The sequence below is a fragment of the Pyrgilauda ruficollis genome, unplaced genomic scaffold, assembly GCF_017590135.1.
Source record: "Pyrgilauda ruficollis isolate IOZ18807 unplaced genomic scaffold, ASM1759013v1 scaffold24, whole genome shotgun sequence".
NCBI classification, from domain to species: Eukaryota; Metazoa; Chordata; class Aves; order Passeriformes; family Passeridae; genus Pyrgilauda; species Pyrgilauda ruficollis.
Window position 1 is genome coordinate 12,324,911 of NW_024523648.1, and position 144,179 is coordinate 12,469,089.

Consider the following 144,179-nt stretch of genomic DNA (forward strand, 5'->3'; position numbering starts at 1 on the left):
CACAAAATTCCTCAAGAATATTTGTAGATCTGATAGAAGACAGGGCATGCCACCAGTCTCTTGTCAATTTTTATCACTCAGAAAAAAACATTTCCCAGAGGTCTTAAGCTTCCATAAATGCATTTTAATATTTTTATAAAGAAAAAAATATCAAGGTTAAAGCACCACATGACCAACTACCAGCATTAGCTCCAACCCTAAAATTCTCTACATTACAAAAGGTTAAAAAGTGTTTCTCTGCTGCAATTAGCAGAATTATCTTCAGCATTCTTCTGTCGGGAGAGAGACAATTGCTACAATTCCTTACTGTTATGAAATATGGAGATAGCTGTGCAGTCAATGTCCAGTGCAAATGTGGATACATAACAAAAGCCTACTCACAGCCTATAACACCAAAATAACACTAATGAAGGGATATAAACACTACTCAGCATTTGAAGAGAAACTGAGTGAAAATCCAGTTCCAGACTCGGATTCAAAGAGACAGAATAATAAATTAATACTATTATCCACAGTTTCCCCCTGTTATTAGTTTGTATTTGCTAGGCAATAGTAAGAGCTCATGGATTCACCCTCTCCAAGCAAAGCTAAAGAACTCTCACTGGTGAATCACAGAAGTCTTAAATTGAAACATGGGTCTCTCACAGATGACTCCTTATGCCTGCTACCGAGCCTGTTCTAAGCCAAAAAAACCATGACATCACAACAGAAGCTCTAATTACCATCTACTTCCTAGATGACAACTCACATCACAGAAAGGTGAAAAATACCTGAAACGGGAGCAGCTTTATTCAACAAGCCCACATCCTCTTCAAACTCTGTGGCAAACACTGAGGAAGGCAACTTAATGGATGGAGCCTTAGAAAAAGAAAAACATGATCACAATGTATTTGTTCTCAGTTTCTTATTTGAGCTCATATTAACAAAATCATGCAGACACTCCTGTGACCAAAAGAAATTCTGTGAGTGCTACTAAAATGTTACAACAAGTGCTATGTTACCTGCAATAAATTTTCAGAGTTATACAATGATAGCTACATAAAGTGCTGGCAGCATCAGTTCTCATATTGTCAAAATTCTCCAGGTACAGAAACAGTATTTTCTGTACCTCTAAAGCTTTTTAGAGAATGATTGTACAGCAGGCACACTGAAATTTTTAAAAAATTTTTGGTTTGTTTAGAACACTAGCACACATTTGAATTCACCCCTTTACTGTAAGACTTGTTAAAAGCTTCACAACATGCACATCTACCCTAACTTTAAACCTTACATAGTACCACCAAGCTGTACCTGAAAGGTACCCCTGACTAAGACTATTAGTTTTGACTAAAATGACAATATTTGGTTAAATCAAACACCCTCAGCTATAAGTGACTGGCAATGGCATACTTCACTGCTTCAAAGCATTTACTGCTTTTCCATTCCAATGTGATCCAGCATCATGAACTTCTACGAGTTATGCCAGCAATTGAAAAGTTGGGTTTTATTCTGTCAGGCTTCTATTACAGTCCCCTTTAAAAACGTGGTGTGCTGATAATACAACCTGGCATATTCATTACTCCCACAGCATTCAGAAGTTCTAAAAAACCTTAAAAACAAATGCCCACCCCAGAAAAACAAACAACTTGTTCAAACAAACACCTTTGCAAGCCATCTCTGTAGAAAAAAGTTTGTTGTGGGTACCTGAAGTGTTTTAACACTGAGCTAGCAAAATAATGTTCACCAGTAAATGCCTGCTTGTCAGCTTCTGGGTTTACTCGTAGGAAAGTCAAGTTGGTTGAGGGTCAAAAGGATCCTTACACATAAATATAAATACACACACACACACAATTAATGTGTTTAGAGAATGTTAATGCTCCAAAGAACAGCATTACCATCAGCAAAAATACTACTTACTGAAATTCTCTGAATTTCATCCTCTATGTGCCCCTCACTTGTGATGACAATTCTGCTTTGCTGTCCACGCACAGATGGGACAAGCTCAGAGGGACCAGAGGCTTCTTTGAGGTGCTGCAAATAGTCATAGTCATCATCAAAGAAGACACCATACTTGCGCTGCTCTTCCCTTCTTTGCTCCTCATGCCCCTAGGAAGTGGGGGGAGAAAAAAAATAATCAAAAGGAATACATTTAGTTACCCAAGTCCACTTAAAACTTACTAGAAAAAAGAAAAGCAACACACTATCTACTCTCTAGCTACTGAGAGTGTCTGGCTGTTGAAGTCCTCATAGTCCTCTCTCCACTCCATACCCTAATCCACAGCCAATTAGAATGTTGTAATCAGCTGGTTCCATGTCTGGGTGCTGCCTGAGCAGCACCTTTCCATCAGCAACATACCAACAATGCCTGTTTTATCACAGCGAGTCAGGCAAGCTTTGCTGTTTTTTTTAATGCATTTACACCTCTAATGCCAGTTAAGTCATCCTTTAACCATCAGGCAGTAACTCACAAATGTGAAATTCCCTACAACATCCTTTTTTTAATAAGTTTTTTTTTTTTTTTTTAACAAAAAACTACCTTCTCTCAGGCTGTTATGAAATTCCCTACAACATCCCTTTTTTAATAAGCTTTTTTTTAAACGAAAAACTACCTTCTCTCAGGCTGTTTTTGAACGGTATAATTGCATACCAACTTTTTTTCTCTGTGGTGTTTCTTAATCTGAATGAACCTCAGTATTTAAAGTGAGTATTTACTTTCTGTGTGGGCAGCAGAACTCTCTGGGGTGCAGTATCATCAGCAGCAAGAGGATCCCTCTGACTTCGGTGCACTAAGTGAAATGTCACTGCTTTCTTCTTCTCTATGAAGGGCTTTTTCTTCTTGTGAGGCTGAAAAAGGAAATTTGGTTAACTGTTAACAAAAAATTAAATATTCAATGCACCTAAAGAGAAGCTGTAGTGTGCTGCTGTACTCATTTTAAGGCAATGCCTTACAAACATATGCTTGGAAACAAAGCACAAAGAGACTGGTGGGAGCTTAACTCATCTCCCCACAGGCACAACAGGCATTTCATATGTTCTAACAGCAACGCAGCTTATTCAGCTGCAAAATGGAAATACATCGAACAGTAAATATCTGTGTGAAAAACGCCAATCACTTGTTTTTAAAATTTTAAAAGTTTTAATAGTAATAAGATGGTTACAAAAATTGCAATATGCTTAGAGCAATAAAAATTTTAATTGAAGTTAGGACAATACAAGCCAGTAAGAACAAAGAGTTACAGACAGTCTGGGTACCTTTTTGGGCAAACTAAGCCCGGAAAAGGGCACCCATTAACAAAGGATTAACCCTTAAAAATGACAGCCTGTTGCAGATTCATATACTTCACACATGATGCATAAATTCCTTTAAAATAAAGGATTTTGTCCGTTCATCATCAACTTCTCCCCTTAATCCTAACGGCGTCTTTTTTGACTGAACCAGGTGGAAAGAAGTTCATTTCCCCGGGTACCTTTTTTGGGCAAACTAAGCCCGGAAAAGGGCACCCATTAACAAAGGATTAACCCTTAAAAATGACAGCCTGTTGCAGATTCATATACTTCACACATGATGCATAAATTCCTTTAAAATAAAGGATTTTGTCCGTTCATCATCAACTTCTCCCCTTAATCCTAACGGCGTCTTTTTTGACTGAACCAGGTGGAAAGAAGTTCATTTCTCCTGATAAAAGAGCAATAAATTCTCTTTCTCTGAAAGATTTAGGTGTCCTGCAGACGTCATCCGGTGGGAGCACCTCATTCCTTTCTAAAGCGAAAACATTCCACATACATAGTTCCTATTTTAACTACAAAAGTTACCTTTTAACTATGAAACTAGATTTACCATACTGTTAAAATGTTAATACAGCACTACTAATCAATACAACATAATACGTATAGTAAATATCCGCATAGAGCAACACAATATGCACTTTTCACATCTGATAACAGCACATACAGTTCAACAAACAGCCCTAGAAAGGAATTCTGCAACACACTTCATCCAAGAAACACGGGAAACTGATAAGGAAATTCATCCAGACACACCTTGTTTCGTGCTTTAGACGACCAGAGCAGCAATTTAACATCAGTCATGAGCACCATCGGCAGCACCACTAGCCAGGCACAGCTCCAACATCGAATACACGTGCGGTCTGCATCAACAGACCCACCGAGTGTTCTCAGCCGGCTGAAAGCCTTTCCTACGGCTTACCACATCTGACCTGGAAAAACACTTCCAGCAAGGTTTCCGGCTTTACTTACCTAACAAACAGCGTTACAGCCGATACAGGCTACCTGGGGGCCCTACTGCTCTAAGTTGCCTTGTTCGCCTGTCAATCCCGAGTACGGAGCACGGCACACTCACCATGGCGCTGTCCCCCGGCCGCTCCCGGTGTCCCCAACCCTACTCGCTCCCACGCGGGCCAGGCGTCAGGGTCCCGGGGCTGTGCCCTCCATCTTGGGATACACCACTGACCAACGGGGGGAACCAGATAAGCTGCCAGTCCGGCCTAGTTTGTATGTTTTTGTTTCCTAATAAACAAAAAAAACAACGGGTATTTTCTCAAACTGAAATAATATTCTGATAAAAGAGAGGCTCAGTGGACCCAAGCATGACGCATGTCGGAGACACATTTTCCCAGTTCTCCCCTCAAAACAGTGACGAATGGTTCGGGCCGCCAGCTCTCCCAATGGCGGAGCGCGGCGCAGGCGGCCATGGGGCGGCGCGCGTGCGCAGCAGCCGGGCTGGGCTGGCTGAGGGGACGGGCGGGTTATGGGGGCTGAGTCTGGAGGACAGGGAGTAAATGACCCGTATTGGTATTAACAGTGTTTTGCCGTATTTGAGTTCTTTTTTTCGGACGAGGAATGGCTGGGGGAACTGGGCCTGTTCAGAGGAGAGACGACTAAGGGGGGGACCTCATCAATGGCCATAAGTATCTGAAGGGAGGGTGTCAAGAGGAGGGATCCAGGCTCTGCTTGATGGTGCCCAGCAATAGGACAAGAGACACCAGGCAGAAACTGATGCACAGGAAGTTCCACCTGAGTATAAGGACAAATCTACTGTGCAGGTGATCACACAGTGGAATCGATTGTCCAGAGAGGCTGTGGAGTCTCCCTCACTGGAAATACTCGAGAACCATCTGGACACAGCCGAGTGCCGTGTGCCTCAGGATAGCCCTGCGTGAGCAGGGAGGCTGGAGCAGATGTTCCACTGTGGTCCTTTCCAACCTGAACCATTCTGCAGTATGACACTGTAGCTGTATGAATTTTACCTACACCGTGTAGCGGGGCTGTGCACAGACACGGGCACTCATGTACAGGCTTCTTGCTAAGAAAAATAGAAGTATGCTTGGTATTTTAAAACCTGCTTTGTTACTTCTCAAAGGAAAGCGTAAAACACAGAGGGGAGCAGGTTTTTTCCATGTGTTTACAGGCAAATAAAACAATGACAGCTAAGAAGAGGTTTTCACTGAAAATTCGGAAAAATTATCCACATTATGTGTGTATGGATGCAGCCAAATATATATGCATGCATGTACCTGAAGGTATTGCTTTGGTCATATTTGGGTGGATTTCATTGGTTTTCAGTAGGTGTCACTAAAGCTCCGAAAGAACCCAGATTTTCACTCTTGTGGCTGTTTTCTGAAGTCTTGAATCTTTACCCAGTTTCATCACACCACTCTTGCAGAAGTGCACAATCTAATCTGATCCACTCCATCAGCTGAAATAACTCCTGGACTCGGAAGATTCAGGTTATCTCTGCATTTATCTGTGCAAGGGCTGGACTTTCCTCTTCCTTGGGAAAAGTGCCGGTGAGTGTCTCGTTGTTAGCCATGTGCGGGCGTGGTGCACCCCCCGGGGCACAAGGAGATCCGCAAATGATCCCTCCTGGATCTCAGCCTGCGAATGGATTTTTCATGGCTGCACCCAACAGCAACAGCTCCTTCCTTGCAGTGTGTCTGTGCTGCCAACCCTGCGACAGCTGGAACAGCAGAGCTGGATTTTCACAGGGTAATTAAGAACAGAGTCACTCAGCTGTTGAAAACACAGTACTTAGCATTTATTTGTGGGGTAATGATGTAGATTAGATTACTCCTTATTGCTTCCAAGTTCCTGACCTGCCTCTCTGGCATCCACAGAACTGCATGTACATAGCCTTGGTGACAGGGTCACGCTTCACAATCCCCTAAACCTGGCACCTCCGTATCTGGTGGTGGCAGTACTGTCATTCCACACACCCCAATCTGGTCTGGGAGCATTGTATCAGTTTGGATGTAGGAAAAATTATATTTTGCTCTCAGCTCTGTTGTTAGTCAGCTGTTTCCTAAGTGTAAGATAATTTACCAGTTAAGTCTCAGTGTTTTCTGTCTTACTTTAATTTACATCCTTCCCCTGAATTTCCTGGTTAGATTCTAAGTATTTAGGAGGAAGGGTATGTATTATATGGTCACACAGAGATTAAGACAGGTTCCTTCCCATATCACAGAAGATTGCTAATGTATACTAACAGTAATACATCTGAGGATGAGTTTGAATCATGGATTAACAACAATAGGCACCACATTGCCTCCTTTGTTGATACCTGAGGGTGAGCCATCTCCTTATTTATATATATATAATATATAATTCAATATATATATATAATATATATATTGAATTTATATATATAATATAGGTAATTCAATATATAGCATTACATGGATGTGTACTGTGTATGAAAGAGTGTCTCAGAGACTCTGCTTAAGCTTCTCATTTCATCCTAGCCTTACAAGGCCATCCTTCCCACAGCACTCTCTCACTGCCAGGTTCTTTGCAGTGACTGCTAACAGAACTCAGCAAAGAGCATCTACAGAGACTGAGGGGTAAGTGCTCAGGTCACTAACCACTCCTTTTATGCTCGCAGAAGAAAAATGGTCAGTATTGAAACAGTCTCACTGTCAAGGCAGCCACTTAAAAGATAATGTGCTGGAAGCACATCCTTAACATAAGCATCAACTTGCCTTCTGAGTGAGGAAATTTATGCTCATTTTTTCCTCTTAGTTCTTTCAAAGAAGAAATTATTTCAAAGTAATTAAAACCAAAAGTCATTGTCAGTCACTTTGAAAGTTAAAAGATTGGCAGATGCACTGCTGACTAGGCTGAACCCTCAGCTGTGCAGATCAGCTTTGTTCCTGTGCAGAGGGTGTATTTCCACTGTAAATCTGCTGTCAATGAAACTGGTAAAATCACTTCTTGCTAAAAAAAGAGGAAACTGGACGCATAGATTAGGTCTCCGAACCATTAAGCTACAACCCTAACTGTATTTTTAAACCAAGTATCACTTCTTTCAACACACCTCTCCATGAATACACCGCACACAGGAAATTTACCACATGTGTTTGAAGGATTACCAGAATTCAAAGGAAGGTTTCAGGAACATTTTTAAATTTCAGTTCTACAAGGAGGGAGTTTAATTTGGCCTCTGGAGGCTCTCTGAATTTAACTCTACTATGCTAGAGATTCATGTACTATGTACATGCTAGAGATTAAAGAAGAAAACATTTTCAGTAAAGGTTTTCTGAACAATTTTCTAGAGGTGATTTTTAAAATTTTCTGTTTCTATATATTGATTCATATATATCTATAATTCAAAGAGCAAAACAGTTATCTAAGGCACTTGGAACTGTGCACAGCAGAGTATCCTACAGTAATGTGCAACTAGGCAGCACAATTTGAGTTTCCTTGTTTTAATAAAAACACCATAAAGCAAGCATAACATATGTACTGTATAAACCCCCAATACATTCTTTATGTTTTTCAGGTGATGATACTGGACTATATTTGTGTGTGTGTGTATATACATAAATATATATATATAGAGATATATATATAAAACAGATAAAACCTCAAGAAGCAGCTGTCATTAATTTGTAACAGTTACTTGCATTCCCAGATATCACACACCTGTGTAAAATGCAGTATCAGATCTGCCACTTTAGAGTTACCATATTCAATCACACTGAGCCAAGTTGATGCATTCATTTTATAATTGTTACGTAAAATCCGCCCTGTGTAAGCTGAAAAGTTGTTGGTATTGCTTCTCCACAGCATCCATCTTTTGAAAGTAATGAAACATGTGGAAAGTACATTTTAGAGGGACAGCAATTCTAAGCTGATAATGTTTCAGATACATTTTTTGTAGTTACCAGTAACTATTTAGCATGACGGGCAGTGGGGAACCAAGGTTTGAATTTTGTTTGCCTTACTTGACTTGAAAATGGGAACATTTAATTAAATCAAAGGAAGTTACTTAAAGAATAATTTTTCACTATTTTTCATCAAATTAATAGAAAAAATAAAGTCTAAGAAATGGCCCAGTGTGTATGAATAGGTGACACTCTGGATGCAAAATTTGAGTTGCAATGAATTCATGTGACAATTCCATTTCAGGTGATTGTGGCTGCCTTGGAGTCTATCCAGCAAGGAAGAACCTTCTGGCTGTACTGGACCCTCGGAAGACCGTCCCGGAGCTCAGCAACGCGCACTGGTGTGGATGTGTGATCAGCCCTCCTTACGGGGGTCATCGCTCCGCAGCGTCCGTGTGGGCTTGCTTGGAAGAGGCAGGAGTGCAGTGATTCCTACTGCTGAACCTGTCCTGGTGTACTGCAGCTCTGCCAGAGAAACACAGGTTTGTGATCTCCCAGTGTTTAAGGTGCAGCTGGGTCCAAAGCACAGCACACAAACGTCGCCATGATTTAGCGTTTGAGCTATTGTGCCGCAGAATGCGGGGAAGGGACACAGACTTACCAGCTTTATCGGCTCCTGTGTGTGCACAACAGTGTCTGTGCCCTTCTTGTGCCTCTCCCAGATTTGCAGTTCAGTTGTAAATGGAATTCTGTTTTATTTTTTTAAGGATACCCCCTCTTCTCCCCAAAACTTAAGAGCTATTTAAACAGTTGCAGGCAATTAAGCATGGGCCATCTCCACACCCTTCCCCTGCTGCTGATACAGACTGTTCAAATGAGCCATTGATATTTGTGTTTCAAATCACACCAGCTAAAATAATAATAATCCAAAACACAGTATTTCTTTAATTCCAAAATTTGTACAAGTTTACAAATCAATGTACCACCACACAAAGTAGTGAAAGGAAGATATGTTTAACAAGGTTTTAACATTTTACTATATCATAACAATGTTCAAATATTGTTAAATTTGACATAGTATTGCAAGATTGTTTTTAATATAAAGAATTTATGCTTAAACAAGAAGATACAGATAATACCATTGCTTTCTTTGTTTCTATCCAATGCAATATGTAGCTTCTATAAAATATTGGTGAGATGTTGTATCTAGTTCATATAAGCTTTATTTCCATGAAAATCTTGAAACGAAATGGGAACACAAAGTAAAACAAGACCTTATTAATTATTTGAGTTAATAAATATAAACCTGTTTGAACATTACAGCAAATATATGTTAATTTCACTCAATTTCTCCCTTTCTTTCTATAGATACAGTTTCCTAAGTTTTGGTGGTTTTTTTTCAGATTTCTGTTAAATAGAAGTTTTAAGCTATTCTGGGAACTGCTTTTTTTTTGTTTGTTTTGTTTTGTTTTTAATTTGACCTTCAAAATAGTTTTGTATCATCCTTATAAAATCTTTCAGAATATATATTTTTATTTTCATCATAATCTATGACCCACCAGTGAATATTGCACTGATCTTGACATAATAAGACTACAGCAAGCAACAACAATGGTACTAAATGTGGAAGATCCTAAAGGCAGGAGGCAAGTTTATTCACACTTGTTTTTTTCACCCTGAGTATATTTTCAGTTTAGTTTACAACAATGGCACAGGTCTTAACTCCTGAAGATCATTAAATCCAGAGGATGGGAAAGCGTTAAACACACCATTCACGTGCACCTGACAATCTCATGCAAATGTAGGCTTTTAGCTTGGTTTGCTTTGTCGTTAAAGCATCAACAGACATTAAGACATGGGCCAATATTCTGGTCTCTGCTTAGGATGTCAGCAGTGCTCACACAGGCCTGTGCTGCCGAGTACCCAGTGACAGTGTGGCTCTACCTACCCTGACTCGAAGCCCTGCCAGCTGCAGACAGTCAGGGAGTTTTGGTTGATTCCCAGGCTGTCAGACTGGATTAGATGTTTTTAGTCTGTTGCTGGCTGGATCTTTTAGTACTTTATGATGATACAAAATTGGGGCTCAGATGGAGTTTATAGTCAGGTTAAGCAACTATTAATTTGAAACAAATTCTCTCATGTAGCTGTAGCATTATTAGTTACAGGTCTGAGTTTGAAGCATCTCTGCAGGAAACCAAGCACTCGCTTCACCTGGAAGGAGGGGTCTAATTTCTATAATATCAGGGATACTTCATACCTTTGTTTCACAGCTTTCATTTGGCTTTCAAGGTAAAAAATGGGTGCTTATGTGATGTGGTTTTTCCATGTCAGCACTAAGGTTGTGGTGCTTCTCTAAGAGGTGCTCAGGTTGGCCAAAGCAGATGGTGGGGCTGTCCTGCCCCACACCACATCAGAGGTCGGTCCAGTCCACCACAGCAAGGGACATGCACAACTGTATGTAAATAATAAACCAAACAAATAAATGCAGTCTTGTAGAACTACAAATATATGAGTACTTACAGTGACTTTGAAGAGATGTTGCTTCTGGTCCTAACATGTTTCAAATCACCAGCTGAAATGGTATTAGCTTAAATAATCATTAGCATTTAATTTTTTTTTTTTTTTTTGGCACTTGTTGAGTCAACATATATTGCACAATAAAAAAAAAATCCAGACAGACCGTATCTGAGTTATAAAGACTAATATGTATTACCTGAAAGAAGAGAGAGGCGAGACACTCTAGAACCATTTCAATTTTTTATATGAAGAAGAAATTAGGATTTGATTAAGCATCCATTCTTTTGCACCCACAGCAACATGCTGTGATGTGTAATTATACTGATAAATATTATATGTGAGATAATTTCAGCAGCCATTACTTCAAGCTGCTCATTTTCCTTTCTGTGGATGTAGACATACCTGACTCTGTAGGAACATTGGTATCATGTGTGTAAGGTTGTCATATCTGGTGCATAACATTTAAATGATTCATCCAACTTGATAAAAATTATCATACTAATGCCTCTTAGCCAACTGCACTGTACTATACTTTGCATGAAAAGTGCTATTTTTTCTTTGCCTGTTTAACATCTTTTTATTTTTAACTCTAGGATTATTAACTCATTAAAAAAATGAGTTAATAATTAAAATCCTATTGCCTAGGATTATTAACTCATTAATTTCTCAGGACTTACCCTGATTTTTTCCCTTCTAGAAGGCATGCACCAAAGCAGGTATATGGTGTAATATTTCCAATAGGTTGTTGATGCAACTGGAGAACATTTGAACTTATCAATACAGACATCTAGGAGAGGCAGCAGAAATTGACTTCAGGCTTCTTAAAGCAAACTTTCTTCACTGCACATGGTGACATACCAAATTCTCATTATTTTTTTTCATGGACAATACGTTACAGCTGTTGCTTTTCTGCCAGGTGATATTTAGAATACAAAAATAGTATATACAATTCTATGTCTGTGTGTGGATACAATACACTATAGATAGTGTGTAGTTCTAATTCTGCTACATCTTATAATAATCTTATATAGTATACTACATAAGATTTTACATAAGTTCCCATAAAGGTAATTCTTTTTGTCCAGTTACATAAATGTGCTTAATGAGTTTGCTGAACTGTGGGGCACACAATGCATCTGATTATTATCAAAATAGCAAGAAATTAAAAATTAACTCAGCATCTCTACCAAGGCTAGAGTCCTGCTACTAGAAATGGCTTGGAGGGAATACTTAAAAAAAACCCCTCCAACCCCAGAAGGAAGACAGGGAAAGCCTAAGTAATACCTCACCTACACATCTTTATTTCTTATGACATAACTTCAGCTTGAAGACGTCTAAGCCAGAAGTTATATCCTCATCTTTGTGTTATTATTCTTAATAAGGTTGGCATGACTTTCCATCCATGGTCCAGGCCTAGTATAGAGGAATGTCTTCTTGCAAAGTCAATTTTTTACTTCATCCTAAGAGTTTAACAAGTTTTAATTTGCTTGTGTAACCTGTGTGTACCTTGGCATAGTGGTGGAGCTACTGTCTTATATAAAATATTTATAGTCTGACCTTACCTTTGTCTGAGTTATGCTGCCTGTCTAACAGCTGTCTTTCTGCCTTCAGTATCTTGGCTGCTTTCAAATGTTTCAACGTGATTAATGCAACACTGAGATCTATTTAATTGCTCCACTCATTTTCTTTGAAGTGAAATACTGTGTTTTATATTTAAAAGCCAACATAGTAGACCTTTTTATGATTTTGGACACACATTCCTAAATTTGGCAACATCAGCAAAAAAAAAGTTTAAGCAGAACTATTCTAGTGTAACTTTTGAGTTTACTCTTCAAATTCTAAAAATAAAAATTAGCATTCTACCAGAATTGCTGACAAACCTAATGTCCTGCTAATTCCTGTATGATTTAGTGCCAAAGATACATTTTCACTGCTTCCTTGATGTCAAAGTGGTGTTTCTATATTTATAAAGTGATGGACTTTCCAGAAGCTTGTTTTCTGCAAATGGAATCCTAATGGCTCTTATTGATTCCATTAAAAAAGGAAGGTGCTGCTTCCTTTTCTTTGCTACAAGCATGTAGATGGCTTTTTTTATTTGGTTATTGATATTTTGTGGCTTGTACATCACTAGATTTCTATCAAAGTGTAATGGATCCTAACAGTAATTTAAATCTTACCTTTTTTAAAAAAGCTTTCCCAATGTCTTTAAAAATAATAGAATGACAGAGAGTGACAGCTGTTGGAAAGCACTCTTCTGTTACTAGAAGTGCTCTTCATTAAAATAATCCACCTCATTTATGCAAAGCTGGTCTTGTTGTAAATAGCTCTAAAGAAGGATATCTAATTTTAGCCACCAAATTGCCTTCCTGCCTTTAGGCTGACATCTCTAACACCAACCTTCAATTTTATAAACTAAACACATTCCACAAGAATCTATCACAGGTTCTGAGGTAAAAATCACATCTACACAGACCTTTTATTGCCAGAAAAAGAAATACTTACACTTCATAATTAAAAACTGAACAGGACACATAAAAGACAAAAATAAATTGTAATATGTACACACATTAGAAAGGATAAATAGCAAATATATTGTAATACTGCATTAAATGTATGCATATGTGAATTCCAGACCCACCCCCCCAATGTTGTGTACACTAATTCAAAGGATAAATAAGTGCTAATATAGGACAGAGAATTTCTTAGTGTAAACAATGCCACAGGCTTTTTAATAGGCCTTTGGGCCAACTTAGAAAAACCATGTATTGCCTTTCACACTCCATACCACTTAATTTTAATAGTACTCTATTCACATGTACAATTTCAAGATAGTATAAAAAAGTTAGGAATCTAAGAAGTATTCTTCACACTCAACAAAAACAGGCTGGAGACACTCCAAGGCTTTTTCTTTCACTTTTAAAGGATCACTAGCTGAAGACATACTGATTTGTCTGGGAGTTCTTCCTCAACGCAGTGCAAGAGTCCTTAAATATAAAAAGTTACCTTAGTAATCACTGCTCAGGCCTATTAATAAAGACTTCTGTGCCTAATTTCAATTCCGACTTTGGATTCACTCTAGCATGATGTCAAAGCTGTCACCACTTCCTGCCATGGACAAAGATAATGATCCCTATGGTTTGAATGGCAAGTGACAGACAGCAAGGAGTGTTTCTAAACACAAAGCATTTCATTGCATTCATAGTGTCACATTATTTGTTCTTCAAATCCTGTTTATGTATCTCTGAGGATCGAGTATGTCAACATTAAAAAACAAAAAAATATATTACTTGTTCTGTATGAATGTTCCGTGTGTTTTCCTGAAGCATGCGCACTGGGATTTAAAAAAAGACAGTTGAGTTATCCTAGGACTAATTTCTGGCAACTGTATTTACTGGCACCAAAGAAAATTATAGTTCTTCCTAAAGTACAGATGACATGAGGACTTATGGCTTGCTATCTTTTTAAGACAGGCTGCAGCCACTGAAAAAACCTACATGCACAGTTGCTTACACTCTCTTTCTTTTAAAAAATAATTCTTCCCACTGGCCAAATGCATTGTTGAGCAGTTCCATCCATTCCACTTAGCTCTGTGGACTGACAGACAAAGTCTCTTTCTTCCCCAGCTCTCGGCTCTTTTGTCACCCCCTCCCTCTTTGCTACCCTCAGTCCCAACCCCGTGAAGCCCGATGATATCCTGGCAGCAGGCTCTCCAGCGATTGTCTTCAGCACTTCCTGACTCGTGGAGCTCTGACAAAGAAGTCCACTGGCTTGTCTGTGTGGGCTGGCCACAGAACCGTGGTTTGTCTGGACACAGACAAACACTTCCTGTGGGTTCTCCTCCTAGACTAATCATTTGTCCATTGACAAAGACAAGGGCCACTTTCTTCATTAGCCTCAGGGTAAGCTGTAGCACACACTCATACTCAGTCAAGTTCCAGTGCAATTTCAGGTCTTCAGGACGCAATGATTTCCCCAAAGAAAATTGTTATTTGAAATATGGGATGTAGTCAAACAGTTATGGACGATGAAACCTGAAAAGATAAATTAAAATATTAGAATTGTGTTATTTCAACTGACAATGACACTGATCCTCATCCTGTTCTCACAGCTGTTTCCTTTTGTGGGCCAATTATTCCTGATTTTCCTGATCTGTGTTGGTTTAGAGTCAGACCTATTATTTCCTGCTGTCCATCTCTCTCTAAATAGAAAACCAAACAGAGATTTGGTGTGGCTCAAGCCCTGGTGTGTTGCTGTCTGTCCGTGCCATTAACCTGCCAATGTGGTCCCTGGCAGAGTTTTGCTTGGGTCAGCCAGTGCTTTCAGGTACTGCCTGGGCATGGCTGGGGTTAGCACAGGACAGCAGGCAGGCTGGGAAGGGGGGACATCTCCCTGTTTTGAGTGAGAGGGACAGGTTAACTGCATGGATTCAAGCTGTGCCAAGCTTGCTGGCCTCAGGGCCAGAGAAGAGTCTCCAGTCTGTTTGCCAATACAGATTTAGCTACAATTGCATCCATTACTTGCAGATGCTGTCAGTAAGGATTACCAGAAAGGCTTTCCTAAACCATAAAAATTAAAATTCTGGGATTTAAATCCTTGTGTAAAATGAGGCTAACAAAAATGTTGTATTTTCTTTTACCTAAGCAGCAAATTTTGTAGCATTTCAGATGCTTTCTTCTTATTAACAGCAGTGAACTGAAGTACATGAAGACCCAAATATACCTCACTTTTTTAGGCTTTTAGGTAGGGCATGCACATCACTCCAGATTGGCTGTATGATGGCTAGAGAAATGGGTTGCTCCAAAAGGTGTCACCAACCCTTTCTATAATAAGTTAGGAACCTACAGCAATTGAAATTCTAAATCATGTTAAATGTAATGAATCCAAGCAAAAGGGTAAGGAGGGCACCAGTGTCAGGTTCTCAGTGTATAGACATATATCTCTGTTTAAATGGCTTTAAAAATTTATCTGTACATGAAGTAGTAAAAGGTGCAGCAGCTTGAAAAAGGCATAGATAATGATACATCTACACAATAGATTTACCTAAGTTTTTGTTTGACACATTTTCTCTCAATAGTACCACACATTATCCCTGTAAGTTGATTCAATACAATACAGGGATGCATTTCTCAAATGAAGTAGGTGTGCACAAAGCCTGACATTCACAACTAAGCAGCTGATCTGCTAAATGAGGGTACAGAGGATTGCTAAAAAGACACAGGGGTTTTGTATTTTGTGGAAAAACAATATACTGGACCATATATAGCATTTTCATTAGAAACACTTAATGAACACCTGCTAATATGCTCCTCCCAAACTTGTATTGATTTCTCTATTTTTAGAAACTAATTTTCTTGGATTTTGCTATGAAATAACAGAAAGAATCAGTCTAAATTACTACGACTAGAAAACCAGTCTATTGACAGTCATTAGAGTAAATGATGAACAATGAAACCCATTGTTCTTTCTTTTCTAAGTTTGATATAAATTTTTAACATTTCAAATATATTGTAAGTACTGATTATAATATTAAATCATCTATATTTAATTTGCAATAGTATAAGAAACCATATACTATAAGCTATTTTTGTTTAGTAAGCACCTTCCTTGTTGTCTCAGTCTATCACAGAATAGTCTTTGCTAATCAGGTGCCAATGGAAGTGCCTTTTGGTTTGCATTATCTCAGTGATCTTGAAAATAATTAAAGTATGAGAAATTAATTCTCTGGCTAGATATTTCTGTCTATGGTTTTCTTAAATCACTTTTGTTGTATCAATCCAATATTACGTAGCAGAAAACATAATTTTTAATGAGATGTCCCAGGGAAAATGGGATCTCTTTTTATTTTCAAAATTGTAATTGACTTAAAACATCTGCATGTTATTCTGCTCTTAATTATCTTTTTCTAGTGTTACTCTTTTGACTTCTGTGCAGTAACTCCACCACATGACCAGTGAAACAAAAGAGCATGGATAAGGAACAGAAAAAACCTGATTTCCCTCAGGTTAAAATTCTTTATGGAAAACCCTATGGAATCATTGCCTGTATTTATCACAGTTTAGCTGTTCCTATTTTTTACTCCATTTTTAAAGGCCCTCCTTGAAGAAAATTATTCACTTTTTTACTGGTTTGTCACTCCACGAGATTCCTGGTTCAGCTTTCAAGAATCCAGTTGTAATCAGCCTCAACTGTTCTCAAAGCTCATGAAAAAATATCCAGTTCTTTTTGTGTGAATCATGCCTGTATGAATCTGTACTTAGGATTCAATATTGCAAAGCAACTCAAGAAACACAACAATGTAAGCAGGGGGTTGGTTTCCATACCTGCTATTTTTATTCTCTCCCTTGGGATGCTCTTTTTTAAAAATTAGTATTTTTATACATTCTGAAAAGATATACTATGTGCTACCTGAAGAGAAAATGACATCAGAAGCCAAATGAAAAAATACATCTCCATGTTTGAAAAATACATTTTCTAGTGGTCAGAATGCAACACTACATTAAAACCCTGCATCCTGGTTCACCTTCTGGCTTAGGTTTGCTGTCTGTGAAACTGGTTTGAATTTTTAAAAATTAATTTGTTTTATGTTGTATCTACACAGAAGTGATAAGTTATTATTTTTAAAAACTCCATGTTTTGGTGAGAAAGAAATCACTGAAGCTGTGAAATCAAACAGTGAAGTAGCAGATACATGACACACCCATAATGAATTTTCCTTGTGACGCATTCTTTAATTAGGTGATTCACACTCACTAGCTCAGATCCTGGTTTGGTTGAAACAGTAGGAGGAAACAGAAGGGACTCAGTCTTAGACAACTGGTTTTGTTTGACTTAATTTTCTGCGGAAGCAAAGACATTAATACTATGTACACAATGTTGGCCAACCCTAACATCACGTTTTGATAGCTGGTGGCAAATTTCAGCCTTTGTAACTTCCAAGAAAAATGAACACACGCTATCTAGATTTCAGAAAGTGTGTCCCTCCCCCTAGGAATAATTCTGCCCAATTTGAAAGCCTGCTAAAATACTGTGGACACTTCAGAGCTCCTTAAAATAACAATGCTTCAGACAACATCTTGGTGATATCCAAAGCAGAGAACAAAACAAATCCACATTAACACACTAGAAGTGGCAACAAGGGAATCTATCTTGTTCCCCAGAAACTGCTGCCAGGAGCCTTAGTGACCCTTAGAAAGCTCGCCAAGACACTGGTGAGCTTTTCTGAAGTTCAAAACATCATCTAATTTTCACTTAGGAAACGCATCTACACAAATGTATACTTTAATGAGCAAGGGAGTGTTGCCAGAGGAGGAAACCCCTTTTATTTTGTGTGCTTGAAGATTACTAACTTCATCCGTAAGAACTGAAGGGTTCTTGCAAGGGTTCTTGCATTTTTTAGATTCCCCAAACAATCTTTTTCTGCATAGTGACCAGTCACCTGCACTGCTGCATCAGCTAGAGATGGCATCAGCAATACTGGGAATTCCAACAGAATCAGTGGTGGGTTTCAAGGGGACTCATGATAGCAATCCACACAAATCATGACACAATGGCAGAGAACTTGCAGAAAAGCAGAGGCTTGCTGTCATACTCATTTCTCTCACACTTACACAAGAGGAGGGATTCACCCACCTGGTAAATTGCCGACTTTCCTCGTGTACTTCCATTTCTGTGCTTTTGAATTCATTCAGTTCTTTCCGTATTGCTGCCTAATAAACAATAATGATATACGCAACCATAAGAAATATGAATTTTTAGGAAAATAAAGAGTCTGAAAGAAACGTGGCCCTACTGTTGCAGGTGCCTTACAGTTCCCATTTCAATTTTCCCTTACTGTAATCCACAGCTCTCACACATTTCTGATCATCAACATGAATGGCTTTTCAATTACAGCTGTTCAAAGTACTCATCCACTACAAAGAAACTAAAAGCATCAGGCACCAAAAGTAAACCAAGAAACACCAAATCAACTGCAATGGGGGAACAAAGCCCACACTGAGACAGAGCACTTCTACTGTCAAAAATGGGCAAGGGGTTGGAATACCCTGACAATCACTTGCTGAGTAGGCAGACAGGAGGGGATTCTATCTCCAGGCACAGTCCTAAGGAGCTGGTGAATCACTCTGCCAGCACAGGCACTGTGTGCACAGCATGGTCCTGGTATGTCCCCTCTGGAGACAGGACTTCAGGAATGCAAGATGAACAGCATTTTTTTTAAAGTGGAATTAGTCACTTGGTTTGATTAGTTTTATGTAAAATGACATGAATTATTTGGACATTTCAGGCTTGGATTTTTAGTTGGCAGATAATAAAGCACAGAAGAAATTCAGTACAGTTTGTAAATGCCATGTTGCTTACATTAAGAGAATGATAAGCAATTTACTTCATCAAGTAATAAATACAGTTTCTGAAATATTCTAATGTATACTACAAGAGGTTTTGTTTCTATGCCACACAACTTCCTACCTTCACTGTTAAAGGAAATAAGTTTATTCTTACTCATTCTTTTCTTTCACCACTTTAAATAAAGACAGTATCATTTCATTAATCCCTAAAGAAATGTCATCTAGTGTGCATGCCTTTCAGTGCAGAACAGACAAGAAGCATGATAAAATAATAGCATCAGCAGGCTGCAGTCTTTTAAATGATAAACTTTGCTTTAAGCTGGGGTGGTCGTGTTTAGCCACAACAGCATGCTTACATGAGGCTGCTGTAGAGACAGTGATTTCTGAGCACCAAATCAGCAACAAAGACAGCAGAGCTCCAGCTCTATAATATAGCTGTAATACAGCTGTAGCACAATTTTCTGCTCCTACTGGAATTAGAAGAATTTCTTTGGGAAAAAAAAAAAGACAAGGGAGTTTCCACACAACCCCAAACCTGCTTTTCTGCTAAGGCCAACAAACTTGGGGCTGACACGATCAGCCTTGGGCACCTGTAATTACAAAATGAATTGAGACTAAAAGCTGCTACCCTGAAGTAGATAGGAAACTCCATTGTTTTCTTCTAGTGCAGTTTACCCTGGCTGGACCTCTGTCAAAGCGGAGGTGCTGGGTCCTCTAACCTCCCACAGATTTTGGGAGGAAAAGACAGTGCTCAGCATCTCCCATAACTAACATCTACAAACACTTCTGACTACATTTTTAACTACTTCACCTTGACCTGATACAACTCTCAGATGAGCTGTCATTTTAAAAATATTAATATTAAAATACAAGCTGAAATAAAATCAGTGCTTCACTACCTTTAGCCAAAATAGAGTGGGTTCTTGCACACACCACTTTTCATGTTAAGCACATCTCATCGGAGTTCCATAAAGTCTATAGGTCTTGGTTCAGACCCAGTGCTTTAAGAGCCAGCACTTTGGGCTACTTGAATTTTACAGCTCTCCTTTCATTAAGTAGTATAGGAGGGAAATGGAAGAGTACCTTATGGTAATCTTTGACTAATATTTTTTAAAAATGATAATCACAGGATCATTTGTCTCATCTTTTGTAATCAGGCAGCAGAGCTTTATTAACTGTAGGATGTTAGGGGCAAACTTCCCAAGAAGCTGTGCTGCATGCACGTGGTCAGTTCCTGCACTGGTGGTTATGGCCAATAACCTTGAGGATGGAGCAGCTTCTACCTTTTTTCACTCTGATGAGTGCTAAAAGCAACTCCTGGTAGCAGTGACGCAGACTTCTGCCTGCAAACCCCTGCCTGAATTCCCACAGATCAGGGCCACCTTTGGTAAACTTTTATCTGTCTTAGCAAGGATTTAAAAATTAGAAAAAAAAATTTAGAAATTGTGGCCCAAACTGTCATAATGGAGGTGGAAAATAGGCTCATAATAGGCACCTGAGTGGGTTTTCTTAGCTGCAGGCAGTAGATGCACAGTAGCACCATGAAAATCTTGCTGTCACCAGCAGATGTCATTTGTGACGCTGGCATCATGAGAATGTAAACCAGAGGAAAGCTCCCCCAAAAGTGACAGATGAAAGCATTTTCTTATAATCTACATTTGTGCCTTGCCTTGTCTGCAGGAGTTAACCTGGCCCAAGGCTTGTCAGCACGACGGTCGTAATCCGGAGATTCCGTGACCTCCACGTACTCGTTAAATCGAAGGATTCTTCTCGCTTGAAGTTCAGCCACTGTAGGCCTCAGACTGAGCTGTAAGCGGGAGGCAGAAAATAGTATGCTTAATAACATGAAATAAAATAAAAGAGGAGGGTATGATGTAATCTCAAGAGGACTTTAATGGTATTTCTAAATAGGGTCACTTTCAGGTGTCTAAAAAAAGGCACCATCCTGGGAGTGCTGTGCAGGAATGGGGAGGCAGCCTAACCTGATTTCTTCAATTATAAAAATAGTCTTTGTCGAGCAGGTCACAGAGAATCATGACAGTTATCCCTGGAATGTTAATTGTGACTTTGCAACTGGCACTACCCCACTAGGCCATCTGCATTAACAGTTATACCGTGTTAAAACTGTAATACCAAAAATACGTGACATTTGGAAGTATCTGCCTAAAAAAAAAAAACTGGTTTGGACCATATTTGGGGTCATTAAAATGCCAAATTGTTTCAGTCACCTCAAACAATATTCACTTTAATTAACTAAGGATGATCATACTAAGGAAACTGTATTTTTGCAGAGACAGGCAGACCAGGGATACTCATGAAAACTCCTCCCATCCTCTCCCAGAACTGTATCTGTAACTGCTCCATTTCCAGGGACAATGAGCATGATCCCACCCGCAGAAGCTAAGACCGCTGATGTGGTTAGAAAAGCACTGAAAGGATATCTTAGAGGTCACATTGTTTTGCTGCCCTCTCCACTGCTCTAGGGAAGAGTGGATCTACAGGTGTGACTGCTCTTGATCATATGTGACAGGGGTAGTCATGCTACAGAGGAAAATTGTCACTTGTGTCCCCTGCTTAGAAACAGTGATATGGCCAGACTGAGTATGCTTCTCCAGGTGTGAGGAACTGGACAGGATGGGGTCTTCTTGGCTTGTACTGCTTTTTAAGCAGATTTCTAATCTGGGAAAATGACTGATGGACATTTGCAGCAATGTCTATACACTGATTTTTAGATTCTTATGAAACATAATTCTATGTACAAAAATACACAATACAAAAAAGCACATCATCACCTTTCTACTGAGTCTACGTTTTATTTCTCTTTTGGCTTCCTGTTCCTCTTCTTCATTCTTCTCTGTTTTTAGAAGAGATAAAAAGGAGTGAACATTTAAGTATTATAACTGCACATACTGTATTTCTCTTGGTTGAAAGCTTCAGAACTCCCAAGTCCTGGCTCATGTTTCCTCATATTTCTGGAAGATGCCGCATGTGTTGTCTGCTTTTTGGCTTTTGTCTGCTCTCATTCTTTTCCCTATCCGCATTTCCCCTGATTCTGTAGACATCTCAAGTCAACTGTGGGTCACGAGCACAGCAAAGAGAAGGTGCCTGTCATTTCCTTTCTTGTACCAGCAAGCAAGTACCCTGAAAGAGTTGCCTGATGTTTCAATTACTTATTTTAACATTACAATCACTGTTGCTTTTACTTCCAACATTGATTTTAGAGTAAGAGTCTAATTTATAAATGCCAAGTGAAAATTTTACTCTGAGTATTTGAATTACCCAAGTTTCTACTGCTGCTACAGGACACGAATCAATGACATTTGTTTCATGGTCATTTGTCAGCAAATCGGTTATTATATAATTTTTTTTTCTGGTTTTATAATGGAAGGATATGATTCAACACTCAAGCCCTCTTGGTTAAGGGCCACTGGCTGGACCAAATGAACCAGTACAGCAGAAAATTATGTCCATTTTTAGAATTTATTTGGGCATATGAATGAAACAATTTCCTTTTAACAAATTTCTATTCTCACCAAACTTGATTTCTTGACTGCCAGTGAAAAGCACACTTAGAAAGACATGTTCATGTGGGCTCAGCATATTTTTAATTGATGTATGGTTTGAAGGACAGTATTTGCCCTTTCAGTCCAATTCTGATGGTTATATACAAAGTTTTGTGGCTGAAATATCCCACCTGGAGAAATACATAAAATTCTGATCCTGTTTTATTCATGGCTTGGGATTACAGACTCTGCATTACAGTTCAAGGCTAACTATAAATTTAAAGAAATTAATTTGTTCTGGATACAGCCAACTTGTATAGATGAAAAGGGAGTTTTAAATCCTGGTATAGTTGTATTTGCTCTGTTTCCTGTGGCCAGCCTGCTGTGTTAGTAGAGGTGACCTGGCCTGAGGAGAATTTCTGTGTAATGACTTTCACACTGGAGAAAATGCTACGACAGGACACCTCATGGTACTGACATATATCTTTTGCTTCTCAAATGCTTTTATATAAGAAGAATATCAGGGAAAGGAGGAGAGGACAAATTATAAAAATAAAAAAGTAAGAAGGGAAAAAGTGGGAAAAAGGCAGTGCTTGCCCAAGGTCTTCTCTGTGAGAAGACTCCAACACCAACATCACCAAGAGCAAGGTGCAATCGCACAGCCTTGCTGGCAGGATTAGGTTGGATTTCAGGTTGCTGGTGGTGTTACTGAGATACTGAAATATGCATCTAATTTATGGTTTATTAATTGCTTTTCTCTTAAATTGAAAAGAAATTGATAGCCTGTTTCTATAGAGGAACTGTAAATGGACTCAAACTGAAGAATAACTGTAACTGGAGAGTTATAGATTAATCTACATTTTAATTTTTTAAATTAATGTATCTATCAATAAATAAGTTGGGTATATTTAAGGACTTATAACTTTAAAGGAAAACCAATCTCATAATATCCTCACCTAAAAAAGTCAAAAGGTCTTTAGCTGTTTTGGGACAGATAAATCATCTGTAGGCTTTTGTTTAAACATCCTGTCTTTGCAATGAATAGACACAGTAGCTGAGGTAATTAAACACAAACTATTACTTTGGGGTTCCATTCACTTGGGAATCATGGGACATAAAAAATTTTGTCCCCTCATGAATGGAATTGCTTGAGTCCTACCTCGGACAATCTCCAGTAGCAGACATAGAAGGAAAAAAGACAACTGAATGTACACATCACTGTACTGCCCTTTCCTTACTTTAGCTTGTGAAGTATGTTGTGCATTATTAATATCTTGGCCTTTCTTTGCTATCTAAACCACAGTGTCTCCTAAGAAGCAGCAATAAGATGCTTCATGTAAGAAACAGGGGCTCATGCTGCTTAATGTATACCTTAAGGAAGAACTATCAATAGCATGGCACCTTAAATAGTGTTTCTCTGTATTTTGGGGGAGGATAAAATGCCTTAAAAATCTTTCTCTAGACATTTAGGAAGGTTGAAGGCTAGCTGCCTCTCCTAAGCTGTGAAGCCAGATCCCTGTGGGGAGCAGATGACTGCACAGTGGGATGGCTAGACAAGGGAAAAACCCCCCAAAAAGGGCAAGCATCTTAGTGACTGGGCAGAGGGTCTAGGTACCCCTTGGAGCAGGCCATCTTCTGGAGGATATTTCCAACAGGAGGAACCAGGAGCTTCTTTATATCCTGGGGAAAGCAGGAGAGGATCAAACCCATGGGGAACAGACAGTCTTCTGCATGAAAGGTCGGGGACAGGATTTTATACATTCAAGTTGGTTTACTTCTAGGAATAAAACTCAAGAGCTAAAGGAAATGGACTGAAATTTTGTGGCTGCTAGTAATATACTGAATCTGCTGTTGGGCACGTGGGCCCCTGTCTCTGGCACTGACTTGTACCTAAAGCACCCATTTCCTACCTCCAGCCTGCTGGGCAGAGTCTTGCTTTAAGCCTGGTGCTACAGAAATGCTGCCTGGATACAAATTCCTACAAACAGTAAAATCTACAGTGTGCTTTTGGTCTTTTAAGGTAAAAGTTTTGAAAGTTGCTGTAGGGAGTTAAGAAGATGTGTGCTGCTAAAAATAATGGGTCTGGTGCTCCTGGTTCCTGTAGGTGTTGTGGAAAATTCCAGCCAGAGAGCCAAGATTTGGCTGCAGGTATGAAGTGACTCACTTGGCCAAACAGGAACACATTAATGCACAGGAACACACTTATCACTGCTTTCCACCTTAAAAGCAGATCTAATCTGTGTGATGTGGAGAGAGAAAACATAAACACAGCGTTCTCAGCTGCAAGTCCCCTCCTCAGATGTCCTGCTGCTGCCCTACTGGCAAAGAACCAGCCCAGCGAGCGCCCTTTGCTTGCAGAAGTCTCTGATTAGATCCCAGCAAAACTGCGGCTTCCCTCCTTCCCTGCCTGCAATTCCTAGGAGGTCAAACTGGGATTTGACTCCTAATTGAAACAATTTTGTTTAGCATCAGTTATTGTGGCCGTCAAGTTAAATAATCCACCAGTCAAAGCCAAACAAGCAGCTTCCCTATCATCTATACATTATTGCTCCTGCAACTTTTACCACATTACATCTGGTCACCTTCTGTTCTGTGGGACATTTGTTTTGTAGCACAAGGGGAGAAGAAAAGAGACAAATTTTCCTGCCTGAGGACTGCTCCATTCTTGACCAAAAAATACTCCTGGAGCATAAAACCAAACTTTCCATTGTGTCCCTATGGGATTAGCTATGTTTAGAGTTCTCTGTGGGCTTGCTAAGAAAAGAGAAAGAAAAGACAAACAAAGCACTTGCTCCTTGCAGTGCTCTGAAATGCACAAAGTGGTTTCTCTTTCCTGGTTTTACAAGCAAAGATAACCATTAATATTCCTTAACAAGCATTGAAAGCTAAACCCCATTTTCTACAAAGCCATTACTGGCAGGCATGCAGGTGCACTGTACAAGAAATTCACTGTCCCTTACAAATACAGGAAAAAAATACAGTTATCTTAATCTGAAAGTCTTGGAAGACTAAAAAGTTTTTTTGCCATAATGCTATACTATAAATACTGTTGGTTCAAAGCCAGTGTGCAAGAAGTCTGCCTTTATAAAAAACACAGGGCTTTATGTATTCCTTCAAGTGGACTCTTAAGTTGTCGTAACTTTGTTTTAGTGTGGGAAGTCTCAGAAGTCTGGATAGTTTTATCCAAACAGTTTTTAAACAAATCCGCCTGCAATGTCTTGCCATCGTACTTGGAAACAGGATTTTCAGTAACTGGTTTATCTGGAAATATTATCAAAACAAAGCTTCTTGCAAAACAAACTTGCTCACTAACTGGAAATACAAAAAAAGAAAAAAAGTAGGGATTTTTTTCTGAACCTCTTAGAAGATTTGGGCTGAAATTTATCCTGAAGTAAACATTTGGACCTTTACCACTTAATGTAACCTCAAAGTCTGATAAATATTACTCAAAACAATACATCCCCTTAGCTGCAGTTTACATACACACAATAATATAACTCTTTCTCCCCATCCACAGCTAAAAAAATATGAGGAAGGAAACTTTATGAAAGAAATCCCAACTTACTCACAAAAGCTCACTACACCAACAAAGGCATTTAAGATGTGTAAACATTTTCAAATGATCCACAGGAAGGAATGGCAATAATTTTGATGTAAAGTATAAGTGCCTTACAGCTTAGAGAAAACTTGCACCCTGAATGGACTGAGTCAGACTCTCATCAGAAACCCTGTCTTGCTTTTGGTTTGCTTTGGTTTTAATAGATCACTTTCAACTTGAAATATTCTATATCTCAGTCATGAGCAAAAAGCAGTTCCTCCACGTGCTCGCAAAGGTCTCTGTGACTTTTTTTGTGATTTATAATTCTGCTTCCCAGCCTTTATTTTTCGCTCTCCCTGGCCTCTTTAAGACACCCCCCAGCAGCAGCAGGGGAGGATGGCAGGAGGCACGGAGTGCAAAGCCTGGTGCGCTGCCAAAAGCTTAAAGTAAACAAGCTGAAACAGGAGAGGAAATCTATTAACTGCTTTCCAGTCTTGAGCTACTTATTGCAAAAGCAGTGAATGGAATAAACACTGGCAAAAGGGGCTATTAAATACATCACAGGTTCGCTGCTGGGTTGGTCACCTCGAGATAAGCGAGAAAGGGCAATAAGGGAGCCCAGCTGGTGCTCCCAGCTCAGTGGCCATATCCTGGCCCACCAAAGATGTTTTGGATTTACCTTTCTCACATAGTCCAGCACGAGAAGTTTGTCATATATTAAAAAAAGTTCTTATTTCCAATTTTATCTTTATTTATCTATGAAATTTATAGGTTTGGAAATTAGAGTTTTAGAAAGTCTATTCACATTATGTGTCGGAGAGGAGGCCCCTGATCCCTCTCCTGTGCAAGCATGAACTGTAGCTTCCCTTTTCAGTAAGACAGCACTATTTGGCATTTGAGAGCTCAAACAATAGTAGTAAGATTTTATTAGCATTTTATTATCAGGATGGTTTGCCTGAAAGCCAATAATTGCCCTCTCCCTGATTTGCTAGCCTGAGCAAGTGACAGAGTCATCAGTCCATGGCTGCTGTCAAGTAAACATCCCATTTTCTTTTCTTCCCTTCCCATTAGCATGCTACACATCAGGGCTGACACCAGGGTTGCACAGATGAGCTCCAACTTTACTGAACAATTGCTGGAAATAACAGCATCATACCAACTCTTTGATCAGGTGTGAGAAGTACTTATGCCTTAAGAGGTGTTTTGTTTGCTATTTGTGTGATTTTTGATTTATTATTATAAAGTGTCTTTTCTTTATTTATTTCTTCTACTTAACCATCAAGTACTAATCACCTCTGCAAGATGAACACAGGACTAGGTGGAACTGGGCATGGCACCTGTTGCACTGTGTGTTTAGGTAACATCTTTATTATGGAAAGATTCATAAAGAAAGACAAAACAATGCTTGTTCTGAAGAGTTTGCCAGCCAAAGAACAGAAGCAACACAAGTAAATGGCAGAATAGGTATAAAGGGTAAACATCTAATGTACTTCCTCCACCCCTGACTGTTTGAATTACAGACTTTTTTCAGCAGGGATATGAGGAAGGATTTAATCAATGGGAAGATACTCAGTGAGAATCTCATGCAGGTTTCAGTACAGAAGACATTTATGTCAGAAGTGGATATGAAGGCCAGCATGCTGAAGTAGTTGGCATATACCTATTGACTTTCTGCTGAACACTTTGCCTTTCTTCTTCCTACTCCTCCTTCCAACCTCTGCCCTTCCATCCCACCTGCACTTCCAACTGATATTCCTTTCTTCTCCTCCTCATAAAAATCAGGTGGAAGGTTAACTGGCCTAGAACTATTTCTAAAGGGTATTCAAGTCATTCCTGGTCTTTGGGGCCAGCTTCAAGAAGTGAGATTGTGACAAGTAAAATTTGGCATATTCAATAAGTGGAATTTTCAAAGCTACAATTACAGGTTAGTGTATAAATCAAGAGTTGACACATTATTTTCTAGAACATGATTTCTCTCTAGTTATGATTCTAATACTGGAGCAACATTGGTGGGCTTCCATATGAATCCAACAGATGATCCCTTTCTAAGCAAATACTATATGAACCCTGAATGAAATACTTACGCTTCAGGATATTTCTTTGCTCCAGCTCTTCAGTTGTGGGCCTCTGGCTAAGTCTCCTGCAAGAACAAAGTAAGTGGCTGATTTAAAACCAGATCTAAATGACACGAGGATTTGTAATACAGCTTAAAAAATGTAATTTCTGGAAGTAATTTCCAGGCAGTTACAATAACTGCTCATGTAACCAGAGTGGCCATTTGTTTTAAAAGATGTAGTGTTGCCATTTGAACACACGAATAATTGATACTTGAATAATATTACAGAATTTGTACCAGCAAATTTAAAATCCTCACAGGTGTAGTTTCATTAATAAATCCATATACCTTCTTTATTCCCAAGTACCATCATTATAATCAGATGTGCAATTGTTAGATTATTCTCAGATGTTTTGAATGAATTTTGATATTTTTGATATTTTGAAATCTTACTAAATTTTTTTTAAAAACCAAAACCAACAAAACCCATAAGCTGTTCATTCCTCATTAATTTGTATGTACAATACAAATGGGAGCTTTACCTGAAACCTAATTTTATTTAGTTACCTAAATATAACAACTGCCATTACAAAAACCCCAAACTGAGATATTAATTTTCTGATTTGTAATGGGGCGAACATGGTTGATGTTGCCTCTGCGTTTACTAAACAAGTCCACTTGTTCACTTGAGGAAAAGAGCAAGAAAAATTTCAGCAGTAAAACTTGTTTTGCAGGTGTGTTCAAGATAGGCGTCTCTCTGTTCATCAACACTCACACACTTCACTACAGACTGTCTTTAGCCTCGTGACACTCATCCAATTCAAATCACTCTTGGACTTACGGATTTGTCCCAGAGGACTGGCAGGTTTACCACAGGTGACCAGTCCCAGCTGTAGGAAGTCCCAGGTGGGGATGGGGACCTTACTCAACCTGACTGAGCTGTGGGAACAGATTTTCCACCAGACCTCGATGATGCCAGGTGCTGACCACCAGGCCAGGAATTTTTAAGAAACTGGCATCACACTTGGATGTGATTTTGGGTATGAGCACAGCCTTGATGTACACAGATCTTGTTTCCTGCCACCAAAGCAGAGCTGTGTGCATTGCCTTTCAGCTCTCCAGCAGAACCCACAAAGCAGCTTCTGCAGTTCCAGCCCCAAGGGAAGACTGACAAGCAGGATGTGATCACCAGAGCTGGGATTTGTTCAGGAAAGTGATGCTAACAACAACACCTCTTTATTAGCAGAATAAAAATGACCCTTGGGCTCTACATCTAGTAGATGTATCACTCTTACAGTTCAGTAATGAAATAGCTGCCTTGGCCAGACACCCAGTTCACAGAGCAACTCCGCTCATCTTCTGGGTGTTGATGCAGGAGCAGTACCAACTGGATTACCCCATATCTGGGACTCTCCAAAAACACAGGACATCCTCCAAATTTGGACAACATTCCTGAGCCAAACAGAAACAAGGACAGGTCTAGCAAAATACAGGCATGCTGTAGTCTATTCTCAGAGACCAAAAAAGCCAAAATAAATGTGAATATTAAAAAAAAAAAAACCAAACTATAAAAGGCAAGTGAATTTTTTATGCAATATTCTCGAGTCCAGAAGGAGAAAGTAACATACATCCCATAGCAGTTTAACAGCTTGAGATAGATGTGCCTCAGTGCTGGGTACAGTAAAACACTAAACACTCACTGGCTCAACTTCTTTTGCTGGAATCAGCATATGATAATGAAGGACTTGGAGAGCCAGAGGAAGAGAAGAAGGGTCAGAAGGCACAACATGCACAGGTATGCTCTGTGTAGAGCTCTGTCTGAGATGGGTATACAAGTGGAAGTTCTGCTAACAAATCTGAGAAAGAACCAGAACCATGGCATTGATTGTTGTGGACTCATTCTTACCCTCTTCCTCTTCTTTCCTTTTTTAACCAAAGTACCCAAAACCCCAAAAGCTCTCAGATTTTGTTTCTTGTAGGACAAAAAAAAAAAAAAAAAATTATTGACAGTTTAAAATTTTGTGAGAAATAAAACCACCATTTTCCAGAGAGTTGTACCACAAAGATCCTGCAGTGCACATTGAGCTGCATTTAAAACATGAACCCAGTGTTCTCAATTCTCTTCCTCCACCTCCACCCAGTGAAACCACATTGACCCTGAGACTGATACCTCACAAGCTTTGTTCCAATCTGATGTCTGATTTCCTGCCTCTCCTCTTCGGATGTACGCTGCAAGATGTTTTTGTCTTCTAACTCCTTCTTAGATGGTCTGTTGCCAAGTTTGATAGCAAGAGTATCCCTACGACGAATTTTACTTGCCAAAGAGCCTGAGGAAAGGTGGAGTAGGGTAGATTTAGTTCATTCATGCTCAGATTACAGAGACAAACTGCAGTAAGAACTTTTAAATACCTCCCCAAAGCAACCTTGTTCCCACATGCAGGAGAGGAATTTTAATTAACATCAAAAGAAAAATTTTAGCTCAGTTCATGACAATAAAAAGCTAAAAGGCTTGAAGGGAAAAGCTACGAGCCAAATTGATACAAACATCACTTGTCATTTGTGAAGTGATAGGATAAAAATGACAAATCTACACTAAAATGTCTTTGAAGTCTAATATGTTACAGGTTGGCTTATTTATCTACTTAGTATATTTAGCAACTGCTGCTCTTTTTCTTCAGCCTTAAATGGCTTAGTCTCATTCTATCATCATTTCCCTCATTTTTCCAACTTTTTTTTCAATTACCACTTAGTTCTTTTATAGTGCTTTCCATCTCTAAGTTATTTGTAAACTAAACCAAAAAATACAGCTCAAAAAAGTGTTCAGAGTGCCTGTAAAGTAACCTAGGCAGGAACCCTCAGACACTGAAGCAATCTGTTCTCCATAAAACTGACACTGTAGGGACAAGGGCTTTGCAGCTTGGCCAGCATTAACTTCAGCCAACTGTGGAAGGAAGGGCATTTTTCACAGCCTTTATAGTATTTCCTTTGTGTCTTGACATTCTGACCGAGATGGGCTACATATGCCTTAGCCTGGCAGATTTTCACTGTGTAAGGCAGTTTGGTAAGACCACAGGCTCCCAGCTCACTTTTCATAAGACACTGTGCTGCTGTGTGAACACACGCACTTGTGGTTTCTATCACTTTGGGCTGCATTCAAACCCAACAAAGAACTGCAGAAGACTTCAGCCTCTTGAGCTACCTAGCACTTCACCTTCTCCTGCACTAGTGGCTAAGAAAAAAAACCAACCAAAAAACATGTTCATTTTGCCTCATGCCACTTTGGTACACTGGACCTTGGCGTTCAAACCTTCTTTGTTGAGCACAGTGAAGCACCTCCTCCAAAAAAGCTGTGAGCAAGCCTCTCAAACCATGGTTTGATGGTGATTTCATACTGACATAAAGCACCCTGGAGGAGGTAGAGGGAGGGCTGCCCTCCTTCATGCTCCTGACAGCCTGCTGCTGTCTTCTTTGCCCAAGCAAAGGCGAAGCCTTTGGGTGAGCTGGATCAGGGAACCACGAATTCTATTGAAAATCAGCTCAACAACAGCTGCTCCTACAAAAATAAACATGAACTCTAGCCTAAGGAAAGAACAGCTGGGAGCAGGGATTAGGCAGAATGGAGGCAGGACAACTCCTTCAGCACAGCAGGGCTTCTGCCCAGTTAAGGTGATGATAGAGTCATGTCCCCAGATAAAATTTCAAAGCTGTAAAACTTTTATGTAATCTACTGTGATCTGCTCTGTCTCCTAAGGTTGCTCCAGTGCTTAAAACATCCTGATCAAAGAGGAACAAGTGACTTTCAGACAGTGAAGCTGCTGACTGATGGGCCTCCTCTGTCATCCATCACATCTGTAACTCCCACAAGCAACTCATGATGTGGGCAAGCCAAATTAATGGCTTGAGATGCCCTAAGGTCTCCACCTTGTCCCACCCTCCTGTCCTTCTGAACCTGTTCCTCCCACCTCCACTCTCCTCCGTGCAATGACTGATCTGCTCTCACCCATGCACAGGCCCCAGCAGGTTTCTGATCATGATTGCCTGGGACAAGGACACTCATTTCTCAGTAGTGACAAAATAATAAATCATTCTAAATAAAAGCATTCCCTGCAGCCATTCCTCTCTCTGCCTCACACTAGCATGGGTCAGGCATGTTCACAAAACCCAATCTGAGAATGGCAACCTGTAGCTTCCTGAGCAGAATGCTTACTTTCAGTACTTGCATTCTCGTCATCATCATCATCATCGTCATCATCTGTGTACAGGATCGGCCCGTCCGAGTCCGAGTCACTGCCATGGCTCTCTCTGCTGCTTTCACTCTCAGGAGGGGCAGCAGCGTCAGAAGCCTCCTCCACTAGCTCAGAGAATGCTTCATCTGGAGCCTCCCCTTCCTGGTCTTCTTTGGTAGCCAAGCTGTTCATTCATGAGCAGATAGGGTGACATATAAATGCAAGCAGAACAAAACACCAATGAGAAGCAACTGAATAAGAAGGATGAAAATAAAAGTTCTGTTAATCAAACTAATTCCTTTCTAAAAAACATACATATATAAGACATTTTTAACATATGCAGCTATGTATATGTTTCTATGTATGTGTGTTAGGAAAAAGGATGCAAACAATCCCGAATGATTGAGTGCTGTAAAGATTACATTAAGACAAATCTTAATTGGTTTTTATTTCTTGTGGGCTGGGACTGAGAGAGCAAACAGTTCATAAAACTGGGGGTGAGAGGAGCAAGTTGGAGAGCAGATGGGACTGCAAAGTTTCCTGTTTGGGAAGCCTAACCCTACTTATTGTAAATACAGTTTCACTACAGTTGAGCTCAAAATGTTCAAGCTCATCACTGATGAACATGGAGATCAACAGCAGACTGCCCTTTGCCTTGGGAAAATCTTTACGTAAAGGAAGGGTAGAGCAGGGGGAGATGCAGCACTACAGTGCAGGGCTGGCAACAGATGTACCAGCAAGAATTTAAAGAAAGGTCTCTAGGCTACCTGCATCTAGACTAAACCCTCTTGTATTTATATAAAATATGCTGATTTTTTGTGGCACAGAAAAGACAAATTAATAAGGCAGTTTCATTATTCTGCCAAATATTTTGCTTAAAAATGTAATTATGACTTTTCTCTTGACCAGTTTTTACAATACTCGAGATTTAGACAAGTTATTAGGCAGTAAAAAACCAAACACCTACTAACTGAAGCCTGAAAAAACCCTCATTTTCAAATGTTCAAGTAAATTCAGCTATTGAATCGAGAACTTTAGCAGTGAGATATTTAATGACATCTACAGAAAAAAAGACATCTACAGAAAAGAACCCTCTTACAATTCGGCATAACTTCTTTTTTGCCTTTATGAGAGATAAATAAAAGTGCCATCAGCTTTGAGCTGAACTGCTGACCCCAGTGCCAGCCACACAATGAAGAGACAGGTCATGAGGAACGACCTTCTGGGGAAACATGAGGTACTGCAGGTGAAAGGCTCAAAGGCACCGGGAAGGAACAAACTGTGCTGGGCTGCCACACAAACTGTTCCCAGTCAGCAGAAGAAGCAGAAGAGATCCCCATGTGCCTACGGTGCACACAAATGTGCACGGCTTCCTCGGCTGTGGTCCCACCGTTCCCCCAGGACAGCCGCACTGTCTCACCTTTCCGCATCTTCTCCTCCGGCATCCGGAGCGCTGCCTAGGGCTGCACTGCTCAGACTCTGCTCTGTGCCACGCTCAGTCGGGACAAGAGGCTTTGTGTCTGACCCAGGGCTGCGTGGCCCTGCCACACAGCTGTCTGACGCATCCTGGGCATCTGAGGAGCCAGCAGGCTGACTAGCTGCAGCAGGAAAAGGAGGTGGAAGTGGAGGTGGAGGAGGGGCAGCGGTGGGAGGAGGGGGCACAACAAGCTTGCTTGACTGGTCTGCGTTCTCCGTTTCAAAAACTACTATGGAAGTTTGCTCAGGCTTGGGTTTTTCTGCCTTCGCTTCCAAACTGTCGGCTGTCGCACCTGAGGGGGAGGAAGCAGCCCCGTCTGGTGCTGTTCGTGGGGCTGACTGTTTCCCAGGTTTTTTCTTGCCCCTGGGAGTCCCTGATGTGCCAGATTTGCTGGAAGTCTCCTTAGAGGCTTTGGGATGAGATGATGTGGACGAAGGAGATGGTGATGAAGAAGACTTGGAGACTGGTAGTTTTTTTGCATGAGAGGAACCAGCTGAAACAGAAAGAAAATAAAAGGCATTTTACAGTCTTGCAATGATTTTTGCGCTATATTTTCTGCATGAGTTGATTTGTGCTGGTCTTCAAAATAAAAATACACTTGATACTTCTACAATACTTAATGTAAATACTTGAGATAATGAAATGTTGCCGTTCCAATTTCACCTTTGTGCGGGAGACACTGAAATGATGAATACTTGCCCAAGAACAGCAGAGAGAACCAGCCTTACAAATGGGTAGGAGTTTGTTTTGAGCATTCTGAATTGGCCCATTACACCTGGCCTGGACATCATCTAGGAAGTCCACTACTTATTCTAAAAATAGGTGTAGTGACTTAGCTAAAAAAAATAAAAAAGCTCCCTGGCAGAGAAAACTGCCTGACCTTTCCTACTACATGAATTTTTGGTCTGATCACTGTGAAAACCCTGTGATTTTCCTTATACTTTTCAATGAACATCTGAGGACTGTTACTGAGTATCAGCGAATTACCTTTCACAATATTATTGCAATTGGCGTTCTCCTACGTAAGGACAACAGCAGAGGGGCAGCAAAACAAGCTGTGCTTTTAAGTCCAGCTGGGTCTGTCCACAAAAGAGAGGCAGGAACCACTGCTGTCACTCTGCACAAATGACCTTCAGAAGGGAGGAGGCTCTGAAGGCTCCTGTATCTACTGGAGGCTTTCATCTTACCAGCGACCAACTCAGGCAGTCTTGAAAATGTAGTGAATCAAGGTTTTGACAGGAGCTGTACAAGGTGACTGTATAATCCTGTGACACTCAGCATTTTGAAGCATATATGTATAATGAATCTCACTAGAGATTTCAGCTAGCCCGCATTTCCATGTGCATTCCAGTCACATTTCCATTTGCTGTGTCAATGTCATGCTGTGTCATCACCTGAGATGGGAGCTTCAAACTTCTGACTTCCATTTAAAAAGCAATAAAAATGACAATCATCTAATGGTTCAGTCCTTTTCATCAAAATGCATCCGACTCAAATACTTCTGATGTAATTCTAAAAATTCATTAACTTCCAGAGAACAAATGAAAGATTATAAAGTTATATGGCAGCCTTCTGGCTAAGCTCACTGAGTAAAACAGAAAGCTGTAATTGAAATCTGCTGAAAGGCCTACTTTACTTGTAAGCATTTAAATAAAAAACAACCCCCAAGCAGATTGGGAGAGAATCAAAATGCAGACACTGGCCATAATAAGTTCACGATATAAAATCCGTTTTCACAGTGAGACTGTTCTCAAAGGAGACGGAAACTAATTCAAAAGACACTTTACTGTTCTCTTCTGCAGCTGTTATGGTTTAAAAACATTTAGAGAGCTGTGAAGCTTTCAATATATCTGAAAAAAATTACAGAAACTTCAGGCAAATCCCTGTTCCTCTTTGTGCTGCTAGGTGACTGTAAAGGGCACTGTCCTGAATCACTGATACTGCACTCATCTTCCCTCATCAGGCACAAATCACTCAATTTACATGCAAAACAAACTGAAGCAGAAAAATGGCATCAGCAGAAGTTCATAATTACAATAGAAATAGATGGTGGTTCCAACCTGCATATTATTTAACAGAAATCTTAATGAGTAGGTGGATGGTAGAAAGAAAAGGCTCTGATTCTGATCCCCTTCAGAATACAGGCTGGTACAGGCTGGAGGTCAACAGAACCAGTTACATGCTTGCACTTAAGAATTGCAGCATAGTACAAATATATCACCACACAACTGTGGCTGGGAAAATGTCAAAACATGTTTCCATTGTAAAAATCCTTACATTGTTCTCAGAACCTGCAATTAGATACAGAAAATGAAAAGATTTCTCCCACAGAAAACCCCCCTATGTGTCCACATGGGTCAAAAGTGCTATTGCTGTTGTTGTTTTTGACTGGGCTGGCTGACAATTTTCTGTCATGCTTCTTTTTCAGTAAAAGATTTGAATTCTGATTAAATGAAAAATTTAATGGCTGTTGTTTGCCTTTTGGCACACATCCATGCCTACATTTAAGTCCCATTCTCCCAGTTCCACTGTTTCAGTATGGAAACCTGCTGTGCTGCCCTCAGGAGAGCCATGGCTCAATTGTTACTCATATTCCTCTCCTCCTTCATGAGACTTGATCGCTGGCTGCATCATGTGTTCACTTTCATGGGGATCTGACAAACCTCTTGTACTAACTCTGTTTCAAACCAGCTCCACTGATTAAGTACTGCCCCACTTTGAATGAACACAGTATGTTTTTAATGTTGGAAGAAATTACCAGTAGAATAAGGGATATTTGTGGATATATTTTACATCTGTATGGTCTGCAAGCACTGGCTGACATTTCAGCAAGGCTAATGGAAGACAAATCTGGAACCTGAATGTATTTTAGTCTAAAAAGTCAGATACCTGACAGCTTGTTACCAATCACTGGTATAAACAGTTCTTTATGTGATGGATTGCTTTATTTCTGAAAGGTCTGTTCTTACAAGGCTGCTTCACCTAGGAAGAGCTGCATGTGAAATACAAGCAGCAAATTCTGGATTTTCAAAATGTTTATTCTTGTAGTTGTCTGATGTACTAGGGACAGTTAATACCAAGTTAATGGATATTTTATGGCAAAGTTACTATTGTAATTCTAGAAGTCTTGCAATGTTTTCAAACAGTCCTCTTCTGTATGCTTCAAATACAAAATGTGCCAAAATGTACAAGCTGTGAAAAGAAATACTTGCAGAGAAAACTGGAGGGACTGGAGGGCCTTGAAAGACAGACAGAGACTGAAAACACAGGGCTTGTATAAATTTGCCAAAACATATATGGAGCCCATTCATCAAAATACTGCTTGTGTTCAAATGATATGTGTATGTTTTAATTTTGATCATTGTCTACACTGTAACCATTCAAACTCATGATCAGTACCTTAAGAGCATCCACCTATAACCTTTAATCTTGCATCACTGCTGAATTTTGATGTAATAGTGTGGTGATAAATACATGTGCTATGTGCTTGATGATTAATATTTTCCATTTCCAGTATGTACTTAGCATCACAGCACCTGAGGGAAGGCTGGTCATTTCTAATGGCTGTCTTTTTTTTTTTTTTTTTTTTTAATCAAATAGTGGAAAGATCGGAAGGCTGTTCATTTCTAATGGCTTTTTTTTTTTTTTTTGTCAGCTAAACCAATTGCTATTCAACAGTCTTTTAAGATGTCTTCATGGTTTTATTCTTAACTTCTTTGTGATCTTGTCATATTGTCAAATTAACTGGAATAGTTGATCCTTCTAGTAGAAAGTTACAGCAATACCAAATTAGTTTTACTTAGGGGTAACTTATGCTTGGTTCACCTTCTATCCTGCTTATTCTTGAGCTGACTCTCTGGATCATTTTTTTTGCTGATTCTCTGGGTCATTTTCACTTGAACTAGGAATTCAATGCCGTCTTTGATGTGCTTGGTGCTGTACCTAGGTTCACTCAACAGCGAGGGGGTCTGTGTGTTGCCTGGGGCGTTTGTGGCCAGCAGAACCATTGCCCAGCTGGAAGCTCTCTACAAACATCCACGGCATGCTCCTCAGTAACACTGCTACATCCGAAGGCACAAGTCACGGTAAGACCACGGCAAGCAGCCCCATGCACATGCACCCACCGCAGCTGCACTGCACGGGCAGTACTCACCAGCTTCTCGATTTGCACTGGCACCTGTTGGCTTGGGCGGCGGGAGAGGAGGCTGCTTAGCAGGAGCCTTTCCCTTTTTTTTAGCATGAGGTGCTTCATTACCCTTATGGCTGGTGGTAGTGGAAGCGGCAATGGCGTTTTTTGGTGGTAGTGGAGCTTTTTTAGGTTTAGGCTTAGGCTTAGGTAGTGGTGGAGCATGGGATGTCGGTATTTCTGGGCAGTGACCAGTGCTCTCTATGGGTAAGAAAGTGAATAGAAGCCAACTGACACAGACATACACCACGTAAATTCAACAGCAAGCCTCAAAACAGTGACTACTTCTGCTGCTTGGGCTCTTGGGAATCAGGAGAGACTTCATCTTCTGCCTCTTAACGCAGTATTACCTCAGAAGAAAATTACTGTTCACCTCAATTCAGGATCTTCTCATGGAAAAAATTTACCTGGAACTTCTCTCAGACTCATCTATTCTAGATGTCCAAGGATCAGCCTTTACATTCAGTATCCCAAATGAAAGTGCTGGCTTCAAACTAAATGAGGGAATGCTATTTACTTCTCTAACAAATCTCCTCAGCTTCTTTTCAACCCTACCCACCCTAAAATCAACAAGCTGTAAAACTCAGATTCATGTGAAGCTGAATGTTAACAGGGCCATTTTCCCAGCTACAGGCTTGCACATGGCTACACAGCAGAAATTTTCCCAGTTTTCCCCTGAAGCAACTCATTCTTCTGAGCTGCACATTGTTTGCTCTTAGCAGCTTTATTTTGGGTAACTTCTTCAGAGTATTTTTATTCTTCAGAAACAAATGAAGCTAAATAAGATAGGCTATCATTTGGCATGAAAAGGCTCTCCCCTCCTGCAGGTTCTTTGCGTACTGTTACACAACTGCACTTTCAAGAGTCTAGAGTTCATTAGTCAGCAGGAATTTGATCTTTATCTACATTCTGCTGTGCAATAGGAATGTTTCTGCAGAGTGAAAGAGGTAGCACTGAGGACCCAATATCCACAATCTGCATTTCAGGAGACTTTGGACTTTCTTCAGGCTAGTTCTGTACACTGCATGACTAGTGGTGGAGGGACTACAAGTTCCCGAGTGCATCTTTTGTCTTAGTTTCATCCAAAAAAACCCCCTGGTTTGTTTGTAGCCTGCAAACCAAACAAGGGTTAGTGGGGATGACCAGGAAATTAATTTCAAAAGTGCATACCTAATGCCAGCTGTAATATTAATGTAGGTGAGCCATTTCCAGTCAATGTGTGATTTTGCAACGTAATCACTATGGCTGTAAAACTTGGTGTTCCCAGGTAGAAGAGCTGAAGTTCCCAGATGGGAATCTTTATCTATTCAATTAAACCAATTCTATGCCCATTTTGTCTCAAGATAGCCTTCCCACACCTTTCTGAAAATGGATATTATAGAACCAAGAGCATTCCATCAGAATCATATAGGCTTTGTTTGCATGTTACTGAAAATTGTGACTGGGGAAGAAAGAAGACAAGCAAATACTGCAGAGACTTTTAACAGTCTCTTTTTTCACTCAAGAGAAAACCATTTCATTTCTTGCATTATGTTCCTATTAGAGCCTCGCTCTTAACACACATTAAATGGACATTTTCATCTCTCTTCTTTCCCATGTTAAAGATTCCCAAGAGTTAAGCAACACATTTTAAGATTAGTAGATGAAAAACAAATAATGTGCTAGACAACAAAGACATTCTTCCTCGCAGAAACAAAGCCTTTCCAACTTCTAGCTTAAGGCTTGTTAACAGGAACCTAATGCATCACCTGCAGTTATTAAAGCAACTTGTGCACATGTGTCTTCATGAACTGAAGGAATTAACTGTCCAGTGTCTTCCTCCTTTATTTCCAGCCTATTATAAACCAATATGCTTTTGCTAAAGCTTTGAAAGGACCATCTCATAGAAACCTTTTACAACTTTCAAACAGATTTTTTTGAGCACAGATTCTTGTACCATCTCTTTGTTTTCCATAGAAAGACTTTGGATGGAGAAAGAAACATGCTTATTTGTTACATTTTGGCCTCCTTCTTTTGCAGGAAAAGGGTCTCCTTGTGAAATTCTACCTACCTTCATTTAAAGTTGAAATGGTGATATAATTCTGAAAAAGCAGAACATTTTAAAATCTGAAGCCCATTAATAACAAACATGTCAAGAGAAGATATGATTTTGTATTTTGAAGATCCTGAAGGACATGATGATCAGAAATAATTATAAGTGTAAACAATTCATTGCTATATGTATTAACTAAAGGCCCATAATGCTAAAATTTTATTTACTAATAAAAAAGAATTTAAAACTTGTTTACTTATATACCATTATTGTGTTTTGCTTCAGGTCATTATTAGACAAAATGTTAAAAATAAAAGAAAAAGATAACCTAGAAAAAGTAAAATAGCATTCACTATATTCTAAAGTAATACAGTCAATCTACACTAAACTATATAGCTGACTAGATAATGTATATCAGAATTCATCTTCTGAATCAGGGTACAAAATAAAAGCTTTATTTAGTTGCAAATAAACACATCCTAGTGACAACCTATAATTTTCAATTTTTCTTTAGAAAAATAACAAAAAACTGTAATTGAAAACCAAAACCGTAGCAGTTCATTCACATCAAAGTTCTTGCTTGCAGACTTAAACTGTGATTAAAACTGGCAATTTATATAGCATTTATTTTAACAGAAATGCCTTGCCATTACTGGAACCCTGTCTTTGTCTAAGACAGCTCTTTTTCATAGTGTTAAGTACCTCATTCCAAAGACTGGCAGACTCCTGCACAGCTGCATCCTACCTGCTCAGATAGTTACACCTCTCATCCAGTCTTGACTGCCCCTTGGTTACCAGTGAACCTTCTTTTTACTCACAGCCAGAAGGAAATCTGTGGTGGAGGTTATTCTCTTTGACCATGCTGTTCCTCCTGGCATCTTATTGGCTTTGTTGCTTTTACCTTTGTAAGCTCCATGTTCTTATTTCACTGTCAGTCTGATTTTGCCCATGGTACAGTTTCCCATTTACTTGAGACAGAGATTTCCAGTTCCTACCTGACCAGTCCATTATATCAGCTTTTGACAGTGACAAGCCAAGTTTGAAGCAGATGCTTTTCATTGCTTTTCCTCTGCTGACCCTCAGGCTTCGTGAATATTCACTGACTGTCCTCCCTTAAACTCCCCTCTTCTGTGATGCCAAAGCGGACAATATATAGGCTGCCATTATTGTGCTTTTTATCCTGGTCTGGTGTCCTCTTGTTTTCCAGTGCCTAATCATAATGTCCTTTCTTTAAATGCAAGTCCATTGGAAAATTCTTGTGGTTTTCTGCATCTATGTAAGATACTATAATAAATGGCTGGTATATACAGTAGCACTGTAGTAATATAAATAACTAATAACTGCAAGAGGGGCTTGATCCTGAGCAGTGACAGAGATGGTCTGATGTCTGTAAATGGCTACAGATACAATTATGTTGTAATTGTACCTCCCTAACATGATTCTGCTTGAACATGGACCCTCGGTCTTCATGCCTGCTCTTTCTTTTGCCAAAACAAGGAGGCATCTGAATCAGTTCAGACCCATCTATTTGTTCAAACCAATCCCCCAGGTACCACAATACCAGCTGCAACACACTTTTATTGCTGTTGTTTTTCTTAATTTAGACATCTGCTCATCCAGAACTGACCTTTTAAAAAAGGTCTCCAAAACACATCAGATAGGAATATCTTTTAACCACTGCTGCCTTGATGGAAATATCTGCTGTAAAAGCAACTTGCTTATAAATTACCTCTTTTACAGGAAAGCAAATGTTAATATCTCATTAAGCATTTGGATCGATGATATGTTTATGTTTAGAATAAATTTTCCAAAGGCCAGATTTTCAACAAACCTCACTTTCAAACCAGATTTTCTTGTTTCCAGAAATTGTGATTGGGGCCAGACTCTTAACAAAGCTCTGTTCTCATGTAAACAGCTAAATGATGGTCAGATTTACAAAGTACTCAATATACAACAGCTCTTGTGAGGACTTATCAAATCTAAAAGACTTTCAGAGAGATGCCAGTGTGCCACATGCATTAGAAAATCAGATTACTTATTTTGCAAAATACAAGTGGGACCTTTTGCAAATTCTGAACAAAATGAACCTATGAAAATGTTGGGCATACTTTCAGAGGATAGGTTGTAAAATATAACAATTTTTCCTTCTGTCAACTTCTAAGGAACCGAAGGCCAGAGCTTTTCTACCTGAGGATTTTGTCCTACAGCACTGGTATTTTTGTTTGTACAGCTCGAGCAGTGTCATAGAGCTACCTCACAGAAAAGCAGCACAAGTGTATGATCTCCATCAACTGCAAAGCACCCTCCTCCTGGAGGATGAACACAACACATTGGAGAAACACTATGTAAAATGAAAATTGGAAATAATGTAAGTTTGTTGTCTTCAGCAGGATGACTCCCTGCACAATGAAACTCTGTAAGAGTTTTGCAGATCATGAGTTTCCTTTCCAGACTATGCAGAGAGCTGTGTTTTGATTAATCAAAATCCAGGAAGCTGTCAGTCAGGAACATGGGACACAGGACAAGACAAGGTGTCTTTTGTCACTTTTTCGGACTCATTGATTGTGCTGATGCAGGTGGTCAACCCAGACAAATCCTTTCACAAACTTCAGATTTAACCAGCTCCACTTTTTGTTCCTGCTATTGCTAATAAAATTCTGTTCAAGAAAAGACCCATTCTAATTGTTAGAAAGCTTCCTTTAATTTCCACTCTAACTGTATTTCAAGCCACTGTTTATTCCTTTCTACCTGTGCCAGCATTGTCCTTTAGCCATGCTCTCTCCTGGCTGCTTACCAACTCGCAACATTCATCTAATGCACTCAGGCTCTCTTGGGCTCTGTTTTGCTACACTGAACCAGGACAGCTGTCTCACAATGCTGTTTGCAGCTCTCTCTGCAGTTTTGAATTCATCTTTCTTGAGGATGGATACGCAGATCTGCACGTCTGCAGACTTCTAGATCTTACTGACTCCATAATTTCAACAGCACCAAGTGCAAGAGGCCTTGTAACAGAGTGTAGAAAACAGGAGAGGGGAGAAAGGGACAGGTGTAACATCTCACCTAAAGCAACCACATTCAGGTATTTTGCATTAGGTTCAAGATAAAAAAGATTAAAAAAAAACCCTGACTATCATTTTACATTTTTAACTGCTCAATCTTTTTGTAAGAAGTAAGCTGCTAGAAAAAAAGAGAATGCCTAAGACATATTCACTGTCAGCTGATCTGTGAGAGTCTTGGAAGGTGGAAGGCATGTAGGCTTCTACATTCTCTTACACTTTCTGTAAAGATACACAAATAATTGAATAGTTAGTTCCTAAAAAAAAAATGTACACAATATTATTTTTGGAGTCACATTAGGATATCTTTCCTATAAAAGAAAAAAACTGAAACAAACCAGCTTTATAAGTCAGGAGCTTTATTCAGGCACTCAGTTTTTGTGGGTGAAAGCCTGTGCCTCTCTCGTCACTCTACCAGCATGAGCCAGCCCTGCTGACTTAGTGGACAGGCTCTGGCCAAACACAGCTTTATCTAGAGTAGCTTTCCTTTTAAGAATACTTGGATTCAGCCTCATTTACATAGTTCAGGTGATGAATGGAAGATATACTATTCTTAGAAGAACTGGTTTTAGCCAGCAAATAGCTCAGCTGGAGTGAGAGATTCTTAGGGAGTCAGGCAAGAAAGCCCACAACCTTTTATGTATGCTGCTCATATCAATGATCTGCAGAGCTCAGGAGTGCTGGAAGCCAGCTAGGCACACAAGAGGGATGAAAGTCTGCCTAGTTTTTCACAGTGACTGGTTTGCAGGTTTAATCTTCTGAGACAAAGCAGGCTCTTGTCTGAGACCCTGGAAGATGCAGGTTACTACCTTATATTCAAACAGGTTTTGTTCTGCTTTGGGGAAATAAAGAAAAGATCTCTGAGAAAAGGAACCTAGAAAATTAGACTTTGAAGAGCATTCCTTGGTAGACAAAGTAAAGCATCAGAAAGCAACAATGCATGGTTGTTAAGACCAGATTTTGTGCCTGCAAACTTCTTTTCTTTGGTTACCCATACGAAAAAGGGAAGATTAAATTTAATGGCAGATTTAAGGAGAGCAGACAAAATATAGAGGAAAGAACCTATAAACCCAACATACTAAGGCCTGGAACATTTTCCAGCTCTCATATGAGACTTAGCCTCCAGGGAAAAAATATGCACGTGTAGCCCGACAATTCATTTTGAAACAGGACTAAAAACTGTTTCCTTTAATCATGTTTACTTCAGACATGAGGAAACCTGAGAAGATCAATCTCTTATAAATGGCCCAGGAACATTCCAGAAGCTTATGCCCCATATCACCCACAGCACCTGTAACAGAGCCCTGGCTTTTTGCAATGCAATTATTTATCAAAGCAGCACCTAACACACCTGACTGATGGCATGCAAAACAGAACTTATTGCTTTTTCCTGGCAGTATCTTGCTGATGGTTACTGAGCCTTTCACTTCTTCAATCCCAAGCTAACTATGAAACCTGGAACCATCTGCAAGAATCATTAAAAGATTTAGCTTGCTTTGACAAAAATGAGTAAGACTGAAGTTTACAAACTGAAGTCAGATACAAATAAGGGGTTCTCTCGTGTTCCAGAGACATCTTGGGAGGGTTGAAAGGAGAAAAGCATGTCTGACACAGTACCTGGAGGCTTTACCATGTGCAGCACACATGCTGCATCACCACACTATTTCCTGCTATCCAGGGAGGCAAACAGTGACAATTTTGACACCTATTCTACTGATGTGGCTTTTGATCTTGTCCAACACTGCTACAGGGGGCAGGAGGAAGAGAGGCTCCTTGGATCCCTTTGCAATGCTCAGACCCCACCTGGAACGTGGAGCTCTGGGTACTGCTGGGGATTCTGCAGCCCAGTGCAATGGCTCAGGAGCCCAGGCACAATGGGAGATTTCAGTCTGCTGCCCAGATACCCAGGGCCTTCTTTGACATTAATGCCTGTCCATTTGCTGCTCTGCATCCCTTGCAAGGCTCACAGATAAAATAACCATAGTTTAGCTCTTTATTTACTGCAAAAGATGCTAGTGACTTTCCTTAGTCAAAATAAAATAATTCAGAAATCAGCCCAGTACAAGCACAACATGAATAAATGATCTCAGAAAAAGATTTATCTGATTATTCAACAGCAAGGCTTTATCCATCAGTTACCTGCTTTATGTTAAACTGTCACTCGTTTCTTATCATCCTGCCATAAAGGAGAAATTTTCTTTTAAACACCCTGCTTGCATGACTGTCATCATTACTACAAAGAGTAACAGTTATACTATTAAATTGCCCAAGAGAACTTTTCAACACATATAAAAGGCACCTGTGAGCTGATAGGCAGCAGATGGGCACACAGCTTATGGAACTGACTGGCAGCAAGGGGAACAGCTTTCAGGGGCTGTCTTCTTCACTTGCTTCTGCTTTACTCATTTTTATATGCATGGCTGAGCCTATTGTTTGCCCTGTGCATACTGTATTTCCATAACTCATGCTGAAAAAACTCTCCTCCTTTAACTTTTAACTCCTTTAACTTTTTTTTAACTCCTAATATATTCCACATTCTACAACCTGTTGCTGCCAGCTCTCACCATACTATCACAATGTGCCTGTACCATGTGCTCTTTTCAAGCTTCTGGCTCCTGCAGTCATCACATTTATATGTGAAGGCCATTTCCAAGACCCAGTTGAACAAGAGAGCAAATTAAGACCACCATCATTTCTTAAGAGCATTTAAAAATAACCTTATAACTTTATGGGGCTGAGATGCATTTTTTGGCAAACCGATTCAGTGGGAATTGGAAATGGAAATTGGTGCTGCTTAGTAGCACAGCATTGTGCTACTAAGCAGCAGGAATTAATCCTGTCTTTGGGTCTCACAAACGTGGCAGGCGTGCACATCTTCCTTCAAGATTTCCACCTAAGAGTTCATGACTTTAGAAGCCTCACATTGGCCTCGCTGAAGATGAACTTCTTGCAGCCATTACTCCTGACTGTCAGATAGTGTTCAATCCACCTATCTCAGTTCTCATGATGGAGGGTTGTGATCTGGAGCACCAGCACATTTTTTGGTCTTAGCAGAAGACAGTGAGCTGAGTATTCCTGCCTCAGCTCTGATTTTGTTGCTCTGTAAGCATTAGCAAATCTCCACTCTGCAGCTGTGGATTCCTTGCTCTGCCAGTGGTTGTGGGTGTAATGCAATCCTACTGTATCGGCCATAAAAAAATCACCCAGGATTAATCCGTCAGGTGAGATGCTGTGGGCCTTACTCTTCCACTGAGTTCAACAGGCTGGCTCACCTTCTTGCTTAGTGTGCTATAAATAAAGAATAACTGTGTGACATAACACATTGTGAAGTGTATTCACAATGACTGTGGGGTGGCTTGTACTGGGTTTACAGCGTAACGCTTTCTGATGCGTGGAAGGGATCCTTAACACCTTTTGTGGGGAGAGTATTCTCTGCATAAATCTATCTCCTTTTGTTTCAGAGGACTCAAGATGTTAAGTCATAGGAGAATTTCATGTTTAGGTGCAAGAGGAAAGTATACTTTCAGGGCTTTGCATCTTCTGGATGCTCATATTGAGATTCAGTGAAGCCTAGAATACCAATTTTGCTCTTTTGTTTTTCTTCTCCTTCCTCCATATAGTCTTACTTTTCTAAGAGGCACTGGAGTGATAGCTGTACTTTCTTTTGTACTGAGTCTACTACTGTACAGCAATCATTTTTAATTTCTCCCCATAAGGTCAAAACAATATATAGGGAGTGCAAAATCTAATAACATGTTGAAATAGATATTGAGCCTCTCCTGCTTCACTGGAGTTCTACATTCTGCAAAGTCAGTTAGAGGGGATTTCAACACAGTTAGAAATGTGTATTTCTAAAATAATAAACTGTATCTTAGGAAAACTTCCAAGTCCTGACAATTCCAAGACACTGTATTTAGTGATGCACAAAATAATAAGTGGTCTGATCTAACCCCAAAGTTAAACTGAACCATTTTAAAGGAGTTTTCCATGGCTTTTATAACTCTTTTCCCTTGACCCAATACACATCTGGTTCTAGTTGGCACTAAAAGAAAGATGTATTTAAATGTCATGACAAAGGCTAATCTTGTATTTCTGCCTTGTTGGGAGACAGGAAGTACTAGAAATCTCATAAGATTCTCCTTGGACATCTATCCCCTTTTTACATAGTCAAGTGATTTACGTAGCTCTGAGAAGAATTCAAATTTTTGTGTTAGCTGAACTGACCCTCTCAACCTCCAGAGGATCATTCATCACTAGGTAGAGTTTAATTGAAGACATTGGAAAGGCTGTTCTGTCCTGCCTCCATGGCTTCAGCCAGCCATGAAGGTCTTGATCTTTTGTATCTTTGCTCTTTTTGCTAGGAAAATCCAATAAATGAAATACTAGTTAAGAACACTTTTAGACAGGGGAAAGAAGTGGTGCATTATTCAAGATGGTAGAGAAAGAAAATAAAATTGGTTCAATTCCTGTGATTCCACACTAATCTTTACATTTAATTTATGAGTTAAACTCAGGTAGATCTGAGTAAAAGTAGCAAAATTAAGATGGATACTGGGACAGCTAAATATTTACCAGTATTTACTACAATTCATCTACAGAAAACCCTTGAAGTGGGGTTTTATTTTCCATATATGGCCTAGTTTCTGTTTGCAGTATTGACACAGCCCCTTGAATGTTTGTGAAGTGCTGGACTGCAAGTGTTTAAGATTCCATGAAAACCAATTGGAATGAGTTGCTGAACTTACATTCAAAATGGCAGATGGTTTTCAAGTGACTTAAACACTTTTGAACATTCAACCCATGAGCCACTTCTGCAATGATGCTGCAAGGTGATGCATATGTACTTTCATAAGAGGAAAATCTGACACCAAAGCTTGGCCATGGCTACAAGGAAAGGCTCACAGTGAACTGAGAAACTGAACCTCCCTGCATGCACTGTGATGTTCAGATCATGCTTCTCTTTATTTACCTTACCACATGCACAGGAAAAGGCACGCCTACCAGTGAGGGAGTACTGGTGTTTCACAAGTCTTATCTTCTCAGCAGGTTCTGCTGGCATACTTGTGGCAGGACAGAACTCACAGCATGTATAGGTGCTAGTGGAAGAACACGTTAATATTTAAAGTAGGCAAAAAACAATCTGTGAAGAATACGTTAATTTACCTTTCTGATCTTCTTTTTTTCCTTCTGATGCTTTCTCTGATAAAGTGCCATTATTTCCACTGGCTTTTACCACATTTTCTTCCTGTATGGTTTCTTCACCAATGGCTACGGTGTGTCCATTTGAAGTTTCAAAATTTACTGTTACATCACCATCTGAAATGAAAATTAAAAAGTCTTTGCCCAGTTTAACTTCTTACTTAGCACCTACTTACAACACACAGCATCTCTCTGCTTTCAAGCTTCTGTGGAAGAAAAGCAGGAAGACTTACTGAAATGTGAAACATCAGGATCTAGGATCTGCTCTGGAAAGTAACTCTGTAAAGAAACTCTATAGGCTTTCATGTTCTTCGGGTAGACACCTCTGCAGTAGTAGGCTTGGAAGTCCATGCTGGTTTCCTTCTTCATGTCCGTTCATGAGCATCCTGTTCTCTTATCCCTGCAGCTTGGTTTACAGAGCAAAGAAACGTGTGCATGGAGCACAACAAAGCTGTAACATGTTCCAGCATGTTCCAAAAATGGACTAGAGGCAGGGAGAGCTGCAGAAGTACTGTGATGCACTCTCAGCATGTAAATGAGCCAGGAATTCTGACATAAGTTCTCAAAATGTATGTCCCATTTATTTAATAAAAAAATATGCTACAAAGACATCATCCAGTCTTAAGAACCAATGTGAAGTCTTCCTGTATCATACATCATATCATAATTAAATTCTGCAAGTCAAATTCTTCCTCAGCTCTGATGATACTTTACTCACTTACCCAGACTAGCTCAGCTTCAGAGTTTTTCTGATTCTGAAAAAAACTTATTCCCCTATTTGTCTCTTTATTGCTGAAAAGTGCTATTCTTGCTGGCTTACAGCTTTCTCTGTTCCATGCACTTTAAAGTTGCTGCTGATTTTCTTCTCTGGTAATTTCTTTCTGCAGGATTCACTTGCTGTCAATCCAAAAAGTAAGCAAATCTACATGGCATCTCTTCTGATTTCTCCCATTGATTCTTCACTAACTGTGGCAATTCCACTTCTCTTCCTTGCTGTGTGCTATCAGACCTGGATGTTTGGCACTTCCCTTGTTTCAGCACAATTATGCAGCCTCTGTCCTACCACCTTGGGTGCTCCCACTCCGGTGATTGTTTCTTCACCTTCCGCACACTAACATCAGCTTGATTTGTAAAAAATGAGTTCTGCTTTCCTAACTTTGTCTAATTTACTACAGCTGACACTTGTACTTACCTTAACTGCAACATTCAGTTTCTTCAGCTTCTCTCTTCCAGGGCTTCTTAAATCCACTCTCTCCTCTCCACCTCCATAAATGACACTGCCACCTCTTCTTGCTTCTGCAAACACCTCCTGCTTCCACGTGGCACTTGCCACTTTCCACTTCATTCTTCTTCACTCCGTGTGATACGCTGTCACTTCTTCACATTTCTTACCTCTCACCTTTCAAGTATCCGTGTAATTTCCTCTTTTAGCTTTCATCCCCATAGTCATTCCTTCTAACTACCTTCACACTCCTTAACTGTCTTTCCTACCTCTCTATTTTTAGCACCTTCAAACCAGCCCCATATTCTTTCAAAATGTCCTCAAAAATTACCATTTTCATCAAACATGAACACAATGTGATGAAGATAACACAGACCAGATTGACATGGGAGGAAGAAAAGGAAATTGTTCATATTTATATCCTTTTCTCACTTTGCTTGATCCCTGTAAGGAACCCAAAGTCCCATTCCCTTTAAGAATGGAAGAGAGGGTCAAGGACACTGATGACCAAAGTATTCATACTTTTATCACAAATTATAGTATTTATGTTCAGACTGTAATCAACCAGAGAAGTTATCACATTTCATTAAGTGGTAATAATTTCAATAATACAATTTCCAACCTTCAAAGGACAAGGTCACACAGGTCCCCCAGTAAAGCACATGGCAAAACCCACAACAAATCCAAAGATGGACAAACTGAGTTTACAAGTCTTGTTTCAAGACAATGACAGTAGCAGAGACAAGTGCAGAAGCCAGCCATGCTGAATGTCATAGTCTGATAATTAGCCAAACTCTGTTATGGACACGGATGTCACACATCAACAAACAGACCCTTTACTTCTAAGTATCTATGGGTATGATACAACCCATACACACTGATACTTTACTGATTCTTCAGATCACACAGAAAAATACCATTTCTAGGAGAAAATTATTTTTGGAAAATGTGGAGTTCTTAGACTCCATGATAAAATGACAAATGGTTTAATTTAAGCTACAGAAAATTATTTTACTCACTTGACTTTCATTTGATCTATATTTATAAAAGATGAAGATTATTAGAGAGAATACCACTAGAAACATAATTGGATGTAGCAAAGAGGTATCTACTTTGGCTTACTCATGCTTTTCAAAATGTAGAATCTTGCTAATGCCAGTTACTAAACCTTAGAGCATTTTGAAACAAGTGATTTCTTGCCCACTGTTTTATGCTGATGCCATTTGTGATTGTGTGATAGTGGTTGGATCCATATGATCCCAGCACTGGTACTTTTTGATAACTGAAATACATTATATTGATTTTTTTCTGGGTTCCAAAGCCCCTAATTTTTCAGCCAAAATTTCTCATTTTATACTCTAGTGGCTTTAGACAGCAGACCTTGACTCAGAAATAGATTTATCACTAATTAGAAAAAATTCTGGCAAACAATAAGCAGGAGCCACAGAAATCACATTATTTACAGGGAGCATTAAAATACTTCAGGATATGACCAGAGGTCAGCTGGGGCACCTATGGCAGAAGCAGTTACAGAGCACAAATCCCTTGACTTAACTTCAGTTTTCACGTAGCCCAAATTACCTCTCACCCTTCTCAGCTGATCTCCTCATACCTATTTATACTATATGGAAACAGTGCAACAGTGGCTTTATCATACATGTTTAGTGCTTAGTAGCTAAATTCTAGTTAATGCATTATCACCTTGCTCAGGCATTTCCTTCAGCACTCCCCTTCTTATCAGCTCCTCTCTGCTTTGTCTTGTCGAAATCTTCCTTTCCAACACTAAAGAAAAAGCACAGTTAAGAATAGATTTATTCTCATACTCCTGATTATTGTGAAAAAGTGTAGAGAACTATTTTTATTTTATAGAATAAGAACTCTTGGTTCCTCTCGTTCTGCTGAAGAAATTGTCTGGGTTTTCTTGGACGGTCTCTGAAAATATTGCCCTGCAATTTCAGGCACAGAAAGTGGGGACTCATATAATCCAATACCTTCAGCTCAGCAAGTCTCCTGAGGCTTCTTTTATGGTCAGTGGAAAAAGGTATTTTCAGGGTGAAATTAACTCATCCTAGCATAGGCATTTAACATGTAAAAGTACCTTTTCCCCACCGACTAGACTGAGTAGCTCAGCTGCAGATACCTTCATCTGCTTTGTACAGGTTTTGAGTAGTGAGAAAAACCCTGCTCAGAGAAAGCAACTCACAGAGTAGCCGATGTGACAGGCAAGCTATTTAAAGGAAAAAAAAACCAACAAAAACAACCTTTAACAGAAGCCAGAAAGCTGTGTTCTAAAAGGAAATAACATACGCATCGATTGATGCTGGTTGACTTTCATGGAAAAGAAATACAGCATCCTGGTTTTAGGTCAAAAAAAAAACCCAAACCAACTCTATACACAAAAACCCCAAGACTGTGGCACGAAGCATTCTAATTATTATGTTTATTTCCCATGGGAAAAATGCTGAATAGTTTTATAGGGAAAAGCATTTACAGATGTTAGAACAGAATAGCTCCACATTACATCCCATCCTCAAACTGATGCAGTGACCTGGGAGATTATTGTAATGATCCATGGGACCATGGTGCATAATGGTCACAAAATGTGAGCATCACTTGTAAAGTCCTGACTTCCCTGTTAGGAAAAGGTAGTCTCATAGTCTCCCATCCTGATTCTGTTTACATACAGACATCAAAATCCATGTGAAGTTCAGACCTCATACCAGCCAGCCTCCTTGGGGAGAGTGTGGTAGCCTGAACTCTGATCAAGTTAGGCTGCCTTGGGTCCCACACCTAAATTACTCACAAGTTCTTCCAGTTTCTGGAAGAGAAATTGTATTTCCCTGTGTTTTTTAAAGCATGTGCCTTGTCACATACATTGGCACAGGAACACACCCTAGGCTTGCAAAGTTTTTCATGTAGGGGACTGTTTTAAATACTGTTTTAAAAGAGATGGGTGGTCACGAAGACAGAGGACTATGTGGCCAGGCATGGATGGGGTGTCTGGGTCCTTCTAGAGAGCAGGTGCATTCACAAGCAGGGTGAAATTTCCTTTGACACAGCCCTGAAGGATGAGCACCTTACACATGCACTTTATACTTGTTTTGTTGCTGGCACTCTAAATGTTATTTTATTACTATTTCTACTATTTATTTTTATTACTATTATTTTATTACTATTATTTTATAACTATTATAAATGTTATTTAATTCCCACTCTTTTTTTCCTTTCTGCTTCCTTTTTACATCTCTTTTCTTGGGGACAGTGAAATGAGATGATCTCTTACATATCTGTAGGACAATTCAGTGCCACCTGAAAACCATAATGCTTTTTCCAGCAAGTTAAGAACATTGACTCAGACCTTCCCCCATCAATGCCTCTCTCTCGTTTGCAGAATGATATTTTTTTTCAGTCCTACAACACTGAATTAACCACTGTATTGAATTAATTATCATGGGAAATGCCAATTGTCATTAAAAGGCATGAACCCCTTACACTTCAACTAAAAAACCTCAAAGCATTTCATAAATTACACAGGTTTCATAACAACCCTGAGACATAGTTATCCCCATTTCACATATTTGAAAATTTGTGAACAGATAAGAAGCTTAAGTCCCAGTCCTCTATCTTCTAAAATGCTAGCCACGATTGGTGGTTTTATTTAAACTGATTAAGCTCAATTAATTCAGCTTGAAAAGCTAATTTATTTTAAACACTATTTGGCCCATGGAAAGAACATTTAAAAAATCAAGCTAGTGCTCATTACTAGTACAAAGAAAAAGGCAGAATCTTAATTTGAATCAAAGTGGCAAAAATATGTCCCCTTGTATAAGAGGAATGAGCAGCCTGCCAACTTAGGAACTTATAGTGGGCGTTATTCAGTCAGTGTGGACTCATCATAATAATCTATGGTTTATTGCCCATTATGCAACATATTTGGTTTATTTTAGATTATGCAATATATTTCACATTTACATAGTAAATGTGTAATTTAAAATACAAACGTATTTTGTACCATCCTGTCACCCAGAACCATCGTTCAAACATTTCCTGACTTCTGAATGCTTGACTTTGTATCATTTTAGGAGAGCTTACTGAAACACAACAGTAGCCAAAAGTAATTAGCTCAGCAGACTGCTTTGAGATTCTTAAAACTCTGTGCAATTAGGCTGAGTGACCAGCTGACCAACTATCAGCACAAATCTTCTTATAACTTTAGGCAATAATAAAATGGGAAGAACAGTTTTTCCATCTGTGTACATGTAAGTATTGAGATTTTTTACAAAGACATCAGTTCTGACTGCGAGGGTAACTGGTTATGAGTCCTTGCCTACTGAAGAAGGCTGAGGTGAGGCAGGCAGGCAGTCTCCAGTCTCATGATCCAGAAGAATCAGAAAATCCCAGGAAAAATCCTTCCCCTGCTGCAGCCAGCAGCAGAACTTGCCCTGACTTCAGGTGTAACCATCAGAAAGGTTGCAAATTTATTGTATTGTACGAAGCCCTCATTTACTCCAGTAAATCTTACTCCCCTTCACAAATATTTGCTTTTTTGCCCAATACAAATAATAGTAACACTAATAATGGGAACAGTTTACCTCAAAAAGCAGCTTCTCTCTCTCTCCCCTTCCTCATCCCCACAAAAAAGACTGCTTAGTGATGGTCAGCAGCTGCAAACCTCAGGCAGTCTGAAAACCCGTTCTTTGACTTGAAGAGTGCTGTGAGATTCTGGATATCCTCCAGTGCTTAGTTTTGTTCTTCTAAGTGAAGCTTGAGAGAATTCCGATTATTAATTTTTCTCTGACCTAGTAAGAGCTAAAATGGCCTTCTGATCCCTCTCTGTATATACTTTTGCAGTGAAGCTTTGAAGTGGCATCTACTTTGTGCCAAGACACAAACTGCTGTCTTTTCCTTTGCAGCAAAGCATTGCAGAGAAACATCTCAAGAAACCCTTGAGATGATGGCATTTTATGTTTGTTTTTCCTTGATTCTGAAAGCTCTCTAGGCAAAAAGCATACAGCCAGTGCCCAAATAACAGACTTTCTGAGAGAGAGCATGGAAAACACATTGCTAAAGGGGAAAATCCCAACCATCATTCCCACATTGGCACAGATATTAACATCTGATATCTAAACATCCCTCCTTTTTAATGCTTGTGGTATTTGCTCCTTTACGAACATCTTCCAGTTGCTCCTAAGACAAAAAGCGCTCCACGGTACATGTCCTGGCAAGGCCGTAGCAAGAACCTATTTCAAAAAGCCTATTGAAAACCCAGAGAAAGTAGTGAGGGTTCCTTCCAATAGCCCACATTCTGTTTTAGAAGAAACCCTTTCTTCAGCTGCATGTGGATTTACCACGCTGAAGCCCTGTTAAGGGAACTGGCAATAGATGAGGATCGTCGTGCTCTTTCCCATGGTCCCAGGCCAGGAAATGGGCTTCCTGCATGTAAGAGGCAGGCACACACACAGCCCCCCCTTGGTAATGAAAATACACCTCTGATTGAGTAGTGTGAGGAAGAGGATATCCTGTAGGATTTTTATTTTGAATGGACGTCTTCCCATTTCCTTCTCAAGTCAGATAAGCAAGTTTCTTCTGCCGTGTCACTAAGCAAGCAGCAAGGGGCAGCTTGCCACGTCAATGCCTCTTCCCAGTCTCCATTGGTCCTGGGTCTATTTCCTCAAGAAATACAGGGAATACTATTTTTATTCATCCCTGAAATTACCATCTAAGGCAGGATGAATGCAATTCAGACTACTTCTCAATTCAAGTTCCAGCCTCACACGAAGCACATACACAAACACAAGTGATGCATGAACAGTTTAAAAGCAAATCAGTATCTTGAGGGACCACAACATCATGAACAAGACCAGCAAATTAAGTAGAATAAGTAGCTGAGGAGGCACTTTTGAAAATGTTGACCTTAATTTCTTTGTGCTTAATTTCCTGCTTTTGTGAAAGAAATATAACACATCCTCTGCTTTGGTATTGTAAGAATTGAGGTGTCATGCTTGCAAGACTGGATTCAGGCCCTCGGAAGAAAGACAGTACAACATAAGAAATACAACCTTTAACATGAACTTACCAGATATTAGTTTTTTAAAAAATAATTTTAATATTATGCATGCATTATTATTTAATAGCATAACAGTTTAGCACATGCTAATAGGTTGTGAAAGTTTAGGAAATCTCTATATACACAGCTTATGAATGGTCATTACTCTGAAGAACTTGTTGTATATAAAATCACACACCTATCCAGGAGAAGCTGCAGAACACAAGAATCATTAACTAGAAATAACTTTGCTTTAGCAATATGATAAAAGTACTGGGAAAGCTGAAGGAAATGGGAAGCAATGAAGGAGATATCAGACTAAGGGGATTTTTTTTATTTTTTATTGCAGTGGGAGAAGGAGTTGCGGGGGGTTTGTTGCAGGGTATGTGGGAAAATGGAAAAAAAAAAAGATAAAAAGGAGAGAAAGAAGGATTTGAAGATCTCAGAAATCTGTTCAAAACTTCAGCTGGCATATGGAGTGATGAAGACACCAGAGAAAATGGCTTATTTTTCCTTTTTGTGTAAAAAAAGTTTGTTTTAGAAGTTTCGCTCTCAAACTACAGAGCTCCTTGCTGTAACTGTCAGGGGTTGGTATGGATTTAAAATGTCAAGCAGTGTACCTCTATGAGCTCAGGGGAGCCTACTGAAAACACTTCAGGAGACTAGTGTTGGTTTCATTGCCTACAGCCTTGGAGGACAGTAGACAGAGGGCTTGCAGTGTGACAATGAATATAAAGATCTCACAGAAGCTCACTGGAATCTAATTAGATTCAAGTTTAGGAAACCACAACATCAAATGTTTGAATCCCAAACCATAATTTTGGAATTTTTGTAGAGAAAGTTTGGCTAGAGCAGTGACACAAAGACACACACACACACATATATGCAGGGCGGCATTCAGTTTTCTAAACATGGATGTCTACAGCCACTTCAGATGCCCCAGGGTTTTGGAGCTGTCTGCACAGGGATGACAAATATGATATCAAATCTTCTGGGAGAGCAGCCAGGACACCCCAGAGCACCTCAGGTGGCCCCAAACAACTATGTTTGGCTAACTAAATGCCAGCCTTTAGTATCCCTCTTTTTCAGACAGAATATAACTCAATCACAGCATTTGATTTCAGACCATCCTCCACCCTGGTCAGTGGGTAGGTGAAAGGCCAGAGCAGCCTCTCTGAAGGCAGGGGCTGCAAAGCTGATCCTCGTTCTTCTGCTGGGCATGGCTACATCTGCTTCTCCCCCAGACATCTGTCCCCACAAAGCAAGGTTTGTTTCATAATTCAAGTCACTGACTACCAGGAGGACAGAGAGATTTTCCAATATATTTGAGGATATGTATAGTAAACAAATCAGCTGTGTATTTTAGGAGATAGGTTCAAGGCAGAAGCTGAACAAGGTTCGGTTTTTCCTTGCCAAGGATCAAACTGTTTTTCTGTATGTCAAATGCCTAAATAATCCTTGCCATTTAACAAGCTCAAAGAGCTTTTCAAATATTGCCCTGCAAAACCATCACAGCGTTTTCTACTATTTTTCACCAAAGGACCACAGAAATACCTGCTGATGTTTCTCTGAATTTGTCACTGGTCTTCTTCTTCCGCCATTTCCAAGGTTTAAAGATTTTGCCAATGTTGGAGAGTTTTCCCTTCCTCTTGAAGGGTGGAGTTTGGGATCCTGGGGCTGGTCCATCTGAGTTAGCAATTGAAGCCTTGTCCAAACCATCAACTGTATAAAGAAAAGAAATAAAAGTAACTGAAGGATGGAAAACAAAATAGTACCCAACAGCTAAACTCCTGCACGACCAGATTGCAACAGGCTGTGTGTGCATCAACACGGATTTTTCCTGTTCCAGAAGGCAGTCCTGGGCTTCAGTGCTTCTCAGCACCACAACTGTCCAGAACTTGCATCTTGTGATGCTCATCTGGTGTATTTGCACACTCCAGTGGTTTTCTGTCACTACAGGAGAATTTCTTCCAACATATGTTCGGGTGAGTTTTTCCCAATCCTTGGTGAAGTTGAATAACGAGCTATCATCACATAGAAAACAAAACCCTTGCAATGTGAAAACATAAACTGTTTCTTTTGGGTAAAATTAATCCTTTCTTAAACAAACTCTAAAGATAACTTTTCTGGCAGTGGAATTGGGAACAGGTCTGTTTGATATCCCTGGTAATCAGTCCTTCCCAGCACAGCCTGCCATGAGTCAGGCTTCTTACTAACAAAGCGTATTTAACAATAAGGTTTTGAACTGGAGCCAAAACTTAAAGAAGGATTTCTTTACTGCAAAAACATATAGAAAGATATAAAAGTCAATACTTAGCAAACTTTGAGTTTCGTGAACCAATTAAGACTCATCCCACAACATCCTGTAGCATACAGTTAAAATAGACTACTCTGAGAAATCTACTATTATTTATTTCTGTTGAAGAATTAATGTTTCTTAAAGCCTTCCATTTGTAGTCCTGCAAACACTTCCAATGTGCTGCATTTTACTCCTATGAGCAACAAAGTAACTGCCATTACTTAGAGACACAAAATTAATCATAGGCTTAACTGTTTGCGGCATATAGGCTCTGTAATTGCTTTTATTCATCTAAAAATTCTAATTATAACCAGTTTGGAACAGAGTTGATGCCACTCTGAACAGTAGTAATGATAATCATAGATCATTAAATCAGAAATGCTATTCAAAGAAAGAAATACCAATGTCCCCATTTTACAGATGGAAAATATGAGGCACAGAATTGTTAAGTGCTTAATTTTATGTTTGCCAAATAGCTTCCTGAGTCCTGGTCCTGTGACCTAGCTGCTAAAAAAATACATATTCAGCCACATAATATCATGGTGCAATCTTATTATTCTGTTTGTTCTTATTATTCTATTTGTCTGTTTCTCAGACAAATGACATGTAATGAATCCTATACTTGTCCTAGGCTTTAGATTGATCCAGGATGCTAAAAAAAAAAAATCTTTTCTGTGAGAAAGCTGATATAATGCAAACAGAGTCCAAGAAACTTTATTTCCAATGTTTTGAAATAAAGTACTGGCAAGAAAGATTCATTGTATAACTTCATTGAAGTCTATGAAGTTAAAACTAGTGATAAACTTCCTCACCTGTGAGCCCTGGAGAACAAGGAGAGAGATTTAAACGGAGACTGCCTGAAAATGAAGCAGATACCCCGCAACACATCCTGAGAAGCCAGGAGAGAGATGACAAGATCAGCAAAGGCAGAGGGCAGCTTTGCAGAGAGGCACAGGGCAGCACAAGGAGCCCTGCACGGGTGCCTTGCCTGAATTTAGGGACTGCACTTTTGTCCAGGCTTACAGACACTGCCTATGGAGTGCAGTCCCCTAAGGAATGCAGAAGCCTCTGCTGGAAACTGTGGATCTAAGGGAGAATTACAGTTATTTGGAGTGTATGTACAAAGACAAGAGAGCAAATATTATCTTTGCAATTCCAGCTGACATAAGAAGGGATGTGTGCCACAGTTTGCAGCCAGGAAAAGCCAGGTAAAAGAGGTAAGGAAAACACCACCAGGAGTTGGGTAGTGCAGCACTGGAACAGGTCCTGGAAGGATGTGAAGGCTCAGCCAACAAACCTCCAAAGCTCCTTCTGGGGCTGTCCTCACCTACTGTCAAGGAACAGTCCTGCTCCAAGTAACCTCCTGAGTCCCTCCCAGTCAAGATTCCCACGGTGCTATGGGATGCAGAAACACATGGTTTCTCTGTGAAATCAGCACCAAATACTCAGAAGTGAAGCCAGGAAGAAAAGAGACCAGGATCTGTTGGCTGTAGAGTCCTGTCCTGGGGCAGGAGCCAGGCAATGTCTCACTGGCAGCAGCAGTGAGATATCAGCTCAGTGGAGTGAGAGGCTACCCACCCTTGAGGCAGCAGGGCAAAACCCATGCTCTTCTCTCCAGTGGCTCAGAAAGGCTGTGCTACTGGTGTGGAAAGCTGATCTTTTCAAATGTTCCTGAGTCATGGAGTACAGCCCATTGCAGGAGACCACTTCCACAAAAACCTCATCTAGATGTTTTCGCCCTGTGCCTAGCAGCAGAAATGGAGGAGAATTAGGGCTCCTATAGGTCCCCACAGAGAAATACAGATTTGCATTGGTCCCTGTTCTGCCCTCTGCTGAAAACTGGTAACTCCAAAATAATCATATTCGTCCTAGCTACAGAGATCTGTCTGCTTCAAACTGAGCAAATACATGAAATTAATGGAAAATAATTCTATTCAGGAAGATTGAAACTTTTGAAAACAGATGTCAGCATTACTTCCTTCTGACAATAAAAGGCAAGGAGTTGATTTATCTAGTGAGTTCAACAAGTGTTCAAAATTGGGAATTTACTAATCCATGGACCTTGTACCAACCCCCTCATTTGAAATACGTATTTGAAAAGAAGGAATAAGCAGAGCCAGATATCACAGCCTAACTTTAGAAATAATCTAAGATAGAGTAATATGTCTAGAAAAAGGAACTTCTTTATATTCAAAAGTACATATATTATGTGTATACATATATATTCACAAGCAGGTACATTTTATCAATTAATAAACTATTTAGAAAAAAACCCACCATTTCAGCAAATACATTTCAGAGCATTTATGAAAAGATTTTTACAAAAGTTATTACTCCTCTTGTTTGAAACACTCCACAGGAAACTGATGCTTCAGATGCACACTATTTGCTTTATAGGCCATGTACTACTTAAGAATAAAGTGGTGAGTTTTTCACCTCAGAGACCTTATATACCTTCTATTAACCATTATACACATTATACATATTCACTGAGGGGAAAAGAAACATCTTAGCTCTCTGAGGTTTAGAGGAGCTTGCTGACTTGTGTTACTCTATTATTTGTGTATACAGTGTCTTGAAGTCCTGCCTTCTTCACAAAGCGAGTGAGTCACTGCCTTGCCTTCAATAAACATTATTAATACATTTGACACTAGGACTTCTGGCTATAGTACCCGCATAGTTTACATGACCATATTCCTGTCCTTTGCCCTAGATGAAAATTTTCCAGCTGCAGGATCAGCCAGGTGCACAAGAAGGACAAGAAGTGAGGATATGAATCCTGCACATCGATGTCCCAGCATGAGGAGATCTTGCTGCAAAAGGCCAAAAACGAGGCTAGAGGAGATGCTGCAAAGCCAAATCGTGCCACATGGGCTGTCAATCAGCCCATGAAATGTACAAAAAGAACAGCCCCTCCTCAAGCTTGTGAGCAGCCAGAGAAGATTAGATCAGCCTGTGGATGACCCTGACTTTCCTACAAATGCTTAAGGATGACTGAACATGTGTTATCCCAGGAAGGCTACTTGCAGTGAGCAGCGCAGGTCTCTGCAGCTGCTGAGGAAACACTTTACTGCTCTGAATGATCTCCAGAGATGCTGTGTGGCTGAGGCAGGTGTGTGAAACCATCACAGTTTTCCCAGGGCATGGTACACCTTGACACTAAGACGTCAGCACTGGCACACGCTAATGCTTTTTTCACATAAGTACTTACAACTAACTTTATAAGAGCAAAATGCAACAGAAGAACGACCCACCAGATCATTTCAAGCAAGTCTAATATCAATTATTGTGAACTAAACAGTGTGTTTCTGCTGGTTCCATGCCTTGTGATCAGAATGCAGCAAGACTATTTTTAAAAGAACTTTGACCTAAAGAAATTAATGATCAAAAGAAAAGAGTAATATATTTATGACTTTAGATGTTATGTATATTTTTCTTGTGTATATTTTTTCTCTTGGCAGTGAAAATGAAAAGCCAGCAGAAGAACCTAACCTGCGCTCCCCTCACCAGTACCTTTCTACACAACTGATCTAATCCAATCCTGCTGGAGTACTGGTATATATTTAAGGGATTCCTTCTCACACCAGGGCTGTTAAGTACAAGATGGTGCCAGCAGAATGTCAAGCTCTCTTCTTTCCCCACCATGCTGCATCTTTCATGCTGCAATCCCTTCTCCCACCCACATCAACCAAGGCTTACCCACCTGTACTGCACTCTGCTCTGGATCCTTGTCATACAGCAAGGTTAAGAGTGGCAAGATGAAGGAAAAGTCCTCCTCCTATAGCTGGACAACATAACCAAGAGGGAAAAAGGCACAGACTCAAGTGCCCCACTGATATCAAGGCACTGAGGTAACACTGGTACCTAATACTTTCACTAGCAATAGTTCTCTTGCAGTTCTGCCATGGTATCACTCTTAAAGCATGTGAGGAAAACCTTTTCATCCTGTCAGAATACAGGTGACTCAGGGTATTGCCTCATCTAACCATGAATGAATTGAGAAATGCAGCAGAAGATGCCTTGGCCCCAGTTCAGAGTTACCTTACATGTGGATTTGGATAAAATTTATGTGCTTATTAACTACCAGTTAGCTAGTACAGTTATTTTTTTCTCTTCCTCCCACTGCACCCTGCTGCCTCGCAGAGATGTGCTGCAAAAGTCATCTTGGTTTATTGAGACCTCAAAACCTCTTCTGACAACAATATGATTTTCCAAACCATCTTGCCAGAGGGCACAGAGTTGGAAATCGTGGTTTTTATGCCAGCAGAATGATGACAAGGTTTTGCAGCTGCCTATTATCCCCAATTAGCAGTAAGTCCTCAACTTACTATAGAATATAAGCTACTTATTCCTCGAGCTTACTGGCAAACTTCAAGACACTGCATGATAAAAGGTCTGACGTAGTCATTAAAAATCAGAAGTCATTTTGACACTGTAAATGTCATTTTCAATAAATTAAAGTATCTCAAATTATTATTTTTCCTGACGTGAACCAGATGGAATTTTTTTTCTTTCTCACATTTTTGTTTTGTGGGTGTTTATTTTGTTTTGTTTTTTGTTGTTGGTGGTTTTTTATAAACCTACTTGAAAGGGAAAAAAATACAGCTAATCCATGGTGGATAAACTGGTAAATGGGAGAGATATAATCTACCTCCAGGCAGCACAATGAATTGGCATCTGCATGCTTTTGCCTTGCCATACATCTGGAGTTTAACTTTGGAGAAACTCTGCCATGAGCTAATTGACTTGATTGTGTTTTAATTAAATGAAAGGAAAAAGCTGAAGTTCAAATGTGGGCGGCAGAGTGGTAGTTTCCATATGGAACTGCCAATATTGCCAAATGTTAATTGGACCTCCTGCTGGCAATCAGCTGAGCAGGCTGGGTAGTGGCTACTTCACAGGGAGTGGAAGAGCCAGAGGGAATCCTCCTAGGATAGGACGGGATGGAGACAATGGTCTGAACACCTCCAGGTTTCTACATGGATACACACACAAATGCCTCTGGGGTTGTTGGAATCACACTTGGATCAGCAGTGCCAAAGTCCAGAAACGGCTTCAAGTCCAAACCTTGCAACTCCCATTGCTTCCACCTTGCTGCAGAAAGTCAAACCTGGCAAGAGTGGAAAGTTCAGCTCAAAAGTCCACAATCTGTTCTGCCTGTGATGAGCCCCTACCTAAGCTCTGCAAAAAGCACAGGTACTGCTACACAGGTACTTCAAAGGAAAAGAGGGAAGCCTGTGCTACCCTGAAAGTCGTAGCATGGATGCTCAGGGCTCCACGTTTCAAAGAGCCATGTGGCTCAGAGGGACGCTCAGCCTCACTGTTCTCTGCTGCAGTGTGCAGAGAAGAAATACAACCAGAGTTACAAACAATGATGTATTTATTCTAGTTCTCACCTTCTTAGCTGTACACCAGGGATTAACTGGCTGAAAGCCTGGAAAAGCTTATTTAGCTTTCTGTCTCTTAGGTAGAATGCCCTAATCCTACAAGACAATTATCCCCAGCAAGCAAACAGGACACCTGACCTGGGCTTCCTATTAATTACACAGGAAAGAGGACACCAATCAGGGTTAACTTTAGGGCTTGACATGTGCTTGCTGCATCACTGGGGTAAAAGTGCAAAAAATGTTGCTTTTTCTTTTTCCTGGTCACAAAAACCACCTCAACTTAAGTGCTGTTGCACTGTTGGTTTGTCAGGTTACAGGCTATCATCACCAGAAATTGTCTCCTGCTAGTGCATCCCAAATGCAGATAACACACTTGTAACCTCCAGCTTCAGCATTACTTCACAATATAGCTTTCGCTCCCACGGGTTAATTCTACAGTAAAAAAAAGCAAAGTTGTGATTGTAGGACACTCTGTAGAGACACTGAAAATATCAAAGGCAACACAGCCAGTCAGGGCTACCCAGCCTCACTGAATTACAATTTAATGTAAAGTGTAATTACACTTTAATGTAAAGGCATCTGAGCTGGGTGTGTTCTACAGCGCACTGAGCACTGCAGTCAGACCTCTACAATCACACCACCTCACTTCTCAACTGTTTCTGATGTCAAAACACATCAGGGATTCTCTTAAGGTCTAGAAAAAAAAAATTGAGCAATGCTTGCAATATGCCCACAAACATGTGTTTGCAAATTAATTATTGACATTTTGGCAATATGCAGCCCTTACTGGAATAGCTACACAACTTCTTCCTCTTCTTCAATAAAATGCTTAACTTCCACACTTCCAGCTTCCTGAAGAAGGAGCAAGCAAGTGCTCAGCCATCCTGTTATACAGGTTTGAAAGTAATCTGGCCAAAAATCTTCTTGCTACCTCCTCTTTCACTCTGGACAAAGCTGGCTCCAACCAGAAGGAAAGGGATCACAGGTTTAATGCAGGCTGCTTATTATTTTTTCTTCAACCCAAATACTTGAGAAAAAAAATCAGCAAATAGAAAGTTACATATTCCAGATATATGAAACATCATATCAAAGGTCAAAGCAACTCCTCCACAAAAAACAGGAGGGGAAAAAATCCAGGCACAGTAACAGACATGTGGGGGGACAGAAAAAACAGCAACTAAAAGCATTGTACGTAAAAGAGCAACCTAACTACTTTGAGCAACTGAGCTGCTAACTGAAAATTAATGCTTATTGTGTCTGGATATTAAGGGATAAATCTCTTTGGAATACAACAGTATATATTTCTATTTATAGTTCAAATATTTTTTGGATGATTTTGTAATTTCACTTAAAAGTAAGCTGCATGTACTCTTATTAAATTCTGTATTGATATTTTATAACATCACATCTGAGAAGTAGAACTGCAAAACTGGAAATACTTCTTTATTGACTTTTCTTGGCATAGCCTTATTATGGGGGAGAAAAATAACTGTAATAAATTCACAAGGAATCTTTTTAGCTGCAGGAAAGCGGTAAATCTCCTCAGCAGATATTGGCTAGAAGTGTGAAAATAACTGAAGCACCTGTGGCCCCTCCCCCATGAGGTGATAAAGAGGAATTAAAAGCAACCACCTTTGCAGTAGTTAATAAGTGTGTTATACTGATGCTGAGATAAAACTGGGTGAGGAGAGTCACAGGGAAGCCTTTGGCCCTGGTTCCCACCACCCCAGTTAGCAGCAATTTACTCTCCATCTGCCCCAGACAGGTCAGGTCAAAAACCTAGCAAAAGAGTAAAAGCACAGCCAAAGTCACTCTGGGCTCTTTATCGCTCCTCTCCTCTCCCTAAGCAAGCCTGAGGCTGTCCCAGGTCTCAGCTGGCTGGCTCCTCTGGAGGTGTCCATCATCTCAAAGGAGATGCTGCAGGATGTTAGGAGATTACTCTGCTAACTCCCTACTCTGCATCACTGGCTGAAGGACTCACTGCTGATCCCTCTCCGATGCCTTTCAGCCATGCCTCCGATACACCGGAAAGACAGAAGCATTTCCCTGCAGATCTCTAAAGAGGCATTTCCCTGCAGATCTCTGCCTGTGTCCCCAGAAGGCACCACCACTGCAGGCAGAGGCAGCACGCAGGTACAGCTTTACAGAGATGCTGCCCACACCACTTGGCTTCCAGTCATCTCAGCCTGTGTTTTTGCACCAGCACCACAGAAACTTTGGATGAACCACCAGCCATGCTGTGACCATTGGTAAGGCTGCACGTTATCACTGCACTGAGACAAAACAGCCTTTTGTCTGGGCTTCTAAAACTGAGTCAGCACCTGCTTCTGAGCTGGAGAATGAACCATTGAGCTGGACAGGAACAGAACAGGAGTGAAGGGAAGTTTGTGAAGACAGGGAAGAATTCTGCCAGGAAGTGATCACCTGAGCTCACTGCCAACAGGTACCAGAGATGCTCTGGTGCCTTCAACACATCCACTGCTGAAGCAATAACCACCTGAAGTGCTAACATCATCAGCTGTTTTCCCCTTCAGCATGAAGAAGGTGGGGAACCCTCTCCAACTCATTCCAGACCAGCCAGTGCCCTTGCCAAACACAATTATGTATGAATATTACATGTGGTTTTCCCTTTATTATTATTACCTTTAACCAAATCATTCACAATTAACATGTTTATATATCTGAAAGCAGGTTTGGTTTTGTGGGCTCCCATCCCAATGCTTCCTCGCTCCTAAGTACTATGACAAGGAGTTCCTGATCTATGAATAACAGAATATTAACATACCCAAAACCTTAGGAGCAATTTGATCAGTCATGTAATTAAATGCCTGGGACAGGACAGCCCAGAGTTCATTGTGCTGCCTTTCCAGAGCACCATTTTCTTTTATACTGGCATCACTTCAACACCTTTTTTTCTAGTACAGGAAACAGCATACTGCACTTGTCCAAATGTGTGCAAGTGAACCTCAAAGCAAACAGTCTCTTTGTGTGACCTTGCTGGCCTCAGAACCCTGCCAGGGAGGTCAAGAACACTTTTAAACCCGACCAACAAATTTCTGATTGTTGCTGTCATTGCAAATATTTGTACAGGCTTTTAGCTCTGCTGTCTTTGTAGAAAGAACTGTGTTTATTTTTAAGTTCAGTTTTTAGCTGCCTTTAAAATGCTCATCTTTGTTGCTAGATACCAGCTTGAATAAACAATAATAGAGAAACTCCAAAATACTCAGAACAACCTATTAATGATTAAACACAGTCTTCTTAGTCAAAAGACTAATTTGCCAACTCTAAAACCACAGCCTGTAAAAATCACTCGTATCATTCTGTATGTATAATATCATAATTCTTAATACAGTCTAAGTTATCTTCTTTGCTATGAGGAAAAGGGAGTTGCCAAGTTGCAGCTGACTTTTATTCTGCATCATGTTTCACTACCCTCTTCATCCCCAGCCACACAGCAAACAGCTGTTTTATTCCCTGTAACTTGTTCTTTACTAGGGCCAAGGTGGGGAAAATCAGGCACAAGCTGATATATTTGTTGGCTCAGCTATATTTGTCATTCTCAGCAGGGCATGTTCATGTCCTTGTCACAGGACAAGTCTGTGCAACTGTGATGGGATTCAATTTTACTTTAAAAACCATTACGGACCCTTTCCTACACAATCAAGAAACAGTAATTCCATCAAGCAAGGTGATGGCACTGTAAATCACTGCAGTAAAACCCACTGGAATTGTAGTACCATCTTCATGAAGGTTTGAGGCTGTATTCATACATATTTTTTCACTTCAGTCTTTGCACGGAATCAGTGTTTTATGGAATAAACTGGCAATAAAAAAAACCTTTAGTTGGAACAAATTACAAACGAGAAAGCTGCTGCCCTCCAGCTCATTGCACTGGGATGCTGGGCTGGAGCCTGCCCTGCTCACAGCTCACCCTGGGGGCACAGGTGCCTGTCACTTGTGGAGGTAGGGCTGGAAAAGAGGATTCCACTTCCCTGTGGGAGAGCCGGCAGCACTCTCCTTTCAGATCCAGGCACCAGTCCAGGACTAAGCAGAGCATCAAGCACTGCTGGGAGGAAAGGGGCTAAAGAAAGGGCCTTGTTGAAGCTTCAGGTGGGGAGATGTCATCTTGTTGTCAGAGAAGGCACTGAGAACATGCTTTGCTCTCCCAGTGGATTCTTCCCTTAGGGAAAAACAACTACTCTGTAAGAGCATCATCAACATGGGCAGATACATAATTGATACCTTCATTTCCCCACTTGGCTGTTCCTGATGTGTTTGGGGCTTCCACTTCTCCTCTGCTCTCTGTTAATAATGAATGACTGCATTATCACAGTGCTTAAAGAGGGCTGCCCATAGATCAGAACCTCTTTGTTTAAAGAGCGGTATGGACAAACACCAGAAAGACCATTCTTGTTTGAGCTCCAAGTATAAAATGAGAGACAATAGCTTGAACAACAGATTTCTGATTTTCATTGACACCTGCTCAGCTGTTGCATTAAAAAAAAAAAAAAAAGCTATCCACAAGCCCCTGTGAGCTTGTTTGCCAGCATGTCCCTCTCTAAATTTGTCATTCAGACATTGGCATTTTAACCAGTCATAAAGTGCATCTTTGCTGGCTGTAGGCTAAAACGAAATACCAACTTCAACTTTTATGTGCCAGCTTAAACTGAACTGCTTCAGCTGGAGATGGATGAGCATCCCTTGGGCCAGAAAGCAAGGACCAACAGAAAAAATACCAGACCTCATCTCCTCACCACCAGTGCTTTCCAGCACTATACTACCCCATGGTAGATTCATTCAGTACTCAGCTTCAGCAAACAGAGCTTGAAAGAGCACCAGAGAAAATGCCTGTTTGCCTGTCAGGGGCACCTGAGCCCACCCAGCTACTGCACCATGCATCAAAACACTGCTGGGCAGGAAAACCATCCATTTTTCTAAGTGGAATTAGCAGTCATCACAGCCCAATTTTAGGCCTTCCAATTACCATTAAGATGCATTCAGGCTGATTGTGAATCAGATAATATATTGATTTTTTTTTTTTCACTTTGTACAAAACCCAGTACAGACAAGAAGAATAATTCAGCCTATTTTAGCGAGATTAATGTGGACAAAGGTCACTTCAAACTGTATGGAATGACAGGCTTCACTGTATTTTGTATTTTCTTTAGGACTGTCTTTAAACCTTTAAAAAAGGTAGTTTTCATTAAAAAAAAAATTCATTATTCCTTATTTATTTGGAGGCAAACCAGGCTACATGACCCTTGAGTAATTACAAGCCAAAATACAAAACACTGACACAAATTACTTAAAAACCCGAATGAAACAGAAGCTGTTCTCGCAATTATCAAGTTTCTTCAGTTTTATGATTATGAGAGCCATGACCTTGTTGATACAGATGAATCAAGCACAAAAGCTTTATTATTTAGCCATGTGCTTAAGAGTGCCATAATAAGAACTTGATTAAAATAAAAGAGGTGGTGCAAAAAAAACCCCAAATATGACTGGCAAGCCCTGGACCTATTGCTAGCAACTCCAAGCAGCACTGGAAATTCCAAATCCTTGCAAATAAGTATGTGCAGCATCAGTCTTCACCAAATTCATCTTTGGCATTATTTAAGCTCTATAAAGCTTTCTTTTTTAAACTACTATCAAATGTTTTCCTAGAGAGGGAACATCGTGTGACAGAGTGCTCGCCTGTTTCCATCGGTCCCTGGGAAAGCGAGCCATTTCTTAGGAAAGCCCACAGGAATACTTCAGAAATTCCTGCTGGCAATTTCTGCCTGACCCGACTTGTTTCTCATCCTGGGCTTTCTGCAACTCACCCAGCAGCTGATGCACCCAGCAAGGGAGAGGAAGGGCTAATTATCAGCTTGCTAAACAATGAATCAACACACGGACAAAGTGTCCCACAAAGGAAGGAGCAATCGCTGCTCCCACTGCTGGTACTTCCACGGGGTCTCTCTCGGAGGGTTTGCCCAGAGGTGAGCAGCACATCCTGGCAGGCAGGGCTTGCTTGGCTCTCTGCTCTTCCCAGCCAGCAGCCCCCAAAATAACATCCCTGCAGGGATCCAAGGAGGGAAACGAAAGCAGAGATCCCACAGGTGATGGATGATCTTTTCCTCATGCCCAGGGGGCACAGAGGGAATGCTGCACAGCCCTGGAATGGCAAGCAGGACTCAAGCCCAGTCCCTGAGCCCCTCTGCAAGGCACAATGTCTTCACAGCCACCCTCAGCGTTACTTGCACCATGTGGTTTGGAACCTGTTGAGCTCCAACCTCAACTGAAGGAGCAGAGGGCCTTCCTTCAAACCCTGGAAATTCACCTCCCTCAGGAAATAACTCCTAAAAAAATTCTATGCCATGCTGAAAAAAAGTGCCTTGAAACTCCATCTCCAGTGAAAAATGCTTTGTATAAGAACAGGTTTTGAAATAGAAAGGTTAATAACTATTCTTTAAAAGAGCACCTTCAAGCAGCTTACAAATAAATGATGGCAACTCTGTTGAGCTTAGCAAGAAGCTGTGACATTTTGGAAATGAAAAGAAGTGATAAAGAGTTCAGTCATTTTGCTTGCCTTGAAAAAGGTTTACAATTTCCCTTTAAACCTCCCTCCCACTCTTGCTAACATTCAAGTCCTTGGCACACATATTCAACATTTTTAGAACCTGTACTCACTTTTCACCCTAGCTGGATGCTGAACTTTGGGAGAGAGTGGTAATTTTAACGCCAGGAGAGACCCAAAAAGGGACTGGTGCATTACACCATGCAACTCCTTGCTGTGGGCAAGCATTTCTTTCATATGCTGTGCTCACAAGAGCTACGGTAGATCAGAGAAAAACCTGGAATTGTGATGAAACATATATAAGCCACGACAAGCAAACCACAAGATTTCTGTATCTGGTATCAAATTTTCTGTATATCAATACAAATGAAGAATACAAGGAGCATAGGTAAGCACAGCAGCACAGTCTGACTCAGGTTTAAAAAAAGTGCTAGAAAAGCACCACTAACCTTCACTGAATATTTTCTTGTTGTAGAAGGAATGAAATTAAACTAAATCAAGTGTTAACTGGTTCTTTTTTTCTTTTTTAAATTCCTGTATCGGATCATGAATAACATGCTAAACTGGAAAGCACAGAAATGCAAGATGTAAATGTATCCCACTCAGAAGCTTTTTGACAAATGTTATGACATTTCATGCATTTGTGAATAGTGGTCACTGAGAACCAGCTCCATAAGTATTCAATGCATAAATAAATAATAAATAAAGTATGTTTAAGGTTCACTTAAACCAGAACACTTTAGTTTCATGTTTGTGAACATGTACACGGCCCATACAACAGGGCTGTACACAGCCCTGCATTTGAAAGGTTGCCTTTAGTTTTTGGTCAGATGTCAGCACAGGAGGAGCAGACTGGCCAAGCATCCAGCCGGTGACCCACGAAAATCAGCCCTCGCCAAATCCAAATCAGCTCAGCAATGCTGGAACAGCCAGCTGAAGGCAAGGGTCCATGGATTGTGTCAAGATACCAGGGAAAACATGATCCTGTTTTGGGTAACACCTGCTCTGAGGAGGATGAAAAACCTTCAGATGTGTCCTCAAAGCTTCCAATCCAAACAGCTCCATCACCAACACTGCCTTCCCACTTCAGTCAGCCTCTCTGCTAACTTTAAACTTCTGTCATCTAAACCACGTGGGAATCAAAGGTTTGAGTGGACTTTTAATTATCTTTCATGCCAACACAGACTTTTCGAGTATAATTGAATTTTGTGGGAAGTTTAGCTTTGAGAAAAGTTAAGGAGAAAAAAGAAATTAATATCCAGGAAAAAAGTAGAAAGATTACTACAGCATGCACATTTTCTTCACACTCAGAGCAAGACAAAACACTGTATTTGCCCAGTTTGCTCATGTGCTATGAGTACCAAAGGTTTATCTGCTACTAATACTGCAAATTTTTATGCAGTAAAAGGGGCAGCAAACAGGCTGGGAATGCCCCCTGGCTGGAGTGTGGAGCTCACAGGGATGCACAGTTCCCTTCCCCAGCAGGGGCAGCGCTCCAGGCTCAGCACCTGCTCCCCAGGGAGGCAACTGAGCACAGAAAAACACAAACACAAAATATGAAGTGACTCTTGTTATTCATCAGAGGGAAGTGCCTCATTTCTAAATACTCTGGAATCCATGGCCCTTCATGCTGGCTTTTAGAAATAACCTTTGACTCCATGTATTTTATATAATATTTTAATAAACCCACCAATTTCACAACTAAAACAAGCCAGAGTGTAAAGCCAGGGCTAAACATACAGTGCTGGAATACTGCCCTTAATGTGCTTTGGTCAAGCTGTTGAATGTAATCTCAATTTTATATGAAGTCATAGTCATTGTCTGGGGTGTATCTGGATGTTGCTTTCATAAGTACAAAACTCTGCTGGTAGGAACAGGTGAGTAATTGGTGAAGATACTGCAAGGACTACAACTAAAAAATATGTAGGTTTTCATGCAAGGAAAAGTTCTCATCACTAATTTCACTGACATGCAGTTTAATGCAAGAGACTCTTTTTTCAGGCAAATACAGACACAGTGAAGGAAATGCAGGGCTGCATCCACAAAATGGAAGGATCCAATTTACTTCTTATGGCACCTACTCAGAACTGAGGAGGCCCAGAGCAAATCCCTGCTGTTGAAGGGACTCCTAACCTACCACACATCCTAAATCTGCCTTATTCTACTGCTGGGGAGCACTGCTCTATTTCTCACCTTCTCTCATGTACCCTTCCTAGAACCACAAACAATTGCTACTACCAGACTTCTGGCTTCTCTATTTTCATGGACACGACAAATATTTTGAAAAGTTGTCAGTTCTCTTGAAAATTGTGCTATGGACATTTACAGCAAAATATAACATCAGTCCTAGTCTGATGGTAAAAACTTCGGTGAGTACATGTGACTCCACACATGTGCATCCCTCAGTGAGACCACTCATAATTCCTGGGTTAGAAGAAATATGTTCCTGCCAATGTGTCAGAAGAAGAGCCATCAATGTGGTACCAACAATAAATGCATACAGATAAACTAATTGTTGTCTTCCTCACCTAACTGCTGCAGTAAGCTGCAAGACTAAAGAGGGCTACTGGAAGCCCTCATAAAAGACTTCCTACTTCACTACCCATCTCCTTCAAGCGTCATCTCTTGCACCACCTCAGTATTATCCCAGTTTCTCTCTCTTATCTCTCACCTCAAACACAGTCCTCGTTTTTTTAACCCCACAAGAAGGACATTTTTTGTCTCAAAACTTTTGCAACCACTCCATACATTAAAAAATAAATTAAAAAAAAAAAAGGTACCAAAAATGGTAGGTGCAAAGACTGAATTATAAGGAAATATACACAGTAAGACAAAATAAACCTCTCTACATTTGCAAGTTTTCCCTGAATTGGCATCTGGACATGTAAATAATCACTTAAACCAGAAAGAATGGGCTTCATGCTGGTATTTTTTTTACGAGATCTAAGTGCCTGCTATTTGTTTTTAGGAAATGGTTAATTTAATTAGCAGCATCTGTCCTTTACTCTCTACTCAGTCTTACATGGAATTTACTGTACAAACAAGAAAAAATCTAAACTGAGAGAAAGAAACCTCTGGGACCTTATAGATGAAGGATGTATCAATTCTCAGGGGGGTTAAGAAAAACTCGTCTGTGCCACCAGACACCTCCCTGCTGACATAAGGACACTGGTCTCACTTCTGCTCTGCTGCTATACAGGCCCCCAGGGGGAAAAAACAGGTTGCCAAATATGCTAACCAGTAGCATTCCCATCCTGGGACTGTCAGGGTGTAATGATGTTATCTGCTAAACCACAGGCAGGCTCCCCTGCAAAAGCTAAAGAAAGAATTAACCACAGCAGTGGGATAATTCACTAGCTGTCTTCAGCTGATTCCTCCACCATGGTGAACTCACCTAACAAAGAATTTCATATAGCACATGAAATATGCTATATTTCATATATATATATTTCATATAGGTGTTTTGTTCGTCTCACCTTCTGGTGATGTTTCCTGCAGTGTTTCTCTTCTGCGGTTGAGGAAACCCTGAATGCAATGTAGGATGAGCTAAAAAAAGAGAGATGTTTTCTCTGCAAGCAGATCCCTAAGGACAGCTGGTGGAAAGGTAAAACCACCAAGATCCACGGCATGACTTCAATAATTTGTTGGTAATCACTTTATATCCATGGGCTGTGAGTTTCAGGTCTGACATGATGCATCTGTAGCTAAGTGTGTGAGGGGAAACAATATTTAATTATCACACAAAACCCATCTTCAGGACTGATTAATGCTCATGGAGGACTTCAGAGCTGGGCAACATGAACCCTTCCAGATCACATCAGGGCGATTATCTGTGGCCTTTATTCCTACATGCTATCAGATCTTGCTGGTTTTGCACTGAAACAGCTGGGAAAGGCTTGTACCTTAACAGGGCTGAGCTGCAGCCACTGCAGCCATTGCCAAAGTAAAAATTGGTTCTGTGCAACAGAGATAGTGTGCAATGATGGACATAAAGTCTTGTGTCCAGCTTCTCCTACTAACTAGAGAAACCTGCAAAGTCCCAACCTTTTGTTAATGCTTTAAAATGTATTGAAAATAATGCTTAGGTTTTGTATACTTTCTAGTGGCCTAAACCCGTATTCTCGAGGGTTTTCATCATTCATGGATGTCAGCTAGAAAGGTACATTCTTTTTCCTCTTTTTCTCTTTAAAAATACATAATCCTTGAGATCCAATAGTGACATTAAATGCTTTTTTCCCTTCAACACATTTTTTGCTATGCACTTCAAACTAAGCTACAGAGTTTCCAGGTGCACTAAAGGTTTCAGAAACACCCTGTTCATCTTGCTGGATCTGGCTAAAACACGCTCTCCTCCTTCTCTCCCGCCCTTGCCTCCGGTATCAATGGGAAAATTAAATCAGCCTGAGGAGAAGTGCAGGGGGGAGTTCAGAGGGTGGTGTTGCTCTAAGTGTCCAAGATACTTTTTTTTTTTTTTTTCAGTTTCAGGTTTCTGAGAATTCCCCTAGGCTTTTCCAACACAAACTTTCTTCCTCTTTTCAGAATCATGTTCTCTGTGTAACATGACACAGTTACATGACAGTACTGCCCGACAAAAAAGCTTTTAAAGCAGAGTGACAGTCAGGTAATTCCTGCAATGCTTTGTAGTTAATATCTCTCTTTCTCTTGCTGGCTCATGTTTTGGTACTCTCTTATTACTTTCTCCTCCAACTAAAGTATATACTATTTCTCCTTGGTCTTTGTCCAGCTCTCCAGAAACTGGCTTTATCCCCAGTCTTAGCTGTCTACTTAACTGTTCATTCCCTTGCACAGACACAGGCTCTATTACGTCTCACTTATTTCTTCCATACCTTACTTCTGTGTGTCAAAAGCAGCATTATTCAAGCAAGAATAAACAACAGCATTGTTTTTCAAAGAAATTAAATCTGGTGTGCTCTCATAAGAGTCAGAACAGCCTTCCAAAACTTTCCTTCAGGAATTTAAGCACAGGAACTACCCTGCAATTGCTGTGATTGTTTTAAACTTTGTATGGATTTTTAGCTGTAATTATTAATACCAATATTCTCCTTTTATATAAATCACTCGAACAATTCATGAGAGTAGGAGAATCAGGCGTGGTGGTAAAATGTGCAAGGCAGGAAAACCACTACACCCTTCTCTGTATCAACAAAAAGGAGGCCAGATTTGCAGTGCACTAGAACACTGCTTCACATTTTCAGAACAAGAGTATTCTTAGCATCTGTGCCAAAACCAACACTTCCTTCCCCTCAGAAATGCAATAAATCTATAAAACTCCAAGAAACAAACCAGTAATCTTCAGACACATTGAATGAATTTACAGGGAAGGAAATGCACAGCCAGTTCTGAATTATTAACAATGAAATAAATTATAACACATTATAAATGCATAATTTAAATACATCTAATTTCTTGGCAATGAACTGTTTGGGTTTTTTTCTCCTCATAAAGGCAGATAGCATCTAAGAATTATTTCTGACCAGCTTAGGGGGACTTTAAGTTGTAATGTGACTCAAATTACTTGATTGTATCCCACTAAATCTCTTTCATAAGCATGCAATGGAAGTGTCATTTTTTTGTTGATTCATCCAGGATCCTGGGGGGGAAAAAGGGAGGGAAAAGAAGCCCACAGAGATTAGCTTTCAACCTGGGTTGTTATGACATAAATGCTTCAGGTGAGTTGATCTCTGGAAGTTATAAGCAAGGAGAGCAATTGGGAAAAGAGTCACAAACTGGACCCTCTCTTACTACCCACATCACACCATGTTTTTAACTCAGGATGCTGCTGGTGAGTGAAATTCACTTATTTGGTGCCCAGGCACTAAAACTCCTTCGAGAGTAGAAGGTGAAAGATGTACAAGCCATGCTGAAGCTTTCCACGGGCTCAAGGGCAAACACTGCCAAGGACAAGTATCCTGGGCATCTCACTCCCTACAGGAACTGCAGCTGGGGCTCTTCCATGAGCTCCTATTGCTCCAGACATCCTCCTCACTGTATTCACACTGGGATATGCCAGCAGATGCTGCAGTCTGCTGAGGAGGCAGACACGGACACTGGCACATGGCACTGGCTTCGCAGCTCCTGGTTTGAGAGGGAAGATCACTGGAGCACCCGACTGCAGCAGGCTGAGCTGAATGCAAAGCCTGGCTCTCAGAACCACGGAATGTTTAGGGTTGGAAGGGACCTTAGAGAGTTTATAGTTCAAACCCCTCTGCCACGGGCAGGGAACCTTCCACATGGTGGCTTCCAGGCTCCCACTGCAATAGCTTGTTTCTTCAACACACCATCCTCTTCCCTGGCAGGCTGCCCTCCCGTGAGGTTTCCTGGGCATTCAGACCAAATTTCACTCACGACAAATGCTATTTTACTTAGTTGATCTGACTACCAAACAGAAACTGGGATCCAAATTACTTTCCTTCTGTTGCCTGCACTTGCTCTACAGCCATGCAGGCAGAGGGCACAAAGTGCCAGCCCTGTCTTCCTCCTCAGGATCAAGGGTCAAGGGAAACAACAGTCATTTACGTGTGCATCAACAGTGTTGCAAACCGCAGAAATAAAACCAGCAGTGACAAATCCTCAGTCAAGAGTTCACTTTCTGAGCTGAAGCTTCCAGCAATAAAGAAAAGCTCTTAAGCTTGAAAAAGAGTCCCTGTCAGCAATGTTTTAAGCTGAAAGTGTAAATTACAATAGCAGTGAAAACACCAAGTTCCATCATGTATCACAGTTATTCTAACTGTGCAAATCACTAAGTTGGCTAAAATCAATAAATATTAGAGATTGTCTGTATTTTTTGCAAATTATCTCTAGATCATGAGCCACATGATCTGTTTGCACAGATCATGCAATAGCCCAGGCTCTAAAGCCCAACCAGTATCTAAGGCCTCTGCACCATTCTTGGTCTTTTACTGGGCAACACATTAAAACGTACAGATTCAGAAAATACAAAAAGAAAATAAATAAATACATAAATACATAAAGAAAATAACAGTGAAATGATTATGATGCATCTACCTGATGAGGATTTGCTAACGGTTTGGGCAGATGGTCAGAGTGAAGACATCTTAAAACACTAATAAAAAAAGCACATTCTCAGGGGTGAGGAATGCAGGCTGATCTTTGGGAATAGAACTGGCTTTGCTCATACAGTTTCAAATGTTAGGACAGCTGCACCACAGCCTAACTCTGCTAGGCAAAACATCATTCTAATTCATATGAAATCAATGCAGGAATCAGAGAAGAAAAAGGCAAGACAGCCCTTACCTTTTCATATGAAACTTCATTTTCGCAAAGTTATAATTGACACAGATTTGGTATTAACCTTCTGATGATCTGTCATTCTCATTCTACTGACATGCAACCTGACAGCATACCCTATATTTCCACAGAATGATGGAGCAGCCATAGATACTCATTTCTCCCTAGCTTTTTCCCACTTACACTGATCATCACAGTTGTACAAAGCAGCAAGAGAACAAAAAGGTAAATCAAACTTTCCCTTTGGACAGAGGCTTTATTTCCGAGTGTCCATAAACCAAGTCAGGGACAGAAGAAATTCATATTCCTTTGCAGCGACCTTGTATCAAGCATTGCAAGAAACTCAAGTCTTAAATCGAATTTCCTAATAATAAGCTGTCATAAGATTAACAGAGGTGATTTCAAGGTCTCTTCTGATTGCTAGTCCAAACCACTATGTGGACTACAAAAAGGCAAGGTTAAATTGATTCACATATTGTAATATTTAAACCCAGAAAAAAACCTCCAAATCCAGAAGAGAGAACACCCCAGCCCTGTTACCCATGTGATTCTGGTCAAACAGAGTGAGAAGAAAAAACAGTCCATCTTCATACACTGCATCACCTGGACATCCATGGTGATCTTCCCACCTAGCTCCTACTGAACCATTTCATAAGACACTACAGCAAATGGCACACTCCATACCCCACCATAATTTTACATTTGCCCAAAAATACACTTGACAGTGGAGGGCTTGTAGAGTTCATGTATATGGGGGGGGATGTTGCACAAATTACTCAGTGTCACTCTGATTTGGCTTTGGGGAATGAAAAAAACTAACAAAAAGCACCCCTCATTATCTGCCTACTTTCCCTGCCCATGGCTTGTAATCACAGTTTCCCCTGGCCCAGAAGGGGTACTAGCAACCAGCCTCACTCTCTGGGATCTGCTGGGGGCAAAACAGACCACAGCTACCACTGCCTGTTATGAGAGTAATTTTATCATCAGCAGCTAACTACCTCCTTTCTTTTTTCCTATGCCTAAAACTGGCCCTACTAGAAAGTCAATCCCTTCATATCAGAAAAAGAACAAGATCAGGAACCTGCCTTGTGCCAGCTACAGAAGACAATGCATGGACAGCTCAGAAATTACTTCTTCACATGGGACTGAATGGCAGCTAGTTGGGGTATTTCTGTATATCAGAAATATTTTTCTAGCCACTGTTGCAATTTTAATATAATAGGTAGAAATAAGTTCTGGGAGCAGGCTGTTCGCTGAAGTATTTTTAAAAACCCATTAGTGATTGACCCAAGGCACTAAGAGCACTCAGCACTGTGTTTTAAAACAATTAATTCAATGAAAAACAGATTCATACCAGCATCAATTCAGAAGCATTTTTCTGCAATGTTACATTTTATAAACCTCAGAAAGCATCAGTGTCCAAAATGAATAAAGGACAACTTTAAGGGAAAAACATACAAAGAAAGATAAAAATGTGAAAGTCCTTTCTGTTTTTAATAGGCTGGACTGTGATATGGTGTAAACACTGATGAGGATCTGAGAGCTCTTTGGTTTCCTCCTGGCTGTCTTAGGTGCTGTCCTGCTTACTTCTGATCAGTTTTCCCATTTAAGCCAAGGAATTAAATAAAAGAGACTGGAAAACATTTTGAAATCTGTAACAGAAAACACCACCTAAGGATGAGGCCATGTTACTCAGGAGAAATTACTTAGGAGTAAGAAATCCAAGGAGGAGGATCTAGGAAGGAAGGACAACTGATCCAAGGGGTGGCTGGGATCCAGCGACATGGGATCAGTTGTCAGTGGGACTTAGCACAGGGGGCTCAGCAGGAAACAAGATCTTCCAGGAGCTTCTCATCTGGGGGAAGTGTCGGGGTGGTCATCTGAGAAGACAACCCCCACACAAACACAGGCAGCCAGCAAAGGCTCTGCTCCTGCCTGGGAGCTCTCGTTCTCCTCATGGCAGATGAGGAAGCTGATGATTAATGCTGCGAACAGGTGATTAGGGGCTACCAAACATCAGCACATGAAAAGATCTCAGCCAGCACGCCTGACATGAAAGGTCACGTACCCTGGCAGCCAAACGAGGAGAAATTCTGGTCATCCCTGAAGCAGCCTCAGAGAGAAAAGAGGTGAGACACCAACCTGTTGAGCACTACGCCTTTGTTTTCACGCACACATGGTGTGGCTGGTGCCCTGTGTCCTTACCAGACCCGTGTTCTCGGCCGTGCCCCAGGGTGCAGGCTCAGGTTGCAGCCTCCTCTGCAGCGAGGAACTGCTGCAGCTGAGGAGCCGCGGGGGCACCGCTCTGCTCTGGCCATCACAGAGCGTGTGGCAGCACGTACACTTTGTAGTCCATAAACATGCTAGGCTTAAAAGGTGCACAGTTTTTTCTCTATAAATAGTGATTCATTCCACACGCTTACGTTCAGACCCTCATCAACAGCACAAACCAGAATCGTGGTGTCGGGAGCATGATGAGACCCACAGCTCCAGCAGTTGCCATTGCTTTTCATATTTCAGCTCAAGAAACACAAGCATCAATTTTTAAAAAGAGCTCTTGCAGTTCTCATTAGTAGCAAGCAACTTCATGGCTACCCATTCTGTCTGAAAACATGGGCTTTTATACCTTTGACCAGGCATCCAAAATATCCACTCAATCAGCCTGAAGTCTAAGGCAGATTACATACTTAATTAACCCAAATTCTGAAGCTGTCACAACTGTAGTCCCATCTGACAACACTGGCAGGGTGAAGAGTTTCCCAAAAATAGCTGAATAGCTTTGGATAGAAATTTAGCACCAAATGAAAACAGTACACCTTTACATTGCACTTAAAACTCTTGCATGACTTACGAAAGCATTAAAAAAAAAAACCCCAGGGAGAAACGAATAGGATTCCCAACGTAATCTTATGAGAGTTCAGCCTCAAAGTCCCCAACCAATTTAAATCTCAGGAAAAACAATAAGAACGATGAGGCTCTCTGCTAAGAATGTCCTTTGTGGCTGTGGACAAGTCATTTAGGGCTTCACACCAAATGAAACTTACGTTTCATCTCAATAGCTCTGCTTTCCACTCTTTCAAGTGCAGCAAAACCTGAAATGACCAGCTGACAGGTGTGTTGGGAGTAGCTCACTGCACCTGTAAGTGCTTTGAAATGCCTTCCTGTAAAGTGCAAGGAGTTTCAAAGTTCTTCCACTTAAGAAAGGAAAAATAGCCAGAGGAGAAAGATCGATTTCCTTTTTAAACCTTTTAAGAATTATTACTCTAAGGGCTTTTCTGCACATTCAGAGTCATAGTGGACTGAGTCAGGATGAGAATTTAGGTCTATGGCTGAGCATCTCCATGTCCAGCTCCTCAGGAACAGGAGGGCTTGCTCCACAACAGTGCCCTCAGTAAGGCTCACAAGCAGCTACTAATGCAGAGCATTACTGAAGTAACAACTTCTACTAGACAAGTCTTGGAATTTCTCCATGGATTATCCATTAGTTTGTTTACCAGCACCTAGAAGTGCTGAAGCAAACACTAGTTTTCCATTTCATTTCAGGACTATGACAAACTTGCCCAGTTACCACAATTACAACTCCTCTGCACAGACACAGGTGATGCTGCTGTTTCCTCATCCATGAACAGGAAATCCCATAAAGCCAAGAGAGATGAAAAGCAGCAGTCTGAGAAACATGTTCACTTCTGACCTATGAGAATCATTTCACCGAGTGCCAAGGTCAACAAACAACAGGATCCTACCAGTGACTACTTTCATCTCATGGGGGGAGCTGGGTGGGAAATGGTTTTCCTGTGCTGTTGAAGTACATTTTCATGCCCTTAGGAAAAAAAACAAAACCCCAAACCTGTGTGTCTGTAAAAGGATGAAACACAAGCCAGACAGTTTGTGCTCTGTTTCTGCAAAACGTATGTGAGGAGAGGAACTGTCCCCCAGGCCAGAGTAAGCAGCCCTGCAGAGCACATCCTTGGCAGCCCTGCAGAGCACATCCTTGGCAGCCCTGCAGAGCACATCCTTGGCACAGCAGGTCAGCACAGCCTCTGACCCCGGTCTTCAGCTGGCCCCAGTGAGCACCCTGACCAGTGGGGCAAGAGTTTCCCGGGACCTTCCCTTTGCAACTTGTCCTACCCCTTCCCATACCCTCTGCTTGTGCTCCACATTCCATGCTGAGCTGCCTGACCTATTCCTAGGAACACTAACAAGGTCTGTTTTTACTGGAAATCTCATTCTTGAAAAGGCATCGCTACTCAAGAAACAACAAAAATCTTTTCCCACCTAACTAGTTCTGCTTTGAAATGCTACCTTCCCAATATGATGATCATCTCTCCACTGTTTGTTTCTCTTGCTATGGCTGGCACTGAACTATCAAAGAAGAAACCCAAAAGGAAAAAAAAAAATTGAAAAAAGTGCACAGCTCTGCTGCCCTTGATAAGCTCTAGATCAGAAAGCAGAAGTGATAGCTTTTGCACACAATGGCTGATAACCCCCAAAAGCACTCAACTCCAGCCCATAAATGGGGAGAGATCATGTTAATCAAGTCCTGCCAGGCGTGGGAAAACCAGAGAAGAGGAAAGAAAATGAACAAGGGTATGTGCTTCTCGTCATCCACATTATCTATACCGTCTTCCCAAGCTCCTGTTGCAATTGATCTTTGTTCACATTTTCTAACCACGGCAAATAACAAACAAGCTTTAAAAAAACTATCTAAATGACTGGAAAGCTGTAACCTAGGAGAAGGAGCAAAAGCTGCCTAGGGACACCAACTGGGCAATCAGAGACCTGCTTTGCTGCCCATCTACCACTCATAGTTATGAGAGGTGATTAAAGTCCAGATCCTCCTCTCCAAAACACTTCAACACCCACTCACATGCAGCTGATGGCAAACTCTAGCATGATGGTATTGCTAAAGAAAGTTCCAGTGGAGTATGAAAATCTGAAGTTCTTCCTCTCCTTATAGGCATGCTAATCCATCTGCCCAGTTGAGAAGGACTTTGAATTTTCTGATTAGGCCTCAGTCCTGCCCTTAACTCAATGAAAAGGTGACACTAGGACCTTGATCTGTTTAAGTACTTCAACATATATTTACATTTCCAAGAGTAAAACCTTTAATTTAAAGCAAATCTTAAAAACCCAACCCTTCAGGACACTGGCTGCGGTCCATCCTGAGTATTGCATTGTGTATTTATTTTATCTCTTCTATGTCACTCTGTGACTTTCAGGAAAAATCTTTTACTTTAGTTTGCCACATCAAACCACGTTCACTTTACCAGTCTACCCAGAGGTCCCATGGTGATTTACTAGTGCTGCCTCCCCCTGCACAGAGCCAACAGCCCCCCTGAGCCCTGCAGGGGCACAGCAGGGCTCCTAGGGCAGGGTCGGAGCCCTCCAGGCTGGCATGGCTGGAGGAAAAGGGAGCGAACAGGCAAGCAACTCCTCACAGCTGCTTTTGTGTGGCTCACTGGGGATCTGAATGCACTATTGATTCCGTAGCACTAAAACAGATTTGTAGCCCCTGCGTGTGCAAGACAGATATCTCCTTCAACTCTAATCTCTAGCAGCTGTCAAAGACTTAAATGGCTTGGAGCTGCCTGGCACGCCAAAATCAACGAAGATTTTAGGCTTGCTTGCCTAAAGGGCAACCCATGGAACAGGAACCAGTGAAAGTCATTCTCCTGCCCTGACCACAGATGGACAGGGCCTCCCAAAATTCAAAATGTGTCCAGATCATGTCAGTAAAACAGACTAGAGAAAACAAATGAGTGCACCCCCAAGAATCCATGCCACCAGAAACCCACTTGCCCCTATCGTTCCTTGTTGAGGATATACCCAACAATTCCGAACAGCGATAAAACTGCAGTGGAATTACTCTTCCAGGAGGCACTACCACTGTCTCATCACAAACTGCAGTGCTCTTAAAATGAAGATAACTAAAATTCACTTGGCAGTATTGAGGCAGCATCATCATAACTTACATCTTCAGGTACCTGTCTCTCCCTGCTCCGGATCGAAAATTTGTTTTCAATCAGGAAAGAATTCAACAGTGAATTTATTATTTTTTTTTTTTAATTTGAGGTAAAGTTAGAAATTCAGCCCAACTATTGTCCATTATCATCCAGCCAAGCAAACATAGGCACCACAGTTATCCTTAGTCAAGATACAGGCCCCTCAAGGCAAAATGCTCTCACAATAAACTTTTGCACTTAAGAGTCTCGTCACTTTTTTTTGTACAGGAAGTTTAACAAAAATTTTTAACCGGTCCATCTGTTTCCTTACATCTGCTTTCCAATGACTACCTTGAAACAATCCTAACACACTGGCTGCTGGGTGAAACCTTCAACAGGATTATAACATTTATTGGAAATGGTCCAATTTTTCTTTCATGCAATATTTGACAGGTGAGAAAATCATCCAAGGTTTTGACTGGGATGGTGTGACTAGGAATATAACTGAGCTCGTCTGAAAATTATGTGTTAAGACTAAAACTATTCTCTGAAACAGTAATGAAGGAAAAATAAAAGGGGAAAAGAGAAAGTTTGTTGCACTGTCTCCTATTTGACAAAACATTCCCACATTAACAGCAATAAGCAAATTAAGGATAAAGTTCAGTCTTCAGCATTAAAGTCCACAACAGGATTTTGTTGGTTGAGCTGGTGTTTTTGAAAAAAAAAAAAAAATTTTTAGTGGATGTAAAGGAAACAGGCTTTAAGGAAAAACAGGCATGCAGGAATTTCACAGCAAACTTCAAATCTCACTGAAGTTAATTTAGATTCTACATCCTATTATTGTGGGAAGAGACCCACTCTGGTTTTTAGTAACTAAAACACACCGAGTTAGTTTAACAACATTCCCAAGAAGCTCGTACTACTTTCAAAAAGTTGCAAACAGCCAGGACTGCTTTATTGGGGGGATGGGAGCGGGGCGATGGAGGTGGCGGGGAAAACGACCCGAAACAGTTCCACTCACACGCTATTTATTTATTTTCAACAGTCTGCTTACACATAAAATGTCCTGGAGCTAAAAGCAACCAGCTGGGCGGGTTACTAGCCGCGCTCCTGGGCGAGGTGCCAGAGCCCCTTCCCTTTCCCTACGAAGGAGAAGCCTTCGTACTTATTTATTTAATAATGGGGAAAGAAGGAGCCCCGAGCCCCGGGGAAGGTGGGAGGCACGGCGGAGCCTCTCTCCCCGCGGGGGCGGCCGAGCCGGGCAGCGCAGCGCCGGGAGCGCCCGCCCCTCCCGTTCCGCTGCGCTCCGAAGGAACGACCGCTCCGCCGCCCCGGGGACCGCGGCTGCCCCGCCGCCACCGCGGACCCCGGCGGGAGCCCCCCGTCCCGCCCCGCCTCCGGTACTCACCGCCGGCCGGCTCGGGCAGCGTGGAGACCGAGGTCTGGCCCATGGCTTGGCCGGGAGGCGCTCACGCCGCCCGCGGGGCGCGCAGCCTCCGCCGCGGCTGCTCCCGAGGGCACATCCCGGTGCTGGCCGGGCCCGCGCTCCCCGGCACCGCCCCGGCACCGCCCCGGCCCCGCCCGGCCCGGGGGCTGCGCCGCTCCCGCACCGGCCCGCGAGGGCAGCCCCGGCATCGCTGAGGACTTTAATAAATTTAAACATTAAAAAAAAAATCAAAGGCAGAAAAGCCCCCTTTAGCTGCAGGGAGTTTGGGAAGGATGGTGCGCTGCTGGCGTCCCGGTGCCTGCCTGCCCCCGCCCTGCTCCGAAGCCTTAGTCCAGACACGGAGTTATTCCCACCCCTTCTCGTCCCTCTGAAGGTACAGGGGAAACTTGAGACAGCCTCAGGGAGCGATCCCATCACCCTGCCTGAGGTGCTTTGCTGTTGGGAGCAGTTTTCAGGATGAGCTCCCGTCGCAAGTGGAAAAGGAGCGCCCGGGCAGGGCATGGCATCCTGACCTGGCTCATTTGGCTGAGATCTGGAAAAGTGCCCGACGCTCGCCACACTCACAGGTACATAATCGAAGATAGGACTCTTAGTTTTGAAAGAAAGAAGATAGTCAAAGACAGCGATATCCAGACTGCTGTAACGGGTGACAAGAAGGGACAGAATCAATGGGAAAAACTCATGAGGAAGATGAGGGGAAACAGACGTTGTGCACATTATAGTTGTGCATATTTAGCCAGGGCAAAACGAACAAATTATTAATTTGTCTTCCTTAAAGCATAAGCATCATCCAAGCAGTGATACAAGCTTAATGCTAGAGCAAAGAAGTAACTGTTATCACTGGTAAAAAATAAAATAAAAATAAAAATAAAAATAAAAATAAAAATAAAAATAAAAATAAAAATAAAAAAATAAAAGCCCCCCCAAACCTGAGCACCTAATAGCTGTTTCTATGCATATCTAGAAATAAGCAGGGAGATGGATATATATGTCAGGGGGACACTTAACCTCACCTAAAGAACATCTGTTAGCAAGACTTGGTGAAATACAATTTCCTAGTGGTCTGGAAATCCTAGAGGAAAATCCTAGAGGGGTTGAAGTGATGTCTGGCTATCTGATCTTTGCATGTGTTGGCACTGTGGTGGTGTTTCAAGGATGGACAAGTGTGTTAGTGTGGGGCCCATACCAAGGACACAAAAGGGGCACAAGAAGTTGCTGCTGCCTGTGTGGTAGGCAGAATAATTGTGATTGCCAGCTAATACATGGAAAATACAACTAATGCTAGTCTTCATGTTTTTATAGAAAATAGGTCCTTTTTGCTCTTTTATTTCCTCATTTTAAGTGATTATGCATTAAATTGCCAGAGGCTTGAGTGTAATGACTTCTGCTAGGTACTTGATTTAGTAAGAGAAAAAAAGTGAATACAGCACAAAATTAATAAAGCACAAACAAATGAAGAGCTAAATGAAAAGCAAATCAATTGCCCAAGCAGCAGCAGCATTTGATGAAGATGTTGGTGAGCTTCAGGGAGGCTCTTCAGAGTTTTCATCAGGAATCTAGAGTATTTTTTCAAACAGCTTTAAAAAGACTAAATAAATCGCCACTGGCAGCAATTTTAGACAGTAAATATTAACAGAGTGATAATGAGAACAAAGCAGTCACAGAGTTATCTGGATTATTTAACAAACTCAGGTCTTTCAAACAAGTTTTAATAGGGTCAAAATAAGAAAAAAGTCAGACTTGGAGGATGGAACAACACAACCTACATGGCCAAGGAATGTATCTTTGAACGTCACTCCATACAGGAGCTTGGAGAAATTCAACATGAGCTCCTAGTGAGCTATTACTGGTGGAAAAGGGATTGCTATGTACATACAGCTGTGCAAGTAGAAAAGGGTAGGTAGAAATCCCATTGCATCCTTGTGCTTTCTATCAGACAAAAAGGGCTGTCCCATATCCACTGTTGTTGTCTTTCCCTAAAAAAGATGGTGTGTGATGTGAGAGAGCTGGAAAGAGATCCACAGGATAAGATGGAAATCGCAGAAAGTGGTCTCCAACAAAAGGTGTGGGAAAAGCCAATGCACTTGGGAAAGACAGACATGTTGCATTTTAACTTAACAGTGCCCTTGCAAGGAAAGAACAGCACTGCAACACTCCTGGATGTTCAAGCACTGAAGGAAGGACTCTGTCTGACACCCCCAAATCCAGGTTCCATACAAAGCACAGCGTTGAAGACAACTGAGTGGGGCTTATGCAGAGAACCAGGCTAAACTGTGCAGTGGGAGCCAAGGGCAAGGTAGATGGACTAATGGTGCCTTTGTCAACCCAAGGAAAGGCTTCCAGAAGGGCGGCTTATTGTATTAGACGACTTCTGTCATTAATTTATCAGGACATTTTTGCATGCAATTTGGCATGCTCATTTTTCTTACCTTGAAAAGTTATTTTTAAGGGGTTTGTTTTGAGAAACTCGAGTTACCTCTTTGGAGTCACTTGTAAACAGGAACATAAAAGTTTTCCTGTCTGCCTTTGGTGAATCTCATTAATTTTATCAAAGGAAATTGTGTTCCCCTCCTGCGTAAAAGCCCAGTTTACAATGCAAAAGTGTATACCATCTGTCTGCAATGATTCACATGACGTAATAAAGTCCTCAAAGTCAATTCGTGAGTTAAATAAATGAAATTTAGTTACCACATCCTTCATGTAATTGAAGTAGTTGCCAATTTCTTTTGGTTTACTTGTTGTGTTTGTTTCTGGTTTTTTCTTCCTAAGTTAACTGATGGTGATGACTTTCTTTTCTATGAATGGTAAGGGAAACTGGGCTGTTGAAAGATATATTACATTTCTCATATGCAGAGCTGTATTTATGTAATTGCCTCCACACAGAAGGGATTCTAACGTCCTACTGACATTCACATGTGAGCATCCACACAAAATACACACATTTAATATGTGCTTGTCTGTAGACTTTAATTCTGCAGTATGATAGAAGTGTTCTCATCTGTGCATTCGATTTCTTGCCATGTTGATAGTTGGCATGTAGAACAGTTGAAAGTTTAAGGATATAACAAATTATTCTAGCAGAGATTTTAGATTACAATTATGTAGATTAAAAAATGCTTTTATTTGTTATCCTTATTTTTAAGGGTGTAGATGATCCTATGATATCTTAAGCTGTATATTCCACTTTGCACCTAAACATCTAAGAAGACAAGACACACAAACAGACTTCTAAGCATTTTGCAGTATTTTAGTCTTCTGGGGTTTCTGGAAATCCACAATTGCAAGCAAAGCAAAAACAGGCAGGGGAAGATTAAAGTGAGAATTTCAGGATTAAAATTTCCATGATCACTTTATCCAAGGCTAGTTTTGTACTGAAGGAAATTTGCAAAAAGATGCTAAAATATGTGTGTCTTCCATCAGGTGGTGAAGCAGCAAGCTGATGGGTACAAGAGGTGCCAGTAGTCACGCCAGACTGTTCTGACACAGCAGCATCAATGGGGTTCCTGGAACCTGTGTCCCAGTTAGATTTGAGATTCCAATGTGATTAATAATGTCTGATTGCTTCATGCTACACACACAGCTCTTCTCTTCTTGCCCAAAGCTACTGTGTTGAGTACTGTGGAGAGTGCTCCTAAAGAGACACACTACTGACCCTCAAGAACTGAAATATTCCCCAAAAGGGAAAAAATTAGCTTCTTCTTGAATTTCAGAAGTATTTGTAAACCTAGAACGTCTCAATTGTTGAAATGGCTGGTACGAGATATCTTCGTGGAAGATGATGTAAAACTTCCAAATGTTGCCAAAGTCGGAGTGAGATAATACACACAATAATCTATCTCACATATGAAAGGGTAAATTCTTTCCCCTCAATAAAACATCAAAGACAGGTCTATTTCAGTGTGTTTACTATACTGGGATGATGGATGGCAATAGATGACTTACAACTTCTAAGATGTTGTTGCCTGGTCTTTATAGTTCTGTAGGCTCATGTAAAAAGGCATTTTAGAAAGAGGAAATTGTATTACTATTCTCTCAATTACCAAGATTAATTTATGGCCCTAAAGATAACAGAAGCCATGAGGAGGGTCTATCACATTTTATCCCAGGATTTGTAATGCAGGACTGGCAAATGTAACAGGAAAAGACTGTTTTCCAGGAGCTTAAGGCAAACCAAGAGGATGGCACTGAGTCCAGGGCAGAAATGATCCAAACAGGTAATTTCTTACGTGTTCCACCCACTCACAACTCCTGCCAGTGTGCAGAACTGCTGGAAGATGATCAGCACGGTGTCTGGCAGGCTGCAGAGCTGAATGATACAACAAACAAAACAAAGGTCATGGCATGGAGCAAACACGAGCAAGAAGCTAGCTCACTTTTTTAGCCCTGGTCACAGTAATGTTTGTAACAATGGCATTGAATTTGTACCTGCCTGTGGAGAACCTGCAGTTGTTTGGGGAAGAGTTTGGGGAGGGTACCTCCAGTCTCTTTGCCTGAGACTGAAAATTAGCGGTGGTTGAGCAAAAAGCTAGTTCTGTTTTCTGTGAAACTGAATGCAGTTCTTAAACAGGCACCATCAAAACAAAACCACAGGTCATATTCATGGATTATACAGGCAGTGTATTGGGCATTTAGGCCATTCCTCTGGTAATAACCAGAGACTTTTTCAATAACCCCAAAATATTGTCAAATTTGAAAATATTTAGAAATATTTTTATGTGTACTTTTTTTTACTTTTAATGGCTTAGCAGTGTTGTGCCTTCACCAGCGCCATTTATCATTTTCAGTGCCCAAGTGCAAGGAAAAAAAAGAACTTGAAATCTTCCTTAAAAGAGAGGCTGTTGTTTTTGTGAGTGATCATCACCAGTCTTTCTCCCACAAAAATCCCCATTGCATACTGTCTACAAAGTAGAATGGAAGGCAACTATACAGAACTGAGAGAAGCTTCTGTAGTTCACTCTCTAAATTTGGAAGCTAAGGGTTCAGAACTTTAGATCACAGGAGTGATCTATGCAAATGTGCCTAACATGGGTTATTCTGATCTGGGTTATTTAATATGCAAATATAGGTTATTCTGATCAAAACACATAGCAAAAGTTTTTTGGATGAGATTTGCTTGTTCACATTAAGATTGCACTGGGTGATGGGTAGCAAGGCCGTCACCTATGGAAGATCTGAGGGGATCAGACTTGTTTAGTATTCAACTCCTGTTTCAATATCTGTTTTTATTTATCCTTACTAGATCTTTGTCATCAGAGGCAGGAAAAACAGCACAGTTGGGCAAACCCATTCCTGGTGATTTGGCACAGACAGATTTTCTTTCTGCTCACAAATTGTCTCCAAATAGGTTCTGCACTTGCAAACCGGTTTGCTACTCTAAATTATTCACCATAACTGTTTGCATGCCAGTTTTGAACACTGGGAAGCAGGTAAACAATTCCTTGCAACAAGAGTTCAATAATTTATTACCCAGGCTGCGTGCTGGGTGCCCTCAGCCATGGGCATCTCTTTGTGCTCTCTGACTCAGGGGTTTTACCTGTGCCTGGAGGAAACTTGCATAAAAACACATCAATATGGTTTTAAATGGTTAGTAATGAATGCTTATGGATCTGCTTGTGTGGTTTTATCATCTGATCTGTGGCTTTCTTATGTTGCACCTTTTAACTTAACATTGTTCTTTCCCATATTGAGTAGCTGCTTAGCAAGTTGTTCTAGGAATGACTTCTGCAGACTTGAAGAATGCAAGTACACTGAAAAATCTCCATTGTCATTTTAATAACAGATTGCAGTTTCTCTGGTACTGTACACACTGGACTTTTAAAGTACATTTACATACTGTGTGTGGTTGAAAGGCAGAAAATAGAAAGAAAATGGTCCCAACACAAATATTTAGTGAGTCGTGAAGAGCAGATTTACTTCTCTCCTGTGCATATTCCTCAGCTTCAGAAACTGCCCTACACCCCCACTGTGCTTTCTTCCTACATTTCCATTTCTACATGCTTCATCCCCTGCCAGTGCTGTTCCACAATATCTTTCAAAGGTGTTTTCTTTCCCTAATGTTCTTTAAAGGCAAATTCCAAAACTTTAAATCCCTCTGAGATTTTAGACCTTTGCCTCAATCCCACACTTTCTGCTAATGTTTGTTTACTTTGCTTGTGATGATCTGGAGTCAGTTCCCTTGCTTCACTTCATTAAGCCTGGCCTATGCAGGAACCTTCATTTTCTCACAGAGTCAGAGTATTTCACTAATTATTTGGAGTACTATTATGTTCACATCTATTGTTTTAAATATTATCAGCTGCCTAAAGACTTCTGATATAAGTAGTAGAAGTGGTGTCATGCAGATTTTGGAGAACTACTTGTGTAATATTATGAAAATGAAACAAAGAGAGATTAATCAGACCCGTCTGGCAGAAGTGCTGGAGTTTTTAAATTTGAATTTACTGAAAATTAATAAGTTATAAGGAATGTGTGCTCTTCAGGACAAGACTCTTGCCTTCTTTTAAGAAGGGCTAAGTAGTGTTCACTTGATGCTGGAAAAAGCTACCTTCTGTCTTTGTTTAAAGCATCAAGGAGGAGTTGGCATACTGGATCACATGATGTCCCTAAGCCTAAATCAGATATTCCTGAAAAAAAGGTGAAGAACTCTCCAGTAGGTGACATGACATATTACCCAAAATCTGTAAGGTCACACTCTAACACTTAATAATATAATGCCACAGTCCTGGTTTAAATTTTAAACCTTGAATTTTCAAAAACTCTTCTACATATTTATGACTGTTAGTTGCAAGAACTCTTGATATTAATGTACTTCATGCATGATCATTTCCTTTGTGCCTCATTCTGACTCCTGCATCCCAGCACCTCCTGTTGTGTGGCAGCACTGTGACAGCACAGGACAGAATTTCCTTTCCAGGCAGAAAATAACCATCAGACATTTTCTAATCAACAGTGTGTTTGTCACCAGATTTCAATTTTGTCCAGGGTTCCAGATTTATGATGAAAGACAAAAAAGGACTACATTAGAAATTATAAATAGCGTTCTGCCTGTCCTAGTTCAAGCCACTGGGGAAGAAGAAAACAGTGGCGTAACAATGACACGTTGGAGTGTAGAGTTCCTCAATAGTCAGGTTTCTGTCAGGTTTTCAGGTTTTCAAATTTTAGCTGCTGCTAAAATTTGTATCAGTAGCTACAATAAACAGAATGAACTGATACAAGTTGGCATGTCCCCAGCTGAGAAAATGAAGTAGGGCAGCTAAAGGCAGCTGGAGACCTATTCCTGCTCCAGGTCACCACCTTTCCTCCTCCACCTCTTCTCTCAAGGCCTGTTGCACCTTTCATTGTGTTCCCCATACAAAGGCACATATACTGGAGGTCCCTAATTCATCTTTTTAGGGAAAGGCTGCTATGAGCTGGACCAATTCCCCTTGGGCATTTTGCATTTTTTCTCTCTCCCTTCTGGGCCTAACAGCAGCTTCTGGCTGCTGCTGCAGCAGCAAAGCCCAGCTATCCAGGACAATTCCTGCGCTCTCCAGCCTGTCCACCTGGGAGAGAGAAGCAGCCATGATACTGATTCAGCTGCACTAACCATTTTCCTTAGGAAAACACAGCTTTCTGCTCTTCAGGGCACGTGTGGTGGTTGCTGGCTGTGGCTTTTCCTCTGTGTTTCCAAGCTCCTTAATGAATCACTGCTTTCTGGCACTGAAGCAAAATAAACACATCGTTTTGGACGCCTTTGCCAAACGTATGTACACTTGGAGCAGGTTTTGAATGAAAGAAAGCAAAGGCTTAATGAAATGTGCAGGCTGCGTAGTTAAAGTTTCAAAAGAGCCAGAAAATATGAAACTGAGGGTCACAACAGCATCATCAGTCCCCAAGTTGTTCAGATCTCATGGATTTTCTGGAACACATGGAAGGGACTTACCAGTAATGTATCCACTACAACTCTCAAAGGGAGAAAACAGTAACAGAAAGCAGCACCGGGCTGCAGGATCTCTCATCAGCATGATGGTTAGATGCCTGCCTCTTTCCTTCCCGTTCCCCTTTCCATTTTTCTTTTCTGCTTTTTAACCAATTCAGTGTAGCTACACATAGCACAGCAGAGTTTTGCACAGATGCTTCCTAGCCTATGTGAAGGGGAAGAGACATCCAACAAGAAATTTGGCAGCCGTACTGAATGAAGTTTCTCATTTGCTCAAGCCAGTCGTGTGTACGTACTTTGCTGTGCACTTTGGCCCTTTTGAACTGCATCAGCCTGCCCACGATTTCAACAAGATCCATGTGCTCTTGCTGACTTGAGTGAGAATTGAGAAAAAGTTTCGAAAATGTTTGGCACCAGTGTTCTTCTAGTTCCTCTCCATTCAATTAGATTTTAGAATGAATTCAAATGTATTGCTGGACTATAATTAGCTCTGAAGGACAGAAGTCCACTGGGGAATGGCTGTTTTCTTTTTAAATGGCCAACTGTAAAGACACTACCTTGAACAATATCCTGAATGTCAGCAAAGTTTTAAACCTGGACCCATGCCTCATTAACTGCCAAAAATCAGAATCATCTCTGCCTTTGGCAAATCAAAGTCCTTCCCTATGAAGGTGCTTTACTACAGAAATATCTGGACCAAAATGCAAGTTTCAACCTTCAGTTTCCTTTCCCTGTATGTTTCTACTACTGTGAAAATGTGGACTTTTTTTCATCCTACTGGAAAAATGCATTTTTCCACTCTCCCATGACTCAAAAACATCTGAAAGATTCTTCCTCCAAGCTGAAGAAAAAGAAGGGGGAAAAACTTCACCTTTTGGCAAAGATACAGATGGAAATTTTTGACTCAAAAGAGGATTTTCAAAATAAAATAAAAGAAGCATGTGAAAACAAGGGGTTATAGTGGAAACTATTTTCATAGCCAGCTCTAAAGTAAGCAGTGCTGTTCCAGAGACACATGGTACTGATGCAAACATTGGTTTGAAGCCAAAACCCCTAGCATGCTAGTGGAATCCGGAAACACTATAATATTAAATACACCTCAAAATATATGTCAGACATCTCCCCGTGTCTGTTCCACTTATTCTTCACAGCAAGACACTGTGCACTTTATTCATCAGTGGCTGCAGAGTAGCAGAATAAAGAGCTGGTGGTGGACATTCTTTCCTGCACCACACTCACCAAACAGTCTTCTGGAAGACTTGGGCTTATTATTCCCATTTTGCAAATATTGAGTCAATATCCACTTTCCATCTGCAGCACTTACACAGCATCTATTATTACAGCATGTGAGCACCTCTTGCTGGTCCTAGGGAAGTGTTATTATCCCCAAGGTACCATTTCCATGTTTCATTTGGGGTGATGGCAGGAGGGAGTGTGCTGCAAAAGGTGTGAGGGCATCCTGCTCAGCTGCACTCCTCATTGGCAGACTCTTTCTCCTATCTTTCGTCTGCTTCTTTCAGATGCTATAAAGCAGTTGTCCTGGCCCTGGACAATTTTTTATCATGGAAAATCTCCTTTGTCTGCTCTGGTGAGACCCCACCTGGATTACTGTGACTCATCAGTACATGGAAGACATGGACCTGTTCGAACAGTCCAGAGGAGAGCCATGTAGGTGATTACAGGAATGGAGCCCCCTCCTCTGAATACAGGCTGAGAAAGCTGGGGTTAGTCAACCTGGATAGGAGAAAGTTCAGGGACCTTATAGCACCTTCCAGTACATTAAAGGGGGCCTACAAAAGAGCTGAGAGGGACTTTTCACAAGAGTATGTGGAGATGAGACAAGGGGGGTGTGGCTTGAATCTGAAAAGAAGTAGGTTTTGATTCCATATTGGGAAGAAATCCTTCTCTGTAAGGGTGGTGGGACACTGGAACAGGTAGCCTGGAGAGCTGTCATGTACATGTCCTGTCCCTGGAAATATTTAAGGCTGGACAGAGCTCTGAGCAACCTGATCCAGCTGAAGATGGCCCTGCTCATTGCAGGGGGGTTGGACTAAATTGCCTTTCAGAGGTCCTTTCCAGTCCAACCCATTCCATGGTTATTTTTGCACCTACCATGATTACAGCTGTGGTGCTGGACCTACATCTTTGCTGATCTGTAAGAAAGCCCACAACCAGTTACAAATGCCCAAAACAAAGGCGTAAAATGAATCTCCTGCTTTTGTGCTGACTGTCTTTCCTGCAGATTTGAGGCTTTTGCTCTCAGTCCTTGCCTCTCAATGAAATGCAAACACTAATTGATATTTTTCCCAGGAGTAGGGCTGGTGGAGCATCCCCCTTTCCACTTGTATTCCCCAGAGGTTTAATAGGGAATGATGTCCCCTCCCTGCCTGCTCTGTCCTGGTCTGGATGGCTGCAGAGGCACACCAGCACTAGCAGAGCACTGACTGGGGCTGTTTCTTCTCTGCCTGTCTGGCCCCAGCTTCCCACAAGGCTCTTCATAGACAGGATCCACATGGGTCCCATCTTTGGGACCCATCTTTGCAAGTGGGGCTGGCAAAGCTCACAGCCTTCTTTGCCAGGGATTTATAGCACCTCTGGAATGGGAATGTGCTCTGTGGGCGTTGGCCTTGGTACCTTGGCCCTGTACTTTGAGCAGCACTGTCAGAAAGGTGTGGCTGGTTCAAAGATACCATCAGATCCAATTTCATGCTGACATGCACACCATGCACCTCTCTCGTCTCCCAAGCACTTGTTTGGGGTTTTGTTTTGAACCTTCAGAATCAGCCACTTTCATTCTCCTAACTGGAGGTAACTGTCTTGGCAGTAGGTTTTACACACCACTTGTTTCTAAAGCCACCCTTGATGTTGGGAAACACATCACCCCTTTTGAACTTCTGTATGACCAAGTGTGCATGGCTGTGCATAGGGAGGGCTAAAATGGGTCAGGTTTGGCACCCTTGCCAGTGTGCTGTAGCAGAATTCTGATCTGGAAACCTGCTGGCGTCTCCCTGCTGAGGGTTGCCTTTATGAGGCAGAAAGCCTGGTGAGCTTTGCCTCCAGCTCCTCCTACATGAGTGGCATTTGGTCTTTACATGGTGATTGTATAAATCAAGTGTCAACCTGTGAGTCTCATTTTGCTATTTAAATCCTTGTGTGTCATTCATTGACTTGCTGGTGGCCAGAGGAATGCTTTAACCACGCTGGTCCTGGGGGGTCTTTTTTGTCCTGATTTATTTTGGGTTCATTCAGTTGCAAACCCACACATAAGGAAACTAAAACAATTGTATCAAATAAGCCCTGCATGGTTCTTGGGAAAAGTGCTTTTACTAAGACTAAACATCAACATTACACATTTTTTCTCACTACTTTTTAATAGAGAAGATTGTTAATGCACCACATTTAGTCAGTTCAAAGGAAAAAAATTCATTAAATTAAAATTCAGAAACATTAGAGCCAGATGGGCTGCAGGGGCAAAAATACAGAGACTTTTAAAGCTAATGTAAATGTAATATTATTGTTTTCGTCTACAATCCAATTAAATTGGGCTGACAGAAGAAATGCCCAGGAAGAGAGCTTCTCTGTAAGGAAAATCCATTTAAAAAAATAGTACATCAGAGGTTTTCATGGTGCTGTGGCTCACTGAATTACATTCCAGTATAGATACAGCAAAACTGATGTGGGAGAGCCAGTAATAAGACCTTTACTAGTATGTCACCTATGAGGAGAAAAAGGACTTAATTTTACAGTGCTTTTTGCAAGTATTTAACTGCAGAAAACATTAACCCAAGAAGACCCCTTGTGAAAGGAAGAAAATGCACGTTTCTGAAAGCACAACCTACATGGGGAGCTCTTGTGGCCCCTTCCACGCTCCCTGGTAGCACTGGGAACCTGGCAACAATGCCAAACTCCCTCTAAAACCTCGTGTGGGTGTAAGGCACAGCCCATGCCATGCAGAAATGCCTTCATGTGCACTGCAGATAGTTTGTACTGGGCTCTCTGGGTGGAAGACAAATGCTTTTGGTTTTGGGGTATGATCCTCAAAATCCAGCTTGGCATTATTTTCTGTAAAGTCACTTGGAGAACTGTGCTAGCTGGGGATAAAAGAAAAGGTACCCTGCATAAGACACCCACAAGCACTCCACTTCTCTTTTTAAACAGTTCCCCTTTCCAGAATACCTGAGACATTTCCTTGTATGTTAGCTGTGTGGTACAGTAAACAGTTGCTTCCCACAAAATCAGTAGGCAAGATTCTATATAGAGTCGCACCTACACAGGTGATGGAGCAGGATGAGGGGCACTCCAAAGCATTCTCAAGCACAGATCCCACTCACTTAAGTTACTAAAATACAACACAAGGTGTCTTTAGGGTTTTCCCATGATCCAATTCACTTGAACTACTAAAATACAGCACAAGATGTCTTTAGGGTTTTCCCATGAACTGCACAGTAATTATGAACCAAAACCTTGACTCACACATGGTGATAAAACCCAGTGCCTGTAAATCTGTGAATGTAGCTGGCAGTCATAAAGTAAATTATGCAGAGCTCAGGTCAATGGTCCCTTCTGTGTTTATTCCTCCTATTTAATGGTCCATTGCTGGAGACAGACTGAGAACTTTCAGAATGTTTTACAATGTTTTTATGCGACCAAGAAGTGTGCCCTGTGCTTTCCATCCCCATTATCCTGACATGTTGAACATAAATCAGAGTGCAGTGTGCAGATTAACATTTGAGGAGAGCACAGAGCGCTTTTTAGGTTTTTTAATAATGTATACAGAGAAAAAACCTCTTTCTTTCTGGAGTAGCCCTTAAGAGAGGTCACCTTTTGGTTAAGGGACAAAATAGGGCCACCTTCATTTTGTGTGGTTGAATTTCACAAAAGTTCAATGTCCCAGTATGGGGATCCAGGCAGACATCCATTCAATTCAAGACAAAGGGCGGTTAAAATAACATTACATTGTCAGGGGTCAGATCCTTGCAGCTCAAGCTAATAAAAATCAGTTTTTTTAAAGGTACAGAGATTTAACCCTCAGCACTCAGTACTAACTCCTGGCCTCACACGGTAGGTTGTGTTTAAGTAAAATAATTCATTAAGTGAATATATTTACGGCTATGCATAAATCCATGTATAGATATGTGAAACTGATGCAAGTCAGTTGCATGCGCTCTCAGGTAAAAAAATCACAAATTTTCCTGAGTGGCCAGCATCACGGAAAACCTTCTCAATGCATAGACATTTGTGTTAAACCATCCTATTAATCCTACAAAATTTTTAGAAGTCTGAATAGGAGTTCCAGCAGTGAGACTTCCTGCAGTTCATATTTATGAACTGTAAGAAGTATAGAAAGGAAGACATATTAAAGATGTCTATTTACCAGTCTAATAGAAAAAAAAAATCTGCATTTTAAGGTATTTCATTATTAAACTAGTAAATGAAACACTTTAATAAAACTAGTAGTGTTATTAAACTGGTATGGTGCTAGTAACCTACTCAAATCTGGAATTTCCTTATAATATGATAAATATTAGGTGGTTTTATAAATAATTTGGCCCATCAAATTAAGTAATATGAGACAACTGGATCCACAATTCATGCAAGGCATTTTTTGTTTGTATAAGTTGTCTAGCAGCATTGGTTAACTGATTGACCATAGCACATAAGAAAAATCCATACATTTTCTGAAGTTTTTTCAGTCTTGTGTGTTAATTTTTACACTGAACAAAATTTGTCTGACTGCAAACTGTTCCAAACAACATGACACTACGTAGCTCTCAGGTTATTGCTTGCTAGAAGCTGAGTCAGTCTAAAGGACAAAAGACAACCCAGAATATGGGGGAGGGTGACCTTGTCCATGGACAGAACATTTCTGTGCACGGATCAGGAGCCTGCTGCCAACAGCCTGTACTGAACTGCCAAGCACAGTCACCATTCTGCTCCTATCTGGGGCTGTTTCACTCGGGTCACTGCAACGTTTTTCACTGACAATAAGTTTTATACCTAACATACTACAAATTTGCTGGTGCAGTAAAGACCTCTAATGCTCAAGCACATGTGCAATGCAGCAGCCACATAGGAGCTCTGGGACTCCTTGTTTTTCCCTGGCAAGGCACTCAATCAGCATTTGTAGCCTCAAATACCATGCAAGGCCCGGGTCATGTATTTTTCACACACACGAAAACCCTTTCCCCCCATTACAATTGCAATCAAGCCTTTATGAAAGCTCTTCTACCTACATCAGGCTATGCATTTTTAGAGAAGAGATGTGTCAATATAATTGACAAGTTATAAAATAGCAGAAAAGAAAGCAAACATTGTGTGTCCTTAGGTATAAAATCCATTTCTTCCAGGAAGCTTCCATGTTTTGAGAGTTACAGCAAAGTTCCACGTGCTCCATCTTATCCAACTCTCTTTCTTGTGCATTTTTATCAACCCTTAGAAAGCCGGCATGTTTTATCACATTAGAATTCAATGTAAGAAACCTGAACACATGCTCATGCTTCACTGCTCAGTGGTTATTAGAATAATCTGCAGGAAATGACACCACAATAGGGCATTGTTTGTGAATGTGAGCAAAAGGTTACAAGGAAAGCCTGCACCCAGAGCTGACTCCTTGACTCCCATCTCCTTTGCTGTGACGAACGCACATGTTGTGTGTGGTGGCTATCTCCATCACAGCCAGTCTCTTCTGCATCCCAGGAGAGGAGAAGGTACAGCAAGAGAACATTTATCCTGAAAGCACAGAATAGCTAAACAGTGTGCTCAGTGAGAGGTGACCAGCTGTGGCATAGAGCAAACCTCAGGCTCCTCCTCACTGTAATATTTGAGTACCCCACAGTACCCAGCAAACAGATCTGCAACAGGCGTAATATAGGCACAGCTTTGTGAGAAATTATTTCCTATCATTCAAATTTGCTTGGATCTCTCAGTTCCACAGTCCTCAACCCTATCCTTCATTGCTGCCCAGCCACAGATGCACCACAATGACCTGTACACTGGAGCTTTCCTCAGTGGTAGCTAAACATCCCCCTGGGGGTACGACCACAGCAATGCCCTGCTAGCGCTCACACTGGTGGAGAAATAGTGCCCAGTCTCTTTTGAAGAGCCCTGGAGAGAAGACTCTGCTTGTTGAGGAGCCTTTTCAAGTGACATGGGGCTGTCCGAAGAAGGCATGCTTGGGGAAAAAGCTTTTCCTCTCTCCTAGGGTCCCCATTCCCAAGAGATGACCTTAGATATCACAGTGGCGGGTAGTGAGGTTGTCTGTCATCTGTGTTACAGGGACTCTATTTCCAGCCTAAATCCCACACAACACCAGCATTTAGGTGGAAAGTCCCTTTCTGTCCATCCATGCAATAGCTTGGGCAGGACACAGAACAGTTTAGGGGATGGTTCTTGACTCAATATTGTTTTCTGCTTGAAGGCATTAATTCCTGCTTCTCTGACTTTCCAGTGACAGAAATAGCCTGATCTTTTTGCTGCTATAGTACCAGTATTTCAGGACTTTTATCCTACCAGCTGGGATTAGGGGGAAATACTGGCTGTGTTTCTGCATGGAGAATAAAGTACTGTTAGCATAGTGGCATAGGGCTAGGCTCTTTTTTCTAGTTCTTCGTCCAAAAAAAAAACCCAAAACAAACAAAAACAAAAAACCAAACCAAAAAAAAAAAAACCCAACAAAACAACAACAACAAAACTTCTGCATTTTAAGTAGGTGCAGAGAAGGACAGATGAGGGCCCTCATCAGCAGGCTGTATTATCATATACATAGTCTATTTAAGGCAAAATGAACTGCTTGTTATTTTAGGCACTATGCAGTTTGCAGACACTGCCTGTGTGCTCCAACAACAGCGTTCAGCCTCGCCACAACCCACTCTGCTGCTTCCAGCTCTTTTGTCTCAGGAGGCCTCTTCTGGCAGGGGTGCCCTGCGGTGTAGGATTCTTAGCAGCCACACAGAGAATGACGTCAAAAACTGAGGATTTAAATTACTTGATTAAGAAAAAAAAAAGTTAAGAAAACAATCTCTCTCTGGAGTACACAGAAGAAAGCCACAGCACCTGCACAGAGCAATGGCATTAAGACTGGAAAGTGTTGCCTTGCAGTTTGAAGAGCAGCACCAGGAACCTAGAAGTCAGGTTCAGCCAGTGAAACCTTCCTGCCTGGTGTAACACCCAGGCAGCGTTTAAGCATGGTTTCTCTGCAGCTGTGCAAGAGTTCCAGCTCCATTGCCAGGCTGACAGCAACACTGAGAAACAAGGACAGTGCCTGATTTCAGAGATGCTGGAATAATGCCAGAATCTACCCTTCCATTGGAGTGAGTGGATATAAAGGACTTAATTGGTTCTGGCTTACCCCCACCTGCCCCTCTCGCGAGCAGTAACCACCTGAAAGAATTAAACATCTTTCATTTAACTACCTGCACTGAAAAGCAGTACAATGGACATCATTTCAGCAAGCTTTCCTGGTGCTGAGAAGGCAGGATAGCCAGGGCTCGTGTGTGCCAGCGATGCTGTTCTGTTGTGTTCGACAGGTGGCAATTAAGGCAGAAGCAGCAAGATCCAGGGGAAACAAAGCCTTTATTAAAACTGGAAGGAGAAATTCTGAGTGTTGATTAGGAAGCATCCTGCTGGATGCTTCTAACACCTGGGACCCCTCATTTCCAGCCTTCTTAGCAGTCTGTCTGATGTAAGTTGTGCAGTACTGTTTTTTCTTGTGCTACTTATTAGTCACCTTCCTTTTCCAAATTTTAAATAGATTCAGCATCACCAATGACCAATATTTTAATCTTGTATAGATACACACAGACATGTTAAAGTAGACATGTATTGTTGTTGCCAACAATGCACCTCTACAGAGAGATCTTTGTGATATTGATGGGAACTAAGAGGTCCAAATTAGTACTGTCGAGTAAGAAGTCATGGAACAATGTGTAGGATTATTACAGTTAGAAAGCTGCAAAGGGATTTTTGGGCTAGGTGCAAAGGAGACTCAGAATTAAAAAAGTGTCTTTCACAGTAGCTCAGATGGCATTGTTGCAAGGCTTCTTGAACCCTCCTCGGATTTTTGTGTTTCAAGGAAGACATGGGAGACGAAAGATTCCTTAGTATCCCAGAAGCAGTCGCTCCAGTGCTCCAACTAGAGCAAGACAGTGCCTTTCAGTGTTGCAAATACATGTGAGGAGTGTCTCAGCTCTCTGAGACAGAGCTCATCAGCTGCACATGTGCCTCCAGCATAATGTTATTATGCAACTATTTTTGAAAATCACTGCCTCTCAACATTGAGCCTCCCAATATGTAACTATAATCTAATTAGTCTTGTCCCTGATTATATGGCCTTTCCTTCGTCCATACTGAATGCACTACTTTCTTATCTGAATATAATTTTGTATTTTCTTGCTTGTCAGCACCAGTAGCACCATACAGCTGGAGGAAAGGAGCAATTCTTGCTGGATACCTCCTGAATCACACCCGATGAGTGAAAACAATTCCCAAAATACTCTTGTATTTTGAAACCTGGCATTTGGGCACAGAAGAACCCATTTGATACATAGTGTATGGGTTTTGCATCATTTTAGGTTCTACAAATCAGAACCAAGCCAAGCACCATCGCATGCAGCAAGATAGATGTATGAAATATTTCCCTTAAACCTGTTTTTCCTCCAACCCATGTTAATTGAAATTATTTGGATTCAATCCCTTAATTCTTTCTGGCTCAGTCTTTGTATCATGTGTTTCACATTTTTGCCTGGGACTGATGTCAAACTCATTAGCTAATGCTTATGAGTCTACCTCATTTACTCTCTTTAAAAATTGTTGCAAGGCAAATTAACAATCATTTCTTAAAGAGCATCCAGTTGTCTCACAAGGGAGGCCAAGGGGATACATCGTGAACCTTACCTGCTTAACTTCAGAATGTTTCTGAGCCCAGGCTGGGGCCTCCCTGCCTCCCTACCATACTTGCACCCCTCCTATACACACAGGAAAGATGCACCTACTCCAGCATTCCACCTCTGAGAGTCTCTGAGCACTGCAAACTCTCTACAGGCTCCACGCAGTGGCTTCACCCGTGCAAGTCAGTCCTCCACATGCTGAGGAGTGCGTGGGTGTGCTTGGGAATCATCTTTGTTCCTTTGTGTTTGCAATGTCTCTTGACCTGCATAAAGCACGTGATGCAGCCATCCATAAATATCATGAGAACACAGCTTGTTCTATAAATGAACACATAATGGAATCTGATTTAGTATCATGAAATAGGAGGAAAATATTGGGAGCAAAGTGGAAATGTTCATATGCTTAAGAATGGTAAATGTCTTGGACTAGTCACCTTTGACAGAGCAAAAGCTGAAATAGGTTAAGGGCCACTTCTCAGCTATGGGAAGTCCTTTCATACCTGTGTAAAGGATCTCTAATTTCTCACATCTGGGTCGAGCTGATGTGACCAGGGAGTTGGCAAGCAGGCAAATCATGGAGCATGGGAAAATTTTCTTTACTTTTTTCCTTAGCTGAGAAAAAGCCCAGTTGATACAGGTGTTTCCTTATAATTTTGTTTCTGTTCCTAGAAACCAAGCTACTGCTTATATCTCCCTTGTATCTCCCCTACACCCCCTTCCAAATAGTATGTGACAGCCAATGGGTGATTCCTGTTGGAAGCAATCTAAATTAGCAATGTATACACTGAACTGACTCAGAAGACTCAGAAAAACCCTGGATTTGAGCACAGCAACCTACTTTCATGGCATCAGTTGCAGAACTGGAGCTCTGGTGCACAGCACATAGCAAGATAAAGGGAAGTACAGGATGTAAGCACTCAAATTCCTCTGCAAAGCCACGGGAAAGCTTTATGGTTGCCAAGCTACTAATATCGTCAAAATACTTTTTTCCTTTTTCATTCTGCCCATAGTACACTGTGACTGTGAAAATGAGGAGAAGGAAAAAAAAATTTAAATAAAATAAAATAAAATAAAATAAAATAAAATAAAATAAACCCCAGTCATGCAGATTCACACAGAGCATGCAGACCAGCATGAAAATGTGAAAGTGAAGGGGACCACAGTAGCTATAGGGACTAATCCAACACGGTAGCAGGCAATAGGTTCTTTGCTGTGGGAAGCACCACTTTTGCATCCTGTGGACACTTGGGTGGTTTCCTGGGAAGCTGTAAAAGGCAAAGGTGTAAAAGACTAGTGTGGTGCGCCAGAAGCAGAGAAAAGGAAAGCCTGAGGTCACAACTCCATCTGGCCTGTGCTGAGAAGTTTATTTGTGGTGCTTTTTCAGGCAAGCACTTATCAGCTGTCATGGTGGCAACCCCCTTCTCCACTGGCAGTCTGATCAGTACGAGGTTGCACTTATTGTCCTGAGGGAAAAGCCTTAAAGGCAGAGCAGAGGAAAAGGAGATCATGGCAAGAGACAGCAATGACACTAAAGTGTAATTAAATGCTGATCTGGGTAGGATTTTGGCACCTTGCTCACCCTGAGAGTGCTCCTTTGAAATGGATGCACAACCTATCTACATCTGAAAGTTGTACACAAACTTTAACCCTTGGGACCATGTGCTCTACAAGGGCAAAAAAGCTGAATTTACCCTCAGAATTTCAAATTTTGCTTAAAAAACCCTGAAGAAGTCTAGCTTTGGATGCAAGCAGTGATGAGGGAACTTATGATGGTGTTCTTAAACCATAGCTGCACAAACTGCCCCCTTGGCTTAAGTGTCATATCATTGGCTTCTTCATCTGCAGCACAGAGTAAAGCAGTAGGCAGGCTACAACCTGAGAGAGGAAGGGGACCCCACAATCATCCTTCTTATCCTGGGAGAAGATAGCACCTTGGGAAATAACACTGACTCTACTATTTCTCCTCCAGAGTAAGACTAATGGTGCTGAGCAGTATGTCTGCTTTGCCAGTTTTATACCTCCCTGCTCTTCTTTGCAGCCAGGCTTCCTGAGATACAGTATAAGAGAATATACACAGCACTTAGAGAACTTGAGGGTTTGCAAACACGATGGAAACTTGTGTGAAAATGAAGAGCTTTGTGTAGAGCTACTTCATCTCCTCTAGTATTTGAGTTAAAGAATTATCTTGGGATGACAACACCCACAGCTAAAACAAGCAACACTGATAGATATTACATTATTTTGGAGAAAAACCCTTAGATGTTGCAAAGCAAATTGTTCATCTTCAGGGACCTCAAAATCTTGCTCAAGACTTCATCACATTTACTTTTGCCCTAGAACCTCCCACTTGCAGGTTAAAAAAAAGTATTTTTTTCCCCACTACCTAGACTATCTAACCTCAGAAACTGCCAAGATACCCTCACATGGCACTGTGTAACCTTCCCCAGGTTCTAAATAAGACAGGAAATTCATCAGGGTGGGTGGCACCTCCAAAACCAGGGCAGGGGTAGCTCTGAGTCCTGTCTGCATCAGTTAACAGCGCAGTGGTGAAAGATCCTCCAGCCTGAACTAGAAGAGCTGTGTCCTGAGCAGGATGCTGTGCAGGTGGAAGACCCTGCATCCCCTCTCACCCCAGCTGGATCACCAGTCGTGGTCCAGCCCCCAGTGCTGATGTGGCTGTGCTGTTCAGGGGCTCAGATTAATGTCTCTGGGCAAAAGGCACCACACCATACCAACGTGCTCAGAGGTGCCCCAAGGACCTCCTGTCACCCAGAGCAGACATGGCCTTCACCAGGTACCAACGGAGAGAACAAACACACAAAACACACCCCATTGCCGAGTTTTGCAGGAACACTGAGAAAAGCAGACTCTACCATGGCTTCCCATTTCCCTTTCCAACCCCAAAGCCATCGTTGTTCCTAAATTCTGTGGTGCTTTATGCCTCTTGAAGCCACTCATGCCAAAGTAAACAGCTACTTCAACCTCTTGCGGGCTCCTGAAGCTGTTTTGTAGGAAATGCATGTTTATGCCTTACAGAAGACATATAATACATTACAATCACTGTGCTAAGTGATACAAACTGGGGGATTTTAAAGTTACATTTGGCAACCTGCCCTTACTGTGCTCTAATTATTCCTTAATATCCCAATTTAAGGGCAGCATATTGGCCCCATTTATAAATTGCCTGGCTTTTATGAGTTTGTGTCACAGAATTAATGTTGAACTGTTTTCAGATTCTTTATTGAAAACTGCTGATTGTGTATTGCCTGACAAAGCAAAATGTCTCCATTACAATAATGATTTATTGTAAATATGGTAGTATTAAGGCTGACTATTCTGGGTATTAAAAATGCATGGAAAAAAACATTGTAAAAAGTGTTATGTGAGCTGTCATAATTTGTCAGTTTAATATCTTTGTCATTTGCATTTCTTTTTAAAATGCCAAGAAAAATTAAACCTTATCTCACCAGTAGAAGATGCCAAATTCCACTTGAAATTAAACCAGAATAATGTGTCATGTTAGTTATTTTAATAGTATTGAACAATAAAAACAGAAACAGAAAAGAGAAGAAAAAGGAGACATACAACAACTGCAGCTACAAAAAAAAGCAGCTAAAATAGATAGCCTGTTTCTGTGATAAAATCACAGTCATGAACTCCATGGGCTTCTTCCATCAACAAACCATTTTCTCTGACAGTAAGGCTATAACAAAGTCTTGCTGAACTATGATTTAAATGTCAATAAACAGCTCCCAGCAGCACAAATTTTATGCCTGAGATCGCCATATTTTCAGTTCATCTCTCCACATGGTTTCCAGGCAAGCCTCCATAATGAAATACCCCTTGTTTTTTGGACTGACTCAAGTCCCAGTGAGAAAGACAGAAGGGACTTGTGAGTCAGCAGGAGCTGGAGCTAGGACGAATTGATCACAACTTTGTCTCCTGTGGAAATACCAGCTGCTGTCATATTTCTGTTGGAACTACATTGTGCATGCCTTCTAACAATGGTCAAGCCATGGGTGGAAAAAAATGTTTCTGGGATTGTCCCCCACTGTGCCTGCCTCTCTACAGAGACATAGGCTTGCCTTTATCATTGTCATGAAATATTCTGTTGCTTTTCAGAAATATGTTTAAAGGGGATTTCCCATAAAATAAGTTGTAAAATAAGCAATTTCTAGTAGTTACATTGCAGGAAAGGTGCTGCGGAGAAAATTAAGATTAAGCAAATATTTGGCCCTGGCCAATTCAGTTTCTCGTAGACTTTTGCTTTCTTTGAAAATTGGATGTTAAGAGGGTTCTAATTCTTCACTCAAGTCCACTATTTGACTCGTATATTTCCAGCAATTCAGTACCTAATTGCTGATAAGCCTGGGTTAAGTTTGTCTCCTCTGGGAGGAAAGCAGACAAATCACCCCTTCTTGTTTTCTTTGCAGGAAGTTCTTGTGCTGGTACCACTGCCCCCAGGGTGCTTGGAGAGGATGCTTCTGTACAGGTATCCGTACAAACCCCAGTAGCCTCAGCCTCCCAGAATCTGCAGTCAAGGTGCTAGGTCTGTCCAAATGGATGTGGCCATTTCCTTCTTCTTGCATCTCCAGCAGCGAATGGGACATCCCACCTGGTGTGGAGCTGTGCCCAGAGTCAGGCACACACAGCTCCCTGGGTGTAGGATAACAAATCCAGTTGTGCAGTCTTCTCCAACATGCTCCCTCTCCCTGGGGCACCGGGTGGGGACACTCACTTTGGCCTGGGGACCTCCACACTCACCCAGGGATGGCCAGGCCCCACTTGTCAGCAAGAATAATTAGACACAAACTCAGCAGTTTTATTCAGGATTTGCTCCTGTCTGCTGGGACAAGGTTGCTAGGTATTCTTATAGTCCTAAGCTACTTACATTTTCCAATTATACTTCAGGAAGAAGTCTCGTAAACATTTTATGTGAAAATATAAAAAAGGCTTAAATAGTGAGACAAAGAGGGAAAAAATAGGGAAAGTGAGAATTTTTTTGGTAAAATTCCATCCAGTCTACTTTTTGAGCCCAAAGAAATACCCCCACAAGTCACCCCACAACTAAGTATCACCTTTCATAAAAGACTCACTGTTAGAGACAATGAATTATGGTGAAACAGCAGCAGACTAGATCCTTATTATCAGGCACCAGCTCTTTGGTCATGCAATCTTGCTTTCCCCCTTGTCACTCACTTCCAGCCCCCTCAGTTTTGGGGTTCAAAGCCCCTGGAACACAGGCTGGTTTTCTTGGAACAATTTGTGCCAGTGCCTCTTAACACAACCTTTCCTTTTCTGGACTGATTTCTTGTACTGTCAAAATAATTGGCTCCTGCAATTTTGGTTTCATCCTTGCTAGAAGCATATGGAGAAGTGCTGCCTCTCAAATTTGGATTACTACTTCTGTACACAGCACTTGCTTCTTCACCATAGGTGGCAGTGATGATCCAGAGTGCAGAACAGAGGTCTGAAGGCAGCAGGCCAAAAATGCCACACAACCAGCAGATGTAAACATAAGGCATGAACTCAGGACCAGATGGTTTGACGCTTGCCAGCTTTTACCAGAAAAAAAAAGAATCATAAATTATTTTTAAGTAAAATCAGTGTTATACCATCTCTCTAAACCAGCTAGAGTTCATGCTGGTTCTCCATAAGAAGCACTGCAGCAACTGGAATCATTGCTTAAAATACCATGAGTGTGTGTCAGCACAGTGGAACCACAGCATTTCTAGCTAAAGAGAGCCATTTGAAGGAGGCTGGGTGGACTATCTCCACATTAGAAGATGCTCCATCATTTTAGTGCTACGTGGTGTTTGGCTACCTCTAGTGCAAGTTCCTATGTAGTCATTCTATGTGCTATGTGTATAGAGACCTGAAAATAACACAAGGAGCAGCAGCATCACAAGGAAGTTTAATCCTCACAGAAATGTTTTCCAAGGTCATGGATTTATAAGCACACTGTGCCAACTCCTGGGTAAAGGGGCAATAAGCCATGAATAGTATTCTAAAATTACAACAAGACGAAATTCAACTTTCCAGCAGACAGTGACCTGTGACACACTGGAGTGTTCACTTCAGCCAGGGGCATGGGTGAAAATAGGAGGCAAATTAGAATACACAGTGTAGTATAAAGCAGTTGCTTATTGCTTTTTATTCTATTGTTCATGAGCAAGCAATTTTGTGATCTATAGAACATGCCAAGTGGACCCAACAAAAGAAACATGGCATGGACAGCCCTATTTGCATAAGAGTGGGACAGAGAAAGGAGGTGCTGTTGTCCCTTTTAAAGACACCTTCACACTTGGGGAGAACATGGACAAAGTACCATCAAAGATCAAAACAGAAACTGCCAAAGGATGTGACTGATTTTGCTGCTGGAGTTGGGAATTGTCTCAAGGGCTCACAAACCTGTGGTGACACTGCTGCCATCTCCATTGCAAGTGGTTTTTTGTTAATGGGTTTCCTGATTCACAGGGACAATCCAGACAGCTTAAGCCTTAGATGGCCAAAATATTTCAGAGCCCTTTATGGGCAACAAATGAACCTTACAAATCACTGAGATTGTTATCTAGTCTAGTTCTGCACACAGATCAGCTCAGCTACATCAGAGGTTTTTGAACACTATGAATTGATGAGAAATCAGAATCATAAACTGAAATCCTCCTCCTAGTTTTGTTCTTCTTCCTGTTTTTTTTAACCTCTGTATTTTAGAAAGACGCCTCGAAATAACAGGTAAGACATAACAAAGTGTCTGCAAGGTCAAATCCTCAACCAGCATTCAATCCCAGCAGTCCTACATTTAAAGAGTGATAAATAAGTTCTATTGACTTACAGAAAGACAAAAATGACCACTTACTTCAAAAGCAAGGGAATTTCCATCCGCAAATGGTTTCCTGTGTCTCTTACCCTTCCTGTCATGATGTCATGCAGATGGCCAAACTGATCACTTGCTATCCTCCCCATCCCACAACATTTCAGGCTTCAAGTTAAAGTCTCACCTCAATGGAAAGCTCCAAGTTTCACTATAGGTCAAATATAAAGTTTGATGTTGCTATTGGATATTCCTCAGAGATAGGCTGTACAACAGATGAGACCTCCAGTCCCTTTAAAACACATTTTTTACTGGAAGGCATAGCCTGCAGCCACAGCTGCAGAACCTACATAATTCAGGGTAACAATTAACCACAGCTAGCTCATTACTGCTAAAATAATACTTCAAGTGCAAAGAAGTCATATAAATCCCCAAGAAACATGAAACAAGGCCTCCTGGTTTTGTTCACTACTGGCATGGTATGCATGACACAGGACCTCACTATGGTGCCATTCACTCCCCTGACATTCTTCCCCCGGCCTTTGGCACTTCTCATTGGCATTCTTCTTGGTAAAAATGAGTGTACAAGGCTTGTCTGATTTAAGGTGAGATGCCTGTCCAAGCAGGACACAGCTGACTAGGAGCTCTGACTAGGGGAAAGAGATGTTGCTGATCTCACTCCTTAAAGGAAATCCCCCGAAAATGCATCACGTGGGAACACTTCTGTTTCCACAGCTTCTTTCTTCCTTCTACTCCATGTTTCTTGCTGTTTTTATACTTGCTTTCCCGCCCCCTCCCCCCCGCTCCACCCCACAAGTTATTTCCAAACCTTCCTATTTTTCAAAAATGAGTTTTGTTATATCACTGCTGTCTCCAGGCTTGATGTGTTTGGCTCAAAGTAGATGTGTGCAGCAAAGCTGGAGCCCAGGACCTGCCAGTGGAGGCTGCTGGCTGTCCTCCCCTGCCCAGAGCAGCAGGCAGCCTTGCAGCTGAATACCTGCAGACAGCCTGTCACAAACAGCTGATGCCAAAATAGGCAAAAAAACCAACTAGAACTGTCCTGTTGTGCCCTACACAGATGGGTGAATATTTTATTGTTATTCCAGGAAAGGCTTTTAAAAGAATACACGAGACAACAATTATGTGGAGTTGTCTCAGCACACCGAATAAAAGTAAGAACAATTTAACACTTAAAGGACAGGCCTTTTAAAATGAAAACATTGTTTCTAAACCCCACAAAATGGCATCAACCATAACAGCTAAAAGAGTACGCAGGTGACCTGTTAGCAACACCGATCTTTTTAAATGACAGTTTTGGCCAGAGGAGAAGAGTGATGAATTACAGAGATATTTCTGTTATGCGGAGCAGAAGATGGAGTTTTGCCCAACAATTATCCATGGTCTGACTTTGAAAGTCTCTTCAGCAGCATGATGAGTTTAATAACAGAGGCCTGATTCACTGACACTGATACTAAATTGTTATTTCTAACACTCAGTAGCTAAAACACGCAGCTTTGCTAATATTCTGCCGTTCTGTATTGCCAGAAATAGCATCTCTCCAGGAAGAATTCGGGCAGGTATCCAGTTTATATACATCAGTGTGTTTACATTCTAGTTGGCAGACTGCTGAAGAACAAATTAATCAGGCAGTTTGGCTTAGGGATGCAAATAATCCTGCTGCTCTCTGATCTCATAAGTGTCCAGATGACACCACAAGGGTGTTCAAAGGTGCTCTCCCATCCCTCCAGATGTCAGAGGAACAGGCCAGGTATACAGAGGCATCGAGCTGCACAGTCCCCACACTGGCATCCCAATTAAGGATCATGAGCCCTAAATATTCCTCTGCAGACCTGGCTGCGTTTACCCAGCACCCTGTAGGCTCTTTGGAGATGGATGGATTCCCAACACCACTCAAAGCTGGAAGTGGCTGGACTCTTAGAAGAGCTGCCTGGAGAAGGGAGTGTGTCCATACCCCACATGGGGCTGAAGCCCTCTGGGGATTTGGAGCAAACTGACCACAGGCAGCAGGAAGATCACTGGAAACCATGGAAGAACCAGGATCACAGCCTTATCCTCTGCCATAATATGGCTTAGTTTCGTCTGTTGTTGGTTGCTCGGTTGGTTTGGGGCTTTTTTTTTTTTTTTTTTTTTTTTTTTTTACCAATTAGATTTTAGTTATTGTCCAAAAGGATTATTTTAATCAATTTTAAAATATTGGTATATAGGTTGTTTTAGGTTGTTTTCTAAAAATGGAAAGCATCAGTCACTGTTTCTGCATGAGAAAAAAAATCTGGAGCTATTCCGAAAACTAATGTTATAAGAAGTGTTGAGAATAGCTGGTAAGTTGTGCAGACGTAAGTCTTACTTATTTTAACTTTTTGGAGATAGTAACCAAGCTGGATTCTTCCTTAGGACAAAAAACAAGCAAACAAAACAACCAACCAACCAAACAATAACCCTTACAAACCCCCAAACAAAAAAACCCTCACACAAAGGAAAATCTGTTTCTATGGTTTTCAGACACTAGCTTCCCTCTTCATCCCCCCAAAACTGGCCTTTAAATAAGTATGACTCATTCTAGAACAGATTCTTATAGCTGGATTAAAGTGGTATCTCCATCAAGTCTTCAATAGTGTTAGTTGTTGATGCTGAAGAGTGTAAAAACCTGGAGGAATTAGCAGCTCTGCCTGCCAGGGTATCTCTTGCCCACAGACATTCTGTGTCAGAGAGCAGGAATCCTTCTCCTCCAGCAGAAAATTCTGCCTCGTCATGCAATATCAAGCTTAAGTCATTATCATTTATTAAGTTAAGGCTTCTTAAAAGCTAGCCAAAGCACCAAGTGCAAAGAGTATTGCTAATCTTATTTATTTCCAAAAATTAACATTTTACTAGGACCATGCCAGGTTTTTTATATGCTGGCAATGTAATTTTCCATGATGTTACATTTTAAATTCTAGAATTTTTTTTTTTTTTTTTTTAAATCCTGGACTTTATAGAAATTAAGGCAGCAAGACCATTTTATCTGTTTGTCACAGAAGTTAATAATGATACATGTGAGATGAGAATGACCTGGACAGCTTAGCAGACATAAGCAAGACTTTTGCTTCTACTATTAAAAAAATCAAACCAAACAACCCACAACCTCCCGAAAATCACCGAAACCTACCGTAGAATAACACATACTGTAGAGGTGATTGTCACTTTTAAGGTCAACATTAGACAAACCTGATGAGCTGAGCAGGTTTCAAAGGGCACTGAATCTACTGCTGATTGTGTCTCCTAATATGTATTGCAGCAAGTAGTACTAATAAATCTGTGAGATCTTGACATGTTCAAGTTTCACAGCAGCCAAAGCAGCACGCAAAATACCTGTCCCAAAAAGCTCTCTTTTTCCTCTGCCTTGTGTTACAAGGTAATGCAAAAGGGGAATGCAAATAATGCATTTCATCACCAATGTAATGATGTGTGCTCCCCCTTAGAAACCGTGAAGTGCATTATTTGGGATGAAAATGCATGATCTAAAGTAGGAACATCAAAGAAAATAAAAAGTGCAAATATATTCAGTATTTTATGCACCAAATATGAAAGAGAATAAGACATTATTCAGAGAAAACAGAGCCAGCTTAAAATAAGACAGATGGGAGCTAAACCTTATCTACTTTTTGTCAGCTTTATTAGTTACCTGTCCACACCTATTTCAAACTGTGAGAGATATTTCTCTCTGAAGTACACGCATTTTCCCTTCCTGCCACATTTCCTGCATATAGCTTCCAAAATAACACTGAGTACCTTAAAAAGGCAGATCCTACATTACAGATTAAGTACACATTTCCAGGAAACAGAGCAGAAAAAAATCAGACTGTTAAGGGGTTAACAACTTAAGTGTGTCACATTTTAGACATAAAAATTTGCTTTAATAAAGGACATTTAAAAGGAAGAAGCCACAGAGGGCTAAAGAAACACATCTCCTGCAGCAAGTGAGGGAGGATGCAAACGAACCCCGTAGCTCCACTGAGAATGAAGATCTGTTTTATTCCACTTACCGGTATTGTCCATTATTCCCTCTCGGTACTCAGAAAGCACAGTTCCCCAGAAAAGCAGCCGGCACGGTCTCAGGCTCGCTAATGAAGCTGGCTGCCCTTCTCCTGGTTATTAGACCTTGCTGGCAGTCAGAGCATACTTCATGTACTGACTGCAGTAGACATCACCAGGAAATTTATATCTCCAAGGATGACAAACAGCCATTAGCTCCATTATAGGCTGATTAAGATTGTGTGAGCCTATCAAGTAGATACGTAAATCCCCCAGGGTTTTACATCTATGGGGGGAAAACAAAAGAACTCCTAGCCTATAATACTGAACATTTGTTTCTGAAAAGTAAAAGTAATGCCTATCAGGAGAGGTTTAATGGGTAGGAAGGCAAAACCTTAAATACAAAAGGGATTTATTACTGAGCAAAAGGCTGTTATTTATCAGTGACGCAACAGCAAAAGTTTTAGGGGAAAAAAAAGGGGGGAGGAATCTGTGGCTGAGAAAGTGTTAGGTTAGGCTACAATTTAGCCATTAGCTTTGGCTGTGCTCTAAATCCTGCAAGTTCTGTACCTGATGTTCTCTACATCAGGCGTTCTCCTTTTTGTGAGAAACACAGTAGATGTGCTTACCTGTGAATGCATATCAATATATTAATTGCCTGGAAACATACATTATTATAGTGATCATAGCTGAATGTAAGGAAAGGGTGAAAAGTAACTACAGGGCTTTACTTCTTTTAAAGTCAAAGTAAAAAAACACTGGATGATGGAGAGATTGGGTTCAGCAAAATCTGAGTGACATGCTGAAATGAAGAGGTATTAATTCTAAATTTCCCATATCACCTGAGACTCTGAAGAACAGGCTTTTCCCCCACAGAAGTAAACAAACAAACAAAAAAACAAACAAACAAACTCAGTTTAGACTCATAAAAATGTCTTTGTACCAGGATATTAGGGTTCCATCCCCTGTTTTGGAACTGATTTGCTGTGTAACCCTAAACCAGGCATTTTGTGCCACAGTGTTTGCTTGCTGGTGACAGGGGCACCATCACACACATGGCCTTTAGTGAAAGAGAATGCCACAAAGTACTGACACTTCATAAATGCTGCACAGTATTTTCTCAGTATTTGTACCTCCCATTAGATAATTCACTCCAATCCTCTTTATTGCAATGGGGAAGGAATACAGGTTTTTTATGTCTCTGTTATATTGACCCTCTGCCTCACAGCATCACATGAGCAACAAAATATATTTTCAATTCGCCACCCCTTAAATGTCCCTTTGACGTAATCTGTCTTCTAAAAATTTTAAATAAAAAGACTGTTGCAGCCCTGATCTATTTACACTGATTAAGAAGTGGAAAGAATCAATGGCTGAGAGCTAAAGTCATCAGCAAGAATGGAGCATATCTAGGGCACACTGGATATATTTTGTATTTCCAGAAAGTAAGTGCTTGGAGGGCTAAGGAGAGACTAAAGATTAGAGATCTGTCACACTTCATATTAAGCTTCTATTTATAAGTGGCTTATGAAGAGCTTATAAAAAATAGAAGTCAGCATAAGCATGTTGCATTAGTACATGTCACAGATAGCTACAACCACATAATACAAAGGGTTAAAGATGGCCAGTAAGGAGCTTATTCATTTGCTAGATCCTGTATCAGTTAATGACAATTGATTAATGTGCCAATTTGGGTAATTGGTTAATGTGCATTTGGTGAAATCTAGTTGCAGAGGAGCACTAAACTGGAGGCTGTGTGATGACCGTCTGATAAAGGCAATCACTTTTCTCCTGCTCCTCTGTGGGAAAGAGCTGCCTGTACAGTGCTGGGTTCCTGCAGAAAAGAGAAAAAGCACAGGCTCTTGGTGTGTCTTTAAAGCCCCGCGTGTCCTGGAGAGAGCTGGGGGAAGTACTGCAGCGCTGGCAGAGTGCTCAGGAGAGAAAGGCAGAGGAGTGTGCCTTTGTGCTAGGATGCTACTGCTCTGCTATGGAGCCAACCAAGGGAACAGCAAGCTGCCTGTGTGAAAAGAAGAGATGGCTTGGTTTTGAGATGGGGCTCTGCAGAGCTGCAAATCCTACAGGTGCCTGAGCTCAAACAGCACTGCAGGATGGTGACAAAGCCACTGCAGGGCAGAAGGACAGATATCTTCAATCCCACCAAGTACGCAAATATCCTGTGCTGACTAAAACTAAGAGAGATCGGTTTTGGATCCAACTTGTTTGCTTTGAGTTTCACTGGAAGCTGGAAATGGGGAGCTCTGCACTTGAGAGGCCACCAGGCAATGGTGCAGCTATAGGAAACCAGTCCTAATCCTTGTGGCTGCGGAATACAGGTGGGTAACTCCCCCTGCCAGAGACCCCAAAGGAAGATGCAAAGCTGCACCTACACAGACCTCAAGGAAGTGAAGAGCTCCAGACAGTGACTATTTCTATGTGCAGAGCAGTCCTAGTGTGAGTGCCATGGCTGAACCTCAGCTGCAGGGCGGGTGGGATTCATGGTGTCCTTCAGGGTGCTGGTCCCCCAGTCACACAGATGAGAAGACCTAGAGGAGCACACCACAGCTCCCTTCCTGCCCACATGCACAGGTTTCCTTCCAAGGATGCCCTGGAAGAGGAGAATATGTACCCAGGTCCCTGCCTAACATGCAATTCAGATTCACAGCTTCAAGTCAGCTAAGGATCAGGATTGTAAGGTGCTAGCTAGAGTATGGGAAGTCCCAATTGCAACAGCTTGATAAAGCATTGACTTTGCATGCTTCATCATGGCTGTGTGACAGAACTGTTAATGAAATTAACTGTTATTGGAATTTATTAACTCTTGAAAACTAACTATAAATGGAAATTTCATATGGCGGAGCTATAGGAAATTTCACATGACCTGATGTAAATCTCCTCCATTTAAACTGAAAGTATCTCACCGGGAAACTTCAAAAAAGAGAAAGCTTTACAAAGTATGTGAATTGGGGTGAATTTTTTAAAAATTATAAGTAATTAAATTATTGCATAGAAATCAACAGATATATATGGTCAGATGTCATTGTTACAGGATTAAAGCAATGTTGGCCTGACTGAACATGGAAGAAGAGAAGGATACAGATAATACAAGGAATTCAACAAGGAGAATGTGATTGTTATTTAGAAGTAAAATATACACATATTCCAGGCATACATTTACTTAATTTGTGAGTACAGATCAATCCATCATAATACACAGTTGCATGACACAAAAATGACTCTGTCTTTTTAAGGACAATTTTAGGAAAGGGCTAAGAAGATCAGATCTGCACAGATTCAAAGCTCTCTGTTCATCTTGCAAAAATCTCACACTCCACCAGACTGTATCCTGGTTTTCTTCACCTGTGAGATGGTCCTGTCTAACAATCCATTTCAGCCATAGGCACTGAAGACCTGGGCACAATTCCTTATTCATCCTGACTTTGTGCAAGCTCCTCCAACATCTGACCGAGGAACATCTTGTACCATGCTGGCTTCCCACACCTCATCTGTGTGAGGACAAACACACTGGAGGTTGTGTGAGACCCCAGTGCAGAGCTAGGAGCCGATGAAGTCACTAACCCAGATAACCAGGGCTAACCCCTGGAGAAGAATGCATTACAGAGTACATTAGTAGCACTACTAATTACACAGAACCCTAACGATCCTGCTCTCCAATATACCTGATGTACACAGCCTGCTGCAGCAATGACATTTCACTCCCAGGAAAATCAATGGGGATTCACGGAGGCACAGAAATCTGCCCAGGTAAGCAGCAAATAGAGAAATCAGGGTAAATAGAGACCTCAATGCCCAGACATCAAAAACACTTAGAGCTGACAAACCTGCAGAATCGATGGACAACTTCAGTTGTGGTGTTTCCAATCATGACAGAGATGCCTAAGAACACATTTAGAAAATGTGAAATCTGGCTCTGTTCAGTGCGCATTTGTGACTGCAAAGATCTGATTCTGTGAGATGCCATTTCGGGCAAAATGTTTCACTTCCCTTTCACTGTGTCTGTTTCTTCCCACACAGAAATCATCAGGCAGGTGTCTCTGGGATAAGCTACACTTGTTTTTAGATGCTGTGGGTTTGAGTAGTCATCGTCAATACTCTAAATAGACAACTTCATGCAGTTCTTGTAAGCATCCACCAAGCCCCAGGGCAACAGCTGTGCTGAGTACAATGGGTCTGTAGCCCTCCAGAAGGTATTTCCTTCTCTGAAGGGCCTGTCCATCCACCAATGGTGAGGTGGTTTCACTGGGAGGGAAGGAAGGACACTTTGAGAAAGTAAGGGAATGACAGCAAAAGATCTGCACTCTGCTACAGACATATCCCAGTATTTCAGTCAGTAACAGAGATTGATGCTTGTCACAAAGTGGCTTTGAACTGCACCAAAATCTGGAATTAGTAACATGTCTATAAATACAAAGTTGCTAGATACACATTCTTCAGGCTTTATGTGTATGAAAACCATCTCTGGCACATTCTTGAAAATTGCAAGGCAAAAGGGAAAACCTCTTGAGGATATGCTGGGCAGTACGCATGGAATAGGCTTCCCTGGGTAGGGGCTGAGGATTTGGCAAAGTGCAGAAGCAACCTCTAGCAGAAGCCTTCCCTAAGCCTCACTAACAATTCCCAGCATTGCTGGGAAAAGGTTTTGTCAAATGCCTTTTCAGTGCCTTAGAGAGGCAGAAGAGTTTGAGAGCAGGACAGTTAGAAGGATGCTCTTTTCCCAGGAAGAAGCTCCAGTTCAACCTGGAAACGTTGTTAATACCAGCTGTAAGTGCAGAGAGTGCTCTGTTTTGCTGAGCAAACAGCAGGAGCCTCTTGTTCCCCAGGAAGACTTTATCCTTGAACAGCCTGGGCAGATGCAGTGGTTCTGACTCTTGCTGAAAGCTGCAAGGGGAGCAGCAACACCTCTGAAGTCAACAGATTTAAACTGAGAAAACAAGTAGAGTGTGGGATCCAGACAGCAATATGGGGTCGTTGTAGGAGGGGAGTTTCACAGCACAGATGGGTTTTCAGAGGGTGCAGGAAGGGGCTGGGCATGTGCTGGGCTCAGTGCAGAGAGGGTGGCAGGGCTGAGTGAGAGGAGAGACAGGGGAAGTGGGAGGGGAAAGCAGGGACATGGGGACAGGTCAAGAAAGAGGTTTCAGCATATCATAAAGAGGGCAGCTCAGCAGGAGATAAAAGCAAGGACAAGAAAAACATCTCTAAGTACTTCATTATTTAAGAAAATTGTAACTGTTTTTCTGAATCCTGGATTTTAGTGAAGTCATGTCTACAAAGCAGCATAGTATGTGTTCAGTTTGAAATACCTGGAAAAATAAACACAAGGTTTTCCTCTTTAGCTTTCTCACTCATTCCTTGACGGAGGCTTTGCATGTGCCTAACTGCCTACCCAGCCCTGGAAATCTCAAGAGGATTTCTTGGATTTGGATATGCTTGAATGAATTTTGGCATGGCCAAAAGTAAATATATATTAACTATGTGCTGGTGTCACCATGAGCACAGCTGCATGGCTGGTGATGGGGGCCTCACAAACAAGATGTCTAATGGCTTCAAGCATTTTTACTACTATTAAACCAGCTCAAAATTATTGGCAGGCTGTCTGCCTTCAGAAAACAATTTCATCTACTCAGAGTCAGGTCTAATTGACATGCTGGTAAAAGTGCTTCAAGTCTCAGACTTGTCTGTGCTCCATCCTCCCTCGTAGGCAGCCATTACTTCTGCATCACTTGCCCTTCTTCCCTCCTCTTGCCCTCTCATGAGCACACGTCCACACACAACCTAGGCTGTGGTTATTCCTCTGTGTCCTGCCCTTACTGTAAGTCAGTCCCTCAGACTGTGCCATGTACTAGGTTGTACAGAGCCAAGGTGGGCTGCTACAGAGGGAAGTTCTGTAGATCTGAAAGTGCCACACGTCTTCCACCGAACTGCCAAGCATTTGCTGTCAGAATCAAAATATGCCCTTCTGTTTGATTTTTACAGTCTCCCAAAATTGGAAATTACTTTGAAAAGCAAATGGCTGCCAAAGGGGTTAGGGCTATGATTTGGGAGGGTCCAGAAGATGTATTTTCCCCTCTGTCACAGAAAACTGGGTAAGTGTTCCAGGTGAAAGGCTACAAGACCTGGGCAGCCATTTACAGTGCTTGGTGTGGGTGTTCATGCATTAATATAACATATTGCTCACATAAATGAATTCTGTCAAGCAAACTGAAATAACCTCTCTCCCTTTCTCTTTAAATATCACAAACAAATGCTTTGAAACAAGTTACTATTCCTATGGAAACAGAGATGAGCTCCAATCAAAACCTTACCTCATGGCATGGCCTTTGCTACACAGACTGCTAAGCTAAATCAGGTATAGAAAATAGGGAAAATCCATTTAAAATAAGAACTTTTAAGTGTAATTTTAAGGTATCAGGCTGCTATAATCCTCATTATTATATTATTATAACAAGGGATAAAATATTTGCTTCCACGTGTCAACAGAAATAGTTCCACACTCAAACTCCATTTTATGAGCTGCGGGCTTTTCACACCTGAGCCAGACAGTTACAGAGCTGTTACAAAATGTTCTGACTTTGGAAATCTAGTAACATCTTTAAATGTTCTGAAACCATTACGATATTTGACCAGATCGAGTATTTGCCTCAGAACAGATTTGCTGCAAAGAGGCCAGGCTGCAGCTCTGCATGCAGGGACTGCCAGTTTTGGATCCCATTTTCTCTGTCTCGGTCACGCTGAGGCTGCTGTGGCAACACCCCCATCTCAGCATTTGGCTTCATCAGAATGGTAGTGCAAGCAAAAATACTTCAGCCTTCTACTGCAATGTGAAAAGTGAGCACACTTTTGAGTCACTGGGGCCAGGGCACCAAGAAGAAACAAAATGCCTTTTACTCTGTCAGTGGAAGTTCCAATAAAAAACTGGTTGAATACTGAGACTAAGCATGTTCAAGTAAAAACATGTATCTATTGCAACAGCAAATGTGATTAAGTTACCAAGGCTATCCAAGTGGATTTTCTGTCTCTGGAGGTCATCACATCAGGACTAGATGTCTTCTGGATGAAACACAAATCACTGAGCTCAACAAAAGTGTTAATGGGCATAATTTAAGGGCTTGTATCACACAAGTCAGACCTAATAACCCCTCTGGCATTAGTGCCATGAATCCATGTAAAAAGGTCAGTTTTCATTATCCTTGCTTAAGTGAAATGTCAGACCTTTATCATGCCTAAATGACTGCATAAAATAGATTTATAGAACATTTTACCCTGCTTCTTATCTTGGGACCTTATTCTTACCCTCTGCCCCCCACTTTTCCTCTTGTGTCATCTGCAGATTTTTCTCTTGCAATCTTATGTACAACAAAAAGAGAGGGAATGTAACCTCACTGAAAGGCACAAACATAGCTCTCTTTCTATTTTCCCTTAAAATCTGCTAACAGATAATCCAGTAAAGAATAAAAAAGGAAAAACAATATATCCTGGTCTGAGGATCTGAAGTGATACCAACTTACAGTGAAGCCAACAGCAAAACTTCCACTTAGTCAGGCCAGGACTTTGGACATAACATGCGGCCACATTTATGTTAAGGATAGGGAAGATTCTGGGTGTTTCAGTTTGTTTTAAGTAGTGTGAGTGAAAATACATCAATAAAGTCTTAGGCAATGGAATAGAAGACTGCATTTAAGATATTTATTGGCATTTGTCTTAACCCTGTCTCCCAGCTGAAGTAAAATTTAGGCAAGAAGGAGCTAGATAATGATCGCTTAAATGTCAAATGCCACCCTTAGGAAAATGAACAAATAAATACCAAGAAAAAAAAAGGTTTTCAAACTCCAAAGGCTGACAAACAATTGCTAGTGTGCAGTGATGTGCTGTACATGATGCACTGTACATTTAGCCAGACAAACCTGACCGTCTCTTTGGAGGTCAATGTTTTGTAACTTGATTTGTGAGACACAAATCTGAGCAGACATAAACTGGAAACAGAGGACACACTTGACAAGATGCACTAGAGAGAGGTATAACTTCAGCTTGTTACCTTGCTGTTTCTTCCCTCCTGGCACTGCTAGTTATCATACAGATCTTGCCACTAACCTGTATTGCTTTTGAACTCCATAGTGCACATTATTGAAGTAAAATCCATCATCCAGAAGTGACCATCAAATAAAGGACCACTTCTCGGTTGCAGACAGATATTCTGCAATAGTTGGAAAGGAAAATGGCAGGAGAGCCTAACTAAAGCAGAGTGAAAAACACTGCTTGAGCGTGTTTTCCTAAATGACTTTAAAAATTATCTCTTTATTCATATTTATCTATTAATTTACTCTATATTTTACCATATTGGGACTGCATTCTCAATTAATCACAACTTGTGTTCCACATAGAAGGGACTTGCTTTACATACCCATAGCCCAAGCTATGTTACGCACATGAGCAATCACTATCTGTACAAGGTCTCATGGAATTACGTCTCAACTCTCCAAGCTCAGGGTTACTATTACTTCAGTCCATGGGTTTCCATGGAGTTGCAATGATTGCTTTTCTCCTTCACTGGCAGGAGCTCAAGCTGAATGGGCTGTGAAACTCTAAAGAGTGCCCAGCATGCCTGAGTGGCATCTGTCCATCTGTGTTCTGCCAGTAGAGGCCCCTGAAACAAAACATCTTTTTTTTCCTGTATCTATTTCTCCTGCTCTTTCCTGACTCAAAGGGAGAGATTTATGATTGAGAACTTTGTCTGCATCATCAACCCCCTCAAGGGATCCAGCTGGACTAGAATCACAGCTCCAGATACTGTACAAGGTGCCTCACACTCGCACCAAAGGATATTTCTTTTAAATGACTAACAGTCAGAGATTGACTTCACGTATTCAAGTGCAGAAAGTGTGGTGAATTGATTGCTGGTGTATGTGTAATTTAACTCTTAGCACTCTGGTCAGTTACAGGAATGTCTGATCAATTTGACTTCTGCTCAGCTCCTGTCCTGAACCGCTTTGGGTGCCACATAGAGGACCACATTAGCTTGTGCAGCTTAGTGATATTCTAATACCAGCAACAAAACAGGTTCAAATGCACCTCAAAGGTACTGAAAGGATGGGTATATTTTAATTACTATAAACCACATATTTTACCTGCAGAAGCTCATTAACAACACCAGTTATTTTAATCTTGTTTGGTAGCTAGTGTGCTTGCCAGAACTTACTGCAAAACGTGTGTGACAAACACAGAGCCTAGCTGATATCAGCAAAGTACATCAGGCAAACTGGCAAGCTGGAGGTGTGCCACATGCAGGTGTTGGGGAAACATGCATTAGAAAGAGTTTGCTTCCACTGAATGAATAGACAAAGCAAATATTTTCCATTTCAGGATGTTACTGTGTCACCATAGGCTGTACTTTCGTTAGGTCACAGCTAGCCAGTAGAGCAGAAGTGAAACCCTGGAGTAGTTTCAGGTAATAATGCTGATAATTCAGCATCCCAAACCTTTTTATTCTGAGTCAAAACTCCAGCTGTACTCCACTGTAACATGGAGCCAGAGGATAAACTACTGTTTATACAACAACACAAAAACTTCCAGTGCTGGAAGGTGTACTACAATGAAATCAACAACATGTTTTAATTCTGGTTCAGACTGCTTGGTTGCTTTGCACAGAAGATATGCTTTGCATGTCTGGGGAAGAAAGGCAGGAAGACCAGAGAATTTGCCCAAAGAGGCAACAAGGAAGCCAGGGGAACATTAGAAATACACCCCAAGGAAAACCTATGAGCAAACACCAGCTGAAAAAGCCTGTGCTGCTAACACTGAAATGATGCCCTTTTGTTTGACTCTTGCTGTTTTTGGGAAACAGACTTGGTGTACTGACAGATGAAGAAATTGAAGACATTTCTGTCTCTATTATCAGTTTGTCATCCTAAGCAAAACAGCACATAAAGTTGTGTGAAAGTTCAAAAAGGGGTCAGATCCACACGGCAAATTGGTTTTTGAAGTTTCTCTCCATCCTTAGCTGTCACCCAAACCACCCTGTTTATTGTAACATGCCTTTCACCTAGGCATCCCTTCCCAGGGTGTCATGCAAGGCCATTTAATCCCTTTTGTGGCAAGCAAGTCAGCACTCTTTTCCTGGAGTGGTAATAAGATGTAAAAAGAACTCCAAAGTGACATTTGTATGGCATGGTTCCTTTTCTTTTCCCCTTACAATAGCGCCCACTGGCAGTTGCAGTGCCTATTTTATGCACAATCTGGGATGCTGCAATTAACTTCTGAACACAGGTCTTTCCATAAAAGCATCAACAAAGGGGTAGGAAAGGAATTTATGTATCCTGCTTCATTTAGTTCTAAAAATAACAACATTTCATCAATAACATGATGCTTGAATTTGCCTGGAGAGCATATTTAGATACTGCAGGGAAAGGTGCCCTCTTGAGAGCAAGAAGAAAAAGCTCACTAAAGCTGGTGGCTGAGTATTTCAGAGCTATGTTGCCCTTCTCTTTGCAGGGTGGTGAGAAGTTTAAGCTTCTTTCCTTCAATAAGAAAGAGAATATATAGAAGGATGCTGACAAAAAAGTATTTGAAATATTTTTATTTACCTTATTAATAGTGGTTTGATTATTAAAATGTAATTAATTTGAAATAGCTAATTATTTTACTACTACTGTATTTTTTTACTGAGGTCAGCCTGGACAATGGGATTACAATGAAGATTGTTTCCTCTTTGATTCCCCATTTTCCATCATGGTTTTAAAGCACAGGTGTGCTGTCTTTCAACAATTTCCTTCCTCCAATTTTCAATCAGTTTAGCAGTGTGGATAAATGGCACAATCATATGCAGTCTTAATCTCACAACTCTTCTGTTCTCTACTTCTTCTCTCAGGTCTGACAAGCCCCCCAAACTACAAGTATTTTGATGAAGCCTTGAAATGGTACATTTCTTGTGGTAGTTTCAGCATTTCTCCAAAGCAGTTTTTCATAAACTTTAAATATCTTTAGATATTTAAAGATATCTTTAAATCCTTTGCAAAAACTTAGTATTGGACATAAATTACTTGACAGTGACCAACCTCTCAAGTGCCTTGGAATTTTACCAGGATTTTGATAATGTTTTCTTTGTGCACCCTAGTTATATTAAAATCAAACTAAAGGAGGAGTATGTCAATTGACAGAAAGCTGTATTACCTCTTTGCTTGTATTGGTCAAGAGCATTTTGATTCCCAGTGCTACCCTATCCAGTGCTTGTTCCTTTTCCTGGCTTGGCAATAGCTACAAAATTTGCAAGGATATTCTGTAGTCCTACATTCAAATCAGAACTGAAGCATTGAGTAAGAGCTGGGCCAGGGACTGCCCCATGAAAGATCCAGCAGGAGATGCCCTTTTGGACTGACAGAAAACTACAGATACATATTTTTGAGAGCAATTTATCAAACTGTTGTGCACCTACTTCATGAAGATAACATCTAGGCCATGTTTCCATGACAGTGATTTCTGAACTAGACCTGTCCACAAATACAGGACAAGTTTAATAATTACATTATATTTTATAAAGGAAGTGTCAATTGAAATAGATAAACATTAATGTGCTTAGCCAGAACAGGAAGATTCTCTGCTATATATCTCCCACAGGTTTTTAAGTCCAAATCAGGAATGAAATCCCTTTGTAAGTAGGCCAAACAGTTAATCTAAAAGGAAGAATTCAGGTATTATGTTTTTCTAAGGTTGCAACAAGCAATGCAGTAGACCACCCTATTGATTGTATCTTTAGGTCAATGTTTTATGTAAATCCAAACCAGATTAGAGCATAATTTTAAAATTAATTTAAAACACAGATCAAAAAATCAACCAACCAACAAAAAAGCCTAAACAAAACAAACAACCCAAAACAAAACAACACTCAAAACCCCACACAAAATAAAAAAAAAAACACACCAAAAACAAACAAACAAACAAAAAAAAACCAACCAAAAGAACGTGTTTTTCGTCCTGACATAAGAGTATGATCAATTACACATTTCAAGACCTAGATGGAATTACACAATGCTATCTCCCCCAGAAGAATGAAGAATTTCTACTGCTCTGCTCTAGCAACTGAGCCTGCCTCAAAGCTTTCAGAAAACCTGCAGCAATCCCAGATATTCCTGAGCCACTGGAGCTAAAACACACCAAGAATTTCTTGTGGATGCTGTGCAGTGAAGGAACTTCAGCTCCTTAGTCTTGCAGGTGCCGCAATGGACGCTCAGGCATGGCAGGAAGGGTGTGACAGCTCGAGACTTGTCCTCACCTGGAACCTGGCTAAGAAAAGCTATTTAAAGCCTTTTATTTTTATTTTTCTAAGTTTCTCCTTCTCTCTCCTTATTCATCTGCACATATATGTGGGAGATGGCCAGGACTTACAGATGTAATTTTCCAACATGGATTACATTCTACCAAATGACACAGTCATTTTTCACTGAGTCACTTTTTATGATCATTTCAGGCAGCATTGAATAAATAACAGATAAATGTTTTGGTAAGTGGGTAAGAGTGCTCTTTTCATGTTTCATTTGGTGATATGTTATGGGAAAACTGCTTTAGCTTACTTTTAGTCATCTATCTACTATCTATGATCTTTATTATTTCATGTAGAAAAAATTTCTGTTGCAGATGGACTGGTATACATGAAAACTTTGATGATATCTTTGATACTTATCAATTGTATATGAACCACTTAACATTACTGTGGGGTTATTTTTCATGAAATACAGTCTAAAAGTAAAAATCTACCAGGCCCTCCTCCTCCAAGAATAAAAGAAAAGAAATTAAAAAAAGGAAAAAGGAAAACAAAAGATTTTCCCTGCCATAAAACTGTTTTGAGGTTGGAAAGAATGAGTGGTGTCTCTCTTTTAGGCTTCTGGGGAAAGTCTTTCCAATGTTAGAATTTCCAGGCTGTGAGAAGGAATTACTATTTTCAGCCTCATTCAGTCTAGTCAAGGGATTCTGCATCTGCCCTTGGAGCTGCATACAGCAAATCTAAATGTCCACCAGGCCAGGAAGACATCAGGGTGCTTAAGTGCACAATGCTAATGGAGGCCCAGATGTATTTCTGAACACATTCTATATAGATCCAGCTGAATTTTGATTTAGAAAATAGTACTTCATGTTCTGCACGCACAAAAGTTTTAGTCCAATTATTTTAATGATTTCTTTTTCAGAAGACTACGTAACAAAGGTGCAGCTCAGCCTGAGGGTCTGCCTTTGCAAACTGGCTGTGGGCTGGGGTCAAAGCACTCTGCACAAATACTGGAAAACCTGGTGCTAATTAAAGCCAGATTCCCTCATAGTGAATCAATATCCAAGTGTGCAACAGGCTGCTGGCAAAAAACAAGAGCTTCTGTTAGTTCCCAAACAACACAGACAACAGACCTTGCTGCCCCACTCCTCAGCAGTCTCTTTGACAGATCAATGCAGAGCCCTCAAGCCCTGACCAAAGCACATCAGAATCAATACCACAGGGAGATCCGATTTCCCCAGCACAATGATAATGCCAAGCTTGCAGCATTACCTTGGCTGAGGGAAGAGCCACGGCTGATAATAATATTTTGTGTTGTTTAAATAGACTTTTATGGATAAAAAAAAAAAAGGGGGGGGGGGCAGAAAGGAGCATTAGGAAATTTAAAATGCTGACACACCATCCCCAAAAAAAAAAGGGGGGGGGGGGGGGCAGAAAAGAGCATTAGGAAATTTAAAACGCTGACACACCATCCCCATCCCATTCCACTCCAGCTTTGTGCCTTTAAAGACACTTAAGGCATCGAAACTAATGATGACCCTGCTGTGACTCCTCTGGGAAGGAGCAGAAACCAGCAGAACCAGCTCGGGGCAATCTGCTGCTGATCACTCCCTACAAACAAGCCCATATTGCAATCCTGTCTGCCGGCAGGTGCCTGATCCAGGCAAAAATCCAGCGCAGAGAGGCAGGTTGTGCAGCTCGGCATCACCACCGCTCCATCTAGCGTATGAGCCTCGCAGAGCAGCAGCTCCTCCCGGAGAGCTGAGCCTCTCCCCGGCAGCCCCGGCCGGGCAGCGGCTGCTGGAGGCACCCAGCCGGGCTGAGCAGGTGAGAGATGACGGGAGGCACAACAAACGGGTCTGGAGGCACAGGGCGGATTTGGGAGCGCGCGGTGTGAGGTATTCAGTGAGTGTGGCTGGGCTCAGGGGAAGCTCTTTGGGTGGGGACAAGGCAAGATGCTGCAGTAATTACATTAAGGGTGCTCTTAGCCCTGAAGTCCTATAAAAAATGACCAGAGTAAGGAAGATGTAACAAAACAGGAGGCATAAGGGGGTTAATTCTACCTTATTGCTGGGCAGTATATTCTGGTTTGACCACATATTGATGAGCATAAGCATACTCACAAAACCCAAAAAGCTGGGCTTTTCCACATTTGTCCCATTTCCCTCCTCCTGCAGGAAGGTCACTGAAGGTGTTGGGCCTCGTAGGACAGGAAATAGCACAAATAATAGTAGAAGAAAGCTCCATTACTTTACACCTTCATCACACAGGTTAAAAATGAAAAAGATTGCTCACATAAGTGATGCTTTCTTCAGGCAGTTACTACAACACAAACAAATTGTTTAAAGCCACCAACCACGTCATTTGCTCTTTTCTGTCAATATTTTCAGATTCCTCCACAGTCCTGTTGGAAAATCTCAGTCTATGGACAATTGTCTTCATATGTATAGCAGAGCAGAGCTGGAGCTGGTATGAGTCCAGCACATCATCTCTGCTGGCCACCACAGGCAGATGGACTCCTACAGTAATTGTTGCTAGATGGAGAGCATCCCTACTTTTCCCACACTTGGTGGACATCATAATACAAAAGACCTGGAGAATAAGAATTTCCACTGAATAGGAATCAGAGATACTAAGCCAAAAGTTCATTTGTTGGAGATAAAGTGAAAGAAATAGAGCAGAATCAATGGATTTTTCTAGATAAAGAAATAATTTGCTCTGTTTGTGGACATAAGGGCAGACTAACATGAAAAAAGGTATAAAACTTTTCAGTGAAGTAATTTCTTCTGTTTCTGATGGGGACCTTATACATTTTAAACCATTTCAATTTTACTTTGTTATATGAGTCATCTTGATTTCTCCTGGCCCTTCCTACTCCTCTTGGTGCTACAATAGAAGGCCTAGCTGTGTGGAGGGAGATAATACTGCTCACACCACAGAAGAAAAGCTAGTACACTCCTCTCTCCCACTCACATGCAGCAGAGGAAGTGAGTCACAGATAACCATGGACATCATCTTTCTGTCCTTACCTGAGTGACAAGGAGCCAAAGCAGGGCTCTCCTCCCATGAGGAGATCCTCTTCTCTGAAGTCTGGCTGCCTGCACACTCCCACATCACCAAGTGGACCTTCATAGGGCTTTCACAGGATAAAGGTAGAGGCTGCTGTGTATTTTTACCTACTGTGGAATTGCTGTAGATGCTTTGTACTTGCTCTTTGTCTAATCTCCTTTGGAAAACAATCTCACATTTATTTTGATCCTTATTGACCCTGGTCAATCACAAAACATGTTAATGCATCTCATCCCTGTTAATGCATCTTATCCCTGCTTACATCAGGATTTTCTTAAGAGGCTGGAATTGAAAAATGCCAGTCTGCTCCCAAAGGGACTTTTGCCTTCTACAGGACTGTGATATTTAACTTCAGGTCACCTCATCTTTGTAAAGTGTTGTAAAGAATCCTTCCTGGGATAAAAGCTGCAGCAATCCATTCCAGCCCAAACCTTTGCTTTGACACTTTGAAGTCAATAGCTGCACTGCCAACCACAAGAGCACCAAAATCATGAATCAAGCCTCCAGGAACATGGAGATGCAGTAGAAAGGATATTATAACTTCCCATGGAATAAAAAAAGAACAGTAGTTTTTCTGCCTCTTTCTCCAAACCTCTGAATGCCCAGGCACGGGAGGATTGTGTTTTCAGAAGTTTTCAACACCAAAGAAGTCCAGCAGCCATTGGAGGGAAAAAAACCCACAACTGAGAATGTGACTGTGAGAGCCAAACCAAAACAATGTTAAGCACTGGAAAGTCACAATGAAGTGACAAGGCCAGACCCATGGCAGCAGCCTTCACTGGCAGTGCACACCTGCATTCAAAGCGGGCTGCACAGCACCTGATGGTGATGCTTGGGTGGGATGCAGCCACAGGGATGGCTTGGCTGGACCTCTCTGGCTTAGCCTGGGTGGTATCCTCCACTGAAGGATGCTCGGTCTACTGGAATTGCTGCATCTCCTCCTGTTCTCAAAGCCAATGCATTTGCAGAGAGATCAAAAAGTCTGTATTATTTACTCACACTACCTCAAATCATAGAAATGGGAGGGAAAGATGACAGCATAGATTCACGAGGGAAAGGAAAGGGGTGCCCAAGCCCTTCTCCTTCCATGCCAATCCCAAAGTGCAGTGCCTGTTTCCCTGTTCACAGCAAGGGTCCCTGTGGCCAGTCTTCAGCATTTCTCTTGGAGATACTCAAAATCTATCGAGCAGTTCCTTCCTTCCCTGTGGCTGTGTACCTGTATTTTCTAGCAGAGAAAGTAAGGCCCCACCATCTGATGTTTACATTTCAGTGGTTTAGAAAAATGTCATTTAAATGAACTGGACTGAACTGAAGCTGGGTAGCTATTTTTTCATATATACACACATTATCCTACCCAAGAGCTCTTCATTGCCTATGTACAGGGCAGCCTTGACATGCTCTTCTTCCTCGTGTGCTGTGAATTCCCAGCAGAAGAATCTGCTGCAATTTTACAGAAAAAAAACCAAAAAAAAATCCAATAAAAACTGTCCTGCAGTTCTGTGGCAGCATTTATTTCAGTGCCTGCTACTCACATGACTCAGCCAATGTTCAGTGCTATTATAGAAATTCCAGGGCTCAGAGAAATCCACTTCAGGATGTTACACCCCTCAGACTGGCACAGAGGGGAAGTATTTCATTAAAAGACAAACAAGGAATTTTGGTTCCTTGAACCATACCAGCCTTTATCCTACAGGAGTCTTCAACATCAGAGTGAATCCCACAGACATCTGGCATCTACCAAATTCCATTTAACTTGGCTTCTGATTTTCCCCTGGTATAATTATTAGACTGGCCAAATTACAGGAATCCCAAATTGTCGCAAAAAAAGTCACTTGCAACTTTACTTCCATATATTATGCTCACATTAACAAATGGATTTTAGGACTACTACAAAGTGCACATATTTTGATAGCTGTTATTGACATGTGAAATTATTAGAATCAGAAAATATTTGAATGTATTTTTTAAAATCCAGTCATTCTTATAAATGTGCATAATTTGAAGGATCTAATTCTGAGTCTGAAAGAGATGCATATTGCCATTTGCACAGTTCTTTCTGGATTGTTTTTACCCTCGACCTATTTTTATGATAATCAATATTTGTATGAAAACATTTTGGATCAAATATCACTTCATACATGATATGCATGTGGTTTAGTTTTCCGGGATTTATTTTCTCTGTGGGCCATATATAACAGAGACAAGTTCATTGAAGCAGAAGTATGGAGTTCTAATAAATATTAGAATTCACTTCATTAATTAGCACTTGAATGAAAATCTCTTTGATATCTTTTCCTAAAAGAAGGTGATTGTCTTAGAAAGTAGACTAATCTTGTTTATTTAAAGTACTTCTCACTGTCAAAACCCCATTGCCTAGAATTCATCTAAATATTCTAAATATTCACCCAAAATCATCTAAATATATATTTATCTTAAGCTTAGGATAAAACTCTGTGTAACAGAACTCCTCATCCAAATACTAAGGGCGGATTTGGCTTTGCCCTTTCATTTTGCTTATCTAGTTGTCAATTATTTATTTGCTGCTTGGGAGAATTCCTTTCCATCTTTTCACTTCTGTCTGCTTTTAAAGGAGGTAGAGAGGACACCCTGCCACTGAGGGTGGGTCATGGACGTGGCTCTTCCAACCACTAACAAAGCAAGATCCATCTTTATTTCCTTTGCCCAGCGAGTCTGGCAGATGGATGGCTTGTGTACCCAGTACTCTGTCCCTCTGCTGTCATTCCTGACTTGGCCTAAACACAGTAATAAAAAAAACAAACCAAAAAAATCCAAACAAAACACTCATGACTGCAAAAGACCCTGCTCATTGTTGCTGCAAAAAGTTTATTTTCATTTACTTTTTAGTATGTTTCAAGCTCTGGTTTTAAGTGCTTCCAGAATTTAAGGGAGAGCTACTTTCACTGTTCCTCCTGGGAGGCCATTCCCCAGCCCAATAAATCTCACTCCCAAGAAATTTTACACATCCCCTCCTGTGCTTACAGCACTTTTCCAATCTTGGCCTATCATGAGTGGAACAAATATCTTTTTCCCCACAGAGTTTATATAATAAAGCAATAAAGTTGCAAAAGCTGTGCACTCCACTGAGTTACTTCCACTCACCAGAAATTTATGGGATAACAACTTCTGTGTTGCCAGCAAGACATAATTTAAAATTTCAATAAATTACAAATTTTTACTGAAATGCAAAGCCATCAGAAACAGACAATATTATTACAAACCTCATAGAAGACATGGGATAACAACTTCTGTGTTGCCAGCAAGACATAATTTAAAATTTCAATAAATTACAAATTTTTACTGAAATGCAAAGCCATCAGAAATGATGATATTATTACAAACCTCATAGAAGATGTAGAAAAAGAAGCATGGAAAATCTTTAAACTGCTGACACCAAGATAAAGTCTGAGGGGTTGCTCTCCCCCTGTATCCAGTAGACTGGTTACAAAATCTTGCCAGCACTTACTCTATGATGTTTTCTTTCTCTTTTTAAAGACTAGTAACTGAGTTATTTCAGAAATTATAAAAAGAAGTGCTTTGGTTGCATTTAACTTAACCCAGCTTGAATTTAGAGTGATTTCAAAGTAATGCCTTAGCTGCTGTTAGGCAATCACCTTGCTATTTGAGATGGTGTGCCATCTTCCCTCACCCAAGGACTGGAAAACCTGTGGAGCTTCCTGGCACTGCCTGCATGGCAGGCGCTGAGTGAAGGGCAAAAAAAAAAATCCCCATGGAAATTTCAAGGGGGAAAACTTTCTTCCCGGATCTGGTGATCATCAGGACAGCTATTTGATACAGTGCCAAAAAAGCAAAAAAGGGGCAGGCAGCACATCTGAAGTCCTGAAGTCCTTCGCCCCTGAAGCTGAAAGGAAGTCATTCACTCTGCTCATTCCCTCCAGGCCTGGAGTGCTGCACTGCAAGGGTGCAGCCTTCAGAGCTTCTTTCAGGTAGACCACTAAATGCTCTCATTTGCCATGTGGGCACGGATAAACATCTGCCCCACAGAGAGGCTTGTGGCTTGCGAGCTGAAATCGCCTACAAAATTGCACACACGTTCACCAGTTTGCTTCAGGAAGGTCCCATTAGACAAATCCCAAGATATATATGAGAAAGCTCTGAAAATTACTGCATCAATTTTTTTGAAATCTTTCCCCAAAATGATTTTTGCTATTTGTAGATCAAAAGCCATTGTTTATCTCAACTTCTGAAGAAAGGCAAAATTCATAGCAGATTTGTCTCCAAATACTTGAATAGCTGGGTGCCAGATTATTTTTTATTTGCTATTCACTAAAATAAACATGATGTGAAATTTGCCACTCAGTTTTGTTTGCAGGAAGGCATAACAGGAAGGTACCATGATTTTTTAAAAACTGTTAAGGGCTCAAAAGTCAGATGGCTGGAAGAAAGATGCCATGCCCCTGGGGAGGAGTAATTCTCTCCCTTGGCTCACTCCCAAGGATATAGAGTCAAGAGTCTACTCAGAAATAGAGGCAGAGGTACTATAAAACAAAGCAACAAAGGCAGTTTTGCCATGCTACATCCTTGGAACTGGAGCAGTTCTTATCCTGGTTTGGGATGTCCACTAGTACCTGATCAATTACTCTGGCTCTGGCTGTGCAAGCAAAATAACATATTTCAAATCCAACCCTTCTGAGCTTGCCAAAACTGCTTTAAATCAGAATAAAAATCAGAATTATGTCCTGCAGACTCTGCCTTTTTGTGCTACGCCTTGGTATTACTAATCTTTTTTCAGATAAAAAGTCACAGTTTCATTGGTGGTTTAAACCACTAACATTTACTGGCAGCCCTGACACTGGGCAAGAGAGGACTTAAATTAAAAAGTGGCAAGCAGATGACTGCTAATTATCCTTTCACTCATAAAGTTTAAATATAGCTGCCTGTGTTTGAACACAAAGAAGGCCTGCAATTAGGGTACATTCAATTGCAAATGCACCACAACCCCTCTTTACTGTGCTTGTTGAGGATGCAAAACAATACCTCAGAACCAATTCTACTTAGTGGCTGTAATTTTCTTCAGTAATGTGTGTATTACTTAGTCACAGATATATGTTAAAGGCTGTGATTCTACCCCCAAAAACAAGAAAAGCAAACACATATGCTCTGGAGGGAGAGCTTTGCTCAAAATGCTCTTTACAGTCTGGTTCTCTGATATATTCAACATCCTTATTCTGTCAAGAAGGCATTTGAACCTTTTGATATCCAATAATTTGTAAAGGAATCTGGCAGCGGTTACCCTTGCCTTGGAAGGGTATGCACTTGATGGACAGGATCCCTTAGGATAATCACATTTCTGTGATGGGGAAATTCTGGCACTTCTCCGCTGCTTCAATTCCTCTTCCTGATCCCCGAACTAGAAGGAAAATACCCCTACACCAAAAATCTGTATGATGAAAAGTTATAGAGACCTCAGTTAATTTTTTGAAGTGACCATTTACCATTTTCAAATATTTTGTCAGATACTTCTCCTGAAAATTAAGAAATATGCCTGAAATCAGCATCTAAAGAAAAAAGGAAAAGTTGATTTTCACAAAACTCTTATTTTGTCAGGAAAAAACTGTATTCAAGGAAACTTAAGTTAACTTAATAACTTTAAATAAAGTAAGGATGATGCCAGAGTCAATGTTTCCTGATCCTTGCCACTGTGTCAAGCTTTATCTTAGAAAGGCTCTGAAGCACTATTCCTTCATTCCTAATACTCAGCAATTCTTCCTTTTAGAATTTTTTGGAGATATTTTACCCTTTCCCAATGAATTCTTAACAGTGAAGGAATCTCTGCTTGGCCTGTACAAATTCTGACCTTTATCTCTCTGTGACAGACAGAAAATAAACTGTGTATTTACTTGATGTTATTAATTGCAGGCGATTGCATTATTATTTTACAAACTTAATGTCATTAATTGGAAGTTCCTAGTCCCTTCATATCTCAGTGCCTTAGACCCAGATGGGCAGGATACAATAACCTCACATGTGCCTAACCAGATCCTCAACAGAGGATCACCAAAGTGATGTGTAGGCTATCAACACAATATAAATGACATTAACTGGAAGCTATGGGGAATGCAGAAAAGAAGTTAGTGGGGAAGAAGGGAGTGAAAGACAGGGCAGAAGGTAAAAGCAAGAAAGAGATTAAAGGAGGAAAGATGAAAGGAAGAAAGGAATAAAGACTTTTATTTCCAGTATAGTTTGGATAGGAGCTACCTGGTAAAGGTGTCAAGACAGAGCTACTGACTGATGCATCCATCTAGGGGGAAATAGCGTGTGGTGCTGTGCAACTGGGCAAATTCCCCAAGTGGGACCACCACAATTTGTGTGTGATACTGAGGACATGCCTGATGTTAAAGGGAAACAAAAAGCAACTGCTTTTAATGAGAGTCCAACCTCTCTAAACAAATTTTCTTCTGGATACTGTAAATTGTACAAACATTAGAAAATGTGAGCCAAGCTACAATGCATATATTTAATTCAAAAAAACTGTTAAATGCTACATTGTCTGGAAAAAAAATGGTAAAAATATTTTCATTATTTTGACAAGATTTTAAAAAATATTTTATCTCGTGTGAAGTGTTGCCACGCTTCCATCTGTGGTTGAATGTTTCCTCTTCCACACTTCCCTCCCAGCCCCACTCTGCTAGGTCCTGTATTTCTCTGAATAGAGCCGAGCGTGACAAATGTGAAGGGCAATGCAAGATATGTCAGAAACATGTATGGAATGTGAGAGGAATGGGAGAGGGTACAAAAGTGTCTCATCAGCAAAGGATGCAGTGGTTTAAGGTGCTCTTTAGCTCCTCTGTGGAGCGCTCCCTCCACCTGAGAGCGCAGCCGACTGCGGTTCTGCAGCTTCAGGCTGAATTAAAGCAGGGCCAACACTTCTGAGTCCATGATACTAAATATTTGATACTGATGAAATTTACTGATATTTCACAGTCTCAAAACTCAAAAATCAGGACAACATCTAAGGCACAAACAGAGTTTATACAGCACACCATCTTGAAAGTCTGGGTCTGCATCAAAACCTCACAATGGGGAGCAAGTTTTCTCAGCTCCCCACCAAGGGAAGTATTGACTGCCTACAAACTCTGCCTGCATTTCAGGAAAATCACAGTGCTTTCCACATGAGTGAAGAGCAAGGATAGCCCTTGTTATTGTGGGGTTTAAGACTGACAATTTCACAGATAAAGTGAGAAGTGAATTAACTCAGAACACTGATGTCAGAATTTTCTATTTTCTTCTGGATACTTTTCCTTTTGTGCCACTCGGTTTGTACCTGAGAAAAAACAATTTATGCATTTGTTAAAAGTAGCAACATACTAGGTAAAATGCTAGGGGAAAAGGAAGAAAAATAAAATATTGTCACTAGAAATATGTTTGATTTTTGATAAAGCATATTCAATGAGAGTAAAAATCCAGAAACATAACTAATACTGGTGTTATTGGAAGCTAAAATCTTACAGGATTACTGGCACTGGAAAGATTATGATTTCAAAAAGCCTATTTGAATTTTTAAAAAGTAAATTCTTCACGAACCTTTAAAAACCCTGCTAATTTTCCCCAGCCTTTTGACCATAAGTTGTGTCTGCTTTTTCAGGAAACAATGGCAAAAAGAGAAGGACATGCAGGAGTGGGGTGGGAAAGAAAGATAAACTATTTATGCTAATGATGGATTTAGCTAATTAAACATTTGGTTTTAAAACCAAAACAAAAGCTTCTTTAGAACAAGTTGCTTACATTCAGTAAGAGAAGAAGAACAATATTTCTTCAGCTACTCTTTGAATCACTTCTTCAGCCTACATATTTGACATGTGGTCTGATATTAAGTGGTTACTTGCTAGGAGCCACAGAGCAGCAGGAAGTGCTAAATGCCAAAGGGCCCTGAGAAACTAAAACACACTGAGCAGCAAACCACTGAGCAGATCTCACCATCAGCTATTGGTCTAGCAGCTGCAAAATATGCATGAAATACTCTGCTGCAATTGTTTGGAGTTGATTTTCTACTTAGCCAACCATGAAGATTATCATCATGTGTCATTTCTTTTTTTTTTTTTTTAAGCCTGAGCCCAAGTCTGAATATATTATTATAAAGTTTTTGTGTCAGAAACTATATCATGTGTAAATGACATTTAGAACACATGGTTTTTATTTGTAAACCATGGTATTCCCAGGGTTTCCCCTTTCATGCTTAATCAGGCTGGGCTAATAATAAGAACCTACTCCAGTTATTCTGCAAGAGTTGGTGGGGAATCATGTCTTTTAATCCAGTATAAAACAAGCAGGTTCTTACTTTGTGTATATTTTGGTATAAACTCACATTAGAAATGGCTGACTGTATTCTGACACATGCTTCTTCCCTATATGCCCATCTATTTTATAAACTGAACTGTTTTTCAGGCAGACTTGAACTTTGTCACTGTGTGCAGTACAAATGATTCCTAGATTTTTCCTCAGCATCATTCTGAAACTACAAGTTACATGTAAGGTTGACCAGGATGGGATTTAACATTATGACATGATGGCCTAAACTGATTATTACAAAGTAGCTGCTTCAGTTTTATAAGCATAAGTCAAATTTCATTTGGTTATGCTTGTTGCCTCTTCCTGATAGTTTGAATTTTAAAATTTATGCAAAAATATTAATGTGAACTTCAGACAGGATACACTAACTCTTGGTAATGACCTAGTCATGCTGAGTTGAGTTTCTAAATCCCCCCAAATTATTATTTGTCTTAACTTGTACTAATGATTTCTACCAAAAATTGTCTGCCTTGGACTTATTGCAAAATTCTGTACTTCAATTTATGTTGTAAACAAGTCCTGCTTAATATGATGGAGAATCATGTTTTTCCATAACTCCCATATTTTCATAACATGTATCAAAAGCAGCTGCTTTGTTTGTCATGTTCTCCCACAGCATGAATATTCTCCCTCATCAACCCCATCTTAGGACTGAAAAACAGCATTTTCCTAGCTCCAAGACAGCTTGGTAGGGCTCTTTCTTTGTGTGTATGGAAACAGGAATCTGTAGGTTTTTTGGGAAATACGAGTACAAGTGCAGAAGGAAATACAGGCCCATTTTAACAACTACCTATTTACTCACCCAAAATTTACCTTTTCCCCTAGATTCCACACTCCCAGAAAATCAGGTCAGTGTCTAGAGCGTATTCTGGGTTTCACCCTTTCTATATGCTCAGATACCTTCAGCTGTCAAAAATGTGTCCTTTGCATCAACCAGAGAATTTTTTTCAATAAAAATAGAATCTGCCATTTGTTAAGTTTGAAAAGTGGGTTACTCTAATAATGAAAAGCTTAAGTATGTCAAAAAATCATAAATTTTCTTCTCATATAGCATCAGCCACTTTGATGCTCTGATCACTACAAGAAAGCTTCCCCAGTTCTTCACTTAACTGGGGGATTTTAAGCAATCTTTTCACTCACCCTAATTTGGAGTTAGCAGCAGATGGCATCATAGAGGTCACTTATTATCATTTTGAATAAATTAACCCACAAAAATAGCCAAAATCGTCCTGGGATGTACAAGTTTTGAGACAGGACTGCCATTTGCAGTCAGGCTTTCATTTTCTTCTTCAACGCAACATCTGGGCTAAAGCCTGAGGTACTGATGAATTGCTGTCTGAATTCTTAGGTAGGTTTTTTTTTCTGTCCTCAGAAGGGCTCAAAGAACCCCATGAAAGAATCAGAAAGTTGCGTGAGGAGCTCAGCCCTCCACCTAAAAGGTGCATTTCTCACTAATGGAACAAATTATCTGAAACTTCTTGCTGCCAAAGAGCAAGACCTCAAGAGGAACTTCAACATTTCAAGAGCATCAATCCCAGACCAGAGACATGGGTGGTTTTCTGACTTCTGATCTGAGCAGTAAAGTTCCCTTTTCACCAAGATGTACCTCACCACAGACCTCACCACCTTCGGAACAAAGTGCAAGGCTGTACAATAAAACCCACAACACTAAAAAGAGAGCGAACTGGAAACTGCAGGGACATGCAGATCAATGCAGATAAAGAGCAGCACCGTAGCAGCAGAGACTGGTGCCTGAGGGCTGTCACAAAGAGAGCCACTGCCACTGCTTTGCCATCGGATGTGATGTGAAACAGCACTTCTTCCACCCTGCAACCCAGGACCCAGAGCTCGTGCTGAGAGCTTCCTTCAGCCCCACAATCACCAAATCTAGGTTTTGGATGAGTTCTGGGAAAGTGTTTGAACAGGATCTTTTTTTTCCAATTGCAGTTCCGTCCCCATCTGTGCTGGACACATTAAGAAACTAGACTAAATTGATCCACCTTTAAGGTGGGTTTAAATCTAGTCACTAAACATGGAAGACTGCTTAAAGATACATAATTCAAGCAGCTTTCTGCAAGTGGCTCTGGTGTTGGAAATTTTAGAAGAGTACTTTTTTCCTTCACTCATCTCCTTCAGATGCTCTGACAAACCAGCCAGCTGTCAGCTGGGGCATACCACAATGTTAAAGTGATGCACAAGCTATGCCTGCCACAGAGGTTTTGAACTTTGCTAACATTACACTTTTTCACTAAATCAAAATTCTAGATCATGCCACCCATACTTGTGGTGAGTATCACTTTATTCCTCCTAGAAGCTTACCACAAATAGAAAGGCCTGACAAAACAGTGGACAGAGGTGATAGCCCAGAAAGAGAAATGAAATCATCTTCTACCACTAGAACTAAAAGAAAAGGTCAGCTTTAAGAGGAAAATCCTGAAAACATATTGTCCTCACGTACTGGATGGCAGCTAATGAAGTGAGATGCTGTGAAGGGACACCAGGAAGTTGCTTGTGTCAGTGTGTAAGAGCAGCAGCAGAAGGAGTGGGGCTAAGAAAGAACAGGCAGCATAAACATGGGGACCACCTGAGCAGCCTCACTGCTCTATCAGGATACATACAGTACTGACCCAGAATAATAAACAGATAGATGCATTTCATGAACCACTGCCAAAGCTGCTTTATAAAAAGCCATTATATTTCCCCTAGCTAGAAGGGTCTCTAAAAATACTGCCTTTTAACAGATTCTGCATTGAGAATGGTGGATCAGGAAGTGGTAAAATAAATGACAGTGTGAACCTCTACAGGGGTACCAACCCATCACTGAAAGAGTGTGAGGAGACAACATCTCAGCACAACTCATGTCAGGTTCTAGAAAATAGAAACAAGCATGCAACAGAAGCTGCCAACAGTTGCAAGTGATTCAGTCTTGGAACAGGCATAAAGCAAACATTTTGCAGGCTATTTAAAATGCAAATTGTTCTTCTATACATGCAGCTGTTGGAGCACAGGTAACATTTGATGTAAATGAGCAACCTACTTTAATCAAATGATATGGCTGGAGAAAAAGGTAGAAGCAAAAATGACTAATATTGTTTCTTCACATTTCTGTCCCCATTACAGTTGTTCTCCAGGTTACTAGGGGAATGAAAAAGCAGGTTATTTTAATGGCACCTCAGTATAAAACGAATTCTCTAACCACCATATTAAAAATTAAACAGCTTTGCATCTTTAATGCATACTTTCCTTTTTGAAGACAGAATCAACAGTTGTGTGGCCATATGTAAGTGTTTTTGTTGTGTCCAATGAGCAACTGGAAAAAATATACAGGAAGCAGCAAGGGAGAAAATACACAATTAAAGAAAATATGACAAAAAAATTAAAATCAAAGAAAGTAACACTTGTTCCTTACTGGCAGGAAGCACATACTCAAAATTAAAATAAAAAATCAAGTCAGGCAACAAGGATGCTAAAATGTCATGTGTAAGAAACTACAAATAACAACACATCTTTGAAAACACTGTCATTTCACCTCCACTAGATTTACCAGTCTCTCATAATGAACCCAGCTCGTTGTCAGGTGTCTTTGCAGTTAAGCCACCAACCAACACAGTGTACATTGATATGGTCTCAGTCTTGTCAGCCTCTGTGGGGATCCCTCTGTGGGGATCTCTCTGGATCCAGGGGTGCTCACATCCAGTCACAGGGCATTGTTCATGCAGCACTCTCCAGGCGGTGATGAAATACACCTTATTCCTAAAAGTAGTCCTTTGTGAAGCCTTCCCTCCTCCCTGTCCCAAATATCCTTCACCATAAATTTTAAGCAGGCACAGAAAAAGGTAAAACAGAAAATTATACAGAAAATGGCACAGAGTTGTTTTTGCTAGCAGCCTCTGGCTCCATAAGCTGAATCTACTTGCTCCTATGTGACTAAGTAAATTTTCATTCCCTCTCTCCTCATCAGGCAGGCATAGCTGTATACCTGATCTTCCCCAAGCAAATGTTCTGCTTCATCTTAAGATTCCCTGAGGAACAAACATAAGAGAACATTGTGGTCCATTGCAGGCCCAAAAACACACTGCACTGTCCTGTGCTGCAGCAGAGGTCCCTCAGTGCACTCCGGAACTTCCCTGGCATTGCAGGCCCAAAAACACACTGCACTGTCCTGTGCTGCAGCAGAGGAGGTCCCTCAGAGCACTCCGGAGCTTCCCTGATGGTGTTTCACAGGTACCTCTGTGCAGCAGTGTGTGAGTGCATCCAAAATACCAACATCCCCAGGGTGTGTGTGCCTACAGACTTCTAGTCAACAGAGCAGGGCTGATTTGCAACTCGGCAAGAACATATTTTCAAAATGTGCTCAGCCCTACAGAGACCGGAATTTCATTTTCCTTAGTGCCCTACCTCTGGAGACACACTGAGTAAAGCACAGCCCAGCCACTTTGGCGGGTTTTGAGTCTCTGCACTGTAAATTAGGACCCTCACTTCCTCTTATTTTATACAGCAAAGCTTCTCCAAATCCTGCAGGAAGCCTACTCTGTCCCAAAGGGCCAGTTTCCACCCCCAGTCATCCTGTGTGCACTAGCAGGGATTGACTCCTGAAGGAAGATGGTGGGATTCTGACTTACACATTGGCTTTTCTCACCTATTAAAATCTCTAAGCAGATAAAAGGGCACGAGGTAAAATTCTGACATGCAGTTGAAGTGTAATGTGTGAAGCAGCAAGGTGAGGGGTTTTGATGTCCTGGCAATACACCCTGAAGGTTTCCTGAGACTTTTCTGCCCTTGCAGTCGGAGATGCTTTGGCAAATGGATGTGCAGCCACGATGCTGCCAGGATTCATTCATTCATGTGTGTGAACATGGGTATAAAAAACTGAAACTCTCCAAACATCTTATCAAGGAGAAGATCAAGCACCACGTACCCCAGAAATCCACACCACTGGCCACCGAGAGAAGTCCTACATCTTCTCTCTGCTGGGAGAGCAGGACGGGGTATCGGCGAGGATGTCTTTCCCCCAGATTCCCAAATTCAGCTCGGCTCCGAGGTGTCGGACACAAGGATCTTCCCTCCCTCTCCCTTACCTGAGCCGCCCACGTTGGACCGCAGCAGGCAGGTCCTCCGGGAGGAGAAGGAGGAGATGTCGCTTTGGGAGCGGCCGCGGGGACCGGGCAAGGACCAGACGGGCAGCGGTGCTGTCCCGCTGCTCCCCGGCCTCTCAGCCATCGTCGACGGGCAGCCGAGAAGGGCAGGGAGGAGAGAAGAGGACGGAGAGAGGCGGCGAGGGAGGGGACAGGGAAAGTTTGCAGAGGAGGAGCCGCCCCTCTCCTCCGACCGCCCCGCCGGGACGCCGGCGGCGATTTTGGGTCTCTGGGAACATAAATTTTGTGTTTGCACAAGAGCAAAGCAAAGCGGGGGGCTGGGTGCGCAGATGCACCCATCCCCCAGGGTGCCTTCATGCTCCCGCCATTGCCATCTCTCGGGGAAAATAAACGGAAAAAAAAGGAAAAGAGAATCGGTTAAAAAGAGCCGAGTAACCCACACCACCACTTCTGTTTTGTGTAACAGGGTGCCCTCTCCCCCGCAAAGCCGGAAGGTTGCACAAGGCACCGCATCCCTGCAGAACAGCCGCGAGAGAGACGAGTCAAATATCCTCCACAACCATCAACTCCCTCCCCATCTTTCTTAAGGATTGGGTTGCATGTCAGAGACTTAACTAACTTCGGCAGGAAGGTACTGCCTTTCAGATCGGTCGCACAGACCTAGGCAGAAGCAAAAATCAAACTTCATGGTTTCGTTTCCTGGTGTTTTACAGAAACCCTTTTACAACAAGATGCATCTTTAAAAGGACATTTAATGTTCACACTGCTTCTTACAGGCAAGTCATATTACATTCTGCCTTGAATAAAATCCTCTCTGCCCTGCAGCCACAATGACAAACACAGAAAAGACTGTGCCCTATATTTTTAATGCATCCAGAGTTGCATTATCTAGTTATCCAATGTGAAAGTTGCTTTCAGGCTGCATTTTAACAACTACGACTCTCCAGGTCTGAATCAAAACCTATCAAGCCTGAAATTTGTCCACGTGAAATTCAGTTTCTGGTTTCTGCTTCCACCCAGGCAAGGGAGTGCCTTCATCTCAATGCCGAACCCGTGCAGCTCCCCAGGCTCAGGGGTTTTGTGATCTTCCCAGCAGTCACCCTCCGCATTTGTCGAAGCAATTGATCTGGCACAGGAGTCTCGTATGTCAGCCATTAGTCAGGTCGAAAGGTCTTTTCTGCTCAGCTTCCCTCAGGGGATTGCCTTCATTATTTCCTCTTCTTCTTCCCTCTGCTGACAGAGCAGCCTGCTCCTTCCCCAGCCACAGAGCTTTCCCAGCGGGACTGTGCTGTGAGAGGGAGAGGCACGGGCTTCTCGCAGGGCAGGGCAGCGAGCTCCACGCTTACAGCCCCTCTCACGGGGCCCAGAGGCTCCATGGCCACACTGGCAGGAACGTTGTGCCCACGCTTGGAGAGCTTTTTGCAGCTGTGCACACCAGCCCTGTGTTATTTACAAAATCTGACAATCTGCTATTTTTATTATTTACCCTTTACAGCTTGCATCATTACAACTGTGATTGTACACCAAAGACCTTTTTCCCCAACAGGGATTTCTGTACCTGGGTGTGTGTGGGCTGGTGACATTTTCTGGACCTGTTTATGCCTTAATCAGAAGTGCACTCATCATTGCTGTTTACTGAAATGTTTGCCACTTTTCTTTTCCTTTTTTTTTTTTTTTTTTTAAGAGGTGTGTTCAAGATCAATATTGAAATACACAGTCCCTGCTCCAAACCTCACCAAAGTTTATGGCAGGTCAGCGAGCTTTGGTTCAGACCATGACTTTTTTTAACATCATTTTTTCTTCCAAACATTTTGAGCTACAGAGCAATTGTAACTTTCTTATGCTGTACAGAATGTATACTTCAAAATTCCCACATTAAGGAGCTGCTCAGTGTCTGCAATCCTTTGGTGCGATCAAAAAGGAGAACATGAAGAAATCGAAAGATAAACTAGAAAGGATACCATACAGGAGGTCAAAGGCATCTAAAGATTCCTTTTGAGAAGCAAAGTGACACCTAAAGGGGTGAAGGAAAAAGAAGACATAAAGTAGGTCAACGGTGAATGTAAAAGAGATATGAAGAGGATCCTGTTGTAATATCAAAGTGCTTTGGTAAATCAGAGTAATGTGAACAGTCAGAAAGAATAATGTACTGGAAATCACAAATGTTTTTTATCTGCCTGCAACTTATATTAATCAAGGTATAGAAATGAAAATATTACAAAATCATGTACATCTTGTTTTCACAGCCATTTAAATATTTTTTGAATTAGAGGTAGGTAACAGCTGTGGTTAATGGCTCTAGAAACTGGAGCTCTATTTCCATAGAACAGTAAAGTATGCGTCCTTTCCAGCTGGAGAGAGATTCATT

At 41.1% G+C, this 144,179-nt stretch overlaps 2 protein-coding genes across 4 annotated transcripts in view; both read right to left on the reverse strand.

Moving 5' to 3' along the window:
- LTV1 (LTV1 ribosome biogenesis factor) overlaps positions 1-4,623 on the reverse strand; it is a 9,480-nt gene extending 4,857 nt beyond the window's left edge. The window contains exons 1-4 of the mRNA XM_041470111.1: positions 4,340-4,623; positions 2,692-2,823; positions 1,897-2,085; positions 771-858 (exon numbers count right to left, since the gene is read on the reverse strand). Of these exons, the coding sequence (XP_041326045.1) occupies positions 771-858; positions 1,897-2,085; positions 2,692-2,823; positions 4,340-4,342 (412 nt within the window). The 5' untranslated portion in view covers positions 4,343-4,623. The remainder of the gene's footprint in view (positions 1-770; positions 859-1,896; positions 2,086-2,691; positions 2,824-4,339) is intronic.
- A 4,395-nt stretch (positions 4,624-9,018) lies between these two features.
- Positions 9,019-84,501, reverse strand: PHACTR2 (phosphatase and actin regulator 2). Of its 3 annotated transcripts, XM_041469730.1 has the most exons (12): positions 84,364-84,501; positions 57,054-57,221; positions 51,155-51,235; positions 48,196-48,348; positions 33,702-34,251; positions 32,263-32,465; positions 30,226-30,382; positions 28,084-28,139; positions 21,751-21,812; positions 20,628-20,765; positions 18,246-18,322; positions 9,019-14,647 (listed from the first exon to the last, which is right to left on the reverse strand). In XM_041469730.1, the coding sequence occupies exons 1-12, from the start codon at positions 84,404-84,406 to the stop codon at positions 14,632-14,634; spliced, it is 1,704 nt and encodes a 567-aa protein (XP_041325664.1). In that variant the 5' UTR covers positions 84,407-84,501; the 3' UTR covers positions 9,019-14,631. The 3 variants fall into 3 exon arrangements, 1 of the variants encoding a protein (XP_041325664.1); XR_005955338.1 differs by lacking the exons at positions 20,628-20,765; positions 21,751-21,812; XR_005955339.1 differs by lacking the exons at positions 9,019-14,647; positions 21,751-21,812.
- Between the last annotated feature and the right edge of the window lie 59,678 nt (positions 84,502-144,179).

Excerpts from the sequence above, each read along its gene's own strand:
- PHACTR2 (XM_041469730.1), bottom strand. The coding sequence starts at position 84,406 with ATGGGCCAGACCTCGGTCTCCACGCTGCCCGAGCCGGCCGGCG. Across the intron at positions 51,236-57,053 it reads ATTCAGAGAAACATCAGCAG|TGTTGGAAAGGAAGATTTCG; the intron begins GTATTTCTGTGG and ends CTTTTTCTTTAG. Across the intron at positions 20,766-21,750 it reads AACGTAGACTCAGTAGAAAG|CTCAGTCTGAGGCCTACAGT; the intron begins GTGATGATGTGC and ends TCCCGCTTACAG.